Below are 121896 nucleotides of genomic sequence, written 5' to 3'. Positions count from 1 at the left end.
GTAATATCATGCTAATTAAATATTAGAAACCATGAGGAAAAGTGGCAAGAGGTTTGTTTTTCTTTTGCTGTGCACTTAACAGTACGCGACAAGCACCAACCTTCCAATATCATATGCAAACTGTAGCATTTCCTTGTGACATCCCCAACCATAAATCCTAATGTGCTATGCAAATATGCAAAATTTCAGTAAAATTCAATGAATGACAGAACAACTGAATGCTTACAAGCAGCATTAAAACGGGAAGAATGCAAGGCAAAATTAAGGAAGTTTCTTAAAAGAGGTAGGAGACAATTTTTAACTAAACAGTTTTATTTACTTTTTTTCCCAAAATAAAAAACACAAAATAACCACCAAGATTAAAGGCCATAGACAGCATTAACCAAATGAACCAGCCACTTGGTTATAGTAGCTGATAACTAGAATAACTGGATATTATTGCATATACCTCAGGTTCATTTATATATCCATTACAGTTTGGCAAGATTACAATCATACAGTAGCTTTGGTTGTGTAAAACCTAGTAGCAATACTTAAAATGTGACTGGTTAACATTTTATAACAACAGCTATTTTTCTGTCTTGACATACCTTCTCTCATTCCATGTTCTTGTCCACATTGCCACTGACCCACAATTAAGGAGGCATATTTGCAACCATCATTTATAGCCCTTCTTTATCACCAGGTGGTGATGGATCTCAGTGGGGTAGGAATCTCTCACTTGCTTTCCTCATCCATGTTTTTAGAGAAGCCTCTCCTCCCATGCTGGTGCCTCCCACCACCCAGCTGTGGTAGCCTCAGCCTGGCAATGAGTCCATGCAGAATGCAAATATGTCGAGGCGAATATGTCGAGGCGTTTATGGCTTTCAGGCCAAAGCCTTTCCTGACCTACAGTGCTGGGGGGGGACTTTACTGCCTTGCCTTTGGATACAGAGAAAAAACCACAAACAAACAAACAGCTTTTCACATTGGTGTGCTGAGCTGCCAGCACAGAACAGTATTAACAAACCTAATACACAATACTACCTTGGTTACAGAGTTGTGCCTGAGACACTGCACAGGATTGCATGTGTATGTTCTACAGTCTATGTATTTTAGTTTTGGTCTTTTAAAAAATGCTCTCATCCTTATATAATCTAGTGTAACACTGCAGCTTTAGAGTAATGGTTGATAAAAAGTCATAAACACACAGGCTATTTTGGAAACACTGGAAGCTTTTGCTTGTCCTGCAGCACTTGTGCAGAATTCCTGCCTTTCTGCCATCAGTCTGCCCCCAGCATTCTGGGAACATCTACTTCCACAGGAAATATATCACCTACTTAAAATAATCTAAAATTCTCAGTTCTACCTGGGAAACCTATAAAATAAATTGGATTAAACTGAAGTAATCTTGTGTGTGAAGACCCTTCTTCACTTACAAAATGCTGGAACACTAGATAACTAGATCTACTTGTTTGTGCAGCCCTTTCATTTGCTTGCACTGAAGCAAAAAGGAATTCAGCATGAGGAACGGCTGCATGGTGAAGATCCTGCAGAACAAGGTAACTGCCATGCAGTAATTCAAATGCAAGCAGTGTAACTGCTTTTTGCATTCAGATCCATACTTGTATAAGGATATAAATTAATAAGCCCTTCTAAATGATTTTAGAAATACCCTCTTTGATCTAGACATATAAAACCTCTGAATACTTAGAATCACTAGATTTCACATGGCCCACATAGTCATAATTATTTGCACGTACATGGCAAATATTAGGAATACATTTGCCTGCAGTTGAACAGGTAATTATACTGTCTATTATTCAGCTGAGCAAAGATCAAGCACTCTATATCTTGCAGTTATTGGATCTTATTCTAACCCTTTGCTTTAGAAAGGGGAAATAGCCATCTAATTATATTACCAGTGCACAGTACTTAGTTTGAAAAAGACAACCTATAGTAGACAGCTAGATTTTTTTCCTAAGATGACTTTTAATGAGATACTCTAAAAGCAGTCTCTTATGACTGAAGATTGTCTATTTCACTGTACTCGCATAGTAAAAATAGTTAAAATCTAATTACAAAGCTGCTACATGGTTATTTTGTGGTCTGTAAAACAAAACGGTATCCAGAATTTTATCTGAACAAAATACACCAGATAGTATAAAAATATTTCCCAACTGGAGATTGAAACATTAATGCTGGGTTTGGTTTTTTTTTTGTATAAAAAGTAATGTAATAATGGTTGACATTTATCTGCTTACCAGTCAAAAATATACATATGACTTCAAGGAGCTGTTCCAGGCTCATTTTCGGTGAGCTTGTGCTTTTGACCCTAGAAGTAATAAATGCACAAGTGGAACACAGTTTCCTGAAAACCTGAACTTTATCTTATTTCTAATAATAAGAGTAACTTCTGGCTGTGGATTTCCACTTATTTGCTTTGTTCAGGCAACTACAGCAGAGGAATTCCAGAAGCACCACTTCCGCTTTGAATGATGTTTGTTCAGTGCAACATCTTCCTTTTCTCTCTCCTTTTTAACTCGCTGGTAGTGATCTTCTTCCTTTAAATACCATACCGGTGGCCACCGATGCCTCTCAAAATATTCTTGATTATCTGATGAAAAAAAAAAAAAGAAAAAAATCCCCAAAGATGACAGTAAGATACACAAATCCCAGAAATGTCTTGCAAAAAGCTTTGCAGCTAATCATTGATACATTCTCTGTGCTGGCTTGCTTACCAAGGACTCACCTAGTTTCCTTTTCCTTATGTGTGAAAAGACTTTGAAAGTGGTTACATACAAGAGTCATTAGTTCACCAAAACTATAAAAAAAGCAAGGCCTTTACAGAGTGTTTTTTTCATTGCAGAGCCTGAAAAGAGCTCTGTTCCCTTTAGCATCACTGAATTAGGTAAAGAACATGATGCTTGCCCAGCAATCAGGCTAATGATTATGACCTTTCTTTGCAGATAAGAATTTATGAATGCTGTTCAAGATAGCACAGAGGTTCAGTCTCCTGGCTTAGCTACGTGAGTTCATCTTTGCCTTTATGTTTAATCAACTGGGTGGGGAGAAAGAAGGGGAAACCTAATAAAAACTGGGGGGGAAGCTGCCCATACCTGAAGATTTAGCTTTGATTTCCTTGCGGAACTTGGAGCAAACGCTGTTGTAATTGGTGCAGATGTAGTGCAAGCACCAAGCTGCCAGCTGGTTAGCATTGTGAAACTGTGAAGAAAAACAAAGCTTATTCCATTTCCTGAGGTTATCATTCATTCTGCAGCCCCTATTAACAGCTAAAGCTGGAATGGTCCCAGCAGATGGTACCTGGCTGTACTCTCCCAGGTGATCAGGAGATCATTCTGACTGTCAGCTCTGATCTCAGAGTATAAACATGAGCTAGAGAATATTCTAACAGTACTTAGAGATACTGCTTCTGTCTCCAACCAGGAGAAGGAAATAAAAGAAAGATTGCCCTTCCTAAGATAAAAATGAAGTGAACTGAGCTGCTTTCTCTTGGGAGGAGTTCAGTTCTGGTTTTGCAACAGGATTACAGGTATTGCACAGAGGGTCTCGAAAACAGCTGCAGGGACTCTTACATGGTGGCCAGTGTTTTAGTGCTCCTTTTGTGCAGTGTTTTAGTGCTACTTCAAGCCAAGCTGCAGCTCACTCATTATTAGTGTGAAATCAAGAATATAAAAATGTAAATATTTTAGCTTGTTCCACTGTAGCTGGGAGTCTGCTGCATTTTGGGAAACAGGTGCACAATGCAACTGTGCGCTGGGAGGTCTCTCTTTTAATTATTTATGGGACTCAAGAAATATTGAAATGCATTTAAACATAAAGAAGATTTGCACATACTCTGAATTATGAGGTGATTGACTTTAAGTAGGCAGTTTAAGGATTCAAGAAATGTTGTCTTTGCAGTACAGGTCTAAATATATCTCCAAGAATTGAATTGAAAGGAACGCAAGAATCAATTACAAAGCTGAACGGCTTCATTACATTGCTTTTCATGTTAGTTAGTGCACCATGATCATGAGAACATGGAGCTAAGAGTCCCACAGTCAAGACAAACTAAAATATATATTTGAACAACAACTCCTCTGAGGTTACTTAAAGGCATATTTTACCTTTGAACTAATGAAAAAAACCTCCTTTAAAACAGGAGATAGAACTAAGTTCTATTGTCAGTCACTCTCAGAAGTGCAGGCTTTGAGCCACTTGGAAGCAATGCTCAGAACCAACAGGGAACTAAAAGCAAGTCCAGCAGCTGACCAGAATCTCTTCAGAAGGCTGTGCACACTGACCTGTGCCAGTTCCAAATAGGAGAGGACTTCTCCATCTATTGCAACACCGCTCATGGAGGCCTTTGTCAGCTCTTGTACTGCATGCTGCTCTGTTAGGGGAGAAAACTCATCACTCACAGGGCAAACAGCCACATTGCAAGGTCATACCATGGTCACAAAGAATCCAGGCAGCATGTTCTCCCTCCTCCTGGTGGTAACCAGCATTATGCAGGGGCCATGTTCACACAGGTATCCTTAGCAAGCTGAGATTTGGGGGAAGTCAAAGCCTGACCTTCCTGACCTTTAGACCTGTGGCTGAAGATGTTGTTCATAACTACTTATAGAAGCACAAAGTTCAGCAGCCACTAGTCTTTCTCTGGCATGGGTGCAATATTCAATTTAAATTAGAAATATGGCTCAGCTGTCTCCTTTCAGTCATACAAAGTTTTTAATCAACAGTGCACTTGCTACTGAATTATTTATTAATGAGTATCCACACAGCACTGATAGAGAAAAGATCACTTCAGGCCCTCTTTAGGTTTTCAGATTGGCTAGGGATTCAGATGAAGGCTGACCAGAACCCCCTCAATCACCTCAGTTCAAGATTCTCCTTAAACCTCTCCTAGAATCTTAAAAGTCTTAGTGTTTTTTGGGAAACATTGGCAGTTGGTTTGATTCTGCTGGGTTCAGTTGTCGGCAGTAGCCTTTGGACTCAAAATTATTTCACCAAGAATTAAATGGAATGAAATATTCTTAATGTTGAATGTATGTTTACACTGCAGTTACCTTAAAAAATACCCAAAATTTCAGCTAAAATGTGGAAATAAAATATAGCAATAAAGATTTGGTCTATCAGAACCAATAAAGACAACAGACACAGTCCTGATGCACAGCTGAAGGAGAGCCAGGGTTTGGTATGTGATTACATTTTGCCTAAACGTAGTCCTGTAGGTAGGTGTAGCTTTGTTTCAGCTCTCTCTGAGTTTTGGTCTTGGTCATGTCTCCAGAACAATGCCAAATTACTGACATAGAGAGAAACAAATTAAACACAACACTACCCAAACAATCCCAGAGATTGGGGTTGTGTATGGATGTATTTTTAAAACTTCAGTGGTATTGTAACCTGTAATTTTTCTTTAAATATGGGATTGAAAAGGTTTTCTTCCTGAAATGAGGGCTGAATCCTCATGGATATACCAAAACATCCAATTCTCATCAAGTGAAAAGGGACCTAGACAACATTTCTAAAAACATGATCATCTAGGTAAGTTTTGAATTGGCTCAGTTACTTTGAACAGAAATATGAAGTGGAGCACTTTATTCATTACTTAATGGAAAACCCAGAATCCTTCCTGGTTTTAGGTAAATTAACAACAACAGAGTGGATATTACAATCCACAGACATTATCCTCAATGCTAAAGAGAAGGTTTACTCTTTCTGTTTTTAAAGCACAGAAAACTTCAGTGTTCTGAGCTGGATTAGCATGAAACTAAAAAAGGCAAGAGAGAGGCAAATACATTTCTCTGTGTGAAAATATCAATTTGCATTACAATACCCCTCTCAGAAAAAAAAATAATTCTCTGACACTTGAGAAAATGTTATGTGTTCCAAAAACCATTTAAGCAAATTTCAGCTGCTGCAGAAGATACTGCATTGGACAAGGCCAAAAAATTGTTACCTGCTAGAGCAATCAGGTGAGGAAGGCAAAACCTATTTGCCAATGCAATTAACTCAAGGGTGTCCAGTTCCTGACTGGAGGACAGTTGCTTGGTATACAAGTAATCTAAAACTGCTTGCATGGAGGTCTTGTTTATGTTGGGCAGAGCTACCTGGAAAAGATATTTAAGAAGAGAATTCATAATTATTAAGGGATTTTCATATAGCAGCTATATTTCACTTCTCTCACTTTGCTTGTTTCTCTTCAAGGCATTTCAGAAATGCAGGGAAAACATTTTTCAAAGCAGAAATTTCCCATTCAAGTTCAAGACTGCCAACAGGTAAGCATTGCTCCAGAGTCAGATCCTTTGCCAGCTTATATCCAAGCTGGAATTGGATCCACATCAAACAGTGACTTGTTCAATGCTCTCTAGCCTGCAAATTGACAGCTACACATAACAGTCACTGAGCACTTCCCATGCCAAACCTCCCTTGGTGGACTCCTTGAGGAATGCAATCTATCTGCTCCTGGCAGGGGATTTTCTGTGGATTCTGAGAATAACAGAAAACAAAGGATAAGAGTAAAACCACCCCTCTGTCTCTTGGTAAATAACCAAATTGTCCAAGTAAACAAGGTTGAGAAGGAACTGAGAACTGAAGAAATTAGGAAAAAAAAATGTAACCCCTTTCTGCCCCACACATCTAGTGAGTGTAACCAGCATGGAATGAAGCTGCCAGGACCAGGATAAAAACTGTGTAATTTCTCATGCTAAAGCATAAACCTTTCATGCATATCAACCACTCTGGGAAACAGCTCAGTTCTCCAAGTAAGAGCAGCTAGCTGTGAAACTCATTCATTATTGATATATTTTTGTTAATGCAGAGAACTGTAAATTTAATGAATGAGTTTATAAAATTTGCCCCAAATACATAAAAGGTAGTATGAAAAATAGATGGTTTTTATTATTTATGAACCATTCAATTCATAACTACCTGTATTTTAAAACTTCCAAAAGCATTACTGAATGCTTTAAACTCTACAAAATATTTTAAAATATTTTAAATTAGAATGATGAGCTAAGACTGTGAAGCTAATAATTAAAAATAGGCTAGTAGAAAATAAATGCATATTCTTCATTGCCAAATGCTGCATACTAGAATCAAATGATGTATTTTTATTGAACCACTTATTGAGTATGCCTCTGGGAAAGGAATTATGTTTAGAGCTGTATTAGAAGAAGCCAGAAAAATCTAAGTAGAAAAACATCTATCAGGATATTAAATGCAAAAAACTTGAACACTTCATATGAGCATAACTGTATGGAAAGCAACAAGAGAAACAAGCACACACAACTGGGTATAGCACAAGAAAAAATATTAGCAGCATGTTTCGAATTTGAAAAGCAGACCATGAAGGCACATGAAAATACAGGGCTTCTTCTGCAAAATCTTATCCAAAGCATTGAGATTTTTCAAACTGTATTGCATACCTGCTTTACTCCAGAGGACAAGATGATGCATTGCAGAATCTAAGCTGAGTTTCTACTAAAGTTAGTAGAACTTCTCCTAAAGTTGGTTCAGTTTCTACTGTGAAAACAGTTTCCTTTTCTAGATTAACACTCATATGTCTTTAACTGTTTTTTAGCTTTAATTTCTTTATCAATGTCCCGACCCCAAGTATTCTTTCTAGTGATTTTGATTTTATAAATACATATTCACAAAATCTAAAGAAACTATTTTAAAGAAATTCACAAATTCATACTTAATTTCCTTCCCCACATTTAATATTTTACAGGACTTTGGGTTTAAACACACACCCCAGTGCGGGAGGAAGACTTGTGCATTGGAAAAAGTATGTTGTCTTCCTGGCCAGCCTTATTTAATGCCTTAAGAAGAAAAGCACCCCAGGTTTGCAAGGAAAAATAAATCCCCGATTTTTGGGATTGCTGCAACCTTTCAAGTAAATTATGCTTCCATCATACTAAATCCATCAGACATTGTAAACAAAAGAGACAAAAATAGACAAATACCTCACTATTGGAGCTTTCAATAAATGATCCTCCAAACATAGCAGACATCCACTCACAGCTGCAGATCAGCAGTGGCTTGTGGGCCTTGATGCTTCCATCGTCCAATTTAAATGTCACATCTGCCATGGGAACAAAGGCACAGGAGTGCTGCAAGTCTGTGCTTAGGGGGTAACCTGTTCTCAAGAATGTGTTTCACTTGCATGCTGTTAACCAAGGACTTCCTTAATTTCCCATGACCTCCACCTCAAAAATAACTCTTGCATTTTAAATAATAAAAAGCTTTAATTTAAAAAAAAAAGTTTAATAAAAAGCTTTAATTGTAAAGGGGGATATTGAATGTTCAACATTTCTGAGAATTGGGTGGCTTATTTAAAAGCTGTGAGTAGATTTAGAAAAATGAAACTACAGAATCCCAGGTTGGAACAGTTGGCCTGAGTAACACTACAATTTTGGGGTCATCCCTCCTCTCAGAACAATGTAAGCTGTCACATTGTTAGAAGTCTATGGAGTGACAGTAACATGGATGAGAAAAAAAAATATTTCTCTTCCTGCTTAAGCACATATTTACTTACCAGAAAATGTCCCTTTGCAAAGGCACTCTTTAATCCGATTAGCTTTTCTGACATGAAATGCTTTAGTAATCTCTTGATTCATGAAGGCTTCTTTATTCATAATATTCTCCACCATCATTCGCAAGTCAAATACTTCCAAGATTTCAGCAATCTGAGCCAGTCTGGTGAGGTCTTTTTCGTTTTCATCCAGTTGGCCTGTGTATAAAAACTGCAGAACAGTTTTAAAAGGTGCGGCCTGCACAGAAGAATCCATTTTTACCACAGTTACAGGACACGTCCGCTTTGAGACAGGATTCACTTGCATTTCCTTGTGCACACTAACAAACCCCTTACCCCAGCAGGATAGAGATCTTGCTGCAGAGTTTGTTTCACCAGATTCAGTTTCTAGCATGTTTAAAGACTCACTACTTTCTGGTGGGGGAATTTTAACATCAAGAGATTTCAAGGATGCCTCGTCACTGTCACTGTTTGTCTCAAGGTGACTTGTCAGAACATCCTTATTTGTATTTTCTTTATTACACTGTGTTTCATCCAAGTAGGGACTTTCCTCACATTCCATTAAGAAAAGGTCATAAAACTTTGAAGAGGAGGTAGCTAGGTAAATCTTGTGAGCAAAAATGCAGTCCTGCTCCTGAAGAACAAACATGACATCTGCACACAGCGGGCTGTCCAATAAATATCCAGCTTCATTCATGCTCGGCATGGGACACTCAGGAATTTTGATAACTGGAGGAGGGGCTTTTGGAGGTAGGAATGGAGCCTGAAGCAAAGGTTTTTGGACCTTCTTCAAATGAGATTTCCAGAATTGCAGGTGTCTTCTGGAGATCAGGGCAGCTCTAATTGCATTGTCAAACACATCTTTAATTCCAAACTGATCAAATACACTGGTTTCATAGTAGGGTATCCCGAGTTCCTTGGCAACCTCTCTGCCTCTCTCTGGTGGCAAAATGTCTCCCCTTTTTATTGGCCTAGGGTAAACAAAAAATGAACCTTGTCACACAAAGTTACGCTAGAAAGCATGGAATTTTACCAAATATTGAGCACTAAATCTGAGACAACTATCATTCAAATGAAACAAAATATAAAACTAACTGCACAAAGTCCTTTGGAAATCTACAGTCATGACTCTACAGCGTTTTAGAATAGCACATGTTTTTAATCTCATTTAAATTTGGTGCTGTCTGCAATGTTACTAAATATATGTCGAAATCATTTAGGCAAAATGGAGCCTCTTACTTAAAGTGAAATTTACAGTAAAAAAAATTGACAGGATACTCGAGAGCTTTCATTATTTAAATCCTCCTACCATCCCTTATTACTCAGATATTCTGTTACAACCATCATCGAAACACAAATGGAAATTCTCATGACATAAAAAACGCCAGAAATACAGCTAAAGATGAAACGGAAATATTCCTTAAGCTCATGCTCTTTAAAGAAAATCATAGTAGCCTACAACAAAAGAGTAACAATACACACTGCAAGAGATAGGCTTGTTTTGGCTGCAGGAGAATTATGTGGGAACCTATGAATTTCCAGAGCAGCTCTAGTACGCGATGCAGGGTAAACAAACCAGTAAGAAGTCTGGGCTAGGATCCATTTTCCCAGCAAAAAAAATCATCTCCCCAGAAGACACGACCCCAGAGTGTGTTCTGTGAGCCCACCATATTGGGCAGACACGAGCTGGCACAGATGGAACACACCCCAGACAACAGCTTGCTGAGCGCCAGCTAATAAATAACCAGTTCAGGTGGCAGGAGTCTGTGCCAGACACACAGAGTTCTGACTCAAACTTACTCATGGTGAAATCAGAGAGCAGGATTAGGGCAGAAAAGGAGTTTTGAAAAAAGACCATTTCCTTTTAAAGAGTCAACCAAAAAACCCGCCCCACCCCACCCTCACAACAAAGAAATGTTTAATGAACAAGCAGACCTATAAAAATCATATTGCTAAGTCAAGAGTTTGACTGCAATGCAATGCAAAGTTTTCTAAGGGCCCACAAAATATTGATTCAATCTCCTTACGGAAATTTATTACAATACAGTCATTAACTACACAATCGTGGATATTATTTCCGTGAATCTGGTCTCATTGAAATTCCCATAAAAGGAATAAATTAGAAGCAAGCCAGTTATTGTGGGACTGTTGTTGCCAAATATGTGAATGGCTGTATTTTGTATCTGGGAGAAACAAAGCTTCTCTAGAACAACCCTAAAACGCACTGGTAATCTCAGAACTTTCAGAAGTTTAATTTGCAACCATTTAATTTTCTGCTATGATCTAGGATTACATTTACCAGAAAAAAAAATTTGAGAATTAAGAAAATTCTTGTAGAATCTGCCAGTTTAAAACAGTAGCTGACAATAGTGAGGGGGTAGGACATGATACACATGTTCATGGAGAAAAATACATAAGAAAACATTCAATAATCATTACTATCTCTATCTTAGTGTACTGTTCTGCCAGCCAAATATGTTTAGATAGCCAGTGTGCAAAACTTTTGTGGGAATCTTAATAAGTGTCGGTGTTAAAGAACTAACCAACTCAGACAACAGAATTTAAAAAAGAAGAAAGCACATATATTCTCATTGTAGCAAAAAAAAAGGAAAACAGGCTCTCCAGTTTCTCTTTTGCAAGTGTTGTACCTCATTACCAAGATGATTTTTTTTAAAAATTCTCATTTTTGTTTAAACTTTACCTTGCCAGAGGCCGTCTGGCTCTGTTAACAGCCTCGAGATCGGCATAGCGGAGATCCAGCTGGCAGCCCACCAGAATGACAGGTGTGCGAGGACAGAAGTGCTTGATTTCTTGATACCACATTGTTTTCACATGATTCAGGGAATTAGGATTAGCAATTGAAAAGCACAGAACAACAACATCAGACCTAGAAAGGTAACAAGAAAATACCTGATTAAAACCCCACAAATTATTTTTGCTGCAGTTTCACCTATTTCCATTACTCTGCTCTGCTCTTTGACAAGCGTGCTGACACCCAGATGTCAGAATACATGTTGTTCGTGCAGAGGTGTGAGAGAAGCTACACATTTCACCACAAAAGCATGGGAGCACAAAGCCACATACCCAGGAAGCACTGCCCCTCCATGCTGAGATGATCCCAGCACGTGAGAGCGGAGCACTAAGAAGAGAGGTAGGGCTTTCCATTCTCTACTTTTACACAACAGTTACTCACAGGCTGCCACTGCTCCAGAAACAATTCTGCTGACTGGACACCTAAATTGCAGTTCAAAAATGATTGGTGCTTAGGAATTAGAGAGGAGCTGTGCAAAACTTCAGAACAGCCACGCAGGCAGACAGATCACTTGTGAACTTGTCATGGAGAAATACTTTTACTGCACTGTTTGAAGTACTGAGGTGGTTGCCTTTGCCATGTGCTTTGCACAGCAATTCTCCAATGTCTTTAATAAATAACCTGTTAGAAGGGCAAACTACTGCAGAATGACCACATCTACAATATCAGCAAAAAAAAAAAAAAAAACATTACAGTGAAAATAAGGTCAGTAAACTGTAGAATAGACAGTGGTTTAAATTAGAGTAAGCATGGCAATATTTTCAGGCTCTTAAAGGTTTCTAAGAAAACAGAAACTACTTCACTAAATGAAGTTGCTATATATATTATAAGTATGAGGATTAAGGTTGACAGTTCATCCACTGAACCACAACCTAACTCTTGTCAGAGGGGGCACCCAAAGGCAGAGAAATGATTGAATACTTGTCTCAGGGCATACCTAAATAGGGGCAATTTCATTATTTATTAACAAGCAGTTCTCAAGCTCTTGGGTCTCTTATGGGAAAAAAATAGAAAAGAAAAGAAGAAAAAAAAAGTTGAATTTAAACTCTTGTGAAAAATTGAGGAGAAGGGACATTTTGAGGAGGCAACTTATTGCTACAGAACTGTCAGCAGGATAAACTCAGCAATACCATCTCTATCTCAGTTCTATTCTTCTGTAATCTAGCACCAATCTGTTGTATCTGCAGTTTGTGTCATGTACAGAGCATCAGCAGCAGTGAATCTTAACATTCACCTTTTAAATAATGAAATACCTCCTCAGTAGTGCTGCTTTCTACATTTCACTGAGGGCATAGATATATCCAGCTATTTCTAAAGATAGCTGCACACAATAGGGAGACTGCTGTGAGCATCAATTTAATGCAAGAGAAATGCTCCTGCTCCAAATTTCTGTCTTATATAAACTGCAAAACATCTGTCATATCTAGGAACAAGGCCTTTTCAAACTGGAAAGTTCTCTAGTAAATAGTGAAGGGCTAAGCAGCCAACACAATGGTCTGCCGCACAGCTGAGGCAAACATGCTTTAAACTCAAACTTGCTCTATTCAAGGTCAGGTAGGAGCAAAACCTAAACCCCAGCAGACATTTGCTCAGATCCCAGAAAAAGAAATCAATGTACAGCTAAAGTACAAAAAACTCTGTGTTACATGTACTCTAATAGGGTCAATTGTTTAATTCAAGGCCATCACAACTGCTGGAGTGGCAAGCATTGGCTGCCTGGCTGCTCCTAACTACAGCTAAGCATCTTACAGAGACAGCCTGTCAGCATCCTTCAGAAATTAATACCTAAGCCGAGTAATTGCAGTCACGAGGACCCAACCCTCCTGACTCTACAAGCCACAAGACACACATCACATCTCCCAGAAAACCAAAAGGAAACAACTCCAGCAGGTGTTCACAGGCAGGACACACCAGTCCCCCAGGTGCCCGGTGCTGGGCTGGGCACAGTCTGTGCTCCAGAAGGAGCCAGGGTGAGCTGTGTCCCTGGGCAGGGCAGGCCCAGGGCACCCAGCAAGCTGGCCCCAGCACCGCCCTGCATGTCTTACAGCCCTTGCCAAGGGAGTATCATGTTTTTGCCACCGTGGTCCTTGAGCAGCTCCTTGCTCTGACCTTTGCTGGGCAACCATAAAACAGAGATGAGCAAAGCCGGGTTCTTCCAAAACTCATTGCATTAACAGGACATTGTCACCTTACTGCCTTCCACATGAAAAGAATAACACAGTAAGGAGGTAAAAAAAAGTGATTTGCAAATTATCTATCCTGTATTAAAACCTGGACTTCCCCATAAAACAAAGATTCCTGAGAGTTCTGCACTGGGCAGAGAGAAATTAATGGTTCTGTGCCAGGAACAGGACGGATGGGAAAGCACTGGGTAGTGGCAGAGTTCACACGCTGAACCAGCACTGCAGCTGGCTCTGCTAGCTCACAAAATACAGCCACTCTATCATAATAAATTAAGTTTTCATTCAAGTCATAAGCACAATTTGCACTCAGTACCAACGGGAGACAGAAATGGATGAGGAAGATTACCCAGCTACGTACAACTGTGAGCATTTCAGGAAAGGTGTCCTTTGGAAACTTTAATTGAAATACCTACGATTCCTATTAATGTCAAAGGCACATTTACAACTTGCTAATACTGCAGTATAAAGTTTGGTTTGACATTTGTTCATAAAAAGCAGATCCTGTCAGGTTAAAATAATGCATGAATATTTCCTAAACATTAAAAATTTACCAATGCTTTTTTAATATTCTCAGGGAATATAAAAGGGTATGATTTTTTAAAATGCCTATTCTACTGCTGGTTTTGTGCAGTTATTTTTTGTGTTGGTTACCTAGAGAATGAGAAAATAGAAAAAAGAAGTAAACCTGATTTGTCCTTTCTCTCTGCAGCAACATATTCACAAATACAAGCTGCAGTTAGAAAAAAAACCAGAATTTCATAGCCATTTCCCAGTAAAATTCAGGAATAATTCAAGAAACATTTTTATAAACCTAAACACCAAGAAATGCTTTATAGAATCATTGAACAGTTTGGGTTGGAATAGACCTCAAAAACCAACACTTTCCACCCCCTGCCATGGAAAACCAGGAAACCCAGACTGAGATCCTGAGACCCTGGGAGTGGAAAACAGCACAAGAAATCCACCTAATACCAATTCACAAAGAAATAATTCACAATATTTAAGATCAAGATAAGGTCAAGATTTTGACAGAAAGCAGCTTCCCACACTTATCATTTCCAAAAGATTTTGATGTTGCTTTGCAGCCTTTCAGTGTAGAGCTCAAATGCCCTCCTTCTACCCAGCTCCTGACTTAGGAAAGAAAGGCAAAATGTGAAATGATGTAATACCACAAATAACTGCCACATACTTTTTTACTCCTTAAGGAAGGATTAAAGCATTGGAAGTGTCCTTCTATCATAGATAAATTACACATACATCAAGTTGAGCCTCAGGCTCACTAACAGCCCCATTTGGCACACACCTTTCTGAAGAAGGAAGGATTCCTAACAGAAATTCCATAGCAATGTCTTTCTACTCACAGTATGGAACCACGGTGGGATGCAGAGGAGAGAAGTAGGTTCATTAATTTCAGTGGCCTAAGTATATAAAGCATTTACTTCTCCATCAGCTGAATGAAAGAGCCTCAAATGTTCACACAAGTAAGAAAAGAAGAAAAAAAAATAGTGCATACACACAGCCTATCAAAATAAAGTTACTGTAGAAAGCTGCCTATGTGACCCTCTGCTTATTACAGTCTTTCTTGGGCCTAAGTCAAATTCAAAAGAGAAAAAAATTATAACAAATATATGTATATGTTGTAAAAATGGTTTTCCACAGTTCTTCATGATCATATGATGAAGAACCTGAATAGGTTATAAACCACTGTAAAGTAGAAGGGGAGGCTCAAGGATTTGGGTGGCTGAAGATGATTTGAAGATACTGCCTATCGCTTTTTTGTGGCAGAAAATAACTAGAGGAAGCAGCAGAGCTGAGAGACACCTGAAAGTAACCGGGTTCCCCATCAGCTGAGTCTTTGCTGGTGCAGCAAGAGACTGTCCTGTGTTCAGTACCTCTGCCCTAGAGAGACATCTCTGAGGATCACTTCCAACCCAGGCCAGTAATGGCTTGAGAGGCACAGGGAATGTGTGAGCTTTCATTCACAATGCACTTCTGAAACCTCAGACCTTCTCTGAAGAAAGGAGGGGAGCTGCTGGCCCAGCCTCAGTTCAGGCACCAGCTGCTCCATGACAGAGGACACTGATCTGACTAAAGGCAGACCAAGTAACTCTGTGAAGGCACAAACCTCACCCTAATCTCACTGAATTCGATGAATGCAAATACCTTTTTACATCAAAGGTACCTCCGTTTTGTTCTTACAGAAACGGCGTCATCATTGTCTCTTGAGGCAAAAAAATCAGAAAGAGGTTGGTGGAAGTCTTCAGATATCAGTGATAAAGCCCTGTTCTTATGGAGTCCTTTCAGCAGCATTCCAAAGGTATATTTTTAGGGATTCAATTATATTGGAGTAACTGGTAAAGGAAATTGTAATCACACAGAAAGTTGAATGCATGTGTTCCTCTGCATACATACAATAACCACAAGGCTTACAAAATCCATTCACAACAGAGGAAATACTCTAAACATATTTTAAGAGGCTCTGTCAGCAGTCTAACAGCAAGACTCATTCACATTTGTAAGTCATGAGGAAAAAGCTGTTTTCTGTCCATGCTGTATGAACAGATTTTGTTTGGTCTACAGCTCATATTTAAGTTGCAAGTAAATAAGTCATCCTGGCTGAATTAGCTTACAACCCCCATTCACGGTATTGAGAATAAATATTTGATTGAATTAACTCTTTGCATGTTTGTGCTTATGTTTACACATACTAGAGCTGCATGTTAAAAAACCCCAGGATACAGAGGCTATTTATCAAATCAGCCAAACATGTTCACCTGGGGGAGGAAAAAAAACAAAAAGGATGCAAAAAGTGAGAAAAAGAACTACAAGCCAGCTTCTAGGATTAGCTTGAACATGGTGATATGTTGACACTCTCATTCAAAACCAGATTGGACAGGAGGATGGGAGCTAGTGAATCCTGACAAGTTGAAATGTAAATTAAGATATTTTGTCTTTACACTTGCCTCCCAGAGAAACTGCTACAGAATAACAACTTGGGCTTTAAATGAAGTTCACACCTTATCTGCAGGCTTAGAGAATACAATAGCACCAAGGGTAGATTGTTATTAAACAAAGAGGTGGCTGGGAGCTGGAAATCAATACACTAAATCATAACCAAGACATTAACATTTTACAGCATTTTGGGATGATTGTGCACCAAATGAAACCCTATGGGAGATTATTAATAAATAGCTGTTTGGCATCACATACTGCTTAAGCTGAACTGAACAGGATATTTCCAAAACTAAAGCACACACTTTAGTCTAAGGGGGGGAAAAATGTCATTCGGTAAACTGCAGCAAATATTTCCACAAGTCTCTGCAGCCACATCCCCCTCACTCCCTTAAGCTGTCAGGAACTGTTTCCCAAAGCTCCCAGAGGAGTGTGATTATTAAACTAAACACCACAGAACAGAATGCAAGCTGATCTCACTCTCCATACTCCCATTAAGGGATGGCAGAGAAACATTAACTATTCCATCCCCAGTGGCATTCAAATGTTTCTCTAGTTCTTACACAAAAATAATGGAAAACAGACTCCTTTTCCCCTCCTTTCATGTTTCCATCTGTGAAAAATAAAGTTAAGAAGGATTTATCTGTGCTAAAAGTTCTATTAAGTGTTCACCCTGTCATCTATAGCATAATCTATTTATGTAACATTTTCTAGAACTGTATGGAGCAAACTTTTCCAAGGAGCAGTAGGCGAGTTAATGACTTGCTGGTTCTTGTTACACCAGGTTTAGGACAATTAGAGGTCTTGGCTGAATGTTTGCTGGAGTAAGCCTTCCCCTGCATAAGGTGCAGATGCACAGAATTTTTTTAAGAGAACCAAAGGATCATATTATTATATGATCCTTCAGACAATCAAAACATGGGGCACTTGCAGGTGTAACCTTGAGCAGTTTGGCATGAAATAGGCCCTTCACTGTATTGCAAGATTTGACACAGCTGAATAGACTGCAGCTCAATGTACAGAGGCGATTTAAAATAAATTCCTAGAAATATGAGCATTCAGCATTGAAAAACTAGTTTTAAAATGCCAACCCAGATGAAATACTAAACTTTGAATGCAGTCTACTTTGAACGCAACATTAACATTCTTAAAACAACCAAGTACCTAAGTGCTTACAATCACAACATTTTAAAACTGAAATTCTATTTATAAAGTATTTCTGCAGAGCTTCCAGTTACTTTCTTCATTAATAGACTTGCAGAAAAACCACTAACAGGAGAGCAGGCTTCCAGAACAGCCTTTTAAAGCTAATTAGGATACAGCAAACCTCATTCTACACAAGTTCAGTTCTGCAAACCTCACAAATGAATCACTGTGTTCATATGCTTAATCCTAGAGATCTCAAGTTATTCACGTCCTCCTTGGCGTTTGCAGGATTAGAATCTAAGTATGTTGTTTCCTCCCTCTCCCATCCTGTCAGTAAACGTGGGATCAGGGTTCAGAACATGCCTGATTCTGCTCTCCTAATCTCCAGTAATCTTCTCAGTGACACAGTATCTGTTGCAGAATATTGGGAGGCCACATCAAAGCAGAACAGTGAGTGGAAACATGAAGTTACATCCAAATTTATCAATACAGGTTCCACTTGCTGCCAAAAGGTAAAACAGTATCTATGGACATCTTCCAGTAGCACTAAATATAAAGGTAAATATTACCTTAAAGTCTGTAACTTCTCTCACAACACTTATTTATTTACAGATGGTACAGGTTGTGCATTCCACTTTAGCTCCTGACAGAAAAGTCCAGGTAATTCCTGACTCTGTGAAAACTCAACCACCAACAGTGCTGTACACAAAGGAGTGTTGTACAAACATACAGAGTTCTACAGCCTGAAAATTTAATGGGTGGATTCAACCAGCAGAACCCTCTACAGCATTTCTAAGGGGTAGAGAATAGAAAAGGCCATCCTCCTTCAAAGTCACTTGTGTCATCAGGCAGCACAGAGAGAAGAAAAACAGCAAGACAGTACAGTTTGGCCACATGCAATAGAAAGCTGGGGATGACACTCTACAAAGGGCATTCCTTCCCAGCTGGAAAAAAAATATGTCTGTCTGTGAAGGTCTGATCAGTGACTGAAGCAGATATGAAAAGGTTATGAAAAAGTTCAACAAGGTGAAAAAATGTGTGAGGACTGAGACCTCTCAAATGTGAGTTATGAAAATATATGTCCAAAACCCACCTTCAGCTCAGTATTTGCCTAATACAGCTGTTCTGCTGTCTGTACTGCCCCAAGGTCAGATCTAATTAAACAAACCAGAAAGACTATCACTGGCTTCAGTCCTTGAAGAAACTATGCTGAACTTTTTTTTACAAACATATGTATATACACACACATATATGATACATGCTGGAAAAATCTCGATCACATTAATTTAAATATATACTTATTATACATGTATTTTTTAGAATTTCCAAGGTTAATTGATTCACTAACAGACATTTTATATTTATGGAAGAAAAATCTCAGCTTTAGTTAAGGAAATACAGAAGAGCCTCGTCTTTCATGAATCTGGCTCTGCTCTCAAGAGGTTAGCTGCCCATTCAACATCACAGGTTTTAATAAAATAAATATTTCATTGAGTGAGACTGATATTTCCCAACATCTCTCCTTGTTTGCTGCTTGTTAGGAAATTATATCAAACACTGCTTATACAGGCAGAGAATGCTCATGTTCAATTCTGTAAAGCTAGGATCTTATTTTGGAGAATGTTCTTTAAAATTCAAAATAGGACAACAGTTGTTGACAGAGCTTAGCAGGCCGTTCAAGGAAATGTAGCGTAGTAAAACTATGCTGCTTTTTAAATATTTATATCTTTTTAATCCTTCCACCAGATAATCCTCTTTGCAGTGGGCAGGAATATGAATACCCATGATTGCTAAGTCCTTGCTTTTCAAAAGTTAGATTTGCAATTTATTTCTACCCCAAAATTTGAACGCAAGTATTTCTTAAAATTTTACTTGGATCAATTTACCTTCCATAAGCAAAGCGCCTGTCTTTGTGGTGGTCCCCAAAAGTATCCCACAGCCTGAGAGAAACACTCACTTCATCCACAACATCTCTTGAGCGTTCAAGGACCTGGAAGAGAACACACAGAACATTCTCTTTCCCTCATCAGACAATTACTTTGTCATTCACCCCATCAAAAGGTTCAAAACATACTAGGTCAAGGGTCTATTTCATGTACTTTTTACCCAATGCTCTATCTTATAAAACAGGCAGAATACTTATATCCCTAAAAATAGGTTTGATAAAGAAATTACTTTGGAACGAGAGGTGTATCAGAGCATGGCTGCAGTAGAGGTCACTCATAAAATACTTGCGAGCTCATTGCTGCATCCTGTCAGGGTAAGGCTTGCCAAGAAACAATAGCAGCACTTCCCAGCATGTGCTGCACACCTTGCACACCTGCAGCCCTTACCTCCTGGCAGACACGGTACTGATCAATGGCCCAGACGGTCGGGACGTGCGTTGCCAGCAGCTGATACTGAGTCAAGGTTGTGTTGCAGGCTCTGGCACAGATCAGACGAGTCTTTCCCACTGCATTATCTCCAACCACCACACACTTGATAGTTTCAACGTTGGGTCTTTCGTAGTCCATGTCAATGTCCATTTATCAAAAACTGGAACAAGACAGTTAAAGTCGTTTTCTATTTCTGTGTGAAAACAGTGCTGTTTAGAATCAGAGCCTTTTACTTCCTCTTCTTGAGAGATGCCTGGAGACAACAAACTCTTAAGGAAAAGTATGTAGTGAACTGTCCCAAAGTAGGCCAGCCAGTCCTTTAAATACTGCTCAGTTATGCAAATACACAACTATTTGGACCGCAGTGGCTTTATGCTGCTCACATGCTATTTTCACTTTGGTTTCTGTAAACACAAGCCTGTTTGCAGAAGATAGATCTTGGTGAAACAAGGACAGCTAGCATAAACTTAGCTCTTGCTAATACTTTTTATGCCAGGAGGAAAAAAATCTTGGGCATCAGTGGGTTTAACCTGAAGGATACCAGTATAAACCTGCCTTCTGCAGTCCTGCCCATTCAGGATTTGATTTAGGGCTGTCCAGACAATATTGCTAACAGCAAGTCACACAGATGGCTTTAGCACACAATAAGACTGACTTGCAGAACAACTCCAGAGACTGTTCGCTACAAAACCACAATTCCCACTACACCCTCACATACTCTTCATTGTCCAAGGAGAAGTTTGTACAGATCATGGACCAACCAAACCAAACCAAAGAGCCAAGCAGGAACTTGCAAATATACTTATCTATACCTAGAAATTCTTTTTAATGTGAAATGGAAATTGAAGAGAAGTTGTTTTTTGAAGATACTGTCCTCATGGAAAGATATTGTTGAAACTATTTCCTTAAATATTCTATGGCAATATATTGAACAAATGCCTGGATACAAAGGCAAGCTAAAAAAAAAAGGATATTTGAAAGACTAAAACAAACAAACTGTTTACTACAGTCTGTCATTTTCATATGTGGGATCATAGTTTGATATATCTCAATTTGATTTTCTAATGTCTAGCAGTCTGCTGAGCAATCTGGACTCTGCCAGGGAATTGTAATCAAGGAGGGAGAACAGGGAAAATGCAAGTCACAAACCTTTTCAGGAAGGCTTGCCTAATAATTATTTCAGCAAGGAAGCTACAGCAATTTAATTGACAAAACACAGGTCATCATCTGGAGTGATGGTGTCCTCTTTTCTGAAAAGAAAGCACTACAGATAATGAAATCCAATGACTTGTTTTAATACCTTTTTTAATATTCACATCTCATTCACACTTAGATATAGACTATATATTAGCTGTCAGGCTGTTTAAAATAACAGATTCAAGCTATTTAGGTGCCCATTTTTCACTGTCAGAAGCACTATGTTCTGATTTAAGAAAAAATAATGTTTAGCAACTACTAGTCAAACACTTATTTTAACTGTATTCTTTTTCATTATTTAAACTGATGCACACCAAGAAAAAAAAGTCTTTGTTAGAACTCAAGGTTACCTATTTAGATAAAATTTTGACTATTGACTGTGTGCTAATAACTATAATGGCTAAGGCACACTTGTAATCTTTATTTTTGTGTGGAGGGAGGAGTTAGGGACAACACAAACAAGGTGCAAGAGTGATTTTTGCCACTACTGTTTCACACTGATGTTTCCACAGACACTGAATGCTTCTGGAAATGCTGCAGCACAGACTCTCAAAATGAGAATACATTTTGAGGTAATCCTGCCCAAGACTGAAATGTGGGCCCAAGTGCATGGTTGCACAAGCAGAGCTCTGCCACATGCCAGATGCAGAGCAGAGAACACTCTTTGAACACACAAACACACACAGAGCATTGGGCACACGCGAGCCCTCGTGACTCTGGCCCCGGGGTTTGGGCTGGTGAGGACACAAAGCTTAAGAGACAGCCTTTATCCCTTCACCTGGCTTGTAACCTACATCCTGAGAGGTTACTGCTCTGGAGGTAGAGCACTCCAGAGGCCCCCAGTTCCTTTCTGTGATCCAGCCCCAGCTGCCTGCTGGATGGAAGCTCCCAGGAGGCTGGTACCTGGGATAGCCACGGGCTCTGTACCCTTGCTGTGATTCAAACACAGGAAGAGAACCAGGAGCTAACTCTGTTTCTCCTCAGCATCTGTGTTCCTCTGCAGTCATGATATATATATATAAAAGTACAAAAAACCCCTTTTTTGTCTCCACACTACAGAGAACATGGCATGTTCATACACCATGAACAGCCCTCACGGGCAGGGCCCCAAATGAGTAGCAAAACCCCGAGAGCTTTCAGGACATGATCTTAAAAAGTTTCAAGTCTGAGAATAAACAGCAACCCCCTTGACATATTATGTGGGGGTATTGAATTACTTCATATTTTATTCATGCATGGACTAGACATCACAGATGGAATGTGGAAATGTTTACAAGGCTAGAAAGCAAAATGAAGGAGTATGGCTAGCCAGTGTGTCTGGTTGGTTTCAAACTACCAAGCAGAGATGCCAAATCAATTTTTCTTCCAACCCAATATTCCATTAAAAAGCTGTTACACAGATTAGCTGTCGTATTATATAACAATTTGATTTAAAAATTCTTCCAAAGTTCTTAAATGGTAGTTCTGCATAAAATGTGCTTCAGTCAGTCAAAAAATATGTATTAGATACAAAGTCTGGAATCTTAAAAAATTTCCAAGAGTATGACAAAGCCAGCTTAAAATTAACAGGCAATTCTAAATAAAAGTAACTAGAAAAATCAATGCAACTATCTAAGAATCCTAGAAAAGGAACACATAAAAAAATTTTAATTACTAGGGTTTTAATTTTCCAATACACTTAATAACTTAATTAAAGCAAAGTTATCACAGGACTCAGACACAGCATGACTGAATGCCCTGCTGTAGATCAATGGCAATCTAATGAAGGTATTTTTAGCATGACTCAATACTGCACAGGACACAGATTAAAATAAACTGGCAATAAAAACAAAAGTAGAGCTCTGTGGCTATGTGAAAGAAAGTTCTTAAATATCCTCCAGTATCTATAATGTAACTATGCGTTAAAAATCCAGATAATTTTAATATTGTTCACTAGTTTTCAGGAAGGGATTAAAGCAGAAATAGCTCCTGAAGAGACTGACAGACAGAAGCCCAGACAGATATTTAGACACCTCAAGTAAAACCAGATGCTAACGACAAATTCCAGTATAAACAATTAGCAAAACAAGTTGATTAAATGCTTACAAATGTAGCCAGATGCCTTCTGGTTACTGGAATGATTAAAGCCAGGAATACATGCAAGATCTAAAGAATATAGCCACAGTTAGTTTTTTTAAGGTAGCCTCTAGGTTAAGCTGGGGCTAAACCTATTATATAATCACACTGATTAAAAATGCTGAACATGTATTTACAAAACTAGAATTTAAAAAAAAATAAGACAACTAAATTTGAGCTCTGAAAGTCTGGTGATATCTAGGAAGACCAACTGGATCTGAAATTGAACTGGTTAGACAAGAACAAAGCAGCATATATAAAGATTTAGATAAAGGCATAACATTCTAAGATCAACGAAAAACTTGCTAAAACCAACCTACAACCAGCAGCAGCTTAGTTTACCAGCAAAACAAAGCAGGGTAAAACTATGAGGAAAGTTACTGGAAGTGTGACCAGTCCCAGAAAGGGCACTGACAAAAAAGCCAGAGAAAGACAGGCCATCAAATGAGGGCAGAAAGGAGCTTACCAGAGAAAAGGTCTGATCAGAAACCACCATTTCCAAAAGAAAGGAGCACAAAACTCAGCTGCTTAATCCAGTTCTAAAGAAAGATGAGCAGATGGATGAAAATGGAAAAAGATACCCATAAGAATAACACAGGATCTCAAAAATCTCTTAGGATGTTCTATTTTTACATTGTCACCTGTGATTGTTTGCAGATGAAGAGAAGACAGAGGCAGCCAAAAAAGCAGGAGATGTGAACAGACTCAAGATCTAACATAAAGCCATTTAATTAATTCACTTGATTAGCAGTTAAGAAATATTCCAAATAAAACTGATTTATTTCCAAAGAAATATAAGGCAACTGTTTTGAACCACAGCTTGCAGATGGTTATGGTTGCCAATTTCTTTTTCTGTTGCTTCACCTCCAATTGCCGTGGGGTGCTTGGTTTTTCATTTAGTTTTTCCTCATTGCTAAATGAGTTGTTTTTATAATCACCATAAAACAGTTGTGGTTGCCGTAGCATGTGAGGTGGTCAGTCTCAATAATGAAACACCCCTTTCCTGGAGAATTTTTCCAGAAGATCTGTAGATGAAGCACATCACCTTATCGTCAAGTCCACTGGTACACTGGTACACAACAGACACATACAATCCCTCTAACTCTCTGTATTAGTGTAGGTGTGTTAATATACAATAGATAACCAGATCATAAGCATGAACTTGTTTTAAGAATGCAGCTTAATATATAAAGCTATGATTGCATTTTTCTTTGCTAGAAACAAGGTGGATGAAGATCCAAACCCAACAGCGGGTTGTCTGTGGAGGATCAGGAATCCACCCCTGTGGATCGCTAAATGCCCACTTTGAAATGTCCAGATGTTTAAAATCCTCATTTGGCATATAAAAAACATAACAAAGTTGTTTTTTTTTTTCAAAGAACAGTAGTTAATTATCAACGCTTTTCGCTTCAGCACAAACAAATCACAAAGAGTGTTTACATTAATCAGTGAATATGGGGTGATCCTGGAGCCATTCACTTCTTAGCTGTGTACTTACAGGACCCCTCAGAGCAAGCATTTTACTTAGCTCTCGTGCTCACAGCAAACTCTTCAGATGACAGTTCAGAATGACAGTATGTAAGAACCTTGCCGGCTCAGTGGAGTTTTTCTTCAAGATATTCCATGGAGAAAAAAAATTAATAATTTCAACCTGTGTCATGTAATCTGACCAAACATGCCAACCAGGAACTCCTTCAAACAAAGGGGGTGCCAACCACAATTTAAATGTCGCCATTTTACTAAAGAAATCTAATGGAAAGAGACACCAAAGCCTAACATGACTTAATATGAATGGTGGGCATGGGAATGATCTGAAAAACTAAGGCTACCAGTAAGGCAATAAGGTCATCAACAATTACCTCCAAAAAACACACTTCCCTGAAACTATATGAAAGTGCATTGGTAGCTACTCCATATTTCAATCTATTCTGGAGATGTATTTTTTAGTATAGCTTTGGAGTGACTCTTTCAGAGAGCCATTAGGCAATAACATGTCAAAAAGAATATAAAAAAAATTAGAAGATGCTGCAACACTCTTGCCTCCATCCCCAAGTTGCAAAATTACTGCTTGCAACCATGGAAACTGGAAAAGGAGATACAAAATGCCAAGTCCTTCAGGCACTGAAATCACTACCTTGCAGTGCAGAATCCCAAGGCACCAGCACGCTGGCAGGGACCAACGAGCACATGAGCCAGAATAAGTGTGTGAAATGTTCGTTCTCAATATATAACCCACCATGTGGTGTTTCAGAATCTTTGGTGGATTAACACAGATATGCCAGGGGACAAAGCAGGGGGAACTCAGTGTTCACCTGTGCAAGAGCGTATAATTCACAGATAGCTCTGATTTGGGGAAAGGTTAAGGGCCAAAAGACTGTTTTGTGGTTTGGCTCAATTTAATCAATGAATTTAGGGCCCCACCAAGTATATTTGTGAAGTTAATCGCAGCATGGGATCAAGCAACAGATAAACTACCAGCAGCTGAAAGAGCATCACAAAACATTTTTTACAAGGTGTACATTAATATTAATATTTTACTAAATCATAGGAGGCCTGTTGGGGAGAGAGGTTTCAAAAGGAAAACTATTCCTGGTCAGTATCAAAGAACTAGCTGGTCATAAAGGGTAGTAAGACTCAAGGTGAGATCAGATCACTAGTCACCGGGGGAAAAAGGTGGGCATAATGCATATCAGGCTGGATCCCTTTCTAGGATGAAGCAGCATTACCCTTTTGCCATTATATTTAAAGTTCTGGCAGTTTACATGGAAAGACTGAAAAGACTACCTCAAAAGGAAGAAATTCAAGATTAACTCTGGAATTTATCACCTACTTGCCCTACCTGGTCCATCAGCAGAAGAAAACAACAGATATACAATGACTGGGGAAGGAGAAAAACCCTTATACTCTAAAGCTGACCTGATTGCAAATGTGAGACCCTGGGCTCTCCCATGGGTAGGAAGAGAAGGGCAGCTGATGGAAATGTTTCACTGCACAAGGTGATAAATGAGATAGCCCTGGCTGCTGCTGCCCACAAGAGTGCAGGTTAACAGAAACACCTTTATCTTCCACATTGGGAGAATCTGGTTCTACCCTTTTTCTTCTGTCCTGGGATAGCTTAGGGCCAGAATCAACAAAGAAATAAATGCCTCAGAATGATGCTAAAATTTGATACAGCTGGAGAAGTTAAACACTGAGGCTGTCATCAAGAGAGACTCCATTTGGCTTGCCTGAACCAGCTTCTTTCATGTCAGCTTTTGATCAATAAGCATCAGATTCATTTCTGGATGCTGCCTCTTACTTTTTAAAGACAGAAGTCGTCAGAAGCTTCCATTCAGCTGCCATAATCCCCACTCTATCCCTGAAGTTTTAAAGGAGGGAAAAATTCACCATGGCCTCACACAGAAATGAAAGCAGTAGCCCCTAATGATGATGTAAAGTTGAAGACAGAACAGATGTCTCTAAGTTTGCTAGAAAACTTCTCAGTCAAATGATCACCACAACCCTCACAGAAATTGTAGAGACAGGGAATAATAATTCCTGGTTTGCTGCATCAGATGCCTGTCACTCTGCTCTTTCTCTGCCTGCATGACTCCAGATTTGTTTGTTTCTGTTAATTATTATTATCCTTTGTCAAGCCCAACCTACCTCTGTGATGACACAAAAACTTTTGATCAGTAAGAATGAGCATTTCCTCAGATGCCCAAAAATCAGAGATACTAGTAAAACACAAATTCTTCCCACATAACAATGTGTAAAACAGACTGCCCTCTGCTGAGGGCAGACAGCTCAGTGGCTGAAAATGAAAACATTCTATTTTAGGTACAATAACAGATTCTCCTGAGTCTCCTCAAAAAAAAAAGAAAAAAAAAACCAAAAAAAAAAAACACCCAAAAAAACCCAGCAGCTCACAAGGGCCTGTTTTTGCATTTTACACACTCAGTCTATCAAACCAAATAGAGACCCAAATGTAGAGTTCAGCATTAGACTTGAGCTATATCAAGTATCTGACAAGTTCTTCAGGAAGACCTGAAGGGCAGAAATCAACAAGCTGATTATACTGAGCAGCTTACATATTATTTTGACCTGTGACATACCTTGGGATATCCTCTGAGATGAGATCATTGCCCTAGAAATTAACCCGCATGGCAGGTGAAGGACATTTAACCATTTCAGAAAGCTCATGTGTGGGAATCTGGGATGAGTGGTTTTCACGTGGTGGCAGAGCCTGCAGCACTGCCACTCCTCTCTTCACCAATTTTCCAGAGTCTATTACAAAAGTGCCCTTGTGCCTCCTTTTGTTTCTTCTTTCTTGGTGTGCACAGAGATGTGGAAAACAGTGCAGGTAGTGCACTCCTGGAAAGGAGAAAACATCCCTATAGCTGGCACATGACTGATTTAAGGCTGACACTTCAGCTTTACCTATGCATCTTGCGAGGATTCCAGATATACCTGGCTACAACTGACTGTTCATTCCACTCAGCAGAGACAATCATAGCAGACACAAGGGACTAGGCAGTGACCAAGATCCGGCATTGCTGTGGGTCATAATCTGTCATATCATCACAAACCAAAATTAACTGTGGCTGACATGAATAAAAGTGGCTGAGAACCAAGTACCTGAAGAATGGACAATACCCATTGATGGTGATAACCATCACCAAACAGCTGGTACTTTTTAAAGCATCCACCCATAAAATGCACAAAGTCCTCAGATCTGTCCTCTTTCTGCAACACAAAATTATGCTGCAAGAGCTGACTAAGGGTGCACTGCTAACAGCATGTTAATTCAGCTCAAGAATACATTTTTGAAGTAAATATTTTATGGTTTGGTTCACATCAGGTGCAGCCAGAGTGCATAAATTGAATTTTGACAGGGAAGGTGTGCCACCCACCACTGATAAGCATTCAGTCCATGGGACCAGATTAAAGGCAGTCTGAAGTACTGCCCTTTGTCCCCGAGCTGTGCGCAGTATGGACACTGGGTCCTCAGCACCAATTTTTTTCATTCACAGATCACCTGCTATTGTATCACATGATCCATCAGTGTAGACATAGCATCAGGTGCTCTGATTCCTTCTTTGGTATTTGGATTAACGTAACTGAGGTAAAGCTGCAGCTGAATCCTTAAGTGACTGCCATATCCAAGAGTATCTGGGATAACATACAAAACTGAAAGCTTAAAGGAAGACGGGTCCCTAGAAAAGTCTGACTCAACAGTACTAGGTTTCATGATAATAAACTCCATGAAATCCCTGATTTTATTCTTATGTAATTAAGATGCTTCTGCAGTATTAAACTACTGATACTTTAGCAGAGGTTGTTAGTGATTGTGCACACACATGAAAGAGGTGTTGACACTGTATGCTGTCCCTAAGCAGTGCTCCCCACACTACTGAAAGAGTAACAACAATCACCACCTAATAAGGCATTCTCACAACTTTTGTACATTTCTGTGGGGAAAATGCTTATCAAGCTTCACTAGAGCTACAAACATAGAATATTCCAGAGACAATGGTGACCTTCTAGAACACAGAGCTGTTGAATTTACTTTCTGTACTTGTTCTCTTTCCAAAAGATAGAATCAGGCTCTTGCTTCTTGAACTTTATGTGACATTTCTTATGCATTCTCTTCTTTGTTAATCAGTGATGTTAGAAAGACATTATATGTGCTTTTTATTTATTCCCAGACACTATTATCACTAGGAAACTACCAAAGGAGAGTAAGACCTCATAATGACAGCAGTAAAAACCCACCCAAGGACCTAAACACTCACTGGAACAGCAAACACTTCAGGATGGCAGACTTCAGGTAAATGCTATTTTCAGATGATGGGTCAAGTTCTGCTTTTATGTCTCAAATGCAAATCCAGCAACATTAACAGAGTAGTGCAGGAGACACATAGATGGAGGGATTACTTGTGATGTCTAGTGCTACACAGAGACTCATTTGCAAAGCAAAACATAATTTAAAGAAGAAATTGCTATCTTGTGTTTCATATCAGACAGAAAGGAGAGGAAAACAGAAAGCAGAATAATGTTGGATAGGAGGCAGAGGGAATCCATATTTTTATTTCATTACCTGTCTGTAATGCCAAAGAGCCCCAGCTATGACCACACACACTGCAGGTGCACCAATTATAGCTCATGCACAACTCACTCCTTCAGCAGAAAGTTTTGAGCTCTTTTATGGAAATCCAATCAGTGATCCAAGGATACAACCACCGAGTCTATTAGCTGCTCTGCAAGTCTGCTGTATGCAGCAAGGATACCTGAGCATTTCCTTTTCCCCTCCCCAAGAACATACTTTGCTCTACAATGTTTGTACACTTTTCTGGCAGGAAGGAAGGGAGCAAGGGAGGAGCTTATCAAACACCTGTTGCTCCTTTGCTTCTCCTCCTTCTGTCCTTTTATCCCTTTCAGCACAGGGTAACATCTGGATAAAGGACTTCAGTATTTTTCCAGCAAATAAAATGTATTAACAAAGAATCAAACATCAGGATTTACTGGTCAAGTGATCAGCTCTTCCTCTCAGCCTAATGCTTTACAGTATTTATGAAGCTTGGAGTTTTAAAAGGGCAGGAGTTTTAGAAAGCTTCCCAGAGCTAAAATTGATGTTTATTTCTTCTTGGATAAAAATACTTCTGTGTATCTGAGTTTGTCCAAGACCTTATGTTCATTATTATGTCACTTAGATAAAGAACCCTAGTACAAATACTGAACTCACTTTTTCTTCTTTAATAGTGTGTAGATGCACTGTATATCTGAGACATAGATTCACGTGTGCAAATGCAACATACACAGAAAGAAAAGCATAAGCTAATGAAAGAGAACCTCAGAAAAATACTGAAAAAAAATGAAGCCATTCAGTTTCCATGAGGTGTGACTCCTGATCCTGAAATACAGCGTGTACTGAAATATTAGTACTTAGACTGAGCAGAAATGACAACTCTTCAGCACGATCCTATCAAAGGTGGGTTTCTCCCCACATGCATTATTTTTGCCTAGAAACACCAGCAGCTAAAGGACTCCCCTTAAGCACACTGGAAAAGCTAATTTCCACCTCAGCTTCTAGTAGAGCTCAAGCTATTACAGCTCAAGCTGAACATTTGGCTTCAAGTCAGCTGTGTGTCCTGAAATAGTACACAAACTGAGGATGAACAAAGTCATTGAGACTATTTTGGCATCACTTCCTTGCTCTTGCTGTGACCATATGCAGAACCTCAAGGGCTTTCTTTTATTATTATAATTTTTTAAACAGGTATATTGTTGCCTTCAGAGTAGTGTCTTGACCAATAGACGGCAACTCCTCCACCTAATCTGCCTCGGTACATCCAGTGACTGATTTCTCTTTGCTCTAGATGTCAGATGCCACAATACCTACTAAAGGTTGACTAAACAAATTAAAAGTCTACTACTGTTTGTCTCTACAGCCCCTTTCTATGGCCCACAGAGAGGTCCTGACATAAACACCTGATAATCTGTGCCACAAGACCCCCCAACAATCTCCAGTTGTCCTCACAGCAACTCACAGCAGACTTCACAGATATAGCAGGGGGAAAGAAAGGGAAAGGGAAAAAAAAGGGGAAAAATATATCCTTCGGGTTTTCACTAAGTGACACTCAGAGGTACCAAGCACCGGGAGGTTTGTTCTTCCCGTACACACCATACCCGTCTATTTTTGCCTTGCAACTCGTGGCCTCGCTGGAAAAGGAAGCCAGACAGATCTGCTTCATCAAGGACTCAGCCCTCTCTGTCCTCGGAGGAGGGAAAGATGCCACCACCTCCTGCTCTCTCCCGACCAGGCGGGAGAGCACCTGCGGGCAAACGGGACGCGCGGGGCGCCGCCACCCGCCCACTGCGGACCCGCTGGCGGCCGGCCCTCCCCGGCCCCGCACACCGGCAGCTCGGAGCCCGATCGCGCCCGGGCGACGCGGCACCTACCCGGGAGGGCGGGATGCCCGGCGGCCGGGCTGCGTGCAGCGGGGCTGGCCCCGGCCCCGCAGGGGGTGCCGGCCGCAGCCGCGCCCCCTTCCCGCTGCTCCTCACGGCGGCGGGGCAGCGCCCGGAGCCGGCGCGGCTCGGCAGGGAGGCAGCATCGCCGCCGGCGCTGCTCCGCCCGGCCCCACGGCGGGGTCCCCGCCCGGCCCGGCCCGGCCCGGCACGCCCTGCAGCGCTGCCTCGGGCGGCGGCGGGGCCGGCGGCAGCCGTGACGTGCCAGCCCCGCGGTCTATTTTTAGCGCGGCGATTGGATTTCATTCATGAAACCGCGGCCGCGCGTAAAGGGGCGGAGGATGGAGCCGCCCCCGCATGCCCGCCCGGCGGAGCGACCCACGGCCCGCAGCGGGGATCACGGGGGCGCATCCCGCCCCTACCCCACGGCCCGCAGCGCAGGCTTTCTGCCATGGCATCGCACGGTAAAAGCTCGGACACGAAACAACTTGAAATCAAAGCAACACCCCCCACAGGCAGTCTTTATACGTATACACTGTAAATACTGTTAATACATTCACAGTGCAAAGGTCCTGAAAGCCTTCCTGGATGATGCCCTATGTTGGGTATGTGATTTCTTACTTTAGATGCTGCTGATAGCTTTTGAAATCACTTCTCTCTAGTCTCACTAGTTTTTGAAGCCTTCATGTAAAATACACACATCGCGATTAAACCACAAGCTCCCTTTCTCTTACAGCGACAATCTAGACTTCATGTTTTCAAACCAGTGAAAGCAGCTCCAGGCCCTGTGTGTTACAATCCACACCTGGCTCTCTGCTAAAACAGCAGTCTCTGCTTTTGTGTTTACCACTTGACGTCAACAAAACTGTCACTAACCAGTAAGGGGCATGGGCACAATCACGCAGCTAAGGACAGCTTTTGACATAGCTGTGACTATTCAAAAAGTAGTCACTATTCAAAAAATATTCTCTTGCAGCAACCTGGTCTCACACATTGCACAGTCTCATAGCATTAAGACAGTAATTTGTTGGAAAACATTATAAAGTTGTTTAAAACCCCACTTACAAGAATAGTTATCTGTACCAGTAACAGGTTAACAGTATCCAAATGCATTTGGTTATAGTCAATTACTTACATTTTTCAAATACCCAGAAGCCAAACTTACATTAACCAGGTCAGACTGCAACAATTTTCAGTTGAGTACATCTATGTCAGGACAAATTACAGTTTGCAACTTCATATCAAAGGAGGCTATCAGGGGCAGGAGAACAACGTGAATCATGGCAAATATTAAGTGTTATTTTCCTAGCTTTGCACAGTTTGGATGGACAACTCTCACTCAGACATCTACTTACAAGCAAAGAAATATCAAGTTGATAATGCAGGCAACAAAAAGTAAAAATAAAAATTAACAGATTTAAAATGTGTAGTATAATTACCTTCTGTTTTTTAAGTTTCAAGTTCTATGGGAATTTTTCTTCTCCACAAATTAGAGCTAAATTTTTCATTCCATGCAAGAACAACAACTCCATGTATTCACTTGTCTCTCAGATTCAGAGTTTTTAGGAAAACCAAAAAACCTCAAGTTCATCCCACTCAACTCAGGAGGCTGGGCAAATCATTATTATACAAAAGGTATTCCTTTTACTAAACTGTTTTGGTATGTCAATTCTTAATTCCTTATTTCTACAGTCTAAATTATCATTTTCTGGAGAAAAATCAGAGCTAGAACCCATGTCTCTATTAAAAATACATAGACTATCACTGCTGCAAACAGTGAGTTTTAATGTGAGAACAGGTAAGTTAGCATAGTGTCAGAGAAAACTGATACAAAGCAACCAGACTTGCAATGATACTGACTCAAGAAGTGCTGGACTGCAATTCAAAAAAAATTCCAAACCAAGCCAATAAAAACCCCACAAACCTTTAGATCTGATTCCCAGCTCTTTACAGAGATTTTCTACAGAGAAAAAAGAAAAAAAAAGGAAAAAAAAGAAAAAAGAAAGAAAAAAGAAAGGAAGATGACAGGAAGAAAGTGTTATTTTTAGTGCACAATAGTAAATTTAGCAAAATACAGCAATGACAAAGATTAATCAGGTGGTTAAAATAGAAAAAAGAGAAAGAGGGCATTTCTTTTGATGGAGATAAAGAAAAGGTCTCAAGTTTCTCTCTTTTCTCCTGTTTCAGCAAAGGGTGATAAAAGCTTCTGCTGCTGTGGAAATAGGTACATGCTACTCTATCATTTCCATCTTAATGACCATCTACAGCAATTTTTACCATTCAGTACTTTCCTACCACAAATGTACAACTTCTTACATAATTCAGATTGCAGCTTTTCCAGTATAAGTATAAAATAAAACCCCAGGACAACCAGAAATTCTCTGTTCTCTGACACATAATCCTGTATGGAAGGGTATTTACATATTCCCAAACTTTTAAAACAAACAATTTAGTTTTGACCATAAACTTGAGTGACACATTGAGAAGCGGTTGGAATGCATTCTCTAATAGGGTGTGGAGCAACTGACAGTTTCTAGGCTTTGGTACAAGAAAGCACAGTAATAAACCACAAATATTCCCACTGACTTTGCATAAGCATTAAAAATACATGAATGATAAAGTTTTACTCATTTGGATGTTCAAGTATTCCAGGTAGCCAGCTTGAATTTTTCATTTTCATTTGTTTGTTTTCAGGGAGGAATAACAGCTAGAGGGAAAGGGAGAAGGGAATAAGCTCTGTCTTTGCAAGCAATCCTAAAGGACATGGCATTGGACCATGGTAGCATTTAACTACAGTCTGCTTTTGCCAAGTCAATACAGCTTTCCAAAACATGTTTATGGGCTGCCAAACGAGCTCCGTCACTGCAGCTCAGTTATGTGCTTTAAACACTATCTCACAACTGAGAGAACAACTGGATAAAAAAAGACTAAAATAATAATTTAAAAATGCATTCACTCCCATGGAGAATTCTACTTAGAATTATCTTAGTTTTGCTAAATTATAAAATGCATTTGAAAGCACAAATGTAAATCCACAACCCCATATGCTTGAATGTATTATTTTTTACTCTGGGGCTAAACTAACCTTTTGGTTTTGAGACTATATTTCTCAGATATTTAAAAAACCTCAGTAGAGAGTATCAGTTGTGCACAGACTGTAACTGAGTTTACAAATAACCTTTCTACTCCTGGATCTTGAGAGTCAGTTTAATTCCAGGGGCTGCTCCAACTTGCAGTGTTACCAGAACTCCTTAAGGAACTTTCTACCAGCTCAGAAACGCTGAAGCTCAGTGCCCTCAGGCCCTTCCATCCGCTGCACTTCTGAGACACCAGAGAAAGGCTCAGGAGGAGACAGGCTGAAAAAATACCAGTCAAGGATAACAGGAAGTGCAGGAAGAAGGGACTACAAGCACTTGGTTTAGATTCTTTGACAAACTCTTCTGGAAGGGGAGCCTGTGCTTCTCACCATCCCATCATAATCAAAGTCTGCTGCATCTGCAGAGGGTTGATAGTCTAAGCATGGCAACTCTGGGGTTTAGATTTTACATTTCTGTTTATTAGCATTCTGAGAAAGTCTACATCCCCCATCCAAGGAAGCAAGATGTGCAAGCAAGAGGCTCTTCCCTGTATTAGATGTCTAGGTACAGTCTGATTAAAAAAAAAAAATTAAAATGTGGTGATGTGGCTCTTTGCTCCCTATGAGGACCCACTCAATCTTTTTATTCAAGACAACTGAGATTATTTTCCTTCTGCTTTAGGTGGCAACACCCAAGCACAAATGCAGTTTCCTATGACAAGCTACAACAACAACACTCAGCAGGGACAGTTACAGAACTGAGCTCCTTCACTGAAAGAAGGCAGGTCTGAAATTGCAGAGACTGCCTGTCCAAACCCAAAACCAAATAGTATACGACATCCTAGAGTTTCTCTCTCTCACCTGCCCTTGAATGCAGGGGCCTTTCATATTAGAAGACTTTAGAAGCATGTTTTAAAAAAAATTAAAAGGATTTAAAAAATGTTAGTAGAAATAATTTAAATGCACAAGGAATTTAGTAAAATAAAGTAATTTTAAGTGTCCTGTATGGGTTCCACATAGCATATGGCAATCCCACAGGGACAGAAGGTGTTCTCTTCAGTCCATGAAATTTGCTTTCAACGATACAAAGAGAACATGAGTGAATGTTGTACAACCAAAATAAGGAAATATGGTGCTTCAGTTATGGACTTCACCATCCACCCATTGCATGTGGTATATGTAGTGTCAGCCAACTGGCAGCATGTGAATTAAAACATCAGAATTACTCAGCTCCTGTCATTGTAGTCTACTTTTCCCCCACAATTAGGCTTAGAGACTTCAATGACGTGGGTAGATCAAAATAATTTCTAACTACTTTTGTAATGGTTTAGAATATATTTCATTAGATTTTATCTATAAAAAGTTCATAAAGAGAACAAATGCCTTGAATAAAAACCATGTAAGAATATACTCTGTAAACATTGAAATAAAATTCAACTCATTCCTTGTCAATGCAATTTTTGTATTAAAAGATTTGCATTCAGGGCTGCAATGTACCCTTGCCAAATGCTCATGCATTCCTAATTAGCTTTCTTTTCAAAACTATTGCACGTTGTACCCAGTCCGTTCTTCTCTTTGCTTAGCATTTGACGTAAGGTGTCTCTATTTAGTGACATCAACATCTGCTCTCAGCCAGCTATGCAAATTGATTAGGCCAGTTGCATCCCGTTTTCTACAATCCCACATTTGTCTTAATTCTCAGAGATGGAGACATATAACACACACAATGATATCTTCACTGTTTTCATTAGACACCAACATAGAGCACTATACATTTATTTGTTAGGGGTTTTTTTCAGTTCTTCATTGAATGCTAAATATAGTGCAAGACCATCGTTGCTTAAGAAGCCCGCAGTGCACCAGATTTTGTTAGATCATTCTGTGAATGATATATAGCACCAGTGGTTTGCCTTATGAATTATATTTCCCCATTCTTTTTCACTAGAAAAGGGATATAGAAGGCTTAATATCGGCATGTATTTTGAACAGCCAAGTAAACAGGAAAGAAACCATCTACAGAAGGAAAATGCTAATACTTATAATTTGGAATAAAAATTAAACATCTACATTTTTTTCAGAGAGTTATATTTCAACAATGCTTTAGTTTTCAATCTAATTATGTGTAGGATATTGGCTTTTGCATTTCCCTGCTTCCATATATAATCTTGTAAATTACAAGATCCTAATTTTCTCCACCTCACTCCAAAACAGAATATTAATTTAGGTAAGAAGAGTCCTCCAGAGGTCATCTAGTCCAAACTCTTCCACAATGCACAGGTAACTTCAAAGCTTGATCTGGTTGAGGACAATCAGTCCACAATCTCCAATCCACGTGTTCCACTGCTTAGCCACTCACTATGCAAATGGCTTTTTTTACAACAGTGAGAAAATTTTTTCTTTACACCCTCCTTGCTGCTACTTGTGACTGCTGCCTTTTGTCCATTTGTTGCACAGAGAAGATTTGGTTTCCCCATAACCCGTTGTGACTACCTGAGGTAGTAATTAGATGCCCTCTTAACCTTCTTTTCTCCAGGCTAGATAAGCAGCTCGCCCAGTGTGTCTGTGTATATCTCATGTTTCAGTTTCCCCACAGTATCAGCAGCCCTTGGTTGCACTGTCTTCAGTTGGTCAATCCCTCTTTGGAATGATGAAGCCCAAAACTGAGCAGAGTTTCTCAGCAGCCACCTCACAAGTGCAGAGCAGAGGGGACTAAGTCCTGCCCTCGCCCCCCTCGCTGCTCTCAGGCTCAGGCAGTCCCAGATGTGGCTGTCCCTGCTGCTGGAAGGGCTCTCAGCCGAGCCAGGTATGTCCCAGCCTGTTCACTTGCACTGTCACAGTCTCTCTAAAGGCCCCTTAAACTCTGATAAACTGCCTTTGCTGCCACCCTTCTCTTTCTACGGACTGCGGGGTATGGTCTTAAAAGGGAGTGGATCCACTTGAACAGCTCCAATCTGCAGAGTTAGGTGTATCAGGATACAATTAAGCAAAACAAAATTTTGGCTTAATAAGAAGAACAGCAAGAGAAACAGCTGAGCAGTTATATAAGAGTCTCCCAAGGGAAGAAGTGGAAGAGTTATGGCTCACTGCATTCCCAACCCAGAGAGGATGAGGCTGTTTTAAGAATTGGTTCTATGGCAGAGTTTTGTATCACATGTGTAATCTCTTCTAATGGGAGCAATTTTGCAACAGCTTGTATTTGCTATATTGAATACTTCTCGCTCCTCAGGACTACAACATGGATACAAAAGATTTTAAACTTATAAAACACATCCAGAAAAAAAAACCCCAAAAACACCTAAATAGAAAAAACTGACTAGTAGGAGGATTTCTTCTTGACTTGTCATTTTGCTGTTTGGCATGGGAATGAATCTGGAAGTAATAGTGCTGGCATCTGCATAACTGTTCAGAGCTTCTTAAAATGTTTCTGCCATCTAATCAGATGTTAATGGAATGGAAAGAACTCCTTTGTGGAATGAAATAAGAGTCATAGCAAACAGTCAGCTGGGGAAGATTTTCTGTCTGTCTGTCTGACCTTGTGGCTAGCTGTCATTCTCTATCTCTCCTCTATGTAGATTAGTCAAAATTCACTTGTCTCTGAGAACTGAGTTTCCAAGAGACTTGAAACGTCTTTATACTACAACTACAGAAGGTTTTCAATGACATACACAATCTTTGCTTCTCACTCTTGATCTAAGCCATTGAGCTTTAAAAACCGTACATAAATGGATCAGCCCTTTTTATTCCAAGCATTATAAATGCTCTCTTTGCCTTCTGAGGACTGCATAAATCACCTACTAAAAGCCAAGTAGATTTATACACCAGAGGATACAAAATGCAGACCTAAAATATTGGTCAAAGATTTCAGAAATTCGACAGGAGCAATACACAAACAGAGATCTCTGCAACAATGTTCCACCCCTGCCTGGAATTCCTTCTGTTGGTGGTATAAAGAGATGATGAGGACAAGTCTTGAACACAGATCTCTAGTTACAGGAACTGGAAAACATGGGGTAGGGTGAGGGGAAGAGAAACAAAGTGGATTTTGTCACCTTTTTCACAATTGCCAAAGCCTAGTGTTACTGGTCTCTGAATCACTGCTTATACACAAGAACAGCAGCCACCAGCCATACTCTGATCTTTATAGGCTGTCAAACCAACAGAGCAGGATTAAGTAGAAGAATCAAAGGCAGCTTAATCTCATCATTACTGATCTTAGAGAAACAGCCTTGTTAGCTACAACTTACTCCTCTGTACCTCTGTCCCATAGTGAGCTAGATATGAAAGTAAGACCCAGTTATGGTTTTAAGAGCCTGATAGAAATCCTCCTGAAAGAGTTGAGGAAAAACTTCCAGGGACTCCTCTGGGCTTCAATTCGGAGAGTAATTCAAGAAGAAAAAGTTCACAGAATTAGTTGCTACATGCCTGTCTTAGAAAGATGATAACTTAAAGCAACTGAAACAAAACAGAAATGAATGATGCACCTGTAACTTCACTATTTTTTCACTAGGTTGTTCAAAGAGTGTGCTTATTTGGATTACAATCCCCCCCGCCAAGATTACAGTACAATTCTTCATTTATTTTGAACACTGTGATTCTGCACAATAGCAACACTGTGGGATTTTATGAATTCAAGATGAAAACTCAAACTTTGTTACATTCTCTGTATTTTATACCCTGGAACCACTCATTTTTTGAAAGAGGAAGCTTTGCCAGGAAGGTAAGACCTTGTGCCTCTAACCACCACCTTACACCAGTTTACTGACATGATTTAGTCACACTAGCAAAGACTGCCTTGCAAAGCCTGCATTTTTGCAACACAACAAATTCAGTGGGTGAGACTGGATTATATCAACACAAGGTTTCTACTTTCCAAATGCCACTCATGTATTGTAGTGGTTTACTTCAATATGTATAAACAAATTTAGTTCCCTTTTTTTTTTTTTGTTTCCCCAATGAGTTAAGGCCATAAACCATATGCAAAAAGAATATTACCAAGGTTGGTTCTGATGGATATCTTGCACTCCCTGAAACACTTCCTATAAATTCTAGCAAAACAGTGTAGCTGAAGGATAATGGTAATTGCAGAAATTGCAGAAGAATGCACACAAGTGATCCATACAAGAAAACACATACAAGTGATTCCAAGTCTAAGCAGCAGGCAATAAAGACAGTTTGCATGTTTCACCACAGGCTGCTTGATGAGATTTCCCTAATTATGTTTATTAGGAATAGTTTCCAAGAAGGATTTTGTTCTTTTAAATGCTACCATTCAAAGGCTATCAACCATGAAATCACATACTTCTTGCATATATTTGCAGTTTTCACAGAGAGTGTAGGACTACTTCCAGGATCTGCCTGAAAAGTATCACAAGTCTGAACTACAGATTAGGCACAAATCAGAGAACTTAAAGGAGTCTGTGTATACTGTGTAATTTGCAAAGTGCTTAGTAAAAGACATCACCTTCCAATTACACTTATAACTGCAGCATTTAAATACGTCAGGAACAGAATATACCGTTGTAAAATTAAAGACAAACTAGAACGAGCAATAGCAGTGGTTTTGAAGCTAATCAGGCATTCAGGGAGCTTTAACAAAATAAAAAATATTCCAGTGCCTTCAAATTTCTCATCCACTCATTGCCTGAAAGTCATATTGCCAAAGCATCACAAATTCTACTAGAAAGGTTTTTTTCTCTTTCAACAAAGTAGCAAGATGTGTAGCATTCTCTTTTAAAACTTTTTTAAAGTCTTTTCTGACTCAGGCAAGAGTTCTTTTCCTAGGTAATGGTAGAAGAGAAGAACTATAAAGGTATTAATCTTATTTACTCCCATACATACATCCATCTCAAGTGTAAACTGTACCTGTTGCTCAGGACAGTTACTGGGACACCTGCCCATGATGAGCACATCTAGGAGCCCATGCAGAAGCAAATTCTACCACTGAGAAAGCAGCTGAAAACAAAAAGCAGCTAAAGCTCAGGTACTGTTACCATACTATATTTTTGTTACTGCAAATCCTCATTTTGAGGGTGCTAGGCCCTTGCTTCCAGAGGTGTGAGAGACACGTAATTCCAGCTGGCAAGAGAATATTCTGATTTAACAGCACTGATTTTATATCCCAGCTTTGATTTCTTATGTTGGGTACCTTGATGCTTAAGCTCCCTGAATTAATGGACATTTCAGAACTGCATCGTTTCTTTCTTCCTTTCCCACCTAACTGTAAAAAATTGTTCCTGATTCTGCATAGTTGTTGTGAAAAACATTTCCCTCTATGCAAAGCACAGCAAATCCCATGATAAAGTTAGGAACATGGATTTCAACAGTATGATAAACAGTACTAGAGAACATAAATTTAATTACAAAGATCAAAAGCAACAAAGAGCAACACTTTCCTTCCTCTCACACCTGAACCACCCACACAAGGCAGTCGTTGTTTCTAATCTCTAGTCATAAGCAGTCATAAGTCTGTGAAGAACTAGTTCAAGCAGTTTTAAAATTTAAAATTTCCTCTGATAAATTTAATTCTGCAGAAGGTTACTGTTGCACACACACCCCTCAGCTGGCTTTGCACAGTCCAGAACTTTCTATTTACCATTCTGAATTGTCAGATACATTCAAGTGCCAGATTGCACTGTAGAGGCAGGAGCTATTTTATTCCACTGACTGTGAAGACACTAATCTCTGAGAGAGCAGTAGCTTCTTTACCCAGACATCTAAATTTACTACTACTTGTCTCATAATACCTCAAGTGACACAGAAGCCCAAAAGCAAATAAGCTTTGACTGGGATATTAAGGAGTAAATAATACCTCTACAAAGGCACACCTTCCAGAGAGGCAGCATTTCCTGATTCAAGCACACACCCATCCACAAGTTAACTTTTTTTCAAACCTGAAGATATATTCACTTTGAGAAGTGAGACCAAATCAGAGAACAACAGGAACTGGTATGGAAACAGCAAGTTTTTGAAAATTGTTCTGTAATTTACCTACATGAGCTATACATGTTACAGAAATTAATTTTAAAACATTCTGGGAAGCAAGGCTTTACTCTGGGAGCAGAGGTAAAAAGAGATATTTGGATTCTTGGGCGTGCCATTTCCCTCAATAGGTACTTTTTGATGGTGAGATCAGTCAATGCATATTAAATAATTCATAGCATCACTGTCCTGGTTTCAGCTGGACTAGAGTTAATTTTCCTCCTGGTTGCTGGTACAGAGCTGTGTTTTGGACTCACTATGAGAACACTGATGACGCACGGGTGTTGTAGGTGTTGCTTGGTAGTGTTCACTCCAAACTGAGACATTTCAGTGCTCTGCCAGTGAGCAGATACACCAGAAGCTGAGGGGGAGCAGGGCAGGACAGGAGATCCAAACTGCCCAAAGGGATATTCCATACCCTAAAAAGTCATGCCTAGTATATAAATTGGGGGAGTCAACTGAGAGCTGCCAATTGCTGCTTAGGGCTGGGCTGGGCCTCAGCCAGCACATGTGCACCACTTGTTTTTCTGGGGTTTTATTTCTCTCCCTTTCTTTTCTCTCCCTTTTAATTCCAATGACTATTATATTTTATTTCCATTATTAAACAGTCCTTAGCCCACGTGTTTTACCTTTTTGTACATAAGCAAGCAACTACATGGTACTTAGCTTCTGGGTGGGGTTAAACCATGACAATCACAACTTGCATATGTGTAATATTGTATACTGGCTTTCAGGAACTGCATTGCCTATAAAATTACTTCTATTTTTATTCACAAAGTATATGTTTGTCTTTGATGATGTCCTGAAAGGGGCTCATTAAATTACTAATGTAACTATTAAAGCTATTAAATTACCAATTTTGAGGGATCAATTCAAAGTACATTGAGATAAGCATAAATCCAAAGTAAACCAAGTGTCTCTTCACTTCATTGACCCTCCTATGAGGCTCTGAATGCTAAAATGTCTTTCTCCTGACAAGATTAACCCCTTCATTGTATAATCCTCCCTGGCCAAAACAGTGGAAGTAGCTACTCCTAGGGCTCACAGAATGTTCTGCTTGGTAGTACACAATGATGGGGGGAGGAGGGATGCTTGGTTTGTGTTTACTTTTAGAGCCCAGGGGGGAGATTGCTCCCTAAGCTTCCTGACAAGATGTTTATTTTTATTCACATTGTCACTATGTTTTCCCATGAACAAATATTTATCCTTCAGAGGAAATGCTTCAGTAACATGTTTCAGACAGGATAAGCAATGTTCAATTCCCTTCCTCTTATTAGGAGAAAGAAATTTTGCTTACAGGAGGAAGTAAATAAATAAATTCCCCAGAGATGCCTGGGAAGGGGTAATTCTCGCAGGGAACCCGTCTTGAAAATACTGTCATTATGACATTAGGTCAGTGTTAGCTGACCTGTGGAAGTTTCACTTGCAATTGCAAGAAATGAACACATCAGAGATTTATTGTTTCCTTTGTTCAGAGAAACAGACCATTCCTGTCTTAATTAAAAAACATTCTCCCTTCTGACAAATTTTAGTAGCATCTTATGTCCCTATCTGCACTATTATAATGTACATTTCATACATATGGAAAGCTATAAATCCATCTTTTGTTAATACTTCTGAACATATAACAGACTGAGAAGGCCAGTGGATAATAATGACCTAATTTCATTGACTACTCCAAATTGTGAGCAGAGGGTTTGATTCTATGATCTCCAGAGGTTCCTTACAACCTGAATTTTCCCACGATCCTAAATTAAGGACATGTATTTGGTTTAACTAACTTACATACTTACTGCAGGAACTGTGAAGATCTGGCTGTGATGCTTGACAAAAGCAATATAAATATACACCTGTAACTCAGGCTGGCAAAAGCCTCACTTTTCCCTAGGCTGCCTAGAGCAGGAACTGAGAAAGCTGCCTGGATGCATGGAAAAGTACCTACATGTTTGTGGTGCAAACTCTTCCTTCATCCCAGGATCTAGCTCATTTCCTGCACCTGAAGTTAGTCTGTGTGAGTATTCACTCTTGAAAATCAGACTTTGCAGCTTCCGTTTCTTTGATGCTTGGAAAAGAGCTTGACATTGGGTCAAAAGCTACTCTGTGCAGAAGCTGCTCATTACCAACCCTGGAACACCAACATTTGTTTTTATCTGCAGGAATATCAGAACAAAGCTGACTAATCCTGTGAATGAAACTATTATTTTTAGGACTTTTCAGTTAAGACTTTTGGTACAAAAAGACACAGATGTTATAGCTCTAAAATTCTTGACCAAAAGCTGCTGGTCAGAAGAACAGTGGTGACAGGCAACACTAAGTGAAACAAGTCAAAGTTGTTTTTTATTTCACCCTGTCAGTACTTACCTCACAGGAGAAAATGTTCACATCCATTTTTAGCAGCTTGATCAAAAGCAGAATTTCATTAAAAATACTTCATGTCTTTCTCTTAACGTGGCACTCCTAAGGAGGAAAGAAGGAAAAAAAAATAATAAACTTTACTATTTTAAACCTAAAATTACAACACATACAACAGCAACATCTTTTATGATGCATTTTATACTGTAAAACAGGCCTGCTTGGTCAACAAAACAGTCTTTTGAAGTTTCAAACAGGTAAACTGTGGATCTTTACTAAAACACTCTTTGCTCCAATGCAGTAAAGAAATCATGGCTAGCTTGATGAGCTTTTGGGCATAACTGGAGATTGACACAACTCTGTCAAATGAAGCTTTTTAATGAATAATTTTCTTATGGATTTAGATTTAAAAAAACCCAAACCACCTTAGGTGTCAGAAGCTAACAGTGCTGTATCCCAGTTAACCAGCTCGTCTCTCTCAGGCAACAGACTCTGAGGAGGGATTTTTTTGGCTACCTTCAAGGTGACAAGACTCTAAAATATGAGCTGACAGCCTGATGACACATGAACGGGGAATGCTGTGCTACTTCCCCCCTTTGGTAACAAATGAAATTAACTATAAATGTCCTTCATTGGGTTTGGTAAATGCCTACTTTATTGTGGCTTGGTTCCCATCCAGGAGCAAGGTGGAGGTTTTCCAAGAACCAAAGGTGGGAACAACATTGATTTCACCTCAGATGCTGCCCTAAAAGCAAAGCTCAGGGGCACAAGTAGGTTTCAGAGGTTCAGGCTAGCTTGAATAGCAGCAGTGAAATGCAGTCTTCAAATGAACAGAGTAGTGGCCCACTGGGCACTTCTCCCTTCTTATCAGGATCATTTCAGAACTGAATTCAGGACTGAAGTTAATTTCTCACAGAAATGACAACCTTCTGTAGATACCCAGCACAACACAAGAGAGAGAGCAAACAGAAAATGAAGTAACACTTTATTCCACCTTTGTGGAAGAGACAAACCACAAGAATTGACATAAGAGCTAAAGGCATGATGTTTATGTCCTCTAGGAGTCCTGCCCTTCCCTTTGCTACTTATCAATAAGCATTTTAGTGGCAAAGACATAGCAGTCTTCCTGAACTGCCATGTTTCATGCAGCTACTACTGTGGAGAATCTTCTCACCATCTTTTCTACTGTGCTCACCCTTACTTCCTCCAAGGCAGGCCCACACAGCTCCCTTCGTAAGCCCTACAAAAACAGCCCACAATTAAACAGCTCCCCAAATTACTAATTAGTGACATTAGCATACTCAGGGCTCTAAAACTGTTTAAATAGATACCTCATCTGATACTGTACCATTCATAGCTGTTTACTTGTTTCTTGAGCATTGATGGCAGATTAGAAGTAACTTGCAGCTTCTTTCAGAACATTTCTTTTCAAAAAAACAAATTAAAAAAAGGGCATCTGGTTTATCTGATCATAAACTCAGAGCTTTCTATGTTTTTACTTTACTGAGATCTCATTTGCTTCTAAGAGCCTTTCTCTGCTTCACCCTCATTAAAATCTACAGACATGACCTCCAAGGATGTATCAAGATCCTTCTTACTCTCAGACATGTAAAGCCCTTCCACAAGCTCATTCACAATTCTTTTTCATCAATTATTAATCATTTACATTATTGTCCAATTAAAGGCTACATTAAAACTCTCCTGGTTGCTGAGATATTTTTAAAATTGTTATGCTGTAAAGTGAGACCAGTTGTTTGAAGAATGTAAGCAGATAGAAATGTAGCTGAACCTGATTTTCATCATTACTAAGGCATAAGCCTAAAAGTTCCACTTCACAGATAAAAGTTTATGGCCTTCATCCCCCTGCCCCTCAGTTTTCCACCTCCTGGTTTTGAAGATAGCTGAGTTTTTAATTAGCATTGTTCTACTCTATTACAACTCCAATATACAAACATCTCTCATACCATGGTAGTGGAGGCAGATCTCTGCAATGATGATCTGCACTCAGAGGAACAGAGCAGCTAAACCTTACATGCACCTTCCTTCCCAGAGTCTGGAGGAGCTCACAGCTCAGAAGAGAGCTGTCTTGCTGTGACCCTCACCCTGTGTGCCTGCAGAGAAAGCATCAGTTCTGGTCGTGGCAGTGCACTTCCTTCTCTCTCCCATCTGCTCTGCACCCAGGCAGGCAGTACCCAAGCTAATGCTCACCCACAGCAACAAGCACACTGTGAGACCGTGTGCAGGACATGCAGCAAGGTCACTGTGGGCTGAGGGAAACTAAAACCTGCTGGAACACACAGTAATTCACTGAGGGATGTATTTGCATGGTGGAATTCTCCAAAGTGGGGGATTTCTTTTAAACAGGCAGGCAGGTGAGAAACAGGAACACCTGCTGCAGGTTGGCAAGTAAAACATTTGCAGTGCAAACCAGACCTAGAAGGATCATAAGGGAGGCCAGGTAGAACACTGGGCTCCCTGGATGACTCCTTGTGGCCAACGGTCATGTCTAATCTGGTTTAGAAGCCTCTTCTGTGATGGACAAGACACTCCTCATACACACTGACACTACAGAAAACTCAAGAAATCTCAACCCAGTTTTTCCCTAAAATCCACCTCAGCTTCACCTTTGTGTTGTTCAGAAGCCTTAGCTGATCCAGTGTTTGCCCCACTCCTGTTTTGTTTGGTTTGTTGGGGATTTCTATTATTATTATTACCAAACTAATGATACTGCAGAATTTTATCCTCTCAAGTTTTTTTATGACCTTCCTTTAACTAGCCCATCACCTCTGTGCATTGGTTTCAGTTTCTGTAACACCACAAATTCACAGTACATCTGCCCCAAGTCTCTTCAACAAACTGTGAGGGACTACATGGAAGAAAAGTGCTTTTAAGCCTTATGTTTCTGACTTACTTAATATGGTCTCACTTCAATCTTTTGCCTTTAAAAGTTCAAATACTGTGAGAAATTTAAGTAGAAGAAAGAGCAGAACCTTAGTTCACTGTTGTAATCTTTACTATGACACACCTCACTTGCTCTACATTACATGGTTGAACAGACAGTAGAAATGTTACTTCATATTGATAATTAAAACCAACATTTCCTCTCAATGTACATTCAAACCCTAAATGTTGTTGGATACATAGCAAATCCAAGTGTTTTACCCTTTCTATTTCAGTTTTGGTAAGTATGTTTTTTTTCTGGGATCTCTAAGAGAAACAGGAACTTTTTCCTGTACTGATTACACAGACAACAACATGATGAAGTGTGATACAAATGTTTCCATTTAACTAAGTACAAATGACAACATTTGGCATGAAGTTGACAATAGGTTCTAAAAGAAGATGGGATATTATGATTGCCACTATCTTAAGAGCACCCCCAACAACTCAGTTAAACAACTGCTAAACAAAAGGGCAAGTAACTCTAAAGCTCTTCTTTCCTATGCTCCCCAAGTAGCGTGAAGGTTTTCCCTTTTGTCATTCTTTATTTCCAAGAGCTGCAGAAGAGCTGGGCTAGGTATGGCCTTCTGCTTCTCTCCAGAGGTTCTCAACAACTGTAAGGAAGAGAAAGTGCTCTTGAAAGTCATTCTCCTGCTAGGTTTTAGGGAGGCATGTCCTTCTGTATAACCAGCTCCTCTTGTATCCAGTTCTCTACATGCATTTGCACTCTGTACCAATTACAAATTTCATTCTTGTTATGCAGAGGACCATTAATAATTTAAGATTAAAAAGGAACCTAAGGGCAGGAATATTCCATTTTTGCTCACGAGATAGATGGTACGCTGCTAGTATGTCAACTCAAGTTATCTTTGTGCATGCTACGTTAATTCAGCAAATTGCTGTTCAAACAAAGTGCCTGCAGAAAGTGTCTGGAGATTCTACATGAGAAGAAAGTTTCATTTCTATGGCAAATGTGCCAAATCCATACCCAGAAAGTGAAATACAAACAGAATTTAGTTTTGCCCATTTAGTTTTCATAAACAGGAGTTAGCCAAAATGAATTTTGTAAAGAAGCCCTCTGCAAGAGCACGTAAAAGTCATGCCAGGTGTAGTGATAAACACCCCAGCGCCTGCCAGCACCGTGAGAAACCAGAGAATCAGCGAACACGTCTAACGGTATGGAACGGCTCAGGAGCGATGCAGCAGGACCGCCTGACACCCGAGCGAGCTGTCAGCATTTCTGACCTTACCGCGCAAGGGAACGGGACATCAGGACGAGGCGGGCAGGTGCGGAGTCCGTCCTGGAGCAGGAGGTGGGGGCTCTTGCCAGGAGCCGGCCCGGAACGGGGAGCGACCCTGGCCCGCCGGTCCCAGCCCCGCGGTGCCCCGGCCGCCCGCCGCTCCTTCCTCCGCCGCAGCTCCCACGGCGTCCGGCCCCGCTGGGTCACCCACAGCGACCGGCGGCGGCGTTTGCCCGTCCCGTGCCCGCCCCGGGGCCGCAGCGTCTCACCTGAGGGCGGAGCGGGACCGGCTGGGGACAGGACAGAAGTGACGCTCAGCGGGGTGCGGAGGGCGGTGCGGTGTCTCGGGTGCGGTGCCGTCCCGCCCTGCTGTGCCGTTCTGTTCTCCGCCGTGCCGTTCTGTGCCGTGCCGTGCTGTTCTGTGCCGTGCCGTGCCGTTCTGTTCTCTGCCGTGCCGTTCTGTGCCGTGCCGTGCCCAGGGCGGAGCGGGCGCGCGCGTCCCAGCCAACCAGGGCCGTCACGTGAGCGCGCCCCGGCACGCGGCGCTGCTGCCGCGGCCGTTACAGCAGCGCGCGCACGGTGGCGGCGGCAAACGCGCACGCCGCTCTGCTCTGCTCTGCTCTGCTCTGAGGGGCCGGGGATCGCCGCGCCCCTCATGGGGCTCTGGGGCTGCCGGCGGTGGCGGCGCGCTCGCCCTTCCTGCCCTCGGGAGAGAGCGTTTCCAGGAATTGAGGGGCTGCGGAGGCAGGAAATCCTGCGGGGCCCCATGCGGGGAGCGGCCGCAATGGCATCGTCTCCGTGCGCGGCAGGGTCCCCAGCCGCCTCCTCCCTGCTCCGTGTGAGCATCCGCACGATGAAACGTGGATCAAGGTGTGTGCGCGCCTCCCTGAAATGTGAATGCTCCTGTGTTTAACATTGCTGATAAGTAAATCCCACCGCACTGCTCGCCTCAGTTTCCCCACACAGAACTTTCATGCTGAATCGTAGCTAAAAACAAACGTTCAGCCTGTTTTCCGCTCAGGATGCTTTCCCTTACGCTGCCTTCAGGGTGCCTGATCTCTCTATCAATATTACGCTAAGAGAAGTCTTTAAAGAGAACAATAGCGGGACGCAGTAAGTAATCCAGCTCCATCAGGCATTTAAAACGGTTGTAGAACGTATTGCTGAAATGCTTAGGTAAATTTGACGAACGGCCTAGTAGTCTGATGTTAAAGGAATTTTATGCTTACTCAGGGTCTTGGGCTCAATTTTCCACCCTGGGTCATCCTGCGCTGTTGAGGAGGATTTGGGAGGGCTGTGGGGGCCAGGAACTCGGCCCTTCTGCCAGTGCTTCACGTCGGTGGTGTTTAATGGTGGTCACGGGGAGTTTCTGCCAGCACAGCCCTTCTGAAAGGGGAAGGGCTAAGACACAGGGCCTAAGGACAGCAGGAGCCGGCAGTAATGCAGGTAGAGAGGCAGGCTGGGCTTGCAGCCAAACTGCTCTCCTGTCTCAATGGCAGAGATCAGGCACTCTGTGCAGAACTAATGAACCTAGCCCCCATATCACGAAAACCATAAAAGAAGCAGGGTTCGTTGAATCTTCTTTCTTCTTTTGATGATTTTCATTTCATGTGCTTCCCTGTGGAGTCATGAAGGCTTAAAATGTACCTGCTGTATACTGTATGAACAGTGCACTATACATGCATGCTGTATTGGGATGCTGAACTGTGCAGCAGGGGGAATTAGCCTGTGTAAAGCTCTGTGATGCCATGGACAGACTGCCTTCAGCACATAAATCAGCTTTAGTCTACTATCAAACACTAGCATACCCTGTGTTTTACATTTGTAAAAGAAATGTGGGAGAATGATCATAGGATTTCAGGAGCTGAGCCTTTAAAATAAATGGCGTTGGAATTCTGAAGCCCTCATTAAGTGGAGAGAAACTGTTAGCAACTTGCCTAAATGTAAAGTTTAGAATAAATGACTGAAAGATATGTTGCATATGTTGTACCAAGGACAAAGAAAGATTGCTAGGCCATAGTTACTCCCCAGAATTGGAAGGATTATTTTATTTAGGAAGAATTTATACAGAGTCCTGGTAACTCATATTTAGAGCCCCAACAAGGAAGTCTCCGCCATGCTTCCACAGTATTTGCGTGCAGAACTGTATAGTTGTGCAATTTCACTCTGTACAAACAAACTGTCTAAATTCCTGTAATTTGTGCTGAAAACACACTATCATTTGCAAGGCAATTGGAGCAGACAGCTGAGCTTACAAGGGTTATCATCTGCATCTGTTCAGAGGACAGCCTCCAACCTTGTATTGGCTAATATTTTTAGCTTTGCTAACTAAACCCATATGAGATAAAAGTCCACCCACACAACAGGTTATGTAGTTTGCTTTAAATCAGCTGTGTTTTGTGAACACTGAATGGCTTGATTCTGTTTCATCTATTTCTTTCAGCACTTCAAAATGGATTTAGGTTGTGTGAAAGGTTCTGGACCGACAATTTTAGAAATTGAACTCTCATGTTTAATCCCAGACTGCATCCAACACAAGGCAGCTTCTCAGCTGTATCAGAGGGGAAACATTGCTAGTCTGAGGATAGTCTTACTTATTTACTTTCTCATGCCAGCAAAGGTAGGGTATTTCCTGTTTTTTCACTGATCTATAGTTACTGGGTGTAGGATATTTTCATTACATTAAAATTATGCCTTGGATACTAAGACTGTATGTTTCATTCAGGAAAAAAAAAAGTATTTATTAAATCACCTGCCCTTTAATGTATGATAATTCCATTTCAGCCTTAAATTAATTAGGCAGTAGTATGGAAAGCTAATGATCTTCACAGAACACTTGCTCTCTTTCCACCAACTTTCATTTATAGGCCATATTGATTTCTGAAAAATTAATATTAATTGTGTGCTTGTTTTTGTGCAAAATCACAGGTGTATCATCTATAAGCAGAGATGGAGCGCCATTGTCCTTCAAAGTGCACATGGAATAGATGAGGAGAAGCTGTGTAAGTTCTAGGCTTCCAGGAATGGAAGAAAAACAATTTATAAAATTTGCCATTAAGAATAATTGTTGGCTGACTTTTATGTTGTGTAACTTTTTGTGTAACTTTTATGACAATATCTCTTAAACCCAGACATAAGACAGACTGATACCAGTCATGATGTCAAGACTGTAATTTTTCCTCATTCATAGGAGATACTGAGGTGACAAAAATTTTTATGATTGTGAGTCTTTTCATTGCTGCACCGTTATCAAGCTGCAGTTACATTAGTCTGACTAGAGTAGCTTCGGGTGACTCATGGCTTTCATTATATGTTTGAGTTCTTAAAGGGTAAAAGATTTGGGAGAGGTTGTTTTTTTTTTTGCAGAAAAATGAAACAAAATCTGTTTTGTGATACTAAGTACATTTGTACTCTTCAGCACTCACTACATGTTATAGGATGGAGGTAGATTGTGAGCTTTCTAGAAGTCCCCTCAGCTGTTTCCAGCCAGTGCCTTGGAGCAATAGGAGTTGCTGACAGTGAATGGAGCATAGACCTTTGTGCTGTGGGGGAGCAGGGAGTGTTCTTGTGTTCAGTGCTGCCAAGTGAACTGTGGTGACACAGAAGGTCATACAGGACATGGGATGAGCAAGTCCCAGGCTTTTCAGACAGGCTTAGAAGCCAATGGTTCATTATGCAACAGTTCACTGAGATGTTTTTAATGTTTTATCCTCTATTGTCTTAGGGTTATGCTGTAGTTACTGTATCCCTTTACTGCCACATTGGTCTGGAACAGGCTTTAGACAGTAGCATCCTCTTGCTGAGTATTCTCCTGCTCTGCTCACAGTCCCCAGTCTGGCTTCCATTCCTATTCCCTGGTATTTGGTGTTGGGGCAGGTGGAGCTCCTGTTCTCCACATCTATGTGTGGCTCTGTACTGGCTTTGAAGTCTGCTTCTTTATCCTAAGAGACATCAGAATCACTGTCAAGAGCCTTCCTGAGGGCTTTCAGATCCTTTCTTAGAAGGCCTTATTACAGCTCCAATACAACAAATCAGAGGAGTGAGAGGTTTTAGTTCTCCCCTGTGAGAATTTGGCAAGTCCAAACCTAAAACGTTATAAATAGTTCAGTGAGAGCTGTGAGCAGAACAAGAGTCAAATAAAACGTCAGGAGGTACGCTAGAACCTTCTGGTGGAAGTTTATCTCATCCTTATACAGTGTTATAAAAATAATCTTATAAACACTGAAGCAATCGCCACCATGAATCACATTGTGTTCATACTAGACAAATCTACGTAAGACTGGCAGAGGTTTATCTGGGTAAAGATGCTGACTTGGAAACTGTGAGGGAAAAAGATTTCACTGGCAGACTGTTGTAATAGTGATATATTTTATCCTGAGGAGAAATAGATTGTAGAAATGTCAAATGTATTATAAAAAAGTAATGCAGAGGGAATCCATTCCTGATTTTGGAAAACCTGAATCTCCCATTGCTTTGTGCTCGTAAATACCAGGAGTGAAGTGACAGCAGAACTCCTGAATTCTAGTGGTTCAAAAAACTAAACATTTATTAACTCTGGTTTGATGGACAGTTCCTGTTTATCCAACATTGCTCAAAATCATCTCTTAATACAGTTTGTTCTTTTAAAATAAAAATGTTTATAACCAGCTTGGACAAGCCTTTGAAGAATACACTCCAAAGAACACTGGAAAGAACAGCAATGCCATGAAAGGAGGATAAAGACAAGCCTTTCCAGTAATTTATTTTCACAGTTTTATTAAATGTAGTGAATATGTTTAGCCACACTGAACTAGTCTTTGGTAAAGCACAAAATTCATCAAGAAAAGCTTGCCTGACTTCATAACTACAAAACTGATCCAGGAAAAAAAGATCATGAACTAATGGAGAATGTTAAACTGTCTGAAGCTTATCCATCCTTATGTTCAGATGTAAAACTGAGGCAATACAAGAAAAGAGCAAAATATTCCTCCCCTCCCCTCCCCTCCCCTCCCCTCCCCTCCCCTCCCCTCCCCTCCCCTCCCCTCCCCTCCCCTCCCCTCCCCTCCCCTCCCCTCCCCTCCCCTCCCGTGTGACTACAGAGCTCATGGATGAATTTGCTCTAGAGCAGAAGTGGCTCAGTCCCTCCATTTGTGTGTGCTCCTGCAAAGTAAGGGTTTGTGGCTATATAGTTCTCCTGTCTAGCCTGGGTTGCAGAATTTAATCCCCACTTGAAACCCAAATGGATTGCAACACTGTGTAGTGTGTGTGGTTGTTTGCTCTGCCAATACAGAGGATTTGCACCAATGTAGCTGCTTTCCTAACAAATCCTCTGTACAATGAGCCAAGACCTGTGATACCATGTAGACTTAGTTCTCAACAGCCTTTCACCAGAACCTGCAGCAAATGTGAAACGCTACCAAACTAGAACAGCACAGTTTTGGCCTGCTTGGAAAGCATTTGTGATCAGCTGTAACACAAGGAGAGCAGGCCCATTGTGAATTAAAGGCTGTTTTGCTGAAAACGTGTATTGGATTTAATCCAATCACTTGTTTGCTGGCACAAATTCTTTTGGTGACCATGAGTTTCCAAGAAAAAAGATACAATTTTATTTCCCTTCCTAGATTTAGCACTATTCAAATGTCAAATTGTTTTGTGTGTTTCCACTCCTGATCTTGAAGTCTGCACCAGTGTGGAAGATAGAATGAGCACACCACCTCCAAATCCCTATCATCTAGGCCCAAACTCGTCTTGTGCAGTGTGTGTGGGAGTCTGTCACAAGCATCACAGTCAAAAAGCATATCTTTTTGTGGTGACTTATGTATCAGTTCAAACACTAGTTGCTGTCAAAGAATTCCTTGTTTCTATCCTCACAAATACCACTTACATTACCAAGGGACTGTGGCCAAAACTAGCCAGTCTGTATAACTATAGGAAAAGCAGTGCCTTCTGATAGCTCAGATAATGATATGCCTGCAAAAATGGATGCACACATATATCTGAAACGTAAACATTGGCAATTTTGATAGTTCTCAAGCTGGTCCAACATGTTACAGTAATATGCTTCATTGTTGACAGTTTCAACCTCATGTGAACATGTTTTTCAAGACCTGGTAATAGGCTGCCATCCATAAAAGGATATTTAACTGTAAGTAGTATTTTTTCATGCTGTTTAATCTACTTACTCCCTGTTTTCAATTCTTTGTAAAGGGAAACACTCTGTGTCACTTTCTTTTGTCTCCCATTTATCAGCCAAAACAAAATGTAGGTGCTTATATAAAACTTTTCAACAAATTTTTTTCCTGCTAAAAAGGCCCAAACTCAAACCTCAGGTTTATATGCTACCTTCTGCTGTGGGCTGTAAGTGCCATGGTTCCTCAGAAGCCAAAATCAACACAGCACAAAGCCATTTCTGAGACCACAGAGGACCTGAGCGTCAAGTAGAAATTCTCCTTTGTTCCGTGTGCACTTGGAATCCTTATCTTGCTGTTAGCTCACAAGAGCCTAAGAGAAGTTAAGAATTATCACTTTGCAGTGTATCACTAGTGGAGACCACAGTTGTCTCACTGTAAATAAGAGAGGTCTGCTACAATGGCAGTCAGTAAATAATCCTTGTGTCTGGATTCAGATTCTGACTTCTTTCTTCTAGCAAGATGTTGGATCTGATGGTCTGGGTTTTAACTGTTTGTGGAACTGGAGAGTAAAGAAGATCAAGAAAGAGAATTATGATTTTTGTATTGCCTCTACATTTAAAGATTGTGGTATACTGCATGAGGAAACTTTCTCTGCATTTTCCAACAAAGAGACATTGAAAATATGCCAGATGCATTTAAATGAACCTATTAAAAAGTTTGGAAAATTTGGAAATATGAGGAAAAAATAAAGGGAATACTGATTATTGCTTTCAGATTTTCAGACTTACATTTTAATGGAAATAGTTAATATAATGATGCCAAACTAGTATTTTATCTGCAGAACTTCACTTGGGCTTAAGATATGTGTCTTGATAACCACAGAAAAATTGTCTTCTGGATACATAACTAGCTCCTGTAGCTCAAAAAATGAAAACTGTGAAAACAATTTTAGTACATACAGAAAATTTTGGCAATGTCCTGTGCTTTGTTACCAATTACTTACTCTTTTCAGACTGAGTGTATATGGCACTAAACTCAAGAAAATTTTTCATTGTCTCTAACAAGATAAATCATCAGCAGCAATCCATCAGTGTTTCTAGATACTGATTGGTCTTTTGCTAGACTTTCAGAAAACACCAGAGCATTTGAAGAATCATAGTTTGAAATACTTCAGGAAAATCCAAATTTCTTGAAACCTGGTAAAGGAATTGGCCAGTTGGTGTAGGCAATATTATTGCTTGCTACTTGAACTACTTGCTCTTAAGCAGCTTCTTTCACCAGTTTATAAAGAGTTGATAGACATCTTTACGAGTGCTTGATAGTCTGTTTAAGCCTTTACAGGATAATACTTCTTTGTCCATGACATGTTTAGAACATATGTAGATTATTCAAAGAACTTTTAAGTATTGTATTGGAATTTCTATATAGTTCATAGACTACGAACTATTTTTTTTCCTTTTAGGAAATTCTATAAATTTAGTGATAAATGTCTAAGTATTTTTTGCCCCTTCAGTTAGAGTCCATTATGAAGAATGTGAGTTTTGAAAATTTCTTGAACTCTTCCATAGAGAGTTCTTGGCTGTATTTTCATGTTCTGATGATGTAGAACACTGTCTGTGATGCGACTCACTCTTTTTAGCCTGGCATTTGTCAGTTTAGGGTTAACCCAATCCATTGGCATAAAAACCATAAATGGATTTTAGTGCCTCTCAACACAAGTGTGCATCATTTTATGTAGTTGGGAATGTACACTAACCAATCTACAGAAGATACAGAGGAAGAGAAAAAATTAAATCTGGGCAGAAATGCTGAAACAGCAAAATAATAATAGAATCAGAATAGTGTGGTAGAAGTGACCTTTAAAGTTGCAACCCACCTGCAATGAGGAGGGACATCTTCAAGTAGATTAGGATGTTCAGAGCCCTGTCCAGCCTGACCATGAATGTTTCTAGGGACAACACATCCATCATCTGTGGCAGCATTTAACCACCCTCATTGTAAAAAAATATCTTCCTTGTATCTAGTCCAAATCTTCCCTCTTTCTGTTTAAAAACATTACCCCTTGTCCTATCATACAAACCCTACTAAAATGTTTCTCCCCATTTTTCTTATAAGTCACATTTAAGTTTACAAAAGCAACAATAGGGTCTCCCCAAAACCATTTCTTCACCAGACCAAACAACAACTCCCTCAGCTTTTCCTCATAGGAGAGGTGTTCCATCCTTCTGGTTATTTTTGTGGCCCTCTTTTGGACTCACTCTAGCATGTCCACGTCTTTGTTGTGCTAAAAACCTAAAAGAAGCATCCTACCTACCAGTTTAGATGGTAGCACATAGAGTTGCTTTGAGAAACCGTTACAAATTATCTGCATAGATGTCAGTTATCCTAATGTCCTTAAATAAACTGAGTCACAGAGCCAAAGGGCTGACAGTGACTCTTCAACACACAGTCAGATTCCAAACTTGAAGGACCAGGCATATCTGGTGCTACAATCACCAGAAGAGTCTACAGGGTATAAAGATTTAATTCTATGGAGAGATTTGAACTTGCAGTGATATGCACTTCCCCTACCTAGTACAGACAAGCAGCACTTCTGCAGGGTCTCATTTTGAGACTCCTCATCTCATCAGCAGGTCAGAGACCCTGGTACTGGTAGCAAATCAGTTGCAAAGTCCTAGCCTGGCAAGTAAGGCAGAAATAGGAAATGAGTGTTAATACTTCAGACTGTAGAAATTTCCTTACTTTCTAACCCTGAATCTGTTTTGGCTTTTAAAAGATAACATGGTAATCTATCCTGTCAGCTGTTATCACAGCTCTTGTACTGTTACATATTGTGGCTCCCAAGAACAGAATAGAAAGTGTAAAAACTTGACAAAATCTATAGTTAAAAGTCAGGTTATTTTTAAATTCAGGATTTGTTTTGTGGAAAACAGATGACTTCATCTTTTCTTAGTCCAAAGTTGAACTGTGAGGCAAAAAAACCCAAACAACTCTAGCCTTAGTGACATGACTGACTTTCTGAATTACCTGGCAAGGGCATTTCTATTTTGGTATTATTCTGGGCCATTAGAGGAGTAAACAGCAGTGTGTGATTGGTGACTATAAAATTTGATTCACAGAGCACATGCATTCATCTCGAAATCTTTTAGTTCTTAGGCTGTATTTCTGAGCTTTCAAGCACTCAGTATTTTTTCATTGATACTTGTCTCTGACAGGAAATTAAAGCAAAGACTCTGCTGCCTGGATAGTAAGAATAAAAGGGATTAATATCTACTTTTTAGTGGCAGAATAAAGCAATGAAAGTGGAAAATCCCATGGCACAAATTGGTGTAAAGCTGATAAATTATGGAGCATGGGTATTTTTTGTCTGGAATGACTCTCCTTGATAAACTCAATGTCTTCACTAGTTGCTGTATCCACCATCTAGAGAAGAGAACTGCAATTTTTGAAACTAGAAGGCTACTAAGGGAGAAAGTTGGTGAGAACTTTGGTGGATCTGCCAGGATACCTTGTTTAATTTATGTCTCTTGGATTACAAATAGATCTGTGAGTAGCAGAGCTGAGGAAGATAAAATTCCATGTTTGCGTCTTCTGGGGATCTAATAGTGTCTGCACCATGGCTAAACTTTACTCAACAGTTGGCATAGGCTGAAATGGTGAGATATTTGGGTAGGAAAATAAAGATGTTGTTGTTCCATAAGAGTGATTGTTTATTAAGGAGTTCTTTTCTTACTAGCCCAGTTTTCTGTGAAATACACTGTTTTTCATTTCTCTGCTGCATAATGGATTTGGGTGTCTGGGATAAACACCCAAAAAGTTTGGGGTTTTTTCTTTCTGTTCCCTCTCAGAATGCAGCAGCAGCAGCCTGCCAAGTAGTTTAGGTATTAATAAGGGCACTGCCGTAGGCTCCATTTGCCATTAGTTCAAATGCTGTCTTGGGCCAATGGAGTTACATTGCTTTTGGTACTGGAACAGTGTAGCCTTCCTGGAAATGTGTGTTGCTGATTTCCTGTCCAGGTTCTGGGGGAAAAACTGGCCTGTTCTTAAGGCTTTTTTTTTTAGCTGATGCACAATTGCAGACATTGTCTCAGGCCTGAAAGATTTAGCAGGACAACTTTCTTAAGGAAAGATTTACCAATATGAATAAATGAAATACATTGGGTTTGTGAGAATTTATGCCCAGAGTTTACAAATGAAGTGTGACAAAGTCACTGTGGGTTGAAGGTAGAATAAGGTGTATCATAAACAAGGACTTTACTGTTTAGCAATGCCTGCATATACAAAACATTTCATTTCAGTTCATTTTAAGCCCTGCACTTTGCTGCCTCAGTGTTCACTTTTTCCCAACCTGTAAATCATAGGGTGAGTGTTTGAAGAAGATCATATGTCTCAGAGCATGCAGGTGAATGGAAGGTTAAACATTGTGACTGGCATTCAGGTGACTCTTGTGCAATCAATCCCAGTGATATGATACTCAGTCAAAAGAACTGACAGTCATGGGGAGAAAAAAAGGGAGGAGGAAGATGAAGAGGAGGCTCTTGAATATGTTTTCAAACATTGCATTGAAAGAAAAAAAAAAAGCTCGTCTTTAATTCTTGGCTGCAGCTGGGTCTCTGGCAGGTATGAGGATGTGCTGATGTCCAAATGTTCAGGAACACAGGAGAAAGGGCTGCAGTCCAGAATCCCCCTGTTCCCATTCTTCCTGAGGTGGAAGGCCAGGGGGAAGGAGCCAGGACCATGGCTGTATCCCATCAAACAGTGACTGTTTCTTTGCATGGTCACAGAAGAGCCAAATGTATTTGTTTTGTGCATCTTGTGCTATCTGGCAAAGCAAGGCAGTATAAGAAGAAAGAAAACATGGTATTTTTTTCTGCAGTAAGATGCTGAAATGCATCAAAGACTTTGATCTTCATAAATACACAAGGAAGCCAATGTTTAGATAGTCCAAGGAAGATTCTAAGGGGGATTTATAAATTGGGTTCAGCATGGAGCTCAGGGTTTAATGGGCCAGTTCTAGCAGTGGTATCCACAGAGGTATCTTTGTACAGTAGCTAAAAGAAATTAGTTTAAACCTTAACCTGAGAGACAGAAAATTCCTTTACATTCTTTTCCAGTTACATTTCAGTGAAGTCCTCTCAGCATATTGATAGCTTCCTGATGGTTAGCACAGATTTCATATTTTTGCCATTATGTTCACAAATGGATACTTGATTGGGAAAAAGTCTTTCTGAGGGAGAAGAGGTAGTGGAGGGTGTTAATAGAGGACGCATGAAACTTCATATATCATAGACCTTTGGAGGGATACCAAAAGGGATTTAAAATCTGAGGAAAGGTGGGACACAGAGACAGAGGCAGCTGTGGATGACAGTGCACTCCTAAGCAGTTTCACAGTTCTGTACAAGAAGTAAGAGGTACAAAAATTAAGGCATGGACCCAAAGTGATGGATCATCAAGTATATTATCCTCTTAAAAGTGAAGGATGGCCTATGCCCTCCTTTGCTTTCTATCTTGCTGCAGCAGTGAGTACAGCTATCAGAGTACCTCTGCTGTCACACTTGACACAGTTACTGTGAGAACAGTCAGGCTTCAAGGTCACTGCACACCAGACACTGGGGATATGTAAACACAGTTTATCTTAGGAGGATGGTAGAGTGGCTTGTACCACTCAGCTTGCACTGCCCATCCCCACCCTCCAGTAATTTACTTACCTTTTTAGCACCATCACAGAGGAAATCTTTGATTGCATTTATTTTATTTGGTTGAACATGATAGCTAGGCACAGCACAGCAGAAAAGACACATAAACTAACTGGGGAATGACAGTTTTCTCCTCTGCGTAGGTCTTGTGACATCTACTGTAGCTGTTGCTATATTGTGATTTTTTTAAGGCAGTTTTATGAATAGTTCTGTCTGCTTCAATGGACACAGCAAGGGAGAGCGTCCTCTAAATACAGAAGTTTCCACCTAGTAATAAAGGTATTTTATGTAAAATTTACTTTAAGATTTCATAGCTGTCAGTTTCCTTACAGCTGCCTCTTCTCATACAATCATTAAATCATATAAGCTTTGCAAATGCTGGCAGGGTTTTCAAGTGCCTAATGCAAAATGGGAAAAGGACATTTGTCCTTAAAAATTTTTTCTTCTTGGAATAAAGCATTTATTTTCCAAGATTTACTGGCTCATTGCTTTTGGTGACACTCAAGCTACCTTCTTTCTGAAAACAGTAGATCTCTTGTCCTGTGAAACCCCAAGCTTTTATCATGTGTCTGATTTGACATCCCAAAATAAGGCTACTCTACATAATCCTGCCTGTTATCTCTGCTCAGCCCAGGTGACCTCACATTACACCATGGGCAATTTCCTTATCATGAATTTCTAGTTAAGTCTTGCATCTCTCTCAGGCAGAGCTGCTACATTATTGTTCTATTCTAAATTAAAATACAAAACCACATTAACCAAACCTAAGGCAATGCTTATGAATGCAGAATGAACATGGCAAGTTGACTCTATAAGCTTGAAATTACATATCAAATAAAATTTTTCCAAGTGGTGCTCTATAAAACAGCATGTAATTTTCTCTCTTACACATTTGATACCTTGTGAGCTTGGACAGAAATAACATTACCTGTTATAACATAAAGAACCTAGTTTAAAATAATGAGGAAGGGAACTCTTGCAGTAAGTAGTAGGTCAGAAAGCACTTGTGGCTGTGGGAATCTCTTATCAACATTATTTTTTTTCTCAGCATTTTTAATATGGGTGAAACTAATTAAATATCTTTGATGCACTGGAGATATATAGAACACGTACATGCACTGGAGATATATAGAACACATATAAAACCCATGTTTTTTACGTGTAGTAGCCTTCTCCTCACTTGCTTAATTACTGATACTCAAGTATAGTTGTTCAGACTCACAAAGGCCATTTTTATGCAAAATAGCAAATTACTTTGAGGCCAGGAGCAGCGCAAGTGAAATATAGTCCTATTCCACTGGGATTCCTTTGGGATCCACTTGAAAAAGGAATGTCAGACTGAAAACGTAGCTTGTACTTTTCTTGAGATGCAGGTCTTGCATTTAATTCTGTTAGAAGTTAAGATGACCACTTTCTACCTCTGTGATAGTGAACAGGCCATTTCAAAGAAGAAATTGAATGTGGTCATATGGTGTTCCTCCATCACAAAGCCTGGCTATGTGATCCCTTGATACTGATACAATTACTAATTCCTGGCTGTGATTCTTAGGGCTTATCTTCTATGCCTGGTTCTGCCATTTGAATATGAAGACACATGTTCTATGTATGGCTGTATGGAATCTCCTGCTGTACTCATTTGAGGTTCTAGTACCGTCACTGTAATGTAGAAATAGACATACTGTAGGATCACAAGTGCATTAAGCCTTTAAGAAAAATGATATGGAAAGACACAGTTCAGTGAACAGGCAGTGGAAAATTGAGCAAAATTATCAGGTCAGAATGTGGGTTTTGTGAAACACAGTGTGTAGCTGCAGTATGTAGCAACTTCTTCCAAAAAAACCTACATTTGAAGTAATTATATAAAAGAAAAATAGATCTATACACGGACAATCTGGTTCTTGTTGGAAAAAAAACACCTGCAATGCCACCTTTTTGTGTTCCAGTTTCAGTCACTGTACTCTGGCTGTGCAGGTGTGCCATAAGTCATTCCTGACAATCCCACCTGCCTCGATTAATATTGACCAAGTACAAAGGCGAACTGGCTGTTCGGCAGCTTGCACAAACGTTGCATCAGGGCAGTCCAGAGTCTGGCTGCAGCTGGCAGAAAGCTCCACTCTGTGGCTGCAGAGCTGTGCCTGTTACCAACACACATGGCAACAGCCATGGCCCTTGGGATCTGTGCCAGCGGGGAGTGCACACTCTCTGCTCCTAGCTGTGCCTCTTTCTAGAAAAGAGGCCCTTTGGAGGAGATGGTGAAAGCTACTCTGGCAGCTCTTTTTCCTCCTCAGAATTCCCTCTATACAACAGAGACCACTCAGTCAAATTCAGCAGACTTCAGGATAGTTTGAGCATTCTAGAGAACAAATTGATCAGTAACCCAGTTCTTACATTCCATTTGATTGCTTTATTGAGCTGTGCTTCCTGATGCCAAAGGGGTCCCTGGGGTCTGATAAATTTGGTGTGAAAAGAGATGTTTGAATTAAGCACTTCATGGATGAAGAGGGCACAACAGATCTATTTAGAAACTGCAGTAATACTTAGATTCTGCCTGCAGGTTTTAAATGGAAGGATTGCCTTTCTCTGCTGCAGTGTAACATTCAATACATTATATATAGTAGGCATATAATGCAGTTATGATACTGTTATGTGTAATTCACCTTTGTAAGCAAAGATAAAGAAAAAAAACTCCTGCTTCTGTTATGTTTGTAATTCAAAGTGTATCAAAAACCTAGCAGCAAAAAAAAATTTCAGGCCTGTGAGTTAAAGTGGCTGTAGGAGTGTGTCCTCCACATGTGGGAGGGAATGTGAGTTTTTTTCAGTGCTTTCAAAGGAAGTGACTGATAAAGCTTTGCACTCTTATTAGTGGTGCCCATATTTGCTGAATGGTATGTTTACTAGCTTTATTTGTGACAGCAAACATTTGTGTCTTGCAATCATATTCCTCAAGTGTGGATCATTCTCCCTCAGTTTAAAAACAACCCTCTATTCAAAGGCCCTCCGACACAACTCCTGCAATGGGGAAATTTTGTTTTTCTTTTGTCTACCTCTGTTTGTACTGTTTCCATACACTAAACTTCATGACATGTAGACTGTTGCTGGTATGCTTAGGAAGAAGCTGTAGTATTATGAATGTCACTGCAAACTACCAGTTTCAATGAAATCTTCAATCATCCAAATGCATTAGCAACCTTACACATATAAGAGTAGTCCCAGTTGAGTGAGAAAAAGAGTCTAATGAGATCATTCATACATACAAAGTGATGGTGATCATGATTAGGCAGAACACCAGCTTTGTCAGAAATTAATTGTTCTGCTGTCAAAAAATATTAATATTTTCATAGTAATTTTCTGCAGCAAGCACTAACAAGAAAGCAGTTTGGAAAAAATGGTTAAAAGGACCATTTTACAACTTGGGAATGTGAGAGATTATAGCTGTCTGGAGGTTTCTAATGATTACACATAGCAGTTGAAAACCTAAAATGTAAAGGTGGATAACAAGTCACAAATGCTCATTGTTGCCAGGCTTTTTTGTGAATTGCTTACAGCTTCTTCTAATTCTTCAGGACTTACTCATGGATGACTTATAACTCACATTGGAATGAATACTGTGTACAGTAAATTATGTAAGAAGATTGCACAAGGTGCCTCTCCCATGATGTAACTAACATTAAGTTGTTAATCATAAACCTAGGGTTTCTCAGCTTTCACGGAAATGCAGCTGTTATGCAGCCAGGTGAAACACTCTCCGAGGAGTCTGGTGAAGTTCTGTTCTTGCTGACATTTATTGAAAGCATATGGCTGCACATAAACCAACAAGACAGCACAGCCTTGCTACAAAAAATAAAACCTTTGTGTATGGAAAGGATGCTGAATTTTGAAAAACTGCTTTATTTTAGCAAGGACATGTTTTTATTTGGTCTTTTCCGGACACATGGCAAAACTGAACCCTATGGGAAATAATTTGCTACAGCTTAGTGGTGTGTTGTATTATTCTCTGACAAGATTTGTTTGTCAGTGTTAAAAGCAGTTTATAAACCAGTCATGTAGATCAAATACAGAACACTGAAACATTCTTAAACATTCATCATGCAAGAGGTTTTTTTCCCTTAAAACAAATCCTCTTTCCTTTTTGCTAGCTTGACTAACATAAACTTTTACTCTAATGATAACTGGGAAAAAAAGGTAATCTTTTAAGCTGGAGTTGTGCATGTCAGCTGGAGTGTACCATTCCTGGAGTGTTATTAATCATAAGCCAGTCTATAAAACAATGTTTCTCTGTCTGGGGTATGCTAACTAGCTTGCAATGTCACTGGGTTTAGCTTAGCTTTATTCTCTAGTGATCAAAATCTACAAGTAATGCCTATTTCACCTTGAGAGGTGTTTTTCCCATCCTATCTTCCATTTTATTGCATCTTTTTTTGGTGCTCTGACATTCTTGTCCTTCTGTAGATACCTGTTATATCATGTTTATGGAAGGCAAATGCAGAAGCTGAGAAAGTACCAGGATGTTGCAAATTATCAAATAATAGCACAGTACCTTACACTATAGGGAATCTATAGTGTAGGAGTGGTCTACATCAGTTCCTAACAACCTGAATGTTCTGATAAGAAACTCATTAGATAGTAACTGTGTCTCTATTTACTGATACAGTCACTGGATTAAAAAAATACTGTTCCATTAAATCTGTAGACCCAAGGTTTTAGGGCTTGCCAGGGAAAATGAAATTAAGTATAAGACAGTTACTTGTTGGTAACAGTTTCTTGTTATGGTACTCATAACTATGAACAAGCCATTTCCATAATTCCTGCACTGAATTATACTGAAGGAAGCAAAGCTCATGTATCTCAGTGATTAGCATAACACCTTAAGAAAGGAAGAGGATAATTCCATTTTGCAGTATAAGGATTATTTCTGACTACCATGTCTTCTTTGAGTTACAAATAGTAAAAGAGTGATTCCATCTCTATGGAGTTTACTTTGTGTAGGGTCCAGGTTCTCCAGTCCAGACACCTCAGAATGCTTCAGTGACAGAAAATTTGTTCTTTACTCCTGTGAATTTTTTAAATTTCACTTCCATTTCCACAGCAGGTCTTGCCAAGATGTGCTGTTTTCCCCACAGGACTAGAGGAAAGAGTATGAAGTAGCCCATGAGCCAAATATTTCTGGCTGTATTTCTCTAAAAGAGACTGACAATAGTTGATGAAGCAGTAGATTTTTCATGTCTGCACCTGTGTTTTGCAAGGCCTGGTAGAGAGTTTGGAATTCTGCTTTCAGGATGAGGATGTGAGGAGTGGGATAAATCACCTCCTCCTCTGTGCTCACATAACCTGTCAGAAAGATGAGCACTGTTCTCTTTCTACTCTGGCAGTACCCTAACTACCTAAATTGAGAAATTTAGGTTTTTAGAGAATAATTAAAATCTCTCATGCAATATATGTGTTTTAAGAAACCATTAGCAAAGGGAGGATTTTTCACAAGGTTCTATCAACAGTAAACTATGGTTGAAATATGCTGTTTCTCTTTTCTGTGGCCTGCTGGGTGTTGAGTTTTCTTTGGTAGCACATCCTTACCTGTCAGTCACTTGCCCAGGCAGAGCTGAGTCAGACCTCAGCTCACAACTCCACTAGAGTTGCCCCCAGTGTCCCAGTCCTCTTTGTCTGGCACTGGAACTAGCACATTTTGCCTGAGGCTGCTGGTGGCTGAACTCTGTACTTGATGACATGGTGGAAAGAGGCTTAAAATATTGCTGTAGGTGCAAGAGGCAATGTGTCACTGTGGCTGCCTATAATGGCCTTACGTCAGTGAAATGTTATGACATGCCACACTGTTTTCTTCCACTGCAGGCCATATATAGTCTGTTACACTTTGATCTGCTCAGCAAAACAGAGTGGATTCCTTTTGTCTGTAAACAGCAGCTGGGTGAAAGGGAAGGGTAATGGAGCCTGAAGGTATTTGATGGATTGGCATTAACTTTGAATATATTTGCTGACCAGATAACAACCCATATGTGTATTGCCAGTGTCAGTTTGTAGTTGTTACTGCTTCTAGAGCACAGTTGTGGTGTAAGACAATCTGCTCTGATTTCACCTTGGGAGGTGTGATTCTGGAGGAAAAATGTGGCCTGGCTAAACTGGTGTGCTATGCCTTCCTGTGACCCTCTTGTCACTTGAACTATTTCAAATAAGACTCTCCTTGTTTTTGGCAAAAAGGACATATTCTTTGGTGGGTGGCTTGCATGTCCTCTTACTGTTCAATATGGATTTTCACATTTTACACATTCCAAATATGCAAATGGAGTGTCTGTACTGTTCATCAGATGCAAAGCTAACTTAAAATGAGCATATGGAGGCATATAAAAGGTTTGTACTGCAGTTTAATCTGTCTGAGGATCAAGGAGTACCAAATAATTTAGAATAAATACTTTCATTTTAAGACATCAATTCTTAATCTGGGGCAAGCATGCCTGAATCTTTACAGATAGCATCATCTTATCCTACCTCAACGCACATTTTCTAAGGAAGTGTTCATGGTTCACATCTGCTTTATTTGCTGTTAGATTTAATGCATTCTTATGTATTACAAAATGAATATATCTTCAGATAAACATGGTTTAAAAATGGGATTATAATCCCAGGGGCCTCAAACACTCATGTTTCAGTGAGTAAAAACAGACTTTCTTGACACAGTTGGGCCAGAAATGCTTGTTATATGGCTCATACTGTGTAAAATGATATAAAACAGTTCTCTCTTTCACTATTAAATCATGTACTTAGTAACAAGCATGCATTTTGAGTACAGAATTTGTTAACTCTTACAATAAAGTGTAGAATGTGAGACATATTAAAATTCTTAGCATGCCAAAGGGTTTGAACCAGATTTGGAAATAGGACAGTGGTTTTTAACACCTCTTTTAAAATGAGGCAGATGCAGGATAATCTAATCAAGAAGTGTATCTAAAGTATGAAATGAAATATCTTCTGAACTCAACTTCCTACAGTCATGAAGTGTACATCCATGAAACTCTCAAATAAAGCAATGTGCAACCCATGCTTATTCCTCTTAGAGAACAGAGAAAATGTGAATATTTGTTATTCAACAGTACTTCTTTTTGTGTGTGTACTGTGTACACAAACCTGTGTTTTTTGCAAAACCCTGCTCTAAAAGTAAACCTTGAAAGCAATTGGAAGGGCAGAGGCAAATGTGCCATCTCATGTGCATTCACATCAGGTCAGCTGATTACATGTGATTATAAATGGGCTGTTGATTGTGGTAGAGGGGCCAGGCCTCATGAAGGCTTCATGGGGAATTGTGGATTTGCAAATGCAAAGTGTCTGAAACCACTTGCAGTGACTGCTGCTGGACACAGACACAATTTTTGTCCTACTCCTGTGAAATTACAGGCATTCCTCTGTTTGGTTTGGCCCTGCTTAAAGCAGGTTGAAACAAGGAAAGCTCTTTCCTTAGCATTCAAAGTAGGGCGTGCTGGGGTGAAAGGCAGGTTTAAGCCTAGAAGTGGTAGGGGAAAAAGGCCTTCTGCCTTAGCAGAAGGAGAGGAGCCACCGTCATTGCTTTCTATGCTTTTCTCTGTCTCATCTTTACACCATTTACCCAAATATCTTTTAACATTACTAAGTTCAGTAATTTTTCCTGTTGCTGAAAATTTTATTTAATTTATCAGCTTTCAGTTAGATATCTGTAGCAGTAATCAATTTCCTAAACAGACACATGTATTGCCATTTCAAATGCCCTAAAGTCCTGCCATAGGACTGGCAGGTATGACACAGGATCTAAGGCAAATTGTTGCTTTTCTGGGGCAGCAGTGGTTATATTAAGGCATCTCACATGCGACCAGACCCTTGCATTTAGTCCATAGCCTACACAATTTTCTTGGCTTCTCATGTGGTCACAGAAGAGAGAGGCTCTTTCAGGAGATGGTTGTGAGTGCCTGCCTTAGGCATGGAGAAAAGTCAGTCATTCCTGTACATTATTTGTCTGTTCTTTTACCAGGGAGTCCAGGCAGTGAGGTAAGTTTAGGATTTCTAATTTGTGGAAGACAGAAATGAGTTATGGTGAATCTTGTCCTTTGAGAACAAAAAAAAAATTAGAAATTATGGGCCTTTAAAATGAAGAGCTTGATTTCATAGTACTGCTAAGATTTATTGCTATAGATGACCTGTGAGAAGTCCCAAGGATGAAACTAGCTAAATCTCATCTTTAATTAAAGGTGCAACTGAAATCCAAATTATTTTTTTTATTTTTTTCCTAGAATTAGTTGGTATTTAAGGAATTGTGGAAAGGTTTTTATTTGTTTAATCAACCAGACGAATTTAACTCTGCAGTGTAACTGGAAGATAAAGATATCTCTTTATATTAAGCCATTGCTCTCTGTTTTAAACTGGCTTCTCAGCTGTCATCTTTCTAAAGTAAATTTTTTTACAGCAGTGATAATCTGGGGATACAAATGAAGCATAGTTTGTGAGTGGTAACAGTATATTATCTTTTCATTAGACTGTTATTGTAGCAGGAGAAAACAGAGGAGTGTTCAGCACACAACCCACTCCTTTAGGGTCTGCAAGCTTCTCTGTTTTCTTCCATTATTTCAGTACAGCTATTAAAAGATACTACTCTCCTTACAAGACTAGCCTCATTTATTACTGTCTTAAGGAATGCAAATCTATTAATAGTGGAAACGAGGTAAGGAGGTCAGGATTGTGAACAGAACACAAGATATAACCTTTAGAGTTCTCCCTGTCTCATTTCAATTAGACACAAAATGATAAAAAGATCCCTTTGACATTCTAAAGCAGCACAGGAAACACAGCAGTACAGTTTAGTGAGATATGATTTTCAGTGCCATGTGAATGCCAACAGCAGGATTCTGAGGCTCAGCCAAGTTATTCTGCACAAAGCTCCAAGAGGTAGGAAAGGACTGTTTATGCCACTGTCATATATCACAACAGGTTCACACAGGGTGGACAGACACATCCTGTACAAGAGAAAAGTCCCTTCAATGTCTTATCGTGCAAGTGAAGGCCTGTGGAGTGCAAAGCATAATGAAGTCTAAAACTGGAACTTTCCCAATTGTATAAATATAACTCTTAGCTTTATTTCATATCACCTTGGTTTACCCTTTGAAATAGACATCATTACTTATACAGAACCCCTCACTGTAGATTTAGGGTATTCTGGCATTTTGAAACAAAACAAGAGTGGAAGCAATGTATTTCTTGGCTTTGATTTTAAAAGCTTAGGGAGCCTTTTAAAAATAAATTTTACAGTGATCAGCTTTTGAGTTAGCTCTGCCAACAAAGAATTTACAACTAAGGAGACTGAAGGCATTATCTGGTGAGGCTCATCCTGCAACACTGAGAAAAGCCTGTACAAAGCCATCTGTAGGATATTAGACATTAAAATGAGATTTAATCAGCATGTAATGGCTTAATAACTGTTTTTGGGCTTGGGAAATAAAGTGATTTTCTGCCCCTTGGCTGTTTTGACATTGGTATTTTGATACTGGTATTTTAAATGGGTGGCAGTGATAACGTTATGCTCTTCATACTGGAAAATCTTCTGTATAATGGCCACAACCTGCTGAACTATGAATATTTATTATGTTTTTTCTTCTCTTCCCTGTGCTTCTTTGATTGCTTCCATGCACATGTGAGAATATGTATGTATAGTTTCTTTTGTATTCTTTTCATAGACTACTTTAGGGCAGGTTCTGGTCTGCCAGTGATTTCTGACCCACAGGGTTAAGAAGATTGTGAACTGTGAATACTGTCTTGTATGTGCTGTGGAAGTTCTGAAAAATATAACTTGTTTTTGGTTGAAGTGAATTTACAAAGTTATTTGCTGTTGAAAAAATAATTTCAACTAATAATAGTATGGCATGTTAAAGAAAATATACCTTCCCTAAAATGTGCCACATAATAAAATATAATTTATTATTTTTAGTTGGCTATTTATATTTACTTCTATTGCTCTTTCTTCTCTAGAAGAGAGCTTGTCACCATATCTTGATATTCTTCAAGTACAACCCTCAAATAATAATGTTTGCTGTAGAAACAATTTGAGAAAAGTGACATATCTTTTAAGTGTAATCTTTTCAGCTGAGATCAGTGCTGTGCACCTTGAAAATCTTAAAGATTTATTGATAACAGTAATGTAAAAAAAAGTTTAGGTACAATAATATATAGCATTATGAATAATATAATAATGATAACAGCATTCTGCTGTTATTTGCCTCCTTGCTTTCTCAAGCAGAAACATCTGAACAATTTGATTTTTTTAAAGAATGTTACCTTTCTGGAGAAGTCTTCCCTTGACCATTGTGGGACTTCAAGATGCCATTAGAAACTGTATCAGGGCATGAGAGCTCATATAGAGCCAGTCTAAAAGGCCACTTCAGAAAAATCTCTCTCACATGGGGTCAATATAGTAGAGATTTGCTGTGGCAGGAAGAGTTCAAACCACTGAGTAGTGGTTGTGCTCATACATCTTCTCTTATAAAAGTCAGTAAGTTTTGATCTAAGGATGGTAGGACTATTTGCCTTATGTGGGTATGTGTGTGTGTGTGTATATGTATATATGCATATGTATGCATATATACATATACATATGCATATGTGTATGTATGTATATGTATATGTATATGTATATGTATATGTAGGTATGTAATTGTCCTGGTAAATATGCTACTTGTATTTGAATGTGCTAAACGAGCAGTTCAAGCCAACTATAAATAATCAGAATAACAGGTGTGTACTGCATGTCTATATGAAAACCTTTATCAGATTTTTTGAGCTCACTCAGATGATACAGTGAAAACTGAAGAAATATTGATGATGGTTGTGTATTGCTTAGGTAAAGTTAATTTATTGTCTTTTGGAGAAAATGTCTAATCAATATATCTAATTAATAGACCAATGGCCAAATGATCCTAACACATAATTTGCTCAAAATCCCTGAAGAGTTAACTGGACACTTGCCTAACGCACTTACCTTCTAATCCATGATCAGTGATAAAACTGAGCAGAAAGTTTAAGTTTCTGCAGAATCAGTAAGCTGATATAAATATAGTGGCTATTAGTACTTTCTGTGTCAAAAATATTGGCACAAATAAAATCTTCTTTTATTATTGCAATTTCTTGGTAGCAAATGTATCAATTAAAGCTTAGGAATCTTTAACAAAAGTCAGCTCCTGCACGATGAGAACACATTTCTACTGGCAGTAGAAAACAGCTCAGCAGTGACATCAAAGCTATTGTTATCCCACATCTTCATCCAGATTTGATGAGGAAAGATAGAACAATCAATGACTTGGTGAGCTGGAAACAAACTTTAAAAATTAAAGCGAGCCAAATACAGTAAAATACTGAGTAAAGTGATGGATTCTCTATGTCTTGGTAAATTTAATCAAGTCTGAATGCCTTCTGGGATATATTTGGGCAAACACCAGTGTTGATAGCAACATAGAGGTAGGAGAGGAACTGTATGATTGTTTCAGTTTATTTCAGTTATGTATTAACTGATCTTTGACACTGCAGTCACGAACATTATGTACGTCAGAAAAAAGAAAAGCTCAGCTGCTTCTGGAAATCCATCTGTAAAATGCACAGTAGTACAGCAGATAATATCTCAGTATGGGGCACCTTGTTCTCATTCACAATTGACTGTTCCCATGTATTATCCTCAAAATCTCATGGGCATAATAGAAATAGCAGGAGTCAGAGCCTATCATAGCATAAAACCATGGTCCTGTGGTCATGACTAAGAAACTACCTGTATGAGAGCACTGAGTCATATCCTCTGCAAGGCTTTGCAAGACAAGAGGTTGTTTGCATCATAGCAACTACCATGTAGCCAGCACAAAACAGAACAACACACTTGTCATCTTAACTGCCACCAGAATAACTTTTTTTGATGTGCTGAAGGTGTCAGCAGAGCTGTGTTTAGGTGAAAAGTAATAGATTGTGTCAGGGAAGACAAGACTGGATGTAATTACTTTATTTAAAACTTATGAAAATATGAAAGGTAGCATCAAAGCTGTTCATTTTTTACAAAGAGAAAACGCAGTCTGCTCTCATCAAAACTTTCATAGGCCCGGTGACAACTGCTAGGCTACTGGGCTGGTTCTAGCAAAAGCTTTGTCTTTTTCTTTAATGTATGATCTGTACAGATCCATTTTTTCTAGGGAATTCATGGTGGCATGGGTGGTTTAGTGGCTCTTGACCTTTGTGTCATTGCCAATGAGATAAACACTGCTTAGGCAGACTTCAGATAGAGCTTTGTATTTTTTGGCTTTTTTGTCTCCAATTGTTATGTATTTTTTGTTTTGTTTTTCTTGCCACTGGCTGGGAAACCTGAACTCCTCTAGTGACAGCTATGTCAGCTGCAGGTTGTTGGTACACCTGCTGAGATACTTGCAACGAGAGGCAGGAACTCAACATTGTGTCAAAATCTCATCAGTACTTTAAGAGAAATACCTCTATCTGGAAAATCAGACATTTGCCCGAATTTTATGTGCTCCAAGAGAGTCCCTGGAGAGGGAATAAAAGTTTGCAAGATTGCAGCAGTACTTGATTTGCTTTCATTATTTACAGGAGTGCAGATTTTTTCAGAACAACCAAATGCCAGCTACATAACTGCCAATGGTGCAGGTTCTTAGGGCATCCCCTGAATTATTACTTATCCTGTAACAGTACTCAATCTCCTTCCACAGCACTGTTCTTTTGATCAAAGAAATCACATCCTAGTAGAGAAATAGTTCCAAGAGCTTACTAGAAGTGGCACATTTTTGATGGCTTTCATAGAATGTTCATGCGTTACATATCTATGCAGTTGCTTTATTCAGAGGTTTTTCTTGATGCAGCTTGCAGAAGTAATGATTGTTTAAAACTGTGCCAAGTACGTTTGAATTAACTGCTTCTCTAAGGAAGCCACTATGTAGTTATACAAAAGAACTGAACTTTCCCATAATACCTCAATAAGAAAAGTGCTATTTCTCTACTTATTTCCCAGCTGTAAGTCGCTGAAGATGTTATTTGCAAGTTTGTGTATAACTTTTGCCTTTAGGAAAATTTTCCCTTCTTTCTTTTGTTACACAGCTGAGAAGCATGGAAAAAACTGAAGAATACATTTGGTATCCATTCACTGCTACTCAGATATTAATTTTGTAACATACTATATTACTTCTCAAAGTTTAGCATTCATTGAACTAGCAAGAGTGGTTATAAATATGCTTTTCTGAGTATTTATGATCTCATGGATGGATTTCATATGCATAGATGCATATGTAATATGCCTATGTATAAATGATGACTGAAATTTAGATGCTCTGGTATTTGTGCAGATACTTACAAATCCAACAAAATTCATATATTCATGTTCATACTGTTTCATCTGTTTCTATACCTTCCAGTAGATTGTTCTATTGATGCTGTTCCACATTGTGAAAACAGCATGTATTGCTTAGGCAGCTGCTGCAGGAATCATCTAAATGTGGGTCAAACAATGACTGCCCTATCTAAGTGCTACATAGAAAATTATTACTTACATGCAGCCTAGCGTGTGAGGTTGACCCAGACTGGATGCCAGGAGCCCACCAAAACGGCTCTATCCTCCCCTCAGAAAATATAATGAAACACACATGGGTCAAGATCTGGGGAGAGATCACTCACCAGTTACTGTCACAGGCAAAACAGACTTGGGGAAATAATTTTAATTGATTACCAATCAAACCAGAGCAGGAAAATGATAACTAAAACCAGAATCATATATCACCTTTTCCCCACCCCTCCCTTCGTCCTGAGATCAACTTCACTTCGGAATTTTCTAACTACTGCTGCATCAGTGGCAGAGTGGGATAGGTAATGGGGGCTGTGGTCAAGTCATTACCTATTGCTTCTGCTGCTTCTTCCTTCCCAGTGGGACAACTCCTCACACTCCTCCCCTGCTCCAGCATGGAGTCCCTCAAATTGGAGACACTCCTTCAGGAGCAGCCTGCTCCAGCATGGGTCCCCTATGGGGTCACCAGTCCTAGCAGTAAACCTACTCCAGGGTCAGCTCTTTTCTTCATGGAGACAAAGATCCTGCCAGGAATCTCCTCCAGCATGGGCTTCCTGTGAGATCACAGCCTTCTTTGGGCATCCCCTTGCTCTGACCTGGGGTCCTCCAAGGGCTGCTTCACCATGGACCTCCATGGACTGTAGGGGGACAGCTGTCACCACAGGCTACAGGACAATCTCAGCTCTGACACCTGGAGCATCTCCTCCACCTCCTTTTCCACAGACCTTGTCAGGGTTGTTTCTCTCACATATTCTCTCTCCTCTCTCTGCTTGCAGTTGCTGCTGCAGTTTTTCTTCTCCTTAAATCTGTTATCCCAGAGGTGCTACCCATGGCTGATGGGCTTGGCTTTGGCCAGCAGTGGGTCCATCTTGAAACTGGCTGGCATGCCAGATAAGGGAGAAGCTCCTAGCAGCTCCTCTTGGAGCCACCCCTGCAGACTTTGTCACTGGTAGCCACTGCTACCAAAACCTTGACACACAAACCCAAGACACTGAGTTAAAGGTGTATTTTGATAGAAGACAATTTTCATGTTGGCCTCTGGTCCTTAATTTATTTATTCTTGTTTTTCCAAGACATTCCACATCAGAGAGGTTCCCTCCATGTGCCATCTGTTTCCTTGCAATTTGGAATGGTAGAATAATTTTCTGAAGAATTGCTGACAAGATGTGGCAGGGGAACAGTAATCCATAAGAACAAGATTTCTCATTAAAGTCACTCAGCTCATCTGTGATACAGTAAGCTCTTGATTTACACTGGTTGCCTCTAGAGCAGGGAGGACAGTGACTGCTAAGTTACATTTTTTATTGCACGAGCTTATGGTAAGGTTCTTGACAGTAACTGGGATTGCTGTCAGATCAGTCTTCATGGCACAGACACACTTATCTAAGTGAGATTATTCTAGTTAGACAGTTTCTCATAATAACAGATGTCATCATAAATGCCTCTCGACCTCAGTTACTTCATGATGTCTTAATGTTGGCTGGCTGTTGTCATATCATTCCTTAGGCTTCAGCTAGGAAGAGCAGGTGGACTGCACGACATCCCTCATGAATTATAGCAGACCTCTTTTTTTGGCCTCTTAAATTTCTTTCATGTGTGTGCCTCCTGGTCTTCTTTCATGAACGGAACCTTAGTGCAGATCAATGTTGCTACTCTTGCTGAGCAGCCAATTTATGACATACTGGTACACTGGACATGTCAGCTAGATGATAATACTTGCAAGCAGGCAAAGGAAATTGCTCTAGGACAATTAAAAAATTAAATATCTCCCATAGAAGCTTGGGTGAGGTGAAGAGGGTAAGGAATAAGATGATAGAAACGAGAGACAAGGTCAAAGAGCTGGTGGTCAGAAGAGGTGTTGCAGGACATTTAGTCTGGCTTCTTGCTTAAAGCAGCACCCTGGACGCCTCAGACCAGAGGGGAACATACATGGATAGGCCTTAAACACAAAACAGAGATATCCTCTTCCAATTGCAGAACCAGACCTTTCCACAGTACAATGAAATCTACTTTCAAGTCATGATCAGCTCTTCCAAGCCCTTGTATTTCTATACATTATTTCATAATAAATGCCACCTGTCTTTTAAGAGGATCCTCAAAGTATTTGAAAATACAGAGAAAGTTAAGCCTCTATATAATGTGAAAAAATGAAGAATCCTATACAATGTGAAAACAAGAAAGAAGAATCCATGATTATTGTGTAAACCATCAAGAATAAAGAATTTAACTTTCTGATAAATGGCAGCTCCTATGCTGATTGTTTTATTCTTAGTGAATAAGGAGCCTTGGGGTAAAGAACTTTTCCTATCTTACACAAATCTGAGTAAAGAAGTATAGAAGCTCATCAGCTTTCAAGCAGAATCATGTTTAGTCTTGAGCTGCCAGTATTGTCAGGTGAATTTCAGAATGTAGGTCTGTGTACCTTCTGGCTTAGCCACTGTTAACAAGGGAAAAGTGAAAAATCTAAAGTTGGACTTCTGTCCCAAGCCCTGAAGAGACTAAGAAATGTGCTTACTTTCATATAGAAATGTAGTTAACTGATCTCAGGACATTATTTCAGCTGAATTCATGTATTTGGAGTAGCTCTTCCCTAATTATCCATGCCAAGGTTTGGTAATGGGATGCTTCACAGGTTTTAACAATAGTCTGTTTAAGGTAAGATAGTCTGTCTTTACTTACAGATCTGAAAAAATAAATTTTTTTCATAACGGTTCACTTCAAATTTTGCCTTGAAAATTGGGTTTATTACCCCTTCCTTCTCACAAATGCTTCAAGGAAAAAGTGAAAATACATCTGGAGACTATTAAGCAAATAGCAGACCACAGCACAAGGTAGAATATCTAATCAGAGTAGCTGTTAGCTAGATAAAAGGGTGCACACCTTAAAGCAATGAGAGCTCCAGCTCTGTCATGAGATGGTGGATGTACTGACCCATATTAGGGTGTTCTGCTTTGCATGCTGGCATGCAGATTTGCTTTGGTTTTGTTGCAAACACTCTAGTTGGAATCCTCTGGAAACAGGAGCCTAGAGGAACAGCATGATTTGCTTCAAAGATTATTTTGTTGTGATTGCTAAACAAGCTGCATTTTTCCACTAGCTCACCATGTCAGATTCACATAAGCATGCTCCAGTGCCTAAGCACACTTGCAGGATGCTGGGTTCAGCCAACCATCTCTTCACTCCTTAGGGGCTGAAAGAGGAGTGTGAATGGCGGACTGTGGAGGAAGAGGCTAGCAGATCGCATGGAGCCAGTCTGACTGCTGTTTCCAGTCACTTAGTCAGAACCCCTTAGAACCACCTTAATAATTCAATAAGGCAGATAATATTTTGAACTAAAAGAATAATAATGAAAGATTCTATAGTAGTCACCTCATTAGCCTTTTTTCACAAGTATGAAACATTAGAGCAACTGGTTTTCTAACTCCAAGTGACTCCCAATGAAGCAATTTGAGAGAATGTTCCCAGAGAAAGTTCTATGTCCACCTATCCAGCATGGTCTTGCTGCTGGCTAATATCTTCTTGCTGGCTCTCCTCTAAGAAATGTACCCATATGTGACCTCAGGCTGAATCTCAGCTCTCAGCTTTCCAGTATACAAGCACCTTGAATTGAGATCCATAACTCTCTCAAAAGATAATAACACAAAAATCTGAGTCAGCCCAATAACTTCACTTGGATATCACCATGTAAACAGAAAAATCCTTTTTTGTTGGCTGAAATATTGCCTAGAATCATTAGAGTCAGTGCACAGAAACTTGAATATGCTGTTAACATGTGGCTTTGAAAGACTAGTAATTTTTTTAACAAAAAATATACAAAAATTAAAGATATTGTATATAAAGATGAAAGATGTGTGGTTTAACTTGAAAGCTATGGGAATAACACTGGAATGAAGGTACTGTGTCTAAAGAATGAATCAATCAAATTATTTTTGCACACTGTTGACTTTTTTCAGAAATCAAAAGCAAAACTATCTACTTGCAAATAGACAATTCTAACTCATCCATAAACACTGTAAATGGAAATTACATATGGGTTGTTCAAAACCAAATTCTTCTTGTGTCTTTGTTCGTGTGCTTTTACAATCCTTAGTATTTCCGATGAGTTGGCTAAGGAAGCCTCCAGCCTGAAAGAATATGAGTTTTAACTCCTAATTGTGAAATAAGAATAAATTTAAAACTATCTTCAGCTTTTTCTTCATCATGAACGTAATGTGAAAATTTACTACTTCTTAAGTGATCACAGCTATGTGGATATTTGAAGTTACGTGAGGTCTCAGCAGCCTTGAAATCATCATACATGTAAGAACGAAACAATGGTCATTGACAATATATTTATCACCATGAATACTTTTGCTATTTACTTGTCTCGCATAGACAATGACAAGGCTGAGAAGAACAGTTGGCGATTTCTCTTCATCTCTGTACCTGGGCCTCTCATCATGACAGGATCCTTTTCTACACAGAAAGAGGGAAAGCTACTGCTGTTACAAATGTGCTCATTAAATCAGAATTATGCTTTCATTAAAAAATATTTGCATTTATTTGGATGTTTTTCTTGATGTGTTTTTTTCTGTCTGCATTGGTGTATGCATACACTTCAACACATGCAAAGCTTAAATGCACTGAATGGAAGCCCTCAAAATGCAAATCTTACACTTTTTGAAGCTAGATGTTAGTCTCATATTTGACAGTGAATATTTAGATATGTACCCAAAAGGAACATATTCACATTACCTTTTGTCTTAATAAACTTGATCATTCTTATCTTATGATTTGTGATGATTATAAAATGATAAGACAAATGTCTTCATTCTGAGAACATGGTGAATAGTGGATGTAAGAAGAAGCAGTTTTGAAGAGATTTGCAACTGAAAGGTCACCTGGCAGTATGGCAACATGTTTAATGAACCAAGAGTAAGCTAGTTTAACGTGCTTTTCAAGGGTTCAGAAAAAAGGCCTAGAGTTCCTCTGTGCCTGGTATCATGGCACTGTGTTTGGAGGCCTTTTAAAACAGACAAAGCCCAAGCATTGTTAAAGAAAAACTGCCCCATCTTGATGTTCTTCCCAAAGATAACTTACAGGATTACATCACAAATGGACATGGACTAGAACAAGCATTTAAGGTTTATGTAGAAAGCTTTACCTCATACCAAGTGTGTGCAATGACAAATATATTGTGGCATCAGCCTATTAGCATACCTAGGAGTTTGGGCTTTGATAGGTGCTGGAGAGAAGGACTCTGGCTTTTTATCACCTACACAGCAGAAGGATTTTCTTGCCTGCCAAAGGTAGGCATTGACTGCCTCCTGCTTTGCTAGCCCATGCCGGAGAGAAGGTGTTTGTCCCATGCTGCAGCTTCACTTAGATTCTTCCAGTCCTTCAGTTTACAGCTCGGGAGCTTAAAAGAAGACTGTCTTTTACCAAGATAGCCTCCAAGAGATTTTATAATGCCTTTCTCAGGTATTTTTTGTTCTCAAATGTGTGGGGCAAAGAATGTCTTGCTAAATAATATAACAGGAAAAGACTGTCACAAGCACAGGCTAAGTACATCTTATTCACTTAGTTCTTGTCCCAGGGAGAGACTTTTATCTGAAATGCACCTCCTTAGGCTGATGTTGCTAGACATCCTTAATAAGTGTTTCCTTATCAGACAGGCGCCCTGTGTTGTTTTGATTATTGGATATGGGGACTGGGATTGCTTGCACTTTGCATAATGCAACTACAGTTCTTTGCTGAGACCAGTGCTATTGTCTTTACTCGCTGGCTTCTTGTTGTGAAACTCTTGCAGAAATACTCCATAGAAATTAATCTCCTGCCAAATATTAAGAGAGAGGTAATATGGCTGAGGCAGAACGTTTTAATTCATTGCAAACAAATCTTTCAGAAATCAAAGCTTTATACAGCCACGAAAGATACAGAAGAAGAATCACACCTCCTTAAAATTCTGCTTTAAATTGTATTTTCTATACTTAGCCAAAGAAGTAATAGTACCTTCTGATGAGTTTTCAGAAGAACAATAAAAAAGTCGAATTAACAACCATGGTTCAAATGATGCCATGGAAAGTATTTGCAGTTTGAGCTCTGTGGAACTTTCTGTATTCAGTATTTTCTTCTTAGTTGTTCCACTGGGTGGCACAACTCCTACATTGCCTTTTTCAAAGATATCACTCAATATCTGAATATGTTAAATTATTTTACTGCATTATTTTGTGTTGACAGCTGCAGCCTTGAGTTGTGATCACATTGCCTAGCCAGAGGAAACAGGGAATTAAAGTAATTGGGAGGCAATTGCTACTGTACTGTCTTTAATCCAAGACATAACCTACACTCCCCCCATCCTCTCTCTCCCCCCCATCCCCCTTCCTCCTTCTTCCAAATTGTGGTTATCTGACTTGGAACAAAATCTAATGTGCTAGGAAAACACATAGATCAGACCTTAGGAGCAACTAAAGCTTTCCACAAAGTGCATTGCTTTCCAGACAGAAAACAAAAAGTGTTTGCCCCCTTAATGAGAACTGTTTGTCAACCTGCATTTTTAAAATTTCTCCTGAGACCTTCATGCTTCCAGGGTGGAAGGATAAGGAAATTGTCCTGCATTTTAGATGCATCCACCCACAGTCTTTTATTTAATCCTCACTAATGGCAAGGAAGAATTCTAGACTTCCAAATCCTGTCTGCTCAGAGAAATGGCACTTAGGACTCATGACAGCATTTCTCACCACGTGGTTGCCTTGTTGATGCAGATTACCTGGGTTTGGCCTTCAACGTTATAAAATGCTGACAGACTCACAAGACTCTGTTGCTTCACAGCTTCCCCAATTGTTATTTGCTCTCCAGTTCTTCATCACCTTAATGCTTTTCCTTAAAAATAAAATTTAAAAAAAAATCAGTGTATTCCTCACCAATGTGCCCACTGCAATTCCCATTTCTAACCCCATGAAGGACGTCAGACCTTGGAACTGGATGACTTCTGACATGACCAAGCTATCTTGTTACCTCAGCTTGTCCTCAGGCAGGGGACATGCAGTGGCACCAGCAGCACAAGCAACTCCTTTGTAATTACACATTTGCTGCCTCTCATTATGGTTGAATCTGAGTAAAGACAGAAATCCTGCAGTATTTAAATGAAGCATTGTGTTATAGTGACAGGGATTCTGAGGTATTTCCACATGTTATCTTTTGTATTTGTTCATCAGGTGCCCAAGGAAAACCCTTCCATTGTGCAGTGATTGTCTCTCTGTCAGTTCTGCCTCCACCTATATTGAGCCCAGGGGTTAATTTCAGTGAAAACTGGAAGAGGAATAGGTAGGACACAAAGGTGTCTAAATGGGTAAAAAATTTGGTAGACTTGGCTTGTGACTAGAAAAGAGCTGTCCAAAGAAAGATCGCCCTGAAAGAACTAACATTATGTATAACACTTGGCTATAGTTAATCAGTCAAAATGCACCTGACCATCCAATTAGCATTTGTGCACTGTCAGATTAGCTATAGCTCTGCTTTCTAGCTGTCTCTTGAAGGATGCAGCTGGAAATATTGCTGCAGGAACTGGGTCATGACAGTAGGGGACAAATCTATAAGAAAACCATTTCATTAGTCATGCTACTCATGCAGCAGCTAATTTTTAATGAAGAAAATGTCTTTCTAGCCAGGTTCATGTAAATCTTTTGTGCAGGAGGTTTATGCTTTTATCATTAAATACACTGTATTTAAATTTTCAAATAAATGTGGTTGGGCTTTGTAAATTTAATTTTCATTTGCTGAAATCCCACTACAGTAGGGTGAGCTCCTTTTCAACAATAAGACAAGCAAGGCTGTAAGGATATTCTATATGGCAGGTGACAGCTCCAGAGCAGAAAATCAGGATTATTTACTGAATAATCCTGAAGCTCATTAATTTACCATTTATGCAAACTTCTACAATTTATTTTTGTGTCTAGAGTGCTTTGAATTTTCTGCTTTCTTTTAAAGCTACAGCTGTGCCCCCAGATCTTTATATGCATGGGATAAATTCCTCTTGACTTCAGTGGAGTTCTACCAGCCAGAAATTTTGCTTCTGGCCTTCTTTGGGATTTAAATGGTGTGTGTTTGGAAGAAAATGTCAAATTAGACTCATGAGAAAAAGAAATATGAAGAATACCCACATGTCTAAGCTATGGACAAAAAAAGGAAAGTAGAAACTGGTGCTGAATTATTTTAACTTAAGTTACATTTTATATTTATTTGGAAATTCAACTGTGTCTTTAGCTTTCCCAGGTTAGATAACATATCTGAAGCATTCTTTAGGACAACAGATATTTATGAGAAAGCTGACTGGAATAAAAATTTTTAGCATCTTTTGTGGTATGTGTGGTTTTTTTGTCCTAAAATAAAACATGGCACTTTTAGGAGAAATAAGGAGACTATTTTTTTAAAAATCCAGTAAGAAAGTCTCAAAAGACAGTTTTGCTTTCCTTTTACAGGAAAAAAAAAAGGTACAAATATGAATTTTCTTGGCAAAGAACTTTGTTTTCTTAATTGTATTTAATATCTGTGTTGGCCCTGCAGTTCCAATCATACTGATGTATCCTGATGCAATGTTTGTTAATCAATGTCTTTGCTAGCTCTTACATTATTAGTTCCCAGTTCCGTATTAGTGTTATTCACAGTTCATTATTAGTGCTGCATCTCCTGCTGAAGAGCTGGGGCTCTGAAGGGCTTGTACTTGGTTAGGTTGCCCTTGCAGATGCCAGGCAGAAATGTGGCTCTGTGAGGGCTCTGAGAAATGACAGAAATGAAGTTGTTTAGGACATGTGTGTCTGTGCAATGGTGAATGATTAAAGGGTGACAAAGGGGTGGGGCAGATGGCACCCTAACTCGTAATACATGTCTGTGAAACAGGAGTGTGGCTGGTTTGCCAAGGGATTGTGATAAGGAGAGCAGTATTTCCCCTGTGAGCACTCCAAGGCTGTAGATACTCTGGACAACCTTGTTCCTCTTTTGAAAGCAAGACATGTAACAGTGAGAAACAAGGATGTGTGTGAAAGGAGAGGTTCTGTATGAATGAGAACCTGCAGGTAACATGAGAATTCCTCCTCCTAGGCACCCACAGAGGAAAATAGGAGATAAAGTTGCTTGCCACATTTTCTTTGCTCTAGTCTGGCCTGGTTTTTTCTCATTCTTTTTTGAGAGAACAGAGCTTCTCATCCCCTTTGTTTTTCAAAATGCATTTTTCCTGCTGGCAAGTACCAGCTGTGAGCATGATTGTACCAGCAGATACCCCTTTTAGTGATAATTTTTCACTATGTTTATAGAAAAGATGAAAACTATGCTGACCAAAACACTCTTTCCAAGGAAAAGTGTGTCTCTACTAACTGATCTCATGAGCACTACCTGCAGCTTAGTTTGTTCCTTTAGTATCTTTGATGGTTTGGAAAGGAGGATCGGGCTTTTGCTCAGTGCATACAGCAATCCCAATGACTGCAACTTGGAACTTTTTTCTACTGCTAAGAAAATGAAACACTTTGTTCTATTTACTACACAAGACATTTTCTTTGTGAACTATTATCTCAAAATAGCACATATCTTATTCAACAGAACAGCAATGAATGCTCATAAAATAAAGTGAGAGTTCATTATTATTTGTGCCTTCTCATTAGGGTGTGAATCAAATCCTTTAAACCCTAAATTGTTGATTTATTTCTTCAAGCTGTTTATCTAGCTCTGATACTCACATGACTAGCAAGATGCATCCTTAGCTTCAGCCTAAGAAGGACTTCAAATAAGGCAGTGCTGTGAACTGGGTTGTCTAGTTCCTTCTAAGTTCTTGCCTACTGCAAAACACAGAAAGCGTGGGGGTTTTTCTTCAGATTTTAACTTTGCATTCTGAGTTGCACAGGTTGCTTTAGTATCAGAAGTAACAACGAAAAGCAGTAGATGATTTAAATTATTTATAAAGAGAAAATTGCACAGCATCAAACTCTATTTAAGAATAGTTATTGAGGTTCTTCTGCTACCTAGTTCCAAGTATGCAATATTCAACAGCAGAATTTGTATCAGTTACAGAGGAAGGAGCAAGAAATGGAAATTTCATACAATTAAGAATAACTGCTTTTAGAGAACTTTCTGCGTGGAATTGAGCTATTGGCTTATGCTCTCTTGGGCTGTTCAAGTGTCATCTGTAAGGAAGGAGGGTTCAGGGTCCAAGAATGTGTCTCATGAACAGTGACAGTTTAGGGTATCTTGGGTATATTATGTCTATAGGCTATGTTGGGTTTGCAGATAAATGTAGAAATTTCTGCTATTTTTTCACTAATACTGTTGTTCTTCAGGCCAACTAGCTTAAAGCTAATTTTATCTACATCGTGTCTTTGATAGCAAGCATTTCCAAGCAGAAAGTCTTATTTCTCTGCATCAATAGAAGTAAGTGAAACTATAAAACCAAAGATACAGAAGGCACGTGGAAACCTTGAAATAAATCCAGTCTCTGTTGCAGTAAACTGGTGGTATCTAGATGTCTTATCTGCCATGATATCCTGTAGAAGGCTTTTAATGCATACAGCTTTGCAAAGTACAAAGTGAAGACTGAAACAGGGCTGTGGCAAAAAGTCCAGTAAACAAAAGAGGTGTTAATGCCAGCCATAAATCAGAACGAATATGGAGGTTGTAGTGATTCAGGTCATGTAAGGACTTGCAGACAGAGATACAGGGAGGAACTTCACAAATGTCAAGCATCAAAATGTACTAAAGAGAAAATAAGCTTTGATTGATTTTGAATGACGGATGTGATGTCAATGACACCAGACAAGCAGAAACACTTAGCTTTTCCTGTACTGCTGTTTTTACTGTTTTTCATTAAAAAGATAAATAAAAGTAGTAGAGGTGTTGAGAAAAGCAACTGACATGGCAAGATATCTGCTTACTTACTGGAGAAGAGTTCTGAAACAAGTATTTGAAGGAACAAGAGGCATCTTTGTTAAGGTATATATTAATTTTTTTTTAATGTGAATGGTACTTCCACAGTACTCACATTGGCTTGTGGTTACGACCAGAGGTAAAAAAACCTCCAGATTTGTAAAGTACACAAGGATGACTGAAAAAAAAATATTAGACTGTAAACCAGTCTCTAGAGGAATAGACAGTAAATTAAGTGGGACAAACTAAAAAAAAAAAATTGCTGGAGAAAACTCCTTTAGTCCTGCATTTAGTAATGTAATTGGTGCTGTATGTATATTCAGTGTTTTTCCTGTACATACCTGCTTGAAAAATGGGGAAGAGAATGATCTAATGCATATCTTCTATTTCCATATTTTCACATCAGTTCAACTACCCCATAACTCGCAGAAACATTTTTTCCAGTGCTGTTCCCTAGTGGCACAAGACACATGACTTTAAATGTACCAAGGACTATCTTTTTTATCAGTATATTAGGTGAACCTGATACTGCATTTAAAGAAAAAAAAGTGTGGATGAAAGAACCATGAATTCGAGATGTTAAGGTTAATAGGTCACAATCTAACCTAAATAAAACTCTCAATGAGAATTTAGCCTGGGCAAGGACTGTGGGATTTAGCCTTAAGAGAATTAACAAGGTACATCAGGTCTCGTCACTGTTCTGACTGCCAGAAGCCTGTCTGGACAGTGTCCAGAAATACATTCTCAATCACAGCAGATTAAAGCAGCTAATGCAGGAAATTATGTGTGCTGTTTTACATTGTCTGTTCTGTTATCTGGACAGGTACAGCAGTGATCATACAGAGAAAATAGGAGGGAAAAATCCTGAATTATTTTAATTGGCTGATGTTTTTCTCATATTTTTCTTTTCTGGGAAAGTAATTATTTTCATGTAATTGTTGGCTGAGTTTTAAAAATCCCATTATAGTTCTTTCTTCACCTTGGGAATCCTTTTCGATTTTTTAAAGCCATTGTGGATCCCTCCTGCTTTAAAAAAAAGCCCTCATAAAATGTTTACAAGTCTTGTTTATATTCCCATAACATTTTTCATTATGCTGTGACAGCTTCACTGAAAAATTATTTTAATTATCTCAAAATGAATCGCACAAAGAGGGAATATGAAAATATAAATCTTATGTTTGACTGTTCTTTAATTGCTTCAGCTAATGAAAGAGGCATGAGATATCTACACAATGGAAAAGCTAAATTGCATGAACAATATAACCAGTATTTGAAATGTGCTGAATTCATTGAACTCACTCTGCTTCAGTGGGAAGATATGGGGGCTGTACCTGGTTTGCAGTGCTTGTTTTCTGCTTCTGGTATGGCAACCTAATTTCAATGGGAAATGGTGCTGAAAACACCTAATAATTATCTCTTCTGCTCTCTAGGTCAGCAGCATGCAGACATTAATGAACAGAATGAAGTAAATTTATGTCCCAGAAGCTGTGGGTCCTCTCCTGCAACCTGTCCACAAGAGTTCAGTAATGTGAGTAGTTTTTATACAGCTGTAATGTGAGATGATGCTTGTACATGGCATTAAACCACATCCATAAAATGTCCATTGATTATAGTAAGTACCTTAATTCAACAAAAAAATTGTATTGTCAATAGAATTAGATTACTTACTGTAATCAATGGACAAAGAATGATAAAAATGGTCAACAGGAGGCAATAGAATTATTTTAAATATTTGCACACAAAATGGGTCAAATCTGTAGGTCTAATTAGGTACTGTTTGTTCCCATAGAAGAAATTTTTGCCTCATCAGATCCTGACCTTGTGATCTTCGACAGAATTTTATCCAAGACACTGCACAAAGGCATTTTATTTCTACAGACTTCTGAACATTCAGTTGTTAGAAGCTCTTGGTTGCAGGTGATGAATTTAACAAAGAACAGGAGTATGACAGAAAAGCAGTGTTTGAACTGTTACTTTGTCAGTGAGTCTTTCACCAACATAATGCAGGAATGCTGCAAGGTTATTAGCCAACAAATCTCCCCTCTGTAGTCTAAAAATATCTCCCAATTGGGTGCCTCAGTGAAATGCCATGTGTTATAAATGGCAAAGCTGATTTCCAACTCACAGGGATAGTGAGGAAGGACTGCAAGAGCTTTGATATTTAGCAGAAAGGTAACGGACATGTGGCTATACACGTAGCCAGCCCTGAGTAATTATTTTCCTCCCTCAGATTAGATGCTTCTTATCTTATGATAATGTTATAACTCAAAGTCCTGCCATGCTCACCATTGTCTTTAAAGGGTTGCGGGGTTTTTTTTTCTGTTGGGATATTAGTCTTTAATAATCCTTCAATCTCAGAGGGTTTTCCTTTGCTTCACAAATATTGCACTGAATTGTAAATCTGTGTGATTAGTGGCAGGCATTAACAGAACATGCTGACTCAGGAAATAAGTAATGATTAGGAGAGGCTTTCTCTTAGGTCAAATCAGCAGTGACAGGACATTTTCCATCTGATGGCCGGATGGCTGGTTTAGGTTCATACAGCTGGGAATGCTTTGAATTCGTGCAGAACATCGCTTCTGCCACGAGAAAGTTTTACCTGCTATGTTTCCTACAGTAAAAGTTTTAGCCAGTGTAGCAGTGGGCCAGATTTGTCAGTAGCGTTAATTAGAATAATACAACACTCACTTCTGCCAGCAGTTCTTCTGATTGCCTGTGTCTCTAATACCATGACACTGAGGCACTGAGCCAAAACTGGCAGACTTTTTCTGGAAAAGCTAATTTACGTGTTGTTCATGGGAGAAAAGGTGTGGACATTTGTAATAAATGCTCTCTCTCACATCCAATAAAAGCATGCAAGACAATATTTATTTCTCACAGTACATAATCAAGCAAGATGCACTATGTAACCAGGATATAAAGTGTGTTAATACCCAGATATATTATTTATAACTGTTAAATAATTTTTCTCCCAAGAATGTCTTTTCTAGTTCAGATTTTTTTTTTTGTCTCTACTTCCCACCTTGCAGTCCAGCATTGCATCACTTTACTGTATTGCCTTAACCAGAGTGATAATCTGGCTATTTGTCAGTGTGAACCCCCTTGCTACAGGGAGCATCATTAGCTTCGTCTCTTCCATGGTAATGTGATCCCTTGGGAGTAACCTCTCATGTGCTATTGAAGCAATGCTTAGGCTGCTAATGAATCTTCCTGTTACTTTGTTGGTTTCATTTAAATATCAAGTATTATAAATATAGAGTTCATAAATAAGTCAAACAAACAGGCAGTAATTTCAGGAACTATGTTGCAGACATCAGTTATATATACATGTCAAATTAACCAGCTGATTTTACAATCTCATTCAATGAATACGAGTAGATTTTCTTCAATTGAACATCTACCTTGTAAATCTGTTTCCAGTTGTTGGTTCACCTAAGGAATGTCCCACCAGTGAACAGCAACATCTGTATTCTTCCTTCTAAATATTTAAACTAGCTAGATAATATTTTCTGTTCATCAAGCCTTTCAGGGCTTTATCATCTTTCTAGGCTGTAGCTTGGAACAAATAGTTTAGAATCTGTAATTGTGTGCTCTTGCTGCTAATTCTGTTTAACTATAATTGATGTGTTTTCTTAGCTCCCTCCAGTGACTTGATGAGCAAATAAGTCCATGGTGTGCTATCACTCTAGATATTGCAAAGCAAGTTACCAGGCAAGATCAGTTCTTTAAGATGATATTATATGTAGCATTCTGCAGCAGGATGACTAAATACTGTCTGCTAAACCCATTTTAGAACATAATAAACAGATAATCTAAGATTTCCTACATAATTCTACTATTATTTATTATCAATACTTTTTTATCCTTGGCAGAATTAATGTATGAATTTCAACATTAAGTGGAAGTGATGAAGCTCCACACTTCTGAAAGAGGATTTGTATTTTTAGGAGAAAAAGCAGGAGGTTCAGACTCTGAATTCATTTTACAAGCTGTATTGAAGATGCTCCTTCAATCTTTATAATGATATGCAGAAAAACACCAGCTATGGAAACAAAAAAGTATTATGAACTGTATCCTGAGGAAAATCTGTCTGCTTTTACTAATGTTAGACAGAAAAAATTGTACTGAGCTGGGGTCCATTTGTGAAAATGGTACCATTATGAGAAATATATTGGAAGAAAAAACATGCAGTTGTTTATGAGCTAAATTGAATCAGGAATGCTCTTGGAGCCAAAAAGCTATGGAGAAGTCTGTGCAGACAAATTGCAACAGAAAAAATGACAGTATAAAGAAAACTGATTAGCTTCTCAGAAGAACTTTTAGTCCCATTGAAGCAAATGGAAATTTTGCAGCTGATTTCAGCTGTACCACAATTTAAATGTGTGAGGATTTGATAAAATTTGGGAGAGTTTCTTTAGGTTTGTGTCCTCCCCCACTGAAAGTGCATACTTAAAGACTGTAATTTTAGAGGATTGTGCTTTCAGTGTGAAAAAAGGTTTCGTGTTTTTTTAAAAATTTCTTAACACCCCACCCCAATTCCTTAGGTACATGAATAAAACCAAACCAAACTCAAACAAAAAGTAGCGAAATGGCTTGTGCTGAGACACATTCTCAAGAGTTATAACTTGTTATGTGATTTACTGTAGAATCTAGGAGGTCTCCCTCAGGACCAAGTTATCACCATATTAGACCAAAACCCTCATAACATAGTGCCAGTCCAAAGAATTCAGAGAATATGAGAAGTTAGTGTAATACTTATTGAACGACAGTCAGTCTAAAGGCAATAACAAAAATTGAAATTATGGTTAGGCTGTTAGCATCTCATTTTCATGCAAAATAAAGGAAAAAAACCTACAAAGTCAAGAAATTTTTATTCTCTTGCTTATTTCTCTTTTCTGCACTTGGCTTTCCTCCTCTGCCTTACGACTTCTGTATCTTCCGTGGAAAAATACAAAGCAAGCAGAAAAAAAGAATGAGGAGGAGAGGAAAAATATGAAAACAAATTCACATTATCTTGAAATGATAAAAGGATGCGAAAATTGCTAAAAAACAGAAATCATGCTTCCACAGGGATACAACCTGCAGGAAAAGAGTTTCACACAACTCAGTGCATTTAGGGTGATCTACACCTGATGTGTATATCTGTAAAACTTGTCCAATCATAGTTCAGAGACAGAGGAGGCAGAACAAGGTCTATTTCCCAACCACCTAGAAGGATACTTTTCCCACTATTTTTTATAATTAACAAGTACCAAAGCCAGTTTTAGAAAGTGGGAAAAAACCTAGTGAACATCTAAAAAAAAAAAAATTATCTTTCTTGTGGAGATTCAATAAAATAATTCAAACAAGCAATTGTAGGGAAATAGATTGTCCTGAAGTCTTGGGACTGGATATTTGGTTTTTTACAGTGCTTAATTATAACATTTTACTGATTTTCCATACTAGGAATTTTATAGTATGAATTATTTCCTTATGAGCCACACAATTTTTCAATATGCAATAAGGTAATACAAAGTACATTGTATTCTTATTACACCTGTCAGTCAAAGAGTATGACCATTTCATGAACTTTAAACCATTCAGTGGGAATTTTTGTCTGTTCCTGCATGGGGAAATTTGTGTGTGTATGTCTGTGTGTCTGTGTCTATAAAGTGTAACATCTAGTTCTGCTGGAAATATGCTTATTCATAATTTCACTTTCATTGCCATGGACCTGTATAATTTTACCGAAAGTAAAACACTGTCTATCATTTCTAGGCTTTTATGCAATTAGTAATAAATTAAGAAGGAAAAGCTGGGTCAAAAAGGTTGGCTTTGTGCTCTGCTCATGACAAGAGCACTACTTATTCGCAACTCTGGTTCCAGAGGGAATATTCTGTGTTTTGTGTCATTATTCCCAGAGCTGGGGAGTCACTGCCATGCTCAAAATATCTTGCAGCTTCAAGCTTCCTACAGTTGCTACTCCTGCAGCACAGTCCTTCTTACATCTCTACAGGCCAATGGCAGCCACCATCAGTGTGATTTGACCTATCTGCTGCACCTCTAGGAGAATACTGGCGACCTCTTTCTCGTTTGTTTTCTGGCTTCTGCTCTTCTCCTATAACTTTACTTGTTCAGGCAGGACAGAGCTGGTACTGGGCTTTGTACTTAAGTACTGAATGCCAGGCCAGGGCCCCAGAGGGCTTGGGAGCCCAGAGTTTGAGAGCATGGCTCTAATCCCTGAGACACAAGTCTGGAAATCAGATCAGTGATGAAGTAGTGGTATACCTTGTGCCTCAAGAAGGAAACTTGTCTTCTGTACTAGTTCACACTGGATCCCCAGGACAGGTGGTCTTATTCTTTCTTAGAGTGAGGAGCTTCACAGCTAACTCTGTGGGCAGAAGCACTCTGTTACACACAGCCAGGTCTGTGATGGATCAGATGATGCAAGAGCATAACCTTATCATCAGCAAGTGAAGAAAAAAAAAATCGGCCTCCAGTTTGTACACCAAACTACATTTGTGTAAAAACAGCATAAATGCTTTAGTTCATTTGGCCAGTGAGAAAGAAGAATTGCTTATATTAAAGATACAGATAAGAGTTTAAGTTTTTGTTTTTTAAGGCTGACAAATGAGAAATGTCACCCATCTGGAGTATTACATTTTGATCACCAAGTCAGAATGCTGGAGTACTTTTGCTAGGTCCTCTGAAATTAGAATGTTGCTCTGTTGCAAGGCTAGGTCTCTCTGAGTTTCTGCTTTTATGTTATAGTTTGCTCATGATTAATAAAATATTGTCTCTCTTTCTGGGGAGAAATGAACAGATGGGGGAATCAACTGATCTGATTAACTCTGTGTGCATATATACTCACTCAAAAAATACAAAAGTAGGAATGATCATGCTCAGATATTTAAAAATATTGCACAATCACATACTAACTATGCTGCCAAAGCGGTGGATTAACTAAGGAAACTATATCGTTGTATGCATGATTTATCTGCTTTTTCATTCACAAGAAGTTTAATTCAAAAAATGCAGTTCTTATAAATATTAATTCAGGATGCTGTTATTAAATGTAAATGTGGCATTTTGCATAACGTCAGTGTTAACATTTTGGATCAAGATTTTAAACAGAAGTAAACAAATCCTGGGTCTTTCTTAGGAGGCATTTATGTGCTTTTCATTACAATAACACCAAGTCAGCGGGTAAAATTGTGTGGAAAAAAAGTCTCTGTGACGTGTGAGAAACGGCTCTGGAGCATATTCAGAGTATCTTTGAGTACTTCAGGGTTGCAAAATCTAGCAAATACCTGAACACAACAAGATTAAAAGCAAAATAATCCCTGGCTGGTAAGTAAGCTGTAGTATTATATAGTTCACCCTATGCCATTGTTAGCTGGGAAATATCTCACAGACAAAGTCCAACACCTGGAGCTCACTTGTCAGCCTTGGGGATACGGTATGACCCGAGGGAGGTGTGAGAAAACACAGGCATTAGGAGAGTTGCACTCAGCCATGGCTAACAGACCATAGCGAGAGACTCATAATTCCTGCATAAGTCTCATGCAAGCCAGGGAACTTCAGGTGGGTGTCTCTGCTGAGAAAGCAGGCCCAGACAGGGTTCTTTGACAGAGAACTGCATGCGCAGCAAACTACAAGGCAAAAAGAAGCCTAAAAGGAGGCACAGTGGCATGGTGCTAGGAAAATGCCTGCAAAAAGTGATGACAAACCTGCTAGGCTGTTTCTCCGGCAAAAAGGCAAAAACTTCACCTGAAGAGGTGTCTACTGAATACACAAATATTTTTGACTTTCCCAAAAGATATATATTTCATAATATCTCCTTGTCATAACTGCAGGCTCTTATATCCACATGGATTGCCAGCTCCTGTGGATACAGGAAGGTGCACAAGCTGAGAGTCAGGGCAAATCTCTATAACTGCTTTTGCCTAATCTTTGAAAATATGAAACTAGTGCGAGTGCCTGTGTATTTTTAAGAAAAATGCATGACTCAGATTTCCGTGGTAAAAGCTGCTTGAAGCCGACTTAGAGCTCACAGGAGTTTGGCAGGATGCTCCTATAATTTGGTAATAGGTATTTCTACACCCAGATTTACTGCTTCGGCAGTTCTAAATCTTGACCTTGTGGGGAACACAAGAAAATACCAAACACAGCCATACTGAGTAACCTGGAGTAGAAAGGGTACATTTCCATAGGAAGATAACTCCTGGGCATCGCTAGGAAAACTATATTAAAGAAAAGCTCCGTTTCCCCGCTCCGGTGCTGAGACAGGGGCTCTCACCCTCCTTTACAGGGTTGCCCCTCTCTCTCCGGGCAGCCAAAGGAGCACAAGGGCAAAAGGCCCACCACAGCAAAGACCAGCCCTGCACACAGGGAGGTCGCCCAGCGCAAAAGCCAGCCGTGGCACCCTGAAGGTGCCCGGGCCGGGAAAAGCCCTTTGCCCAGAGGGCCCCTCGTGTCCCTCTTCAGCCGCAAGCTCGCTCTTGCCTCGCCGTTCTACGCTTGAGCTCTCAGACGCTGCCGCTCTTGCCTCGTCGTCCCGCGGCTTCTACCAATGCACGACGGCACACTCAGGCCTGAGAAGCTCCAGGCCCCGTGCCCGCAGGGAGCCGCCACCCAACAGCCCCACAGCGATTTCCTGGTGCCACCACCCACACAGCCCCCCAGCTGCCCAAAAGCCCCCAACTTCAGCTTCACTCACCATCGCGACGTCCGGCGCAGTCCCACGCCGTGCTGGGAGCTGGGCCCTCTGGGCAAAATAACGCTGGGCACGCAAAGCAGCGGCCAAGAGGCTGCGCCCCTGCTTACAGGGGGCTCAGGCCGCTGCCTGGACCGCAAAGTGCCCGGGACTCCAGAGCACTGGTCCCCACTTACAGGGCGGCTCTGGTCCCCAAGGCCTATGGAGGCTCCTTCTCTCCAATTCCGGGGCGCTCCCCCACTAACGGGGCGGGCGCCCCGCACAGGCTGCCAGCTGAAGGGAGCACAAAGGCTCCCAGACCCGCAGCCTGCTTACAGGCCGGTCCACACCCAGGGAGCCACAGAGCTCGGCCTTCCCCCAAGGCAACAGGAACCAGACTCTAACGTCAGGCAGTCGAGCTCACGGCCTAACGCCGAGGGGCCCGAAGGGCCATGAGCCCAGCCCCGAGGACAGGGAGGGCACACGCCCGGCCCCATGACTCCTGGCCCCATGCCTCTGAAAGACCGGGGCCAGGGACACCCGCCTGATTACAGGGGGTCCCTCCAACCGCCCGCCGAGGCCAGGGGACGCAAAGAACCCCGCTTACGGGGCCGCCCCCTGCTGCCCGGCACCGCCCAACAAGCACTACGGAGCACAGGCTCCGGCCCGCGCCCCACTTAGGGACGGGCCGGAGCACGGCCGCAGCGCAGCGCGGCAACACAGCCGTCTGCAGAGCCCCGGGAGCCTCCTCTACAAGGCCCCCAGGGATGTGGCGCCAGCCCGAAGCTGTGCCAAAGGCGGGACCGTGCCCTGCGGCACGGCACTTCTGCAAGCTGCTCCCCGGCAAGGGCCCGGGAGCGCTCGTTCCTGTCGCCTGGCTAAAGGAGCCTCCCCAGCCCTGCTTACAGGGACCTGGGTGGGGCTGCTCCTCCTGGGGACAAAGGGTGCCGCCAAGGTCCTGACACGGGCCCCGAGTACAGGGCCCGCACGCTGGCAGCTCACCAGCACCGCCGGCAGCACGGGCGCACGCCCAGGCCCTGGCTACAGGCGGGTCGTGCTGTCCGCGCTGCCGCTAAGCGGCTTCGCACCGTCCTCAGAAAGCAGGGGCAAGGCCGGATGCTTTCTCCACCCGTGCAATTCGGGCACCCGCCTGTGGCTGCACAGAGCTCCTCTTTCCCTCCTGGGAAGTCTATGCTGTGCTGTTCTGCTCCTAAAGGCGGGGAGACTAAAGCACAAACACGCTTCCTCACTCACACCAGCAAAGCGGAAGGCAGGGGAGGGGGAGACAGGGGAGGGGAGACAGTCCCAGAAGAGGGAGCAAGTTCTGTGCAGCCAGCCTACTCTAGGGAGCCCTTCCTAACGCTGAGCGGGAGAGGAAAGCATCAGACCTGCCCATGCACTGAGAGGAGGCCACGGGGGCCTCGACGGGCTGAAGCGCTTCAGGCCTGGCACAGGGGACACGGGCTGTGACACGCCCCGAGTACAGGGGGTCACGCTGGCCAGGGGCCAGCAGCAGGCAGAAAGCTGCCGGGGCTGGGGAAAAGCCCTGCCCTGCTTACAGGGTAGCTGGGCTGGGGGCCGGGAGAGCTCCGTTTCCCCCCTCCGGTGCTGAGACAGGGGCTCTCACCCTCCTTTACAGGGTTGCCCCTCTCTCCGGGCAGCCAAAGGAGCACAAGGGCAAAAGGCCCACCACAGCAAAGACCAGCCCTGCACACAGGGAGGTCGCCCAGCGCAAAAGCCAGCCGTGGCACCCTGAAGGTGCCCGGGCCGGGAAAAGCCCTTTGCCCAGAGGGCCCCTCGTGTCCCTCTTCAGCCGCAAGCTCGCTCTTGCCTCGCCGTTCTACGCTTGAGCTCTCAGACGCTGCCGCTCTTGCCTCGTCGTCCCGCGGCTTCTACCAATGCACGACGGCACACTCAGGCCTGAGAAGCTCCAGGCCCCGTGCCCGCAGGGAGCCGCCACCCAACAGCCCCACAGCGATTTCCTGGTGCCACCACCCACACAGCCCCCCAGCTGCCCAAAAGCCCCCAACTTCAGCTTCACTCACCATCGCGACGTCCGGCGCAGTCCCACGCCGTGCTGGGAGCTGGGCCCTCTGGGCAAAATAACGCTGGGCACGCAAAGCAGCGGCCAAGAGGCTGCGCCCCTGCTTACAGGGGGCTCAGGCCGCTGCCTGGACCGCAAAGTGCCCGGGACTCCAGAGCACTGGTCCCCACTTACAGGGCGGCTCTGGTCCCCAAGGCCTATGGAGGCTCCTTCTCTCCAATTCCGGGGCGCTCCCCCACTAACGGGGCGGGCGCCCCGCACAGGCTGCCAGCTGAAGGGAGCACAAAGGCCCCCAGACCCGCAGCCTGCTTACAGGCCGGTCCACACCCAGGGAGCCACAGAGCTCGGCCTTCCCCCAAGGCAACAGGAACCAGACTCTAACGTCAGGCAGTCGAGCTCACGGCCTAACGCCGAGGGGCCCGAAGGGCCATGAGCCCAGCCCCGAGGACAGGGAGGGCACACGCCCGGCCCCATGACTCCTGGCCCCATGCCTCTGAAAGACCGGGGCCAGGGACACCCGCCTGATTACAGGGGGTCCCTCCAACCGCCCGCCGAGGCCAGGGGACGCAAAGAACCCCGCTTACGGGGCCGCCCCCTGCTGCCCGGCACCGCCCAACAAGCACTACGGAGCACAGGCTCCGGCCCGCGCCCCACTTAGGGACGGGCCGGAGCACGGCCGCAGCGCAGCGCGGCAACACAGCCGTCTGCAGAGCCCCGGGAGCCTCCTCTACAAGGCCCCCAGGGATGTGGCGCCAGCCCGAAGCTGTGCCAAAGGCGGGACCGTGCCCTGCGGCACGGCACTTCTGCAAGCTGCTCCCCGGCAAGGGCCCGGGAGCGCTCGTTCCTGTCGCCTGGCTAAAGGAGCCTCCCCAGCCCTGCTTACAGGGACCTGGGTGGGGCTGCTCCTCCTGGGGACAAAGGGTGCCGCCAAGGTCCTGACACGGGCCCCGAGTACAGGGCCCGCACGCTGGCAGCTCACCAGCACCGCCGGCAGCACGGGCGCACGCCCAGGCCCTGGCTACAGGCGGGTCCTGCTGTCCGCGCTGCCGCTAAGCGGCTTCGCACCGTCCTCAGAAAGCAGGGGCAAGGCCGGATGCTTTCTCCACCCGTGCAATTCGGGCACCCGCCTGTGGCTGCACAGAGCTCCTCTTTCCCTCCTGGGAAGTCTATGCTGTGCTGTTCTGCTCCTAAAGGCGGGGAGACTAAAGCACAAACACGCTTCCTCACTCACACCAGCAAAGCGGAAGGCAGGGGAGGGGGAGACAGGGGAGGGGAGACAGTCCCAGAAGAGGGAGCAAGTTCTGTGCAGCCAACCTACTCTAGGGAGCCCTTCCTAACGCTGAGCGGGAGAGGAAAGCATCAGACCTGCCCATGCACTGAGAGGAGGCCACGGGGGCCTCGACGGGCTGAAGCGCTTCAGGCCTGGCACAGGGGACACGGGCTGTGACACGCCCCGAGTACAGGGGGTCACGCTGGCCAGGGGCCAGCAGCAGGCAGAAAGCTGCCGGGGCTGGGGAAAAGCCCTGCCCTGCTTACAGGGTAGCTGGGCTGGGGGCCGGGAGAGCTCCGTTTCCCCCCTCCGGTGCTGAGACAGGGGCTCTCACCCTCCTTTACAGGGTTGCCCCTCTCTCCGGGCAGCCAAAGGAGCACAAGGGCAAAAGGCCCACCACAGCAAAGACCAGCCCTGCACACAGGGAGGTCGCCCAGCGCAAAAGCCAGCCGTGGCACCCTGAAGGTGCCCGGGCCGGGAAAAGCCCTTTGCCCAGAGGGCCCCTCGTGTCCCTCTTCAGCCGCAAGCTCGCTCTTGCCTCGCCGTTCTACGCTTGAGCTCTCAGACGCTGCCGCTCTTGCCTCGTCGTCCCGCGGCTTCTACCAATGCACGACGGCACACTCAGGCCTGAGAAGCTCCAGGCCCCGTGCCCGCAGGGAGCCGCCACCCAACAGCCCCACAGCGATTTCCTGGTGCCACCACCCACACAGCCCCCCAGCTGCCCAAAAGCCCCCAACTTCAGCTTCACTCACCATCGCGACGTCCGGCGCAGTCCCACGCCGTGCTGGGAGCTGGGCCCTCTGGGCAAAATACCGCTGGGCACGCAAAGCAGCGGCCAAGAGGCTGCGCCCCTGCTTACAGGGGGCTCAGGCCGCTGCCTGGACCGCAAAGTGCCCGGGACTCCAGAGCACTGGTCCCCACTTACAGGGCGGCTCTGGTCCCCAAGGCCTATGGAGGCTCCTTCTCTCCAATTCCGGGGCGCTCCCCCACTAACGGGGCGGGCGCCCCGCACAGGCTGCCAGCTGAAGGGAGCACAAAGGCCCCCAGACCCGCAGCCTGCTTACAGGCCGGTCCACACCCAGGGAGCCACAGAGCTCGGCCTTCCCCCAAGGCAACAGGAACCAGACTCTAACGTCAGGCAGTCGAGCTCACGGCCTAACGCCGAGGGGCCCGAAGGGCCATGAGCCCAGCCCCGAGGACAGGGAGGGCACACGCCCGGCCCCATGACTCCTGGCCCCATGCCTCTGAAAGACCGGGGCCAGGGACACCCGTCTGATTACAGGGGGTCCCTCCAACCGCCCGCCGAGGCCAGGGGACGCAAAGAACCCCGCTTACGGGGCCGCCCCCTGCTGCCCGGCACCGCCCAACAAGCACTACGGAGCACAGGCTCCGGCCCGCGCCCCACTTAGGGACGGGCCGGAGCACGGCCGCAGCGCAGCGCGGCAACACAGCCGTCTGCAGAGCCCCGGGAGCCTCCTCTACAAGGCCCCCAGGGATGTGGCGCCAGCCCGAAGCTGTGCCAAAGGCGGGACCGTGCCCTGCGGCACGGCACTTCTGCAAGCTGCTCCCCGGCAAGGGCCCGGGAGCGCTCGTTCCTGTCGCCTGGCTAAAGGAGCCTCCCCAGCCCTGCTTACAGGGACCTGGGTGGGGCTGCTCCTCCTGGGGACAAAGGGTGCCGCCAAGGTCCTGACACGGGCCCCGAGTACAGGGCCCGCACGCTGGCAGCTCACCAGCACCGCCGGCAGCACGGGCGCACGCCCAGGCCCTGGCTACAGGCGGGTCGTGCTGCCCGCGCTGCCGCTAAGCGGCTTCGCACCGTCCTCAGAAAGCAGGGGCAAGGCCGGATGCTTTCTCCACCCGTGCAATTCGGGCACCCGCCTGTGGCTGCACAGAGCTCCTCTTTCCCTCCTGGGAAGTCTATGCTGTGCTGTTCTGCTCCTAAAGGCGGGGAGACTAAAGCACAAACACGCTTCCTCACTCACACCAGCAAAGCGGAAGGCAGGGGAGGGGGAGACAGGGGAGGGGAGACAGTCCCAGAAGAGGGAGCAAGTTCTGTGCAGCCAGCCTACTCTAGGGAGCCCTTCCTAACGCTGAGCGGGAGAGGAAAGCATCAGACCTGCCCATGCACTGAGAGGAGGCCACGGGGGCCTCGACGGGCTGAAGCGCTTCAGGCCTGGCACAGGGGACACGGGCTGTGACACGCCCCGAGTACAGGGGGTCACGCTGGCCAGGGGCCAGCAGCAGGCAGAAAGCTGCCGGGGCTGGGGAAAAGCCCTGCCCTGCTTACAGGGTAGCTGGGCTGGGGGCCGGGAGAGCTCCGTTTCCCCCCTCCGGTGCTGAGACAGGGGCTCTCACCCTCCTTTACAGGGTTGCCCCTCTCTCTGGGCAGCCAAAGGAGCACAAGGGCAAAAGGCCCACCACAGCAAAGACCAGCCCTGCACACAGGGAGGTCGCCCAGCGCAAAAGCCAGCCGTGGCACCCTGAAGGTGCCCGGGCCGGGAAAAGCCCTTTGCCCAGAGGGCCCCTCGTGTCCCTCTTCAGCCGCAAGCTCGCTCTTGCCTCGCCGTTCTACGCTTGAGCTCTCAGACGCTGCCGCTCTTGCCTCGTCGTCCCGCGGCTTCTACCAATGCACGACGGCACACTCAGGCCTGAGAAGCTCCAGGCCCCGTGCCCGCAGGGAGCCGCCACCCAACAGCCCCACAGCGATTTCCTGGTGCCACCACCCACACAGCCCCCCAGCTGCCCAAAAGCCCCCAACTTCAGCTTCACTCACCATCGCGACGTCCGGCGCAGTCCCACGCCGTGCTGGGAGCTGGGCCCTCTGGGCAAAATAACGCTGGGCACGCAAAGCAGCGGCCAAGAGGCTGCGCCCCTGCTTACAGGGGGCTCAGGCCGCTGCCTGGACCGCAAAGTGCCCGGGACTCCAGAGCACTGGTCCCCACTTACAGGGCGGCTCTGGTCCCCAAGGCCTATGGAGGCTCCTTCTCTCCAATTCCGGGGCGCTCCCCCACTAACGGGGCGGGCGCCCCGCACAGGCTGCCAGCTGAAGGGAGCACAAAGGCTCCCAGACCCGCAGCCTGCTTACAGGCCGGTCCACACCCAGGGAGCCACAGAGCTCGGCCTTCCCCCAAGGCAACAGGAACCAGACTCTAACGTCAGGCAGTCGAGCTCACGGCCTAACGCCGAGGGGCCCGAAGGGCCATGAGCCCAGCCCCGAGGACAGGGAGGGCACACGCCCGGCCCCATGACTCCTGGCCCCATGCCTCTGAAAGACCGGGGCCAGGGACACCCGCCTGATTACAGGGGGTCCCTCCAACCGCCCGCCGAGGCCAGGGGACGCAAAGAACCCCGCTTACGGGGCCGCCCCCTGCTGCCCGGCACCGCCCAACAAGCACTACGGAGCACAGGCTCCGGCCCGCGCCCCACTTAGGGACGGGCCGGAGCACGGCCGCAGCGCAGCGCGGCAACACAGCCGTCTGCAGAGCCCCGGGAGCCTCCTCTACAAGGCCCCCAGGGATGTGGCGCCAGCCCGAAGCTGTGCCAAAGGCGGGACCGTGCCCTGCGGCACGGCACTTCTGCAAGCTGCTCCCCGGCAAGGGCCCGGGAGCGCTCGTTCCTGTCGCCTGGCTAAAGGAGCCTCCCCAGCCCTGCTTACAGGGACCTGGGTGGGGCTGCTCCTCCTGGGGACAAAGGGTGCCGCCAAGGTCCTGACACGGGCCCCGAGTACAGGGCCCGCACGCTGGCAGCTCACCAGCACCGCCGGCAGCACGGGCGCACGCCCAGGCCCTGGCTACAGGCGGGTCGTGCTGCCCGCGCTGCCGCTAAGCGGCTTCGCACCGTCCTCAGAAAGCAGGGGCAAGGCCGGATGCTTTCTCCACCCGTGCAATTCGGGCACCCGCCTGTGGCTGCACAGAGCTCCTCTTTCCCTCCTGGGAAGTCTATGCTGTGCTGTTCTGCTCCTAAAGGCGGGGAGACTAAAGCACAAACACGCTTCCTCACTCACACCAGCAAAGCGGAAGGCAGGGGAGGGGGAGACAGGGGAGGGGAGACAGTCCCAGAAGAGGGAGCAAGTTCTGTGCAGCCAGCCTACTCTAGGGAGCCCTTCCTAACGCTGAGCGGGAGAGGAAAGCATCAGACCTGCCCATGCACTGAGAGGAGGCCACGGGGGCCTCGACGGGCTGAAGCGCTTCAGGCCTGGCACAGGGGACACGGGCTGTGACACGCCCCGAGTACAGGGGGTCACGCTGGCCAGGGGCCAGCAGCAGGCAGAAAGCTGCCGGGGCTGGGGAAAAGCCCTGCCCTGCTTACAGGGTAGCTGGGCTGGGGGCCGGGAGAGCTCCGTTTCCCCCCTCCGGTGCTGAGACAGGGGCTCTCACCCTCCTTTACAGGGTTGCCCCTCTCTCTGGGCAGCCAAAGGAGCACAAGGGCAAAAGGCCCACCACAGCAAAGACCAGCCCTGCACACAGGGAGGTCGCCCAGCGCAAAAGCCAGCCGTGGCACCCTGAAGGTGCCCGGGCCGGGAAAAGCCCTTTGCCCAGAGGGCCCCTCGTGTCCCTCTTCAGCCGCAAGCTCGCTCTTGCCTCGCCGTTCTACGCTTGAGCTCTCAGACGCTGCCGCTCTTGCCTCGTCGTCCCGCGGCTTCTACCAATGCACGACGGCACACTCAGGCCTGAGAAGCTCCAGGCCCCGTGCCCGCAGGGAGCCGCCACCCAACAGCCCCACAGCGATTTCCTGGTGCCACCACCCACACAGCCCCCCAGCTGCCCAAAAGCCCCCAACTTCAGCTTCACTCACCATCGCGACGTCCGGCGCAGTCCCACGCCGTGCTGGGAGCTGGGCCCTCTGGGCAAAATAACGCTGGGCACGCAAAGCAGCGGCCAAGAGGCTGCGCCCCTGCTTACAGGGGGCTCAGGCCGCTGCCTGGACCGCAAAGTGCCCGGGACTCCAGAGCACTGGTCCCCACTTACAGGGCGGCTCTGGTCCCCAAGGCCTATGGAGGCTCCTTCTCTCCAATTCCGGGGCGCTCCCCCACTAACGGGGCGGGCGCCCCGCACAGGCTGCCAGCTGAAGGGAGCACAAAGGCCCCCAGACCCGCAGCCTGCTTACAGGCCGGTCCACACCCAGGGAGCCACAGAGCTCGGCCTTCCCCCAAGGCAACAGGAACCAGACTCTAACGTCAGGCAGTCGAGCTCACGGCCTAACGCCGAGGGGCCCGAAGGGCCATGAGCCCAGCCCCGAGGACAGGGAGGGCACACGCCCGGCCCCATGACTCCTGGCCCCATGCCTCTGAAAGACCGGGGCCAGGGACACCCGCCTGATTACAGGGGGTCCCTCCAACCGCCCGCCGAGGCCAGGGGACGCAAAGAACCCCGCTTACGGGGCCGCCCCCTGCTGCCCGGCACCGCCCAACAAGCACTACGGAGCACAGGCTCCGGCCCGCGCCCCACTTAGGGACGGGCCGGAGCACGGCCGCAGCGCAGCGCGGCAACACAGCCGTCTGCAGAGCCCCGGGAGCCTCCTCTACAAGGCCCCCAGGGATGTGGCGCCAGCCCGAAGCTGTGCCAAAGGCGGGACCGTGCCCTGCGGCACGGCACTTCTGCAAGCTGCTCCCCGGCAAGGGCCCGGGAGCGCTCGTTCCTGTCGCCTGGCTAAAGGAGCCTCCCCAGCCCTGCTTACAGGGACCTGGGTGGGGCTGCTCCTCCTGGGGACAAAGGGTGCCGCCAAGGTCCTGACACGGGCCCCGAGTACAGGGCCCGCACGCTGGCAGCTCACCAGCACCGCCGGCAGCACGGGCGCACGCCCAGGCCCTGGCTACAGGCGGGTCGTGCTGCCCGCGCTGCCGCTAAGCGGCTTCGCACCGTCCTCAGAAAGCAGGGGCAAGGCCGGATGCTTTCTCCACCCGTGCAATTCGGGCACCCGCCTGTGGCTGCACAGAGCTCCTCTTTCCCTCCTGGGAAGTCTATGCTGTGCTGTTCTGCTCCTAAAGGCGGGGAGACTAAAGCACAAACACGCTTCCTCACTCACACCAGCAAAGCGGAAGGCAGGGGAGGGGGAGACAGGGGAGGGGAGACAGTCCCAGAAGAGGGAGCAAGTTCTGTGCAGCCAGCCTACTCTAGGGAGCCCTTCCTAACGCTGAGCGGGAGAGGAAAGCATCAGACCTGCCCATGCACTGAGAGGAGGCCACGGGGGCCTCGACGGGCTGAAGCGCTTCAGGCCTGGCACAGGGGACACGGGCTGTGACACGCCCCGAGTACAGGGGGTCACGCTGGCCAGGGGCCAGCAGCAGGCAGAAAGCTGCCGGGGCTGGGGAAAAGCCCTGCCCTGCTTACAGGGTAGCTGGGCTGGGGGCCGGGAGAGCTCCGTTTCCCCCCTCCGGTGCTGAGACAGGGGCTCTCACCCTCCTTTACAGGGTTGCCCCTCTCTCTGGGCAGCCAAAGGAGCACAAGGGCAAAAGGCCCACCACAGCAAAGACCAGCCCTGCACACAGGGAGGTCGCCCAGCGCAAAAGCCAGCCGTGGCACCCTGAAGGTGCCCGGGCCGGGAAAAGCCCTTTGCCCAGAGGGCCCCTCGTGTCCCTCTTCAGCCGCAAGCTCGCTCTTGCCTCGCCGTTCTACGCTTGAGCTCTCAGACGCTGCCGCTCTTGCCTCGTCGTCCCGCGGCTTCTACCAATGCACGACGGCACACTCAGGCCTGAGAAGCTCCAGGCCCCGTGCCCGCAGGGAGCCGCCACCCAACAGCCCCACAGCGATTTCCTGGTGCCACCACCCACACAGCCCCCCAGCTGCCCAAAAGCCCCCAACTTCAGCTTCACTCACCATCGCGACGTCCGGCGCAGTCCCACGCCGTGCTGGGAGCTGGGCCCTCTGGGCAAAATAACGCTGGGCACGCAAAGCAGCGGCCAAGAGGCTGCGCCCCTGCTTACAGGGGGCTCAGGCCGCTGCCTGGACCGCAAAGTGCCCGGGACTCCAGAGCACTGGTCCCCACTTACAGGGCGGCTCTGGTCCCCAAGGCCTATGGAGGCTCCTTCTCTCCAATTCCGGGGCGCTCCCCCACTAACGGGGCGGGCGCCCCGCACAGGCTGCCAGCTGAAGGGAGCACAAAGGCCCCCAGACCCGCAGCCTGCTTACAGGCCGGTCCACACCCAGGGAGCCACAGAGCTCGGCCTTCCCCCAAGGCAACAGGAACCAGACTCTAACGTCAGGCAGTCGAGCTCACGGCCTAACGCCGAGGGGCCCGAAGGGCCATGAGCCCAGCCCCGAGGACAGGGAGGGCACACGCCCGGCCCCATGACTCCTGGCCCCATGCCTCTGAAAGACCGGGGCCAGGGACACCCGCCTGATTACAGGGGGTCCCTCCAACCGCCCGCCGAGGCCAGGGGACGCAAAGAACCCCGCTTACGGGGCCGCCCCCTGCTGCCCGGCACCGCCCAACAAGCACTACGGAGCACAGGCTCCGGCCCGCGCCCCACTTAGGGACGGGCCGGAGCACGGCCGCAGCGCAGCGCGGCAACACAGCCGTCTGCAGAGCCCCGGGAGCCTCCTCTACAAGGCCCCCAGGGATGTGGCGCCAGCCCGAAGCTGTGCCAAAGGCGGGACCGTGCCCTGCGGCACGGCACTTCTGCAAGCTGCTCCCCGGCAAGGGCCCGGGAGCGCTCGTTCCTGTCGCCTGGCTAAAGGAGCCTCCCCAGCCCTGCTTACAGGGACCTGGGTGGGGCTGCTCCTCCTGGGGACAAAGGGTGCCGCCAAGGTCCTGACACGGGCCCCGAGTACAGGGCCCGCACGCTGGCAGCTCACCAGCACCGCCGGCAGCACGGGCGCACGCCCAGGCCCTGGCTACAGGCGGGTCGTGCTGTCCGCGCTGCCGCTAAGCGGCTTCGCACCGTCCTCAGAAAGCAGGGGCAAGGCCGGATGCTTTCTCCACCCGTGCAATTCGGGCACCCGCCTGTGGCTGCACAGAGCTCCTCTTTCCCTCCTGGGAAGTCTATGCTGTGCTGTTCTGCTCCTAAAGGCGGGGAGACTAAAGCACAAACACGCTTCCTCACTCACACCAGCAAAGCGGAAGGCAGGGGAGGGGGAGACAGGGGAGGGGAGACAGTCCCAGAAGAGGGAGCAAGTTCTGTGCAGCCAGCCTACTCTAGGGAGCCCTTCCTAACGCTGAGCGGGAGAGGAAAGCATCAGACCTGCCCATGCACTGAGAGGAGGCCACGGGGGCCTCGACGGGCTGAAGCGCTTCAGGCCTGGCACAGGGGACACGGGCTGTGACACGCCCCGAGTACAGGGGGTCACGCTGGCCAGGGGCCAGCAGCAGGCAGAAAGCTGCCGGGGCTGGGGAAAAGCCCTGCCCTGCTTACAGGGTAGCTGGGCTGGGGGCCGGGAGAGCTCCGTTTCCCCCCTCCGGTGCTGAGACAGGGGCTCTCACCCTCCTTTACAGGGTTGCCCCTCTCTCTGGGCAGCCAAAGGAGCACAAGGGCAAAAGGCCCACCACAGCAAAGACCAGCCCTGCACACAGGGAGGTCGCCCAGCGCAAAAGCCAGCCGTGGCACCCTGAAGGTGCCCAGGCCGGGAAAAGCCCTTTGCCCAGAGGGCCCCTCGTGTCCCTCTTCAGCCGCAAGCTCGCTCTTGCCTCGCCGTTCTACGCTTGAGCTCTCAGACGCTGCCGCTCTTGCCTCGTCGTCCCGCGGCTTCTACCAATGCACGACGGCATACTCAGGCCTGAGAAGCTCCAGGCCCCGTGCCCGCAGGGAGCCGCCACCCAACAGCCCCACAGCGATTTCCTGGTGCCACCACCCACACAGCCCCCCAGCTGCCCAAAAGCCCCCAACTTCAGCTTCACTCACCATCGCGACGTCCGGCGCAGTCCCACGCCGTGCTGGGAGCTGGGCCCTCTGGGCAAAATAACGCTGGGCACGCAAAGCAGCGGCCAAGAGGCTGCGCCCCTGCTTACAGGGGGCTCAGGCCGCTGCCTGGACCGCAAAGTGCCCGGGACTCCAGAGCACTGGTCCCCACTTACAGGGCGGCTCTGGTCCCCAAGGCCTATGGAGGCTCCTTCTCTCCAATTCCGGGGCGCTCCCCCACTAACGGGGCGGGCGCCCCGCACAGGCTGCCAGCTGAAGGGAGCACAAAGGCCCCCAGACCCGCAGCCTGCTTACAGGCCGGTCCACACCCAGGGAGCCACAGAGCTCGGCCTTCCCCCAAGGCAACAGGAACCAGACTCTAACGTCAGGCAGTCGAGCTCACGGCCTAACGCCGAGGGGCCCGAAGGGCCATGAGCCCAGCCCCGAGGACAGGGAGGGCACACGCCCGGCCCCATGACTCCTGGCCCCATGCCTCTGAAAGACCGGGGCCAGGGACACCCGCCTGATTACAGGGGGTCCCTCCAACCGCCCGCCGAGGCCAGGGGACGCAAAGAACCCCGCTTACGGGGCCGCCCCCTGCTGCCCGGCACCGCCCAACAAGCACTACGGAGCACAGGCTCCGGCCCGCGCCCCACTTAGGGACGGGCCGGAGCACGGCCGCAGCGCAGCGCGGCAACACAGCCGTCTGCAGAGCCCCGGGAGCCTCCTCTACAAGGCCCCCAGGGATGTGGCGCCAGCCCGAAGCTGTGCCAAAGGCGGGACCGTGCCCTGCGGCACGGCACTTCTGCAAGCTGCTCCCCGGCAAGGGCCCGGGAGCGCTCGTTCCTGTCGCCTGGCTAAAGGAGCCTCCCCAGCCCTGCTTACAGGGACCTGGGTGGGGCTGCTCCTCCTGGGGACAAAGGGTGCCGCCAAGGTCCTGACACGGGCCCCGAGTACAGGGCCCGCACGCTGGCAGCTCACCAGCACCGCCGGCAGCACGGGCGCACGCCCAGGCCCTGGCTACAGGCGGGTCGTGCTGCCCGCGCTGCCGCTAAGCGGCTTCGCACCATCCTCAGAAAGCAGGGGCAAGGCCGGATGCTTTCTCCACCCGTGCAATTCGGGCACCCGCCTGTGGCTGCACAGAGCTCCTCTTTCCCTCCTGGGAAGTCTATGCTGTGCTGTTCTGCTCCTAAAGGCGGGGAGACTAAAGCACAAACACGCTTCCTCACTCACACCAGCAAAGCGGAAGGCAGGGGAGGGGGAGACAGGGGAGGGGAGACAGTCCCAGAAGAGGGAGCAAGTTCTGTGCAGCCAGCCTACTCTAGGGAGCCCTTCCTAACGCTGAGCGGGAGAGGAAAGCATCAGACCTGCCCATGCACTGAGAGGAGGCCACGGGGGCCTCGACGGGCTGAAGCGCTTCAGGCCTGGCACAGGGGACACGGGCTGTGACACGCCCCGAGTACAGGGGGTCACGCTGGCCAGGGGCCAGCAGCAGGCAGAAAGCTGCCGGGGCTGGGGAAAAGCCCTGCCCTGCTTACAGGGTAGCTGGGCTGGGGGCCGGGAGAGCTCCGTTTCCCCCCTCCGGTGCTGAGACAGGGGCTCTCACCCTCCTTTACAGGGTTGCCCCTCTCTCCGGGCAGCCAAAGGAGCACAAGGGCAAAAGGCCCACCACAGCAAAGACCAGCCCTGCACACAGGGAGGTCGCCCAGCGCAAAAGCCAGCCGTGGCACCCTGAAGGTGCCCGGGCCGGGAAAAGCCCTTTGCCCAGAGGGCCCCTCGTGTCCCTCTTCAGCCGCAAGCTCGCTCTTGCCTCGCCGTTCTACGCTTGAGCTCTCAGACGCTGCCGCTCTTGCCTCGTCGTCCCGCGGCTTCTACCAATGCACGACGGCATACTCAGGCCTGAGAAGCTCCAGGCCCCGTGCCCGCAGGGAGCCGCCACCCAACAGCCCCACAGCGATTTCCTGGTGCCACCACCCACACAGCCCCCCAGCTGCCCAAAAGCCCCCAACTTCAGCTTCACTCACCATCGCGACGTCCGGCGCAGTCCCACGCCGTGCTGGGAGCTGGGCCCTCTGGGCAAAATAACGCTGGGCACGCAAAGCAGCGGCCAAGAGGCTGCGCCCCTGCTTACAGGGGGCTCAGGCCGCTGCCTGGACCGCAAAGTGCCCGGGACTCCAGAGCACTGGTCCCCACTTACAGGGCGGCTCTGGTCCCCAAGGCCTATGGAGGCTCCTTCTCTCCAATTCCGGGGCGCTCCCCCACTAACGGGGCGGGCGCCCCGCACAGGCTGCCAGCTGAAGGGAGCACAAAGGCTCCCAGACCCGCAGCCTGCTTACAGGCCGGTCCACACCCAGGGAGCCACAGAGCTTGGCCTTCCCCCAAGGCAACAGGAACCAGACTCTAACGTCAGGCAGTCGAGCTCACGGCCTAACGCCGAGGGGCCCGAAGGGCCATGAGCCCAGCCCCGAGGACAGGGAGGGCACACGCCCGGCCCCATGACTCCTGGCCCCATGCCTCTGAAAGACCGGGGCCAGGGACACCCGCCTGATTACAGGGGGTCCCTCCAACCGCCCGCCGAGGCCAGGGGACGCAAAGAACCCCGCTTACGGGGCCGCCCCCTGCTGCCCGGCACCGCCCAACAAGCACTACGGAGCACAGGCTCCGGCCCGCGCCCCACTTAGGGACGGGCCGGAGCACGGCCGCAGCGCAGCGCGGCAACACAGCCGTCTGCAGAGCCCCGGGAGCCTCCTCTACAAGGCCCCCAGGGATGTGGCGCCAGCCCGAAGCTGTGCCAAAGGCGGGACCGTGCCCTGCGGCACGGCACTTCTGCAAGCTGCTCCCCGGCAAGGGCCCGGGAGCGCTCGTTCCTGTCGCCTGGCTAAAGGAGCCTCCCCAGCCCTGCTTACAGGGACCTGGGTGGGGCTGCTCCTCCTGGGGACAAAGGGTGCCGCCAAGGTCCTGACACGGGCCCCGAGTACAGGGCCCGCACGCTGGCAGCTCACCAGCACCGCCGGCAGCACGGGCGCACGCCCAGGCCCTGGCTACAGGCGGGTCGTGCTGTCCGCGCTGCCGCTAAGCGGCTTCGCACCGTCCTCAGAAAGCAGGGGCAAGGCCGGATGCTTTCTCCACCCGTGCAATTCGGGCACCCGCCTGTGGCTGCACAGAGCTCCTCTTTCCCTCCTGGGAAGTCTATGCTGTGCTGTTCTGCTCCTAAAGGCGGGGAGACTAAAGCACAAACACGCTTCCTCACTCACACCAGCAAAGCGGAAGGCAGGGGAGGGGGAGACAGGGGAGGGGAGACAGTCCCAGAAGAGGGAGCAAGTTCTGTGCAGCCAGCCTACTCTAGGGAGCCCTTCCTAACACTGAGCGGGAGAGGAAAGCATCAGACCTGCCCATGCACTGAGAGGAGGCCACGGGGGCCTCGACGGGCTGAAGCGCTTCAGGCCTGGCACAGGGGACACGGGCTGTGACACGCCCCGAGTACAGGGGGTCACGCTGGCCAGGGGCCAGCAGCAGGCAGAAAGCTGCCGGGGCTGGGGAAAAGCCCTGCCCTGCTTACAGGGTAGCTGGGCTGGGGGCCGGGAGAGCTCCGTTTCCCCCCTCCGGTGCTGAGACAGGGGCTCTCACCCTCCTTTACAGGGTTGCCCCTCTCTCTGGGCAGCCAAAGGAGCACAAGGGCAAAAGGCCCACCACAGCAAAGACCAGCCCTGCACACAGGGAGGTCGCCCAGCGCAAAAGCCAGCCGTGGCACCCTGAAGGTGCCCGGGCCGGGAAAAGCCCTTTGCCCAGAGGGCCCCTCGTGTCCCTCTTCAGCCGCAAGCTCGCTCTTGCCTCGCCGTTCTACGCTTGAGCTCTCAGACGCTGCCGCTCTTGCCTCGTCGTCCCGCGGCTTCTACCAATGCACGACGGCACACTCAGGCCTGAGAAGCTCCAGGCCCCGTGCCCGCAGGGAGCCGCCACCCAACAGCCCCACAGCGATTTCCTGGTGCCACCACCCACACAGCCCCCCAGCTGCCCAAAAGCCCCCAACTTCAGCTTCACTCACCATCGCGACGTCCGGCGCAGTCCCACGCCGTGCTGGGAGCTGGGCCCTCTGGGCAAAATAACGCTGGGCACGCAAAGCAGCGGCCAAGAGGCTGCGCCCCTGCTTACAGGGGGCTCAGGCCGCTGCCTGGACCGCAAAGTGCCCGGGACTCCAGAGCACTGGTCCCCACTTACAGGGCGGCTCTGGTCCCCAAGGCCTATGGAGGCTCCTTCTCTCCAATTCCGGGGCGCTCCCCCACTAACGGGGCGGGCGCCCCGCACAGGCTGCCAGCTGAAGGGAGCACAAAGGCCCCCAGACCCGCAGCCTGCTTACAGGCCGGTCCACACCCAGGGAGCCACAGAGCTCGGCCTTCCCCCAAGGCAACAGGAACCAGACTCTAACGTCAGGCAGTCGAGCTCACGGCCTAACGCCGAGGGGCCCGAAGGGCCATGAGCCCAGCCCCGAGGACAGGGAGGGCACACGCCCGGCCCCATGACTCCTGGCCCCATGCCTCTGAAAGACCGGGGCCAGGGACACCCGCCTGATTACAGGGGGTCCCTCCAACCGCCCGCCGAGGCCAGGGGACGCAAAGAACCCCGCTTACGGGGCCGCCCCCTGCTGCCCGGCACCGCCCAACAAGCACTACGGAGCACAGGCTCCGGCCCGCGCCCCACTTAGGGACGGGCCGGAGCACGGCCGCAGCGCAGCGCGGCAACACAGCCGTCTGCAGAGCCCCGGGAGCCTCCTCTACAAGGCCCCCAGGGATGTGGCGCCAGCCCGAAGCTGTGCCAAAGGCGGGACCGTGCCCTGCGGCACGGCACTTCTGCAAGCTGCTCCCCGGCAAGGGCCCGGGAGCGCTCGTTCCTGTCGCCTGGCTAAAGGAGCCTCCCCAGCCCTGCTTACAGGGACCTGGGTGGGGCTGCTCCTCCTGGGGACAAAGGGTGCCGCCAAGGTCCTGACACGGGCCCCGAGTACAGGGCCCGCACGCTGGCAGCTCACCAGCACCGCCGGCAGCACGGGCGCACGCCCAGGCCCTGGCTACAGGCAGGTCGTGCTGCCCGCGCTGCCGCTAAGCGGCTTCGCACCGTCCTCAGAAAGCAGGGGCAAGGCCGGATGCTTTCTCCACCCGTGCAATTTGGGCACCCGCATGTGGCTGCACAGAGCTCCTCTTTCCCTCCTGGGAAGTCTATGCTGTGCTGTTCTGCTCCTAAAGGCGGGGAGACTAAAGCACAAACACGCTTCCTCACTCACACCAGCAAAGCGGAAGGCAGGGGAGGGGGAGACAGGGGAGGGGAGACAGTCCCAGAAGAGGGAGCAAGTTCTGTGCAGCCAGCCTACTCTAGGGAGCCCTTCCTAACGCTGAGCGGGAGAGGAAAGCATCAGACCTGCCCATGCACTGAGAGGAGGCCACGGGGGCCTCGACGGGCTGAAGCGCTTCAGGCCTGGCACAGGGGACACGGGCTGTGACACGCCCCGAGTACAGGGGGTCACGCTGGCCAGGGGCCAGCAGCAGGCAGAAAGCTGCCGGGGCTGGGGAAAAGCCCTGCCCTGCTTACAGGGTAGCTGGGCTGGGGGCCGGGAGAGCTCCGTTTCCCCCCTCCGGTGCTGAGACAGGGGCTCTCACCCTCCTTTACAGGGTTGCCCCTCTCTCCGGGCAGCCAAAGGAGCACAAGGGCAAAAGGCCCACCACAGCAAAGACCAGCCCTGCACACAGGGAGGTCGCCCAGCGCAAAAGCCAGCCGTGGCACCCTGAAGGTGCCCGGGCCGGGAAAAGCCCTTTGCCCAGAGGGCCCCTCGTGTCCCTCTTCAGCCGCAAGCTCGCTCTTGCCTCGCCGTTCTACGCTTGAGCTCTCAGACGCTGCCGCTCTTGCCTCGTCGTCCCGCGGCTTCTACCAATGCACGACGGCACACTCAGGCCTGAGAAGCTCCAGGCCCCGTGCCCGCAGGGAGCCGCCACCCAACAGCCCCACAGCGATTTCCTGGTGCCACCACCCACACAGCCCCCCAGCTGCCCAAAAGCCCCCAACTTCAGCTTCACTCACCATCGCGACGTCCGGCGCAGTCCCACGCCGTGCTGGGAGCTGGGCCCTCTGGGCAAAATAACGCTGGGCACGCAAAGCAGCGGCCAAGAGGCTGCGCCCCTGCTTACAGGGGGCTCAGGCCGCTGCCTGGACCGCAAAGTGCCCGGGACTCCAGAGCACTGGTCCCCACTTACAGGGCGGCTCTGGTCCCCAAGGCCTATGGAGGCTCCTTCTCTCCAATTCCGGGGCGCTCCCCCACTAACGGGGCGGGCGCCCCGCACAGGCTGCCAGCTGAAGGGAGCACAAAGGCCCCCAGACCCGCAGCCTGCTTACAGGCCGGTCCACACCCAGGGAGCCACAGAGCTCGGCCTTCCCCCAAGGCAACAGGAACCAGACTCTAACGTCAGGCAGTCGAGCTCACGGCCTAACGCCGAGGGGCCCGAAGGGCCATGAGCCCAGCCCCGAGGACAGGGAGGGCACACGCCCGGCCCCATGACTCCTGGCCCCATGCCTCTGAAAGACCGGGGCCAGGGACACCCGCCTGATTACAGGGGGTCCCTCCAACCGCCCGCCGAGGCCAGGGGACGCAAAGAACCCCGCTTACGGGGCCGCCCCCTGCTGCCCGGCACCGCCCAACAAGCACTACGGAGCACAGGCTCCGGCCCGCGCCCCACTTAGGGACGGGCCAGAGCACGGCCGCAGCGCAGCGCGGCAACACAGCCGTCTGCAGAGCCCCGGGAGCCTCCTCTACAAGGCCCCCAGGGATGTGGCGCCAGCCCGAAGCTGTGCCAAAGGCGGGACCGTGCCCTGCGGCACGGCACTTCTGCAAGCTGCTCCCCGGCAAGGGCCCGGGAGCGCTCGTTCCTGTCGCCTGGCTAAAGGAGCCTCCCCAGCCCTGCTTACAGGGACCTGGGTGGGGCTGCTCCTCCTGGGGACAAAGGGTGCCGCCAAGGTCCTGACACGGGCCCCGAGTACAGGGCCCGCACGCTGGCAGCTCACCAGCACCGCCGGCAGCACGGGCGCACGCCCAGGCCCTGGCTACAGGCGGGTCGTGCTGTCCGCGCTGCCGCTAAGCGGCTTCGCACCGTCCTCAGAAAGCAGGGGCAAGGCCGGATGCTTTCTCCACCCGTGCAATTCGGGCACCCGCCTGTGGCTGCACAGAGCTCCTCTTTCCCTCCTGGGAAGTCTATGCTGTGCTGTTCTGCTCCTAAAGGCGGGGAGACTAAAGCACAAACACGCTTCCTCACTCACACCAGCAAAGCGGAAGGCAGGGGAGGGGGAGACAGGGGAGGGGAGACAGTCCCAGAAGAGGGAGCAAGTTCTGTGCAGCCAGCCTACTCTAGGGAGCCCTTCCTAACGCTGAGCGGGAGAGGAAAGCATCAGACCTGCCCATGCACTGAGAGGAGGCCACGGGGGCCTCAACGGGCTGAAGCGCTTCAGGCCTGGCACAGGGGACACGGGCTGTGACACGCCCCGAGTACAGGGGGTCACGCTGGCCAGGGGCCAGCAGCAGGCAGAAAGCTGCCGGGGCTGGGGAAAAGCCCTGCCCTGCTTACAGGGTAGCTGGGCTGGGGGCCGGGAGAGCTCCGTTTCCCCCCTCCGGTGCTGAGACAGGGGCTCTCACCCTCCTTTACAGGGTTGCCCCTCTCTCTGGGCAGCCAAAGGAGCACAAGGGCAAAAGGCCCACCACAGCAAAGACCAGCCCTGCACACAGGGAGGTCGCCCAGCGCAAAAGCCAGCCGTGGCACCCTGAAGGTGCCCGGGCCGGGAAAAGCCCTTTGCCCAGAGGGCCCCTCGTGTCCCTCTTCAGCCGCAAGCTCGCTCTTGCCTCGCCGTTCTACGCTTGAGCTCTCAGACGCTGCCGCTCTTGCCTCGTCGTCCCGCGGCTTCTACCAATGCACGACGGCATACTCAGGCCTGAGAAGCTCCAGGCCCCGTGCCCGCAGGGAGCCGCCACCCAACAGCCCCACAGCGATTTCCTGGTGCCACCACCCACACAGCCCCCCAGCTGCCCAAAAGCCCCCAACTTCAGCTTCACTCACCATCGCGACGTCCGGCGCAGTCCCACGCCGTGCTGGGAGCTGGGCCCTCTGGGCAAAATAACGCTGGGCACGCAAAGCAGCGGCCAAGAGGCTGCGCCCCTGCTTACAGGGGGCTCAGGCCGCTGCCTGGACCGCAAAGTGCCCGGGACTCCAGAGCACTGGTCCCCACTTACAGGGCGGCTCTGGTCCCCAAGGCCTATGGAGGCTCCTTCTCTCCAATTCCGGGGCGCTCCCCCACTAACGGGGCGGGCGCCCCGCACAGGCTGCCAGCTGAAGGGAGCACAAAGGCTCCCAGACCCGCAGCCTGCTTACAGGCCGGTCCACACCCAGGGAGCCACAGAGCTTGGCCTTCCCCCAAGGCAACAGGAACCAGACTCTAACGTCAGGCAGTCGAGCTCACGGCCTAACGCCGAGGGGCCCGAAGGGCCATGAGCCCAGCCCCGAGGACAGGGAGGGCACACGCCCGGCCCCATGACTCCTGGCCCCATGCCTCTGAAAGACCGGGGCCAGGGACACCCGCCTGATTACAGGGGGTCCCTCCAACCGCCCGCCGAGGCCAGGGGACGCAAAGAACCCCGCTTACGGGGCCGCCCCCTGCTGCCCGGCACCGCCCAACAAGCACTACGGAGCACAGGCTCCGGCCCGCGCCCCACTTAGGGACGGGCCGGAGCACGGCCGCAGCGCAGCGCGGCAACACAGCCGTCTGCAGAGCCCCGGGAGCCTCCTCTACAAGGCCCCCAGGGATGTGGCGCCAGCCCGAAGCTGTGCCAAAGGCGGGACCGTGCCCTGCGGCACGGCACTTCTGCAAGCTGCTCCCCGGCAAGGGCCCGGGAGCGCTCGTTCCTGTCGCCTGGCTAAAGGAGCCTCCCCAGCCCTGCTTACAGGGACCTGGGTGGGGCTGCTCCTCCTGGGGACAAAGGGTGCCGCCAAGGTCCTGACACGGGCCCCGAGTACAGGGCCCGCACGCTGGCAGCTCACCAGCACCGCCGGCAGCACGGGCGCACGCCCAGGCCCTGGCTACAGGCGGGTCGTGCTGTCCGCGCTGCCGCTAAGCGGCTTCGCACCGTCCTCAGAAAGCAGGGGCAAGGCCGGATGCTTTCTCCACCCGTGCAATTCGGGCACCCGCCTGTGGCTGCACAGAGCTCCTCTTTCCCTCCTGGGAAGTCTATGCTGTGCTGTTCTGCTCCTAAAGGCGGGGAGACTAAAGCACAAACACGCTTCCTCACTCACACCAGCAAAGCGGAAGGCAGGGGAGGGGGAGACAGGGGAGGGGAGACAGTCCCAGAAGAGGGAGCAAGTTCTGTGCAGCCAGCCTACTCTAGGGAGCCCTTCCTAACACTGAGCGGGAGAGGAAAGCATCAGACCTGCCCATGCACTGAGAGGAGGCCACGGGGGCCTCGACGGGCTGAAGCGCTTCAGGCCTGGCACAGGGGACACGGGCTGTGACACGCCCCGAGTACAGGGGGTCACGCTGGCCAGGGGCCAGCAGCAGGCAGAAAGCTGCCGGGGCTGGGGAAAAGCCCTGCCCTGCTTACAGGGTAGCTGGGCTGGGGGCCGGGAGAGCTCCGTTTCCCCCCTCCGGTGCTGAGACAGGGGCTCTCACCCTCCTTTACAGGGTTGCCCCTCTCTCTGGGCAGCCAAAGGAGCACAAGGGCAAAAGGCCCACCACAGCAAAGACCAGCCCTGCACACAGGGAGGTCGCCCAGCGCAAAAGCCAGCCGTGGCACCCTGAAGGTGCCCGGGCCGGGAAAAGCCCTTTGCCCAGAGGGCCCCTCGTGTCCCTCTTCAGCCGCAAGCTCGCTCTTGCCTCGCCGTTCTACGCTTGAGCTCTCAGACGCTGCCGCTCTTGCCTCGTCGTCCCGCGGCTTCTACCAATGCACGACGGCACACTCAGGCCTGAGAAGCTCCAGGCCCCGTGCCCGCAGGGAGCCGCCACCCAACAGCCCCACAGCGATTTCCTGGTGCCACCACCCACACAGCCCCCCAGCTGCCCAAAAGCCCCCAACTTCAGCTTCACTCACCATCGCGACGTCCGGCGCAGTCCCACGCCGTGCTGGGAGCTGGGCCCTCTGGGCAAAATAACGCTGGGCACGCAAAGCAGCGGCCAAGAGGCTGCGCCCCTGCTTACAGGGGGCTCAGGCCGCTGCCTGGACCGCAAAGTGCCCGGGACTCCAGAGCACTGGTCCCCACTTACAGGGCGGCTCTGGTCCCCAAGGCCTATGGAGGCTCCTTCTCTCCAATTCCGGGGCGCTCCCCCACTAACGGGGCGGGCGCCCCGCACAGGCTGCCAGCTGAAGGGAGCACAAAGGCCCCCAGACCCGCAGCCTGCTTACAGGCCGGTCCACACCCAGGGAGCCACAGAGCTCGGCCTTCCCCCAAGGCAACAGGAACCAGACTCTAACGTCAGGCAGTCGAGCTCACGGCCTAACGCCGAGGGGCCCGAAGGGCCATGAGCCCAGCCCCGAGGACAGGGAGGGCACACGCCCGGCCCCATGACTCCTGGCCCCATGCCTCTGAAAGACCGGGGCCAGGGACACCCGCCTGATTACAGGGGGTCCCTCCAACCGCCCGCCGAGGCCAGGGGACGCAAAGAACCCCGCTTACGGGGCCGCCCCCTGCTGCCCGGCACCGCCCAACAAGCACTACGGAGCACAGGCTCCGGCCCGCGCCCCACTTAGGGACGGGCCGGAGCACGGCCGCAGCGCAGCGCGGCAACACAGCCGTCTGCAGAGCCCCGGGAGCCTCCTCTACAAGGCCCCCAGGGATGTGGCGCCAGCCCGAAGCTGTGCCAAAGGCGGGACCGTGCCCTGCGGCACGGCACTTCTGCAAGCTGCTCCCCGGCAAGGGCCCGGGAGCGCTCGTTCCTGTCGCCTGGCTAAAGGAGCCTCCCCAGCCCTGCTTACAGGGACCTGGGTGGGGCTGCTCCTCCTGGGGACAAAGGGTGCCGCCAAGGTCCTGACACGGGCCCCGAGTACAGGGCCCGCACGCTGGCAGCTCACCAGCACCGCCGGCAGCACGGGCGCACGCCCAGGCCCTGGCTACAGGCAGGTCGTGCTGCCCGCGCTGCCGCTAAGCGGCTTCGCACCGTCCTCAGAAAGCAGGGGCAAGGCCGGATGCTTTCTCCACCCGTGCAATTTGGGCACCCGCATGTGGCTGCACAGAGCTCCTCTTTCCCTCCTGGGAAGTCTATGCTGTGCTGTTCTGCTCCTAAAGGCGGGGAGACTAAAGCACAAACACGCTTCCTCACTCACACCAGCAAAGCGGAAGGCAGGGGAGGGGGAGACAGGGGAGGGGAGACAGTCCCAGAAGAGGGAGCAAGTTCTGTGCAGCCAGCCTACTCTAGGGAGCCCTTCCTAACGCTGAGCGGGAGAGGAAAGCATCAGACCTGCCCATGCACTGAGAGGAGGCCACGGGGGCCTCGACGGGCTGAAGCGCTTCAGGCCTGGCACAGGGGACACGGGCTGTGACACGCCCCGAGTACAGGGGGTCACGCTGGCCAGGGGCCAGCAGCAGGCAGAAAGCTGCCGGGGCTGGGGAAAAGCCCTGCCCTGCTTACAGGGTAGCTGGGCTGGGGGCCGGGAGAGCTCCGTTTCCCCCCTCCGGTGCTGAGACAGGGGCTCTCACCCTCCTTTACAGGGTTGCCCCTCTCTCCGGGCAGCCAAAGGAGCACAAGGGCAAAAGGCCCACCACAGCAAAGACCAGCCCTGCACACAGGGAGGTCGCCCAGCGCAAAAGCCAGCCGTGGCACCCTGAAGGTGCCCGGGCCGGGAAAAGCCCTTTGCCCAGAGGGCCCCTCGTGTCCCTCTTCAGCCGCAAGCTCGCTCTTGCCTCGCCGTTCTACGCTTGAGCTCTCAGACGCTGCCGCTCTTGCCTCGTCGTCCCGCGGCTTCTACCAATGCACGACGGCACACTCAGGCCTGAGAAGCTCCAGGCCCCGTGCCCGCAGGGAGCCGCCACCCAACAGCCCCACAGCGATTTCCTGGTGCCACCACCCACACAGCCCCCCAGCTGCCCAAAAGCCCCCAACTTCAGCTTCACTCACCATCGCGACGTCCGGCGCAGTCCCACGCCGTGCTGGGAGCTGGGCCCTCTGGGCAAAATAACGCTGGGCACGCAAAGCAGCGGCCAAGAGGCTGCGCCCCTGCTTACAGGGGGCTCAGGCCGCTGCCTGGACCGCAAAGTGCCCGGGACTCCAGAGCACTGGTCCCCACTTACAGGGCGGCTCTGGTCCCCAAGGCCTATGGAGGCTCCTTCTCTCCAATTCCGGGGCGCTCCCCCACTAACGGGGCGGGCGCCCCGCACAGGCTGCCAGCTGAAGGGAGCACAAAGGCCCCCAGACCCGCAGCCTGCTTACAGGCCGGTCCACACCCAGGGAGCCACAGAGCTCGGCCTTCCCCCAAGGCAACAGGAACCAGACTCTAACGTCAGGCAGTCGAGCTCACGGCCTAACGCCGAGGGGCCCGAAGGGCCATGAGCCCAGCCCCGAGGACAGGGAGGGCACACGCCCGGCCCCATGACTCCTGGCCCCATGCCTCTGAAAGACCGGGGCCAGGGACACCCGCCTGATTACAGGGGGTCCCTCCAACCGCCCGCCGAGGCCAGGGGACGCAAAGAACCCCGCTTACGGGGCCGCCCCCTGCTGCCCGGCACCGCCCAACAAGCACTACGGAGCACAGGCTCCGGCCCGCGCCCCACTTAGGGACGGGCCAGAGCACGGCCGCAGCGCAGCGCGGCAACACAGCCGTCTGCAGAGCCCCGGGAGCCTCCTCTACAAGGCCCCCAGGGATGTGGCGCCAGCCCGAAGCTGTGCCAAAGGCGGGACCGTGCCCTGCGGCACGGCACTTCTGCAAGCTGCTCCCCGGCAAGGGCCCGGGAGCGCTCGTTCCTGTCGCCTGGCTAAAGGAGCCTCCCCAGCCCTGCTTACAGGGACCTGGGTGGGGCTGCTCCTCCTGGGGACAAAGGGTGCCGCCAAGGTCCTGACACGGGCCCCGAGTACAGGGCCCGCACGCTGGCAGCTCACCAGCACCGCCGGCAGCACGGGCGCACGCCCAGGCCCTGGCTACAGGCGGGTCGTGCTGTCCGCGCTGCCGCTAAGCGGCTTCGCACCGTCCTCAGAAAGCAGGGGCAAGGCCGGATGCTTTCTCCACCCGTGCAATTCGGGCACCCGCCTGTGGCTGCACAGAGCTCCTCTTTCCCTCCTGGGAAGTCTATGCTGTGCTGTTCTGCTCCTAAAGGCGGGGAGACTAAAGCACAAACACGCTTCCTCACTCACACCAGCAAAGCGGAAGGCAGGGGAGGGGGAGACAGGGGAGGGGAGACAGTCCCAGAAGAGGGAGCAAGTTCTGTGCAGCCAGCCTACTCTAGGGAGCCCTTCCTAACGCTGAGCGGGAGAGGAAAGCATCAGACCTGCCCATGCACTGAGAGGAGGCCACGGGGGCCTCAACGGGCTGAAGCGCTTCAGGCCTGGCACAGGGGACACGGGCTGTGACACGCCCCGAGTACAGGGGGTCACGCTGGCCAGGGGCCAGCAGCAGGCAGAAAGCTGCCGGGGCTGGGGAAAAGCCCTGCCCTGCTTACAGGGTAGCTGGGCTGGGGGCCGGGAGAGCTCCGTTTCCCCCCTCCGGTGCTGAGACAGGGGCTCTCACCCTCCTTTACAGGGTTGCCCCTCTCTCTGGGCAGCCAAAGGAGCACAAGGGCAAAAGGCCCACCACAGCAAAGACCAGCCCTGCACACAGGGAGGTCGCCCAGCGCAAAAGCCAGCCGTGGCACCCTGAAGGTGCCCGGGCCGGGAAAAGCCCTTTGCCCAGAGGGCCCCTCGTGTCCCTCTTCAGCCGCAAGCTCGCTCTTGCCTCGCCGTTCTACGCTTGAGCTCTCAGACGCTGCCGCTCTTGCCTCGTCGTCCCGCGGCTTCTACCAATGCACGACGGCATACTCAGGCCTGAGAAGCTCCAGGCCCCGTGCCCGCAGGGAGCCGCCACCCAACAGCCCCACAGCGATTTCCTGGTGCCACCACCCACACAGCCCCCCAGCTGCCCAAAAGCCCCCAACTTCAGCTTCACTCACCATCGCGACGTCCAGCGCAGTCCCACGCCGTGCTGGGAGCTGGGCCCTCTGGGCAAAATAACGCTGGGCACGCAAAGCAGCGGCCAAGAGGCTGCGCCCCTGCTTACAGGGGGCTCAGGCCGCTGCCTGGACCGCAAAGTGCCCGGGACTCCAGAGCACTGGTCCCCACTTACAGGGCGGCTCTGGTCCCCAAGGCCTATGGAGGCTCCTTCTCTCCAATTCCGGGGCGCTCCCCCACTAACGGGGCGGGCGCCCCGCACAGGCTGCCAGCTGAAGGGAGCACAAAGGCCCCCAGACCCGCAGCCTGCTTACAGGCCGGTCCACACCCAGGGAGCCACAGAGCTCGGCCTTCCCCCAAGGCAACAGGAACCAGACTCTAACGTCAGGCAGTCGAGCTCACGGCCTAACGCCGAGGGGCCCGAAGGGCCATGAGCCCAGCCCCGAGGACAGGGAGGGCACACGCCCGGCCCCATGACTCCTGGCCCCATGCCTCTGAAAGACCGGGGCCAGGGACACCCGCCTGATTACAGGGGGTCCCTCCAACCGCCCGCCGAGGCCAGGGGACGCAAAGAACCCCGCTTACGGGGCCGCCCCCTGCTGCCCGGCACCGCCCAACAAGCACTACGGAGCACAGGCTCCGGCCCGCGCCCCACTTAGGGACGGGCCGGAGCACGGCCGCAGCGCAGCGCGGCAACACAGCCGTCTGCAGAGCCCCGGGAGCCTCCTCTACAAGGCCCCCAGGGATGTGGCGCCAGCCCGAAGCTGTGCCAAAGGCGGGACCGTGCCCTGCGGCACGGCACTTCTGCAAGCTGCTCCCCGGCAAGGGCCCGGGAGCGCTCGTTCCTGTCGCCTGGCTAAAGGAGCCTCCCCAGCCCTGCTTACAGGGACCTGGGTGGGGCTGCTCCTCCTGGGGACAAAGGGTGCCGCCAAGGTCCTGACACGGGCCCCGAGTACAGGGCCCGCACGCTGGCAGCTCACCAGCACCGCCGGCAGCACGGGCGCACGCCCAGGCCCTGGCTACAGGCAGGTCGTGCTGCCCGCGCTGCCGCTAAGCGGCTTCGCACCGTCCTCAGAAAGCAGGGGCAAGGCCGGATGCTTTCTCCACCCGTGCAATTTGGGCACCCGCATGTGGCTGCACAGAGCTCCTCTTTCCCTCCTGGGAAGTCTATGCTGTGCTGTTCTGCTCCTAAAGGCGGGGAGACTAAAGCACAAACACGCTTCCTCACTCACACCAGCAAAGCGGAAGGCAGGGGAGGGGGAGACAGGGGAGGGGAGACAGTCCCAGAAGAGGGAGCAAGTTCTGTGCAGCCAGCCTACTCTAGGGAGCCCTTCCTAACGCTGAGCGGGAGAGGAAAGCATCAGACCTGCCCATGCACTGAGAGGAGGCCACGGGGGCCTCGACGGGCTGAAGCGCTTCAGGCCTGGCACAGGGGACACGGGCTGTGACACGCCCCGAGTACAGGGGGTCACGCTGGCCAGGGGCCAGCAGCAGGCAGAAAGCTGCCGGGGCTGGGGAAAAGCCCTGCCCTGCTTACAGGGTAGCTGGGCTGGGGGCCGGGAGAGCTCCGTTTCCCCCCTCCGGTGCTGAGACAGGGGCTCTCACCCTCCTTTACAGGGTTGCCCCTCTCTCCGGGCAGCCAAAGGAGCACAAGGGCAAAAGGCCCACCACAGCAAAGACCAGCCCTGCACACAGGGAGGTCGCCCAGCGCAAAAGCCAGCCGTGGCACCCTGAAGGTGCCCGGGCCGGGAAAAGCCCTTTGCCCAGAGGGCCCCTCGTGTCCCTCTTCAGCCGCAAGCTCGCTCTTGCCTCGCCGTTCTACGCTTGAGCTCTCAGACGCTGCCGCTCTTGCCTCGTCGTCCCGCGGCTTCTACCAATGCACGACGGCACACTCAGGCCTGAGAAGCTCCAGGCCCCGTGCCCGCAGGGAGCCGCCACCCAACAGCCCCACAGCGATTTCCTGGTGCCACCACCCACACAGCCCCCCAGCTGCCCAAAAGCCCCCAACTTCAGCTTCACTCACCATCGCGACGTCCGGCGCAGTCCCACGCCGTGCTGGGAGCTGGGCCCTCTGGGCAAAATAACGCTGGGCACGCAAAGCAGCGGCCAAGAGGCTGCGCCCCTGCTTACAGGGGGCTCAGGCCGCTGCCTGGACCGCAAAGTGCCCGGGACTCCAGAGCACTGGTCCCCACTTACAGGGCGGCTCTGGTCCCCAAGGCCTATGGAGGCTCCTTCTCTCCAATTCCGGGGCGCTCCCCCACTAACGGGGCGGGCGCCCCGCACAGGCTGCCAGCTGAAGGGAGCACAAAGGCCCCCAGACCCGCAGCCTGCTTACAGGCCGGTCCACACCCAGGGAGCCACAGAGCTCGGCCTTCCCCCAAGGCAACAGGAACCAGACTCTAACGTCAGGCAGTCGAGCTCACGGCCTAACGCCGAGGGGCCCGAAGGGCCATGAGCCCAGCCCCGAGGACAGGGAGGGCACACGCCCGGCCCCATGACTCCTGGCCCCATGCCTCTGAAAGACCGGGGCCAGGGACACCCGCCTGATTACAGGGGGTCCCTCCAACCGCCCGCCGAGGCCAGGGGACGCAAAGAACCCCGCTTACGGGGCCGCCCCCTGCTGCCCGGCACCGCCCAACAAGCACTACGGAGCACAGGCTCCGGCCCGCGCCCCACTTAGGGACGGGCCAGAGCACGGCCGCAGCGCAGCGCGGCAACACAGCCGTCTGCAGAGCCCCGGGAGCCTCCTCTACAAGGCCCCCAGGGATGTGGCGCCAGCCCGAAGCTGTGCCAAAGGCGGGACCGTGCCCTGCGGCACGGCACTTC

The 121896-nt window shown here is 46.3% G+C and overlaps 1 protein-coding gene and 1 long non-coding RNA gene across 6 annotated transcripts; one reads left to right on the top strand and one right to left on the bottom strand.

Annotated features, from left to right (window-relative positions):
- Positions 1-300: 300 nt before the first annotated feature.
- On the bottom strand, positions 301-48283 carry RHOBTB1 (Rho related BTB domain containing 1). Of its 5 annotated transcripts, XM_084210497.1 has the most exons (12): positions 48108-48283; positions 43667-43762; positions 21139-21239; positions 19948-20149; positions 19501-19604; positions 11223-11408; positions 8525-9492; positions 7953-8071; positions 5945-6095; positions 4287-4375; positions 3099-3204; positions 301-2596 (listed from the first exon to the last, which is right to left on the bottom strand). In XM_084210497.1, the coding sequence occupies exons 4-12, from the start codon at positions 20137-20139 to the stop codon at positions 2427-2429; spliced, it is 2085 nt and encodes a 694-aa protein (XP_084066623.1). In that variant the 5' UTR covers positions 20140-20149; positions 21139-21239; positions 43667-43762; positions 48108-48283; the 3' UTR covers positions 301-2426. The 5 variants fall into 5 exon arrangements, with proteins under 5 accessions (XP_084066623.1, XP_084066621.1, XP_084066622.1 ...); XM_084210495.1 differs by lacking the exon at positions 21139-21239 and having other exon boundaries at positions 48108-48282; XM_084210496.1 differs by lacking the exons at positions 21139-21239; positions 48108-48283 and adding an exon at positions 47848-48078.
- Positions 48284-48460: 177 nt separating this feature from the next.
- LOC311156506 lies at positions 48461-90525 on the top strand. Its single transcript, XR_014616354.1, has 4 exons — positions 48461-48708; positions 50767-50840; positions 85532-85629; positions 90040-90525. It is a non-coding gene; the product is annotated as an uncharacterized lncRNA (long non-coding RNA).
- Positions 90526-121896: the final 31371 nt, after the last annotated feature.

This window comes from Fringilla coelebs (genome assembly GCF_963513975.1).
Source record: "Fringilla coelebs genome assembly, chromosome: 8".
NCBI lineage: Eukaryota > Metazoa > Chordata > Aves > Passeriformes > Fringillidae > Fringilla > Fringilla coelebs.
The sequence above is the reverse complement of the archived record's forward strand: the minus strand, read 5'-3'. Positions and strand labels throughout refer to the sequence as shown.

What these genes read in the sequence shown, in the direction of transcription:
- RHOBTB1 (XM_084210497.1), bottom strand. Translation starts at nt 20,139, where the DNA reads ATGGACATTGACATGGACTACGAAAGACCCAACGTTGAAACTATCAAG. An exon ending in TTGCAAAGGGACATTTTCTG is followed by an intron (nt 8,072 to 8,524) that starts GTAAGTAAATAT and finishes TTCCCATGGCAG; the next exon opens with ATGTGACATTTAAATTGGAC. An exon ending in TTGAAAGCTCCAATAGTGAG is followed by an intron (nt 6,096 to 7,952) that starts GTATTTGTCTAT and finishes TATCTTTTCCAG; the next exon opens with GTAGCTCTGCCCAACATAAA.